The 144,179-nt window shown below is 38.4% G+C and overlaps 1 protein-coding gene and 1 pseudogene across 2 annotated transcripts; one reads left to right on the top strand and one right to left on the bottom strand.

Moving 5' to 3' along the window:
• The first annotated feature begins 3,762 nt into the window (after nt 1-3,762).
• MTMR6 (myotubularin related protein 6) lies at nt 3,763-50,340 on the top strand. Of its 2 annotated transcripts, XM_020997205.2 has the most exons (15): nt 3,763-4,050; nt 15,901-16,017; nt 19,771-19,933; nt 21,396-21,553; nt 22,637-22,765; nt 27,732-27,866; nt 30,405-30,518; nt 31,768-31,900; nt 32,581-32,690; nt 36,929-37,054; nt 42,562-42,611; nt 43,107-43,307; nt 44,723-44,854; nt 44,938-45,064; nt 47,892-50,340. In XM_020997205.2, the coding sequence occupies exons 1-15, from the start codon at nt 4,027-4,029 to the stop codon at nt 48,153-48,155; spliced, it is 1,983 nt and encodes a 660-aa protein (XP_020852864.1). In that variant the 5' UTR covers nt 3,763-4,026; the 3' UTR covers nt 48,156-50,340. The 2 variants fall into 2 exon arrangements, with proteins under 2 accessions (XP_020852864.1, XP_020852865.1); XM_020997206.2 differs by lacking the exon at nt 30,405-30,518 and having other exon boundaries at nt 3,767-4,050.
• A 10,907-nt stretch (nt 50,341-61,247) lies between these two features.
• On the bottom strand, nt 61,248-61,642 carry LOC110215596 (large ribosomal subunit protein uL29 pseudogene; annotated as a pseudogene).
• Nucleotides 61,643-144,179: the final 82,537 nt, after the last annotated feature.

The raw sequence follows: 144,179 nt of genomic DNA on the forward strand, positions 1-144,179 counted from the left end.
AACAGAGGAAAGCCAACCTGTAGAAAATGGGATTTTAGCTAGGACTTGAAGGAAGCTTACAGGCCAATAGACAATATCAGTAGAAGAGCATTACCTGCCTGGAGGACAGCTATTGAAAGTGCCCAGATTTGGGAGATTGAGCTTCTTGCTCGTGTGCTTAATATCTATGCTGCTAACAACCTGATCTAGCCCTAGAGAGTCTCTGGATCTCTAGTCCCACATTACCAACTGCCTGTTAGACATTTTGAACTTGGATATCCTTATAGGCATCTCAGATTCAAGTCCCAAATAGCAGTCATTCTATTTTCCCCCAAACCAACCTTTCTTCTAAACTTCACTATTTCTGTTGCAAGTGCTTCTTAATCTCTTGTATCTCACATATCCATTGAGTTTCTTGGTCTTTCCATTTCTACCTTTACAACATTTCTCCCATCTGACCTCTTCTCTCCACTCTCATAACCACCACCTTAGTTCATCACCACTCAGCTAAATGATTGCAAGAATGGCCTAATTGCTATCCCTGCCTCAAGTCTCTCCCCAACCAGTCCCTCTTTCCCACAGATGCCAGTGATCATCCTTAAGTGAAGCGCTAATGATATATTTCCCCCACTCAATAAACTTAAGTGGTCCCTATTAGCTCTAGGATAAAATATAAACTCTTCTCTTTGGTTTTTAAAGCCCTTCACAACCTGACCCCAATCTATCTGTCCAGCCTGATTATACATTGCTTCCTTTGCTGTACTATACTACCCAGCCTCAGGGCCATCTCTAGTTGTCCTGATCTATGTCTTTCTACCAGATCCAGATGGCTCCAGAGGAGAAAGTGAGGCTGGTGACTTTGCACAGCCCTCCCTCACTTAAATCCAATTCACTTGCATGTCATGGCATCATCTTCCTGATGTCATGGTCCTCTTTAAGAATGCAGGACAAGCTATAAGAAATGATGAACAGGTTGACGTCAGAAAAATCTGGAAAGACTTGTACTGTTTGATGCTGAGTGAAGTGAGCGGAACCAAGAGAACTTTGTACACAATAACAGCCACGTTGTGCAATGACTAATATTGATAAACTTAACCCTTCTCAGCATTACAAGGATCTAAGACATCTCCAGAGGCCTTGTGATGGAAAATGCTATCCACATCCAAAGAAAGAACTATGGAAATTGAATCACTATCATTTTTTTTATCTTCTGTTGAGTTTTGTTTCCTCTTTCTGGTGGTTCCTCCTATTGGTTTTAATTTTTACTTACAACTTCACTAATGTGAAAATGTGTTTAATAGGAATGTAAATGTATAGCCTATATCAGATTGTGTGCCATCTTGGGGAGGAAGGTGGGGAGGAAGGGGGAGAAAATTTTTAAACTCAAAAGCATATGGAAGTGATTGTTGATAAATCAAAATAAATTAATAAAATTTTAAAAAATTAAATTAAAAAAAAAAGAATGCAGGACAAACAACAAACTGTGAGTAGTCCAAGCTGTCCCACTGGGGAGCCAATTGGACAGTTCCAGTTGGGCAACACAGCTCTTCCTTCTTTCCTCCTCCCCCTATCCATCCTCCTTCCCCTTCCCCCTTCCCCTTCCCTTTCTCTGTCCACTCAGGGTATCATACCCTTTCCTGCTGGTGCTCTGCCCAAAGAATGTAAATTTTGATGGATGAAACCTAGCAAGGTATCTTGGGGTTAAAAGGCTAGAATTCTTCCTTAAAGACCATGCCTTAAACCTAATTCATTCTGGCTCTTAATTGATTGGCCAGGAATAGGTCCCAGGCCAAGCCCCACTAGGTCATTGTTTGGGCCCTGATTGGCTCAGAGTGAACGTAAATAGTAATTGTTTCTATTTTGGCCAGAAATCCTGAGGGTCTTCCCCTCCCAGATAGATTTTTTTTTTTTAGGCATAAGGAGCCATTCCTTGGCTCATTTCTTAGCTAGCCTTAATCACTGAATGGGCGCTGTCTCGGTCAAACTGATACCTGGGAAAGACCTTTGCTTCAAAAGTCCAAGGTCTTCTACTGCATCCAGGGCCACCTCCATTCTTGCTGAACTATATCTTTCACTGGACCCAAATGGCTCCAGAGGAGAAAGTGAGGGTGGTGACTTTGTACAGCTCTGCTTCACTTCAACCTGATTCACTTGCAAGTCATGGCATCACCTTCCTGATGTCATGGTCCTCTTTGAAAAAGGACAAACAACAACAGTCCAGCAGAAAAAGACCTTCTCTCTGTTTTTCACCAAGCAGCTAAGCTGGGCCTGGGGTCAGGAAGACTCATCTTCCTAAGTTCCAATCTTGCCTCAGACACTAGCTTCGTGACCCTGGGCAAGTCACTTAACCCTGTTTGCCTCAGTTTCCTTACCTGTAAAATAAGCTGGAGAAGGAAATGGCAGATCACTCCAATATCTTCACAAAGAGTCTTACACAACTGAAAAATGACACAGCTACTGTTTCTCCCACATGACAATCCATCTTCCCTTGCTGTGAAAAGTACAGCCCTGGTTATCTCCCACGCTTGGAATTATTCCCTGCTTACCTCTGATTCACTGAACTCCTTACTTCCTTCCCTAAACTCTGCTCAACTGTCACTTTCTACAAAAAGTCTTTCTTTATCCCTCCAATTGCTAATGCCCTCACTATCAATCAATCAATCATCAAGCACTTGAGATGCAAAGAAAAAGCAAAAACAGTCCCTGCCCTCAAGAAGTTTACATTCTGGAGAACAATTGGGAACTATGTCCAAAGGGCTACAAAATGGGGAATACCCTTTGATCCAGTAATACCACTACTAGGTTTGTACCCTAAAGAAATCAAAGGAAAAGGAAAAGGACCTATCTTTACAAAATTTTTATAGCAGCTCTGGAAATTGAGGGGATGCTCATCAATTGGGGAATGGCTGATCAAGTTATGGCATATGTTTGTAATGGAGTACTATTATGCTATAAGAAATGATGAGGGGGATGGTTTCAGAAAAACATGGGAAGATATCTAACAACTGGTGAGCAGCACCAGGAGGTCATTATACACAGTAACAGCAATATTTTAAGGATGATCAACTGTGAAAAATTTAGCTGCTCTGACCAATATGATGGGCCAAAACAATTCCAAAGAACTCATGATGGAAAAAATGCTACCCATTTCCAGAGAGAGAACTGATGATCTGAATGAAAACTTGAGTATGATTTTCTTACTTTACTTTTCTTGGTTTTTTGTGATGATTAATATGGAAATATGTTTTGCATGTTTTCACATGTATTATTGATATCACACTGCTTGCCCTCTCAGTGGGAGGGGGAGAGTTGGAGGGAGGGAGAGAATTTGGAACTAAAAATCAGAAAATAAAAAAGTGTTTAAAAATGAATAATTAAAAAAACAAATTCACAAGAGTTAAAATCAAACTAGAGATGCAGTTTCTAGATATTTCAACTGAAAATATAAATTAAAATATTAAAACAATATTCAAATAAAGATATACATTTTTTAAAAATTCTGATTTACATTTTTAAAGGGTGTTGTAATATATTTTTTCCGCATGATTCCTCAGTTTTTACGGTTTATTTCTTAGCAATAGGCCTGACGGAAAAGGGTTCCAGAATTTAGGGGCGTTCTCATCGATCACGGCATTCAACCCCGCCCCCGCCCCGCCTTCTTTAAAAAAGTCCCGTCAGGTTTCCGGTCAAAAGTAAGTGAGCTTGTCTTGCCTCCGATCAACAGGGGGCGCTGTGAAGAACTCGTGCCAGCGAAGAGAACTCAGCTGGCACCCCTCTCTTCTGTTTGGCTGTCACCTGGAGCTCGTTCTCTCCTCCATGCCTCGGTTTCGGAAAGTGTTTCTAAGAGACGGGCGCCTGCGGCTGCGCGCGGCTGCGCGCGTTCGCTAGCTTGGGGGCCGGCTGGTGGGCGGGGTCGCGCCGTGCCGGGCGGCGTAACTGCGGTCGCTGGGACTTGCACGTCGGTCGCTGCCGCCTTCTCCTTTCTGTCAGGTTCATGGTGCACCCGTGAGGCAGGCTCCGGGGCCTTCCTTCTGAAACGGCCTCAGGATGGAGCATATTCGCACGACCAAGGTAGATCGGGGACGGGACGCGGGAAGCCTCCCCCCTCCCCCTCCCGCCCTTCGGGCTCCGGGAGGAGGAGCTAGGCCGGCGGCCGCCCGGGGTCTCTGGCTTGAAGGGCCAGGGTCGTCCTGACATCCCCTGCTTCTGCGACAGAAGTGTTTTGCCTGCCTTACCATTGGGGTCCGGGGGAACACAGACGGCCTTGGCCAAGGAGGGAGGCTGGAGGCTTCACCCCTCACCCTCCTCTCTTCCGCCCTTGGGACGGGGATAATTTGGGGAGTTTTAGGACTGGGGAAATTCACAGTTGCAGCCCTCGCAGCCTGGGCACCCTTTCCTGTACTGAGAAGGCAGCAGGTCAGGTGCTGGGCAGTCTGGGCACCTGAAGCCGCTAGCCACCTCCTCCTCCCTTGTCAGGAAACATCCAGGGATGCTTAATACGCGGTGTGCATACGTGCGTTATCTCATTTTCTTGTTTTATGCTTGTAAATTGGACAGCGGCGGCGGGGGGTGGGAGTAGGGGGAAATCCACTCTTTTTTTTTTTTAAGGATTGAGCTCAAAAATCATAGAATGTACAATCGGGAAAGATTAATCCACCCATGATTCCTAACATCCTGTGTTTTGCTGAAATCATCAATCCAACCCTGCCCATTTAAAAAATACCATTCATTTTGGGAAGTGATGGTAATAAACAATCGCCTTCATCTTTTCCAAGCAAAACTTTATTTCAAAATCAGTTGGCAAATCTTTTTATTTAAACTATTTCTAGTTTAAAAAAGATTCATGTTTTGTCTTTGTGTATAAAATACAGAATGAAACCAACAATAATAATTAACTCCTTTTTGCATAACTTGTCGCCCGGATTTTGGCTAGAATTACTATTTTTAAATGAAGCATTATCTAGGAGTTTGCAGTTAAGATTTGAAAGTGTTTTGGTGGCTTAGTAAACAACTGAACTATTAAGATATCGAGATAATTTTTATTGCTACGGTAGAATTGGCCCTTAAGAAACTTCCATTCTGTACATAATAATAATAGCATTTGTGTAGTTAAAGTGCTTTATAAATATCTCGCCTAAGCCTCACAAAGCAATGTAGGTACTGTTATCTCCATTTAAAGTTGAGGAAACTGAAGCAGACAAACGTTAAGTGACTTGCTCAGGGTCACAGCTAGTAATCATTTTAATATCTTAGCGCACAACATGTATACATGTGATTTGATACAAAATATATACAGAGTGAATAAAAGGAAATTTCCAGGAGGATAGGGAGAGGAAAAGGGAGTGGGTAGGATTGGAGAAGACCATATGTAGGAAGTGGCACTTCTATCTTAAAGGAAGATATCTAGGGCAGATAGGTGAGAGGGAAGTGCATTCTAGGAACTGGAGTGGGGGCAGTTTTAGGAGATAAAGTTGTGTGTGAGTTAACTGTAAGTAATCTCATTTGATTGTGTGTGATGGGAGTAATGTGCAGTAAGTCTGAAAATGCAGTCTGGACTTTAAATGCTGAACAGAGGCATTTGTATTTTCCCCTAGAGGTGATAGGGAATTTCTGGAACTTTTTTTTTAATTTAAAAAAAAATTTTATTTGGAGTGAGGCAATTGGGGTTAAGTGACTTGGCCAGAGTCACATAGCTAGTAAGTATTATATGTCTGAGGCCTGATTTGAACTCAGGTCCTCCTGACTCCAGGGCTAGGGCTCTATCCACTGGGCCACCTAGCTGACCCCTGGAACTTCTTAAAGAGTGGAGTGAAATAGTCAGATTTACTTTAGGAAAATTCACTTTTGGCATCTGTGAAGGAATATTGTCAAATATACAAAACTTATTTAGAAAAATTCAATTTACCTAAAAATTTTAGTTTTTAAATCTTTTAAAAGTACTACAAGAATATGAATTATTTAAATGCTCTTTCTTTACAACTAGTAGTATTTGTTGTCTCCATTTTATAGGTGAAGAAACTGAAAGAGATTTGTGATCAAGTCCCTAGGATTGAACCTAGTTATTTCTGGATTCTAATCTCATTTCTTGGTCTGTCTCTCAAATTATTTCTTTGATATTTCACAAGGTTTCTAGCCTCCAGTGGATGACTACATCTCAGGTTTCTATCATCAGAGTTTCTTTTGTGTATACGTTGAACTAGATGGCTCCTGATATCCCTTCCAACTCAAATTCTGTGATGTTGTAATCATTTTACCAGTCAAATTTATTTTCCAAGTAAATAAAAATGATTATTAAAAGACTTGATCCAGTAATATATATATATAGGAAATAAATTCTAATGAACCTCAACAATGGATATGGTATATACAAAAATGTAGTTCAACTGTTCAGACCATTCCCTTTCCTCCTAGTGTTGTTGGCTGAGCAGTCAGCATGGTTTTCATTAGTTCTAGCTGGTTTGCTTATTCAGCAACAAAGCTTAATAATTGTTCTAAAAGCTGTTTCTATCTCTCAAAATCTCCTGGCATACCTATTAACTTTTACTGTTAGTTTATTATTTATTGATGGTACTATAAATATATTTAAGCTGAATTATTTTATAAAAGGATTAATCATAAGAGACTTAAAAAATTTACATTTAAGAATAAATATGCTAATTTATTTCAGGTTTGGTTTGTGGTACCTAAGCAAGATCTAGAAATCTATAAATGCCTGATAGGATCTTTGAAAGAGCATTGCTTAACTAGACGTACATGCTTTTCAGAGCCATCTCTTGTTTACTGAATTCTAATTTAGCCCTAATGAGGTAATCCTGCCAAGAAACAATGAAAAATACACAAAGACAATTCTTCATTATGCAGACTCTCTTCTTCCTCTCCAACACAGTGATCATGCTGTACTATTTTCAAGTTAAACTGTGATGTCTATATAGAATTTAATAGAAGAAATAGTGATGGAAGAGAATAAGAGCTTCTCTAAGGTCCCTTCCAGATATAATCATATAATTCTCTGAACCTTGTGAAATATCATTCCCTAAGACTCATTAGGGAATGTTCTCTGTCCCTTTGAAATCTGAACCTTCAAGTAGAGTTACATATTCCAAAAGCAGTGCTCAACAGCTGGTCTGTTAGCATTTTTTTCACCAGTAGAATATTAGACAATTAAATAAGTGAGAATATGAAGCTAAGACATGTAGACCTCAGGAGTAAGGAGATGCTAATATTAGCTGGTAATTCAGAGCATAATTTATTATTTTTGGCATTTCTTGAGGTTTTATTCATTTTAAATTGTAGTTTTTGCCTTATTCTATTTTTTTTAAAAAAATAAACAGCCAACTACTAATAATATTGAAAAGCAAAGCCTAATTAGAGAAGGTAATAAAACAACCTCATTTTTGTGTAGTTTAATTGTAAAGAATAGAGTAGCTATGGACTTTGGATCTGATAAAAATACTCCCTTCTTTTTTCTTTGGAAAATGGGTCTCTTGATTTATTTGGGTCATTATGATAATTTTTCTGTAAGCTCTTTGCAAATTTGAAGTACTAAAGTAACACCACATTTATCTAGAATCTGCAGGAGGGCTTCCACGAAAGTGAATTTTCTATTGAAACTTACTCTTTAAAGGTTAAAACTTTTTAAAAATTTGCTTTTTTTATCCAAGGAAATCTTTTAAAAGTCTATTGAGCACTTAACTTCCTTCTTAAAGAATATACTTTATATAATTTAGGGGATAGGGACTATTATTGTGCTATGCAAGTATTGTGTAATACTGTCTTAAGGGGTTATTGACCTATTATTCCTATACTAAAATAGACCCACACAATAAAAATACCTTTTGAATTACTGTGTCTGTTTTTATAGTTCTGACTCCTCTCTCTTTTAGTCTTCTCTCCTACTTTTAGTTGTGCTTCCTTTTGTCAGCCATTACTTGTTTCCCCCTCCAGCTTTATAATTTTTTGCCTCTTATTTCCTGTACTAATATACTTATATCATAAAATAGAAAATAGAAATTTATAAGATGGAGGTAAAATAAAAATATTTTAAAAATAATTTTTCATTTTAACAGTAAAAAACTTTTATTTTAAAATTACTACTAGTAATATTTTCTTAGTGAGAGCAATATAATTCATTATATACTTCGTTATTTTGGAAAATCTTGGTATAACACTTTGAGATACAGCCTTTTGAAGGTTTAGTTCTAAGTTGTTTATTTTGATACTTGATTTTCTGGCTTTCATGGTTGAAAAAGATACCTGACAAAGATACATAGATAGAAGTGGAAACAGTGGAAATCTTTATCTGTGCTTACTGAATCTTGATACTCATTTTTTCAATCCTGCCCACTACTTAATGGATTTCTGTTGAAATTCTGCTAGTAAATTTTCATCTCCTTGATATTAATCAATTGTTCTTGCAAACAAGTCAGAAGGTGTTACATTTTTATATTTTTGAAGAATGGATTTGAGACCCACTGACACCCTTCATTTGGAAGATTTTTATACAGGTCAGAAAATTCTAAGTTTTTCAGGTGTGAAGATGTGAGAGTTTTTTAGGTGACATAATTTTCAGTAACAAAAGCTTAGTTTTTAAATGTCTTGCTAATTAAGATATCTCAAAGAATAATAAATACTTTAGGGTGGGGTTCATCATTAATGGTAATGGATCTAGGGGGGTGTGTGTGTGTGTGTGTGTGTGTGTATACACACGCACACACACACACACACACACACACACACTTTTTTTGGGGGGTGAGGCAGTGGGGGTTAAGTGACTTGCCCAGGGTCACACACCTAGTAAGTGTCAAGTGTCTGAGGTTTGGATTTGAACTCAGGTACTCCTGACTCCAAGGCCAGAGCTCTATCCACTGTGCCATCTAGCTGTCCCTGATCTAGGTATTCTTCAACTAAGCTTAATAATATGGAATTTTTTGGTTGACTTCTTGTCAGATATGATTAGATTGTCATTATCTTTATATTGTAATTTGACTGATAAAGAGCTTATATTAGGAGTAGAGAAGTGTCAGCTCTGCTATTTTCTTGTTGTTTGTTGTGCTCCTGTTACTACTCTCTTGAATCTAAAGTTTCTTTGCAAGAGGCTTTCTAAACTGCTTGTTCAGTTTGTGAAGATTAGTTTTAGTTAAACCTAGATAACATATATAATTCACCCAACTGGGCACTGTTAAACTGCAATACATCTCAATACACTGAAAACAAACAAATGAGTGAGGTGTCTGTGTCAACCCTGCTTCATTGTGGAATTCAGCACTTGGCTCAGGATACATGACCAGCTAATATACAGACCAAGGCTGCTGTGTATTATGTATTAGTAAAGCCTAATTTATTTTTTAGATACAAGATAAATATGAATAGTTCTAGTAATTTCTTCCTGCACCCTGGTGATAGTTTTACTTAGTCATTCTGGTACACATAGCCCATTTTAGAGATCACTATAGTAGGTAAAAAAAAAAGCATTACCATAAAAAAGCATTAAGAGCTCTTTGCTGAGGGCACTGAATCGTAGATGAGAGGCTTCATTCCCATCACAGCTGTTAACTGATAGCATGAATTTGATACATTTTTGCTGAGGTGTTATTGTCATATTGTCATATCGGATGTTGCTTTATATTTCTCAGTGCCTGACTCATTCCCTAGTGCTAAGTTAAACAGATAGAGAACATAGTATTGTCGTTTGTCCTTTGTTCTTGAAGAGGACCGTGACATCTAGGAGGTGATACCATGACATGCAAATGAGTTGGATTTAAGTGAGGGAGGGTTATGCAGAGTAACCAGCCTCACTTTCTCCTCCAGAGCTGTCTGGGTGCAGTGGCAAGATACAGATCAGGACGATGGAAGATGGCACGGGATGCAGTAGGAGACCTTGGCCTTTTTAAGCTAAGGTTTTTAATAGGTCTCAGTTTGACCGCACCTGCCTCTTCAGTAATTAAGACTAATAGAGAGAGCACTGGACCTACAATGAAGAGATCTGAGTTTTAGTTCTGGTTCTTCTTTTAGTAGCTTTGTGAATTTGGAGCAAGTTAACTTCTCTAAGTCCCAGTTTCTTAATCTGTGAAGTGGAAATAATACCACTTACTTTACCTTCCTTTCAGGGTTGCCGTAAAGATCAAATGAGAAAATACGTGTTAAAAGTGTTTTGTGCCATGTAAAAGTACTGTACAAATACTTTTAAATGGTTTTTTTTTTGGGGGGGGTGAGGCAATTGGGGTTAAGTGACTTGCCCAGAGTCACACAGCTATTAAGTGTTATGTGTCTGAGGCTGAATTTGAACTCAGGTCCTCCTGACTCCAAGGCTGGTGCTCTATCTACTGCGCCACCTACCTGCCCCTCTTTGAGCCAATTCTGATGAGAATAGGGTTTACTTTTTCCCCCTTCCACCTCCTCATATTCCCCTCCAATGTAAAAGGTTTTTCTTGCCTCTTTTATGTGAGATAATTTACCCCATTCTACCCCTCCCTTTCCCTTTCTCCCAGTACATTCCTCTTTCTCACCTCTTAATTTTATTTTTTTAGATATCATCCCTTCATATTCAGTTCACACCTATGCCCTCTGACTATATATTCTCCTAACTGCCCTAATAATGAGAAAATTTTTATGAGTTACAAGTATCATCTTCCCATGTAGGAATGTAAACAGTTTAACCTAATTAAGTCCCTTATGATTTACCTTTCATGTTTGCCTTCTATGCTTTTCTTGAGTCTTGTATTTGAAAATCAGATTTTCTATTTAGCTCTGGTCTTTTCATCAAGAATGCTTGAAAGTCCTCTGTCTCATTGAACGTCTATTCCCCCCCACCCTGCCAAAAGATTACACTCAGTTTTGCTGGGTAGGTGATTCTTGATTGTAATCCTAGCTCTTTTGCCCTCTGGAATATCATATTCCACGTCCTCCAGTCCTTTAATATAGAAGCTACTAAATCTCAAGTTTCTGACTGTGGCTCCACAATACTTGAATTGTTTCTTTCTGAATGCTTGCAATATTCTCTCCTTGACTTGGGAGGTCTGGAATTTGGCTATAATATTCCTAGGAGTTTTTGTTTTGGGATCTCTTTCCGGAGGTGAAGGTGGATTCTTTCAATTTCTGTTTTACCCTCTGGTTCTAGAATATTAGAGCAATTTTCCTTGGTAATTCCTTGAAACATCATGTCTAGGTTCTTATTTTGATCATGGCTTACAGGTAGTCCACTGATTTTTACATGGCCTATCCTGGATCTGTTTTCCAAGTCAGTTATTTTTCCAATGAGCAATTTCACAATGTCATCAATTTTTTTTCCATTCTTTTGGTTTTGTTTTATTGTTTGTTGATTTCTCATAAAGTTATTAGTTTCTATTTGCTCACTAGTGATTTTTAAGGAATTATTTTTTTCTTTTTTTAAAAATTTTTTATATAAATTTATTAATTTTTAGTTTTCAACATTCACTTCCACAAGTTTTTGAGTTCCAAATTTTCACCCCATGTCACCCCTCCCCCACCTCAAGATGGCATGCATTCTGAATATCCTTTCCCCTAGTCTGTCCTCTCTTCTATCTCTTCCCCCCCCCCCCGCTTCTCTTATGCCCTTCCCCTTCTATTTTCCTGTAGGGCAGGATAGACTTCTATACCCCATTTCCTGTATTTCTTATTTCCCAGTAGCATGTGAAAACATTTTTTTTAAACATATGTTTTTAAAACTTTAGGTTTCAGATTTTCTCTCTTCCTCCTTCCCCACCCACCCTCATTGAAAAGGCAAGCAACTACATATAGATTGTACATGTGCAGTTATGCAAAACGCTTCCATAGTAGACATGTTGTGAAAAACTAACTCTCTTTCCCTTAATCCTATCCTGCCCTCCCATTTATTCTATTCTTTCTTTTGACCCTGTCCCTCCTCAGAAGTATTTACTTCTGATTGTACCCTTTCCCAGTCTGCTTTCCTCTCTATCTTCCCCCTGCTGTCTTGTCCCCTTCTCCCCCTATTTTCCTGTAGGGTAAGACAGATTTCCATACCCAATTGAATGTGTATTTTATTCCCTCCTCAAGCCAAATCCTATGAGAATAAGATTCACTCATTCCCTCTTACCTTCCTCTGTTTCCCCTCCACTGTAAGAGCCTTTTCTTTTTCTGGTTTTTTTTTTTGTGAGATAATTTACCCCATTCTACCTCTCCCTTTCTTCTTCTCTGGGTATAATTCTCCCTCATCCCTTAATTTTATTCTCCAGATAAGACCCCTTAATCTTCAACTCACCCTGTGCCCTCTATCTATCTATCTATCTATCTATCTATCTATCTATCTATCTATCTATCTATCTGTCTGTCTGTCTGTCTGTCTGTCTGTCTATCTATCTATACATATAATTTTTTCCTCCAACTACGCTAATACTGACAGAGGTCTCATGAGTTATAAATATTATCTTTCCATGCAGGAATGTAAATAGTTCAATCTTAATAAGTCTTTTATGATTTCTCTTTCCTGTTTACCTTTTCATGTTCAACTTGAGTCCTGTATTTGAAAGTCAGATTTTCTATTCAGCTCTGGTCTTTTCATCAGGAATGCTTGAAAGTCCTCTATTTCACTGAATAACCATTTTTTCCCCTGAAGGATTATACTCAGTTTTGCTGGGTAGGGGATTCTTGGTTGTAATTCTATCTCCTTTGCCCTCTGGAATATTATACTCCATGCCCTGTGGTCCTTTACTGTAGAAGCTGCTAAATCTTGTGTTATCCTGATTGTGTTTCCACAGTACTTGAATTGTTTCCTTCTGGCAGCTTGTAATATTTTCTCCTTGATCTGGGAACTCTGGAATTTGGCTATAATATTCCTAGGAGTTTTCCTTTGGGGATCTCTTTCAGGAGGAGATTGGTGGATTCTTTCCATTTCTGTTTTGCCCTATGGTTCTAATATATCAGGGCAGTTTTCCTTGATAATTTCTTGAAAGATGATGTCTAGGCTCTTTTTTTGATCATGGCTTTCAGGTAGTCCCATAATTTCTAAATTCTCTCTCCTGGGTCTATTTTCCAGGTCACTTGTTTTTCCAGTGAGATATTTCACATTGTTTTCTAATTTTTCATTCTTTTGGATTTGTTCTACTGTGTCATGATTTCTCATAAAGTCACTATCTTCCAATTGCTGTATTCTAATTTTTAAGGAAGTATTTTCTTCAGTAAGTTTTTGGACTTCCTTTTCCATTTGGCCAATTTTTCTTTTTAGGGCATTTTTCTCCTCATTGGCTTTTTGGATCTCTTTTGCCATTTGGGTTAGGCTATTTTTTAAGGTGTTATTTTCTTCAGTATTTTTTTGTGTCTCCTTTAACAAGCTGTTACCTCTTTTTTCATGATTTTCTTGCATCACTCTCATTTCTCTTCTCAGTTTTTCTTCTACCTCCCTTGCTTGATTTTCAAAGCCTTTTTGAGCTCTTCCATGGTCTGAGACCAATTCATATTTTTCTTGGTGACTTTGGATGTAGGAGCTTTGACTTTGTTATTTTCTTCTGAACGTGTGTTTTGATCTTCCTTGTCACCATGGTAACTTTCTATGGTCAGAATTTTTTTCTGTTTCTTCATTTTCCCAGTATTTCTTGACTTTTAGCTCTATGTTAAAGTGGGGCTCTGCTTCCAGGAGATAGATAGATAGATAGAGTCTCAAGCTTCAGGAGTTTTATGTAGCTGTTTTCAGAGATATTTCTAGGGACCTGTAAGTTTCCTAGGTGGTATGAGCTAAGGAGAGGTGTGTTTACTACTCTTCTGGCCTGTGCTCTGTCTTTGAGTGACCATAAATACTCTTTTCCGTCCCAGAACTATGATGAGGGTCCCTGGTTCACTGCCACAGGCTCTGGTGTGCTAGTGCTCCTCAGCTCCCTGGGACTGACACCCAGGACTGTGATCCAGATCTGAGTAAGGGCAAAGCAACAGAGTCCTACCAGCAAAGAGACCCCTGTAATGTCCTGATCAATTGTTGAATCCCCTTACCATCTGTGGGCCGAGAGTTCTGGAAGCAGATGCTGCTGCTACTGATTTGTGGCTCCCAAGGTCTTTTGCTCCTGGTTTGCTGGAGCCTGGTAGGGCCTGTGCTGGACTGTTCTCAGATCTCACCCAAGTACAACAGACCTTTCCTGCCAATTTTCTAAATTGTCTTTGGAAAGTTATTTCACCCCACCGTTTTGTAGGTTCTGCCACTTCAGAAATTGTTTTATGCATTATTTAAAGGTGTTTGGAGGGGCTAAAGGGAGAGCTCGAGCGAGTCACTGCCTTTTCTCTGCCATCTTGGCTCCGCCTAATCTGGGTGGCTTTTTGACCTGAATTGGTAGTGCACTCATGCCTTTGGAGAGTCATTATGGTGCAGTGGGTAGAGTACATACAGAAGCTGGAGTGAGGAAGACCAGGGTTTTAATCCTGCATTGATGCCTACTTTTGTGGACTTGGGCAAGTCAGTTAACCCTTCTCTGCCTCAGCTTCCTCTTCTGTAAAATGGGAATGACAACTTTAATACTGAGGTCTTAGGATTATTAAGATCAAAATTAGGTAATATATTTAAAGGGATTTGCAAACCCTGAGGTGCTGTTCAAATTTAGATTATTCTTATTATTTGTTCAGGTTATTTCCTGTGGCTGGCATGACCTTCCTCTTATTCTTTATTTGAATTTCTATCATCTCAACTCAAATGTCATTTCTTTGAGGAAGCTTTCCTCTGTTCTCCCGATTGGTAAAGACTTTACCTCTCAGATTACACAATGCACTTTTTTTTGAAACTCTGTAATATGTTTATCATGTAACATTGTGTATTAAAGCTATCTCTATTGATGTATTATTAAGTTTCTACTGCAGATCCCATGAGGTAGGGATTAGGTGTTATCTAAACTGTATATCTCTCCCAGTACCTCACAGCAGGAATCATTTAATGTTTATGTGTTTGTATTATACCTTACCTTTCTCTTTACTTTTATTATTAAACCTCTAGAAAGAGTGTTCTGCACTTGGTGCTTCTACTTCTTCATTAACTGTTCACCCTAATTGCCTATTTCTGTTGAGGGCAGGCACAATTAGCTTCTGAGTTACCTGGGTTCAAAGGCTTGGAGTCATCTTTGACTCCTCCCTCATCTTTTTCCACAAATTCAGTTACTTGCCAGATTTTGTTGATTCTACTTGTACAGAATCCATCTTGCTCTCTCCTATCCACTTGTACTGCCACCATTATAATTCAAGCCTTCATCTTCTCTTGCAGGGGATAGTCTCCTAAAAAGTTTCCCTGGCTCCATCCTCTCCTGTTTTTGGTTACACAGTTGCCAAAATAATCTTTCTAGTGTGTAAGACATATCATTTTCTTGCTCAAAAAATCTTTATTAGTTCTTTATAAATTGATTATAGGGCAAATTCCAAACTACTTAGCCAAGCACTTAAGGACCTTAACATTCTAGTTTTAAACCTTCCTTCCCAGCTTTATTTTAATCACTTTACATGTCAACCAAACTGCACTAATTATTCTTGCCTCAGCTTGTATTTTGCATCCTGCATGCCTGTGACCCACACACTCTACTCTAATTCACTTGTTGAAATCTTTCTCTTTCTTTGGGGCCCAGGTCAGCTCCTTCCTACTGAGTAAAGCCTTCCTGATCAACTGAGCTTAAACTGTTTTTTCCCTAAGTTTTCTTTCTTTCTATAGTGTGTCCCCAAGATCTTAGTGCAATTTTAAGTGTTAATAACCTAATGCTTTAAGACTTTGGAGACGCTTTGTATTTTATCAAACTTTTGTGTGTACATATTATATTTTCCCTATGAAGAGAGGACTCTTGTCATTTTTGTATTTTCTGAGCCTTGTGCTATGCTGTGCTTATAATGAACACTTGACTGAAATGAATAAATGTTTGTTTTATTGAATAATAGAAAGTGTTTGTACAGTTTTTGAAATTAAAATTATATGCTGTTTCCTTTTAGGTTGAACAGGTGAAGTTACTTGACCGATTCAGCACAAGCAACAAGTCATTAACAGGAACACTCTACCTTACAGCAACACATCTATTGTTTATAGATGCTCTTCAGAAAGAAACTTGGGTAAGGATTCTAGTTGTACTCTTTAGATGCATAATAACAACCATCATGCCCTAACATTGTTTTGTTCTTTAATTGTATCTTTGAAAATTTTAATGATTGACATTTTCCTTTAAAAAAACACCTTTTTATAATAAAGAGTATACTAATGGCACATGGACTTCTAGCTTATTTCCTGATAAACATGGCGCTTCTTGCAGCAGGAAATTTTGTATCATGACTGTGGAAGCAATCTTTTGAAAAACTGTTCTTCTCTATCACATATATAGAGCTAGAAGGGATTTTAATGATCATCCAGTCTAGCCCTTTTATTTTACAGATGAGCAAAGAGAACAACAGAGGTAAAATAACAGTCCATTAGATTAAGAACTCCTTTAGGGAAGGGACTTGCTTTTGCCTCTTTATTGTATCTCCAGTGCTTAGCCCAGTGCCTGGAACATAGTAGGTGCTTAATAAATGTTTATTGAATTAAATTTATTGATTGAAAAATTACTTTTTTAAGATGAATTTTATAAAGGTACTTTTTAATAAAATGGTATTTTAAAATGAACTGTATGAGAAAAGTGCATGCTTAAAAGTACACATGCTATAATATTTCATTTATAAAATTTTTCAACAATATGAGAAAAGATCGAATGTTTAAGGTCTTTAAGATGTATTATAAAAATTACTGCTAAACAGTTCCATAAGCTGAATTGACATTAATTCATTTCACCATCTTCTGTAATGTTTTATAAATGAATTTATAATTGATGGCTGAGGTAATTTATGGCTTAAATGATTTAAACTCCTTTGGAACATCTTGATAATCAGTCTTTGTCTTGACTTATACCCATTTCCCATTTCTAATACTATTTTTTCCCCAATGATATGTAAAGACAATTTTTAGTATTCATTTTTACAAAATTTTGTGCTCCAAATTTTTCTCCCTTTCTCCTTCCCTCCCTTCCCTTCTTCCTAAAACAGTGAGCAATTTAATATAGGTTATATATCTACAATCATATAAAACATATTTCCATGTTAGTCATAGTTGTGAAAGAAAAAACAGACCAAAAGGAAAAAAAAACATGAAAAAAAAATAAAGTGAAAATAGTATGCTTTGATCTGTATTCAGAGTCCATCAGTTCTTTCTCTGGATATGAATAGCATTTTCCATCATGAGACCTTTGTAATTGAATGACTTTTTTTTTTCTCCTAGTAAGTAGCAGATGCAGGAATCTGAACCCACATCTACTGACTTAAAATCTAGTGATCTTAGGCTCTCCTTAGAATCAGAATTTCTGATTCTGTATGTAGTTCCTTTACTATGTTTTTCTTATGAAGCTTATTATCAATGCAGAAGCTTATCTACAAGGAGAAGTTGGTGATCACAATGTAAAACATAATTAAGAACTAGAACATGTTTCTTAAACAACATCAGTGTGAAAGCCAGAGTGGTTGCCATGTGATATGGCAGGAAGAAAGCTGGGCTTGGAGTTATTGCTAGCTAATTTTTGGGGGGGTGGGGGAAGGGGGGCAGCTAGGTGTGCTGTAGATAGTGCACCAGAACTGGAATCAGGAAGATCAGTTTAAATCTGGCCTCAGACACTTCTGGCTGTGTGACCCTGCCAAGTCACTTAACCTCTGGCTGCCTAATTTTCTTCATCTGTAAAATGGGGATAATAATAGCACCTTCTTCCCAGTCTTGTCATGAGGATCAAATGTGGCTCTAAATCTGTAATCTTTTGTAATTCTAAATGAAGGGCTAGATTAATTTTAAAATTAAAAAAAAATACAAAAACCTTTTATTTGTATGATCACTACCATTTTGATCATATTACATTGAGGTGAACATTTTCTGTCATTTTGTTGTAATTTTAGTAGGCATTATGCAAATAAAAGAAAATGAGAATTGATAAACAGAGGGAAACTTAACATTGTAACCTAGGAATCAGGTTCTAATCTCAGCTCTGATACCAGTTTGGTGTCTGACATTGGACATATGAAAATCTCCATGAGCTTTAGTTTCTTTGGTGCTGACGGCTTTACAGGGTTAGTGTGAGAGCCAAATGAGATAATTTGTGGGAAAGTATTTTATGAAATATAAACTACTCTACAGATGGAAGGTACTATTAGAAAGTAATATCAATAGCAATTGAGAATAACAGTCGTCATAGAATTACCTTTAAAGAGTGACGGTCCCATATATAAATATACATTAATAAACTTAGTCTTCTGAAATTACTATTAAAATGAGCTTTTCTCTTGTGTGTTTATATTTAATTTATACTTGTTAACAGCATTCATTTATGTAACAGACATTTAAGGACTCACTGTGTGCAGGGCACTGTGCTAGTCTCTGGAGGAGATGCAAAGGTTAGATAAAACAAGGCCCCTTGTGTCCTCATTTCTAAAATATGTAGAGAACTAAGTCAAATTTATAAGAACACAAGTCATTCCTCAATTGATAAATGGTCAAAACATATGAATAGGCAGTTTTCAGATGAAGAGATTAAAGCTATCTATAGTCATATGAAAAAATTCTCTAAATCAGTATTGATTAGAGAAATGCAAATTACAACATCATACCTATCAGATTGACCAACCTGGCAAAACAGGAAAATGATAAATGTTGGAGAAGATGTGGGAAGATTGGAACACTAATACATTGTTGGTGGAGTTGTGAATTGATCTAACCATTATGGAGAGCAATTTGGAACCATGCCCAAAGGGCTATAAAAATGTGCATACCGTTTGACCCAGCGATAGCACTTCTAGGACTGTATCCCAAAGAGATCAAAAAAATGGGAAAAGGACCCACATGTACAAAAATGTTTATAGCAGCTCTTTTTGTGGTGGCAAAGAATTGGAAATTGAGGGGATGCCAATCAATTGGGGAATGGCTGAACAAGTTGTGGTATATGAATGCAATGGAATACTATTGTGCTATAACACGTGATGAACAGGCTGACTTCAGAAAAACCTGGAAAAACTTGTATGGACGAATGCTGGGTGAAGCGAGCAGAACCAGGAGAACATTGTACTCAGTAACAGCCACTTTGTGAGATGACTAACTTTGATAGATTTACCTCTTTTCAGCAATGCAAGGATCTAAGATTTCTCCAAAAGTCTCATGATAGAAAATGCTATCCACATCCAAAGAAAGAACTATGGAGTTTGAATGCAGATCGAAGCATACTCTTTGCTTTTTTTAAAAAAATTCTGTTTTGTTTGGTTTCTTCTTTCTTGTGGTTCCTTCGATTGGTTCTAGTTCTTTACAACATGACTAATGTGAAAATATGTTTAATAGCAATGTATATGTAGAGCTTATATCAGATTGACACCATCTTGGAGAGGGAGGGGAGGAAAATTTAAAACTCAAAATCTTATGGAAGTGAATGCTGAAAACGAAAAATAAATTAATAAAAATAAATAAATAAAAACAAGACCCTTGCCCTCATAGAGTTTACTGTATAGGAGGGGATAATATATAAACACTGACAACTGAAATGCTAATTGTATTAGAGAATTACAAAACAAAGTTCTATGTGAGGACTAACCATCTTCTGATGGTTATTGACTTTTAACAGGCATTTGAGTGATTAAAATATTACTGAGTGTTTTTTTTTTGCTTTTGAATTCTGGTATATCATATGATATATTTACCCTTTTATTTTAAGATAACATTTTTGTCAATATTAATTTATGCATGACTATAAAGATAAATTGCTTGGACCTTTTCACACTGGTGATCTAAATGTTTCTTGTATGCGATAGATTCTGCATCATCACATTGCTGCAGTAGAGAAACTTGCTTTGACCACTTCTGGATGTCCCCTTGTGATTCAGTGTAAGAACTTCAGGATAGTACATTTCATTGTTCCACGAGAAAGAGATTGCCATGATATTTATAACTCTTTGCTACAACTCTCAAGACAAGGTAGGATTCTTACTTAGATCCAAGACATCACTGAGTCACTTTTGGAGTAGGGTATTTAATATCTCGATATTTATAATTAATTTAGCTATGAGTAACTTCAAGTGCAGGTTCGTGAATATTCTTTCTTAGAAAATCATTATAACGTAGGGACAGTCAGATAAGTACTAATCCAAATTGTTAGAATACAGCCCAGAGAAATAGTTAAAATAACTAAGATATAGAGAAATAACACTTTTTGCAGATTCAGTTGAATGCTTTGGGAGAATATGGGGATCTAGTAGAGCAATAACAAATTTTAAATGGGCATTATATGACTAGGGTGAATAGCATCATGTTTGGTGTTAGACATGAAACTAAAGGCAAGATAGGTTAGTTGGCATGCTTTGTGGACAGCCTGATAGCAAAGGAAATGCATGGGCTGTTCTGGTTGTGTATATATGTATGGGGGGAGAGAGGAGGAGTGGCTCTTTGAAATGTAATAAACATCGAGGAAAGGGAGAATCTTACTATAATGATAATGTGCTTAACAGAGAAAGACTTCTCATAGTCTCTACAGAACACAGGGAGTTATCTTTAATCACTGTATTTTAGCTTTGGGAATCTGAATGATTTTCTCTTCTAATTGTATCTGGGAGTTTCATCATGTTTATATTCCCCAGAGCCAGAATTGAATACTTGGTACTTTTTTTCTTTTTAAACTGATCAGATTTAGCTTTTTAGGATGTGCTGGGAACAGTTTTATATGCCTCTGTTCTTCTCTGATTCTGTTTCCTTCCTTTCCCTCTCCCCTACAAGTCATGGGACCCATGGCACTGCCTCACTTATTTCACATTAAGTCTGGTTCTGTTAGCACTGAGTGGTTGTTGACTGGGTAGGTAGGCTCTTTTGAGCTTCCTGCAACTTTTGCTGTTCTTAGTTTGTGAGCTCCTGAATCATCACTGCGTCTTTCTCCTTTTTTCCCCACTTCCTTTAGAGTATATACATTCTTGACCACCTGCTAGTCTCAGCCTTTTTTTTTTTTGGTTACAGTACTACTGGCCCTGATGCATGAATACATTTTACCTCATTTGGGAGAGATGGTGGATGGGCAGCCAGTGTTCTTAGTTACTTAAAATATTTTTTAATTCCAAAATGTTTTGGTAGAGAAATTGAACCTATGGTATACTATATTAATTCCTCTATCTAAAGTTTATAAGTTTGCTAAATTTTATCCTGGATTGTTACCTGATATTTTAAGATGATTTATATGTTGCCATATATATCTTTAGTCAACTATATGAATATAGTTGGACCAAAAAACTTAAGAATAAGATTGTGTTTAAATGTTTTCAGGCAATGGACATCTCTTCGGAGATTTTTTTATTATGGGAACCCCCTCAAAACCATCTTGCTCATTTTAAAATTTAATCATTTTTTCTGAGGATTGTTCTAGTAAACATTTATATATTATTTTTTAATATAGCAAAATATGAAGACCTCTATGCATTTTCTTATAATCCCAAACAAAATGAGTCTGAACGCGTGCAGGGTTGGCAACTCATTGACTTGGCTGAGGAATATAGAAGAATGGGAGTTCCCAATTTAAACTGGCAGTTATCTGATGCAAATCGAGATTACAAGGTAAATCTGAGTTTGGCACTCTCCCTGAGAGAGTCCAAAGTCACTTGTGTTTGGGAGAGGAGGGCAGAGATTAGAGAGGGAGAGGGGAAAGAATCAGAGAATGATATGTTTTAAGTTTATGTTTTAAGTATAGCCATCCACTATGTAAAATTGTTTCAACCAGTCACATTTTGTAATACATTATTTAATGTATTGTAACCAAAACCACATTGTAAAGTCAAGAAGCCTCGCTTTAAGGTTGTCTAGCTGGTTACCCATTTATGATCTAATATTATCATTGTGGAACTAACTGCCCCCTATAACACTTCACCTAACATCTTTTGTTTTTAAAATTAAAATATTGTACATTCCCATGGTGCCTCCCCCCAAAAAAATTAATTTTATCAGTTAGTAACAGAAAAGGAGAAAAGTAATAATTTTGACAGTATGGTAATGAGATGGATCATTTTATTTGTTTAGAGTGTTGTTATCTCTTCATATTGATTTTATTTACGTTGTTGTAGTTATGTGTATTGAGATTTTTGGGCTCTTTTCGTCTCGTCAGTTCATAGAAAACTTCCACATCTCTCTGTGTTCTTCATATTTGTCATTTGTTCAATCTTCTCTTAATTGTGGGGCAAATATTTTGTTTGGGCATACATAATGCTGGTAACATTTTTGTTTGGTTGGGTCTTTTCTTGCTATGGTTAACCTTCTTGGTATATAGTTCAATAGTAAAATCTCTGGGATAAGGGGAATAGACAATTTAGTAATTTCTTACATAATCCCGAATTGTTTTTCAGGAAAGTTGAACCAATTTATACCTCTACTGGCAGTAAATTAGCAGACCTATCTTTCCATAGCTTCCCCAAAAGTTTTTTCTTATTTTTTAGGAACTTTGCTAGTTTGATAAATATGAAGTGATGCCTTGGAGGTATTTTGATGTGTTTTTTTACTGATCATTAGTGTTTTGGGACTTTTTTGGGGGAGGATCAGATAACTTTTAAAAGAAAAATCTATATGCAGAGTTTTCTTCTGGTAGCTTTTATGTAGATTGTTTTTGGAATATGAATCAAATGTTTAAATTTAGTTGCTCTATTACAGATTTGTGAAACCTATCCCAGAGACCTTTATGTTCCTAGGATAGTAAGTAAACCAATAATTGTTGGTAGTTCCAAGTTCCGGAGTAAAGGAAGATTCCCAGTACTGTCATATTATCATCAGGATAAAGAGGTACGAACTCTTTGTTTTTCTTTTGGTTGTATTACAATCTGTATTCAAATTTCAGTGACCCAAAGTGACAGAAACCAGGTATAAAAACTTAGTATTCTAATGCTTTTGCTGACAAGAGAAACCATGTTTCATTTTCTTTATTAAGTTTTTAAAACTTTCAAGTAAAACAAACAAATTAGACACCTAGTAATTTATAGTGTCTATGATCATAAATTTAGAACTGGAAGTTACCTTTAAGGTCATGTGGTTTAGTCATTATTTTACAGATAAGGAAATTTAGGCTTCCATAGGAGGTTTAAGGACCTTTTCTGGTGAACTTCTGAGAGGACATGGACAAAAGCTATCCAAGGATAGGCAAAGTCTTTCTGGGTTTTGATCTGCATCATTGGAAGGACTTCCAAATCAATGAGCTCACATATCCCTTTTGAGTAGTTATAGATTTTGAAATATACATGTGCTCTTGCAATACCAACTGCCCATTGGATATTTCTAACTGACTTTCCCAGGAATATCTCATCAGAGCTCATTATATTTCCTCTCAAATTTACATCTCTTCTAAACTTTTCTGTTTCTGCCAGTCACTTAATCAGTAGGTACTTATTAGTCACTTATTATGTGTCAGGCACTGTGGTAAGTTCTGTGGATACAAGTAAAAAGACGGAAATAATTCCTACTCTCAAGGAGCTTATATTCTAATATGGGAGACAGTAGGTGCTTATATATATATACAGCATAAACATAAAGTTAATTATATACGAAGTAGTAAATGCAAGGCAGTTTTGGAAGGAGGGCACTAGCTTTTGTGGAGGTTTGGGACAGGCGTATTTCATGCGGAAGATGTTTGAACTGCTTCTTAAAATAAGAGGACTTCGGGCAGTTAGGTGGTGCAGTGGATAGAGCACTGGCCCTGAAGTCAGGAAGACCTGAGTTCAAATCCAGTCTCAGACCAAACACTTGACACTGACTAGCTGTGTGACCCTGGGCAAGTCACTTAATCCCAATTGCCTAAAAACAAAACAAAAAATAAAAAGAAAGACAGTCCCTTGCCTAAAGAAGCTTACAGCCTAAAGGGGGAGACAACACACAACAGGAGAGAGGAAAAGGGGGCTAAGGGGACAAGGGCAGATGAGATGGGACACCAGAGGGTACCCAGTGCATAAACATCTTGTTCTTGGAGTTGAAACCAGGCAGGGCAGCATATGCAAAGTAGAGTGATCTGAGAGTCCAGTTTCTGCCCTCTATAAGGAAGGCATTGGGAGAAGTTTGGTATTCTGCCCTCCAAACAGAAGGGAAAGGAGACTGGGGGAGTTGGGGTCAATCAAGGCTTGAGTTAGCAACATGGTGGTGAGTTTAGATCTGATGAGGTTATTCTGAGAGAGGTATCTTGTTCCTTGGAGTTGAAACCAGATAGGTCAGCAGATGCAAAGTAGAGAGCTTTAATGCACAGGCTTGAGGAGGACCAGCAGTTAGTTAGGAGTCATATCATGATATGGATGATGAACCAGCAAAGCAGACTGAGGAGTGGTCAAATAGGCAAGGTCAGATAAGGAACAGGCAAATTAGGAAACACCCAGATATATATCCTAGTTGTCATATTCGACTCCTCACTCTCCCTCATCCCAGATATCTCATCAGTTGCTAAATCTTGTTACCTCCACAACATTTCTCATCTGTCCTCTTGTCACTACTCATAGCCACCACATTAATTCAGGCCCTTAATCATTTCTTGCCTAGAATATTGTAATAGCTTCATAACTGGACTTTCTGCTTCAAGTCTCTCCTCCAGTCTAATTAATACTTCTCATCACTGCCAAAGTGATTTTCCTTAAGTGTAGATCTGGCTATGTCCTAACTCAGTATATACCAGTGACTCCTGTTGATTCTAGGATAAAATATAAACTCCTCTTTTTGCCTTCTAACGTCCTTCACAACTTGGCTCCAACTTGCCTTTCCAGCCTAATTTTATACCACTACTCACCCCACTCTGCAGTTTGCCCAGACTGGCCCTCTTGTTGCTCAAACACAGCACTCCTGTCTCCAGACCGTTATACTGGCCATCCTCCACATCCGAAATGCTTTGCCTGCTCAAGCATTCCTCCTACAAAAAGCCTTTCTTATTCTTCCCAGCTGTTGGTGTATTCTCTTTCTAAACTGTATTCTGTTTATTTTATGTTTATTTTGTATTTACTTATATTTATGCCTGTTATTTCCCCTCGTATAATGTAAGCTCCTTGAGAGCAGGGACTTTTATTTTTGTCATTTTATCATGTGGTCCTAGCACAATGCCTGGCATATAATAGATTTTTTCCTTCAATGAAATCTACTTTTTCCCCTTTTCTGTTCCCCCTTTAGAGAGTAAGAAAGACAAACCCCTGTCATAAACATGTCTAGTCAGCCAAAACAATTCTAACATTGGCTATGTACAAAAAAATTTTACATGTATCTATGCATCTCAAAGCGTATTCTGAATTCATCACCTCTTTATCAGAAAGCAGGTAGCATGTTTCTTCGTGAATGTTCTGGGGATTGTGTTTCAGAGTTCCTAAATTTTTCACGCTTATTTGTCTTTACAGTATTGTCATTATATCAGTTTTTCTACTGGTTCTACTTACTTCATTCTCCATCAGTTCATATACATCTTCCTGTGTTTCTCTGAAATCATCCTCTTTATTTAATGTATGTGTGTGTGTGTGTGTGTGTGTGTGTGTGTGTATAAATATATATAAAATATATAATTCCCCAGCCACTTACATGTAAAGACAGTTGTTAACATTCATTTTTAAAAATTTTATGTTCCAAATTCTTTCCTTCCCCTTCCCCTGTCTGAGATGGGAAGCAGTTTGGTATAAATTATACATGTACAATCATGCAAAACATTCTTATAAATTTGACTCAGTTATCTTTGTTGGAGAAATGAGGCCTTTGTCAGAGACACTTCCTATAAAAATTGTTTCCTAGCTTTTTTCTTTCCTTCTAATCTTGGTTGCATTGGTTTATTTGTGCAAAACCTTTTTAATTTAATATAATCAAAGTTATCCATTTTATATTTAATAATGTTGTCTCTTTCTTGTTTGTCATAAATTCTTCCCTTCTCCACATATCTGACTGGTAAACTATTCCTTGCTTTCTTAATTTGCTTATGGTATCCCCTTTTATTTCTAAATCATGTACATATTTTGATCTTATCTTGGTATACTATGTGAGATGTTGGTCTATACCTAGTTTCTGCCATACTGCTTTCCAGTTTTCACAGCATTTTTTGTCAGATAGTGAGTTCTTGTCCCAAAAGTTTGGGTCTTTCAGTTTATCAAATACTAGTTTTCTATGGTCACTACTACTGTGTCTTGTGTACTTAATCTGTTCCACTGATCTGCCACTCTATTTCTTAGCCAGTATCAGATTGTTTTGATGATTACCACTTTATAATATAGTTTGAGATCTAGTATGGGTAGGTGACCTTCTTTCACTTTCTTTTTCTGTTAATTCTCTTGATATTCTTGACCTTTTATTTTAACAGATGAATTTTATTTAGATTTTTTTCTAGCTCTGTAAAATAATTTTTTGGTAGTTTGGTATGACACTGAATAAGTATATTAATTTGGGTAGAATTGTCATTTTTATTATATTGGCTTGGTCTATCCATGAGCAATGAATATTTCTCCAATTATTTAGAGTTGTGTTTCTTTGAATAAAGGGTGCTTTGTTATTGTGTTCATGTAGTTACTGTGTATAATCTTGGCAGGTAGACTGCCAAATATTTTATGTTATCTGTAGTTATTTTAAATAGGTTTTATCTTTCTATCTCTTCCTGCTGGATTTTATTGGTAATATGCAGAAATGCTTATGATTTTTGTGGATTTATTTTATATCCTGTGACTTTGCTGAAGTTAGTTTTTTAGTTGATTCTCTAGGGTTCTCTAAATAAACTATCATCTGCAAAACTGTCATCTTTGTTTCCTCTTTCCCTGTGCTTAAATTTCTTTTTCTTATCTTACTGCTGTAGCCAGCATATCTATGTATAGTACAGTTTATTGAATCATAATGGTGAAAATGGATATTTTTGCTTTTTTAATTGCTGATCTTAATGGAAATGTTTCTAGTTTATCCCCATTACATATAATGCTGGTACTTGGTTTTAGATAGATACTTCTAATCATATTAAGGGAAGATCTGCTTATTTCTGTGCTTTCTTATGTTTGTAATAGGAATGGGTATTATATCTTGTCAAATGCTTTTTATACATCTCTTGATCACATTTTTTGTTATTAATATGGTCATTTATGTTTATAGTTCCCTAATATTGAACCAGTACTGTGTTCTTAGTATAAATTCAGCCTGTTCATAGCATATAATTTTTGTGATATATTACTGTAGTCTCCCTATTGATATTTTACTTAAAATTTTTGCATTGATATTCACTAGGGATATTAGTCAACACACATAGTAGGTCCTTAATAAATGTTTGTTGATTAATTGGTTAACCCTTTACCAAACCTGAAATGGCAGACTTCACTTAGAGATAATAATAATAACAGTGATGACAAGAACAGTGACACTAACTCACATTTATGTAGCACTTAAAGGTTTGTAATGGTACTTTGTGTATATTATTTGATTAAATGGTATAAACTAGAATTATCTCTAAAATGAGAGAGGGTTACTAGGTTGGGGCATATATTATTCTTATATATTCTTCAGACCTATGATAGTCTTAAAAAAAATAGAGAAGTGCATATTTTGGGTACCTAAGAAAGTGACTCTGGGAAAACCAAAATATTAGAAATTATCTTTGAGACAGTGTCTTAAAACTAATATCTTTTGATTGTTATTACAAACTCATTTTTAGATTAAGTAAACATTTTTCTTTTTCCTTTTCAGCATTTCTAAATTTTAGTGATATTTTAGTGATATTTAGATAATTTGTATTTTTCTCCCTCTCTCCCCCCCTTTTTTTTTTTAAATTTAGGCTGCCATTTGCAGATGCAGTCAACCTCTCTCAGGTTTTAGTGCCAGGTGTCTGGAAGATGAACACATGTTGCAAGCCATCAGTAAAGCCAACCCAAGCAATCGGTATATGTATGTCATGGACACCAGACCTAAAGTATGTATGTCTAATAGTGTGGAGTAGTATTTATCTTTCAAATAAAATATTCCTAACTGCTAAAATATAAGTTGTGAAAAGGGTGCACATTTTTATCTTTAGATCTCAATTTAAAACTCATACTTGTGACAGTAAAGTTGTTATAAAGTATTTTAATCTTCATTGAATGTGAATTGCTGTTTTTGACCTTGTTGCTAGTTATGATCCCCCCCCCTTTTTTTTTTTGGTGAAGCAGTTGGGGTTAAGTGACTTTCCTAGGGTCACACAGCTAGTGAATGTTATGTGTCTGAGGCCAGATTTGAACTTAGGTCCTCCTGACTCCAGGGCCGGTGCCCTGTCCACTTCTCCACATAGCTGCCCCTATGATCCCCTATTTGGCATATGAGTGAATACTAGCTACAAAAGGACAGGACTACGTAGTCATCATATATAGGAAGCATTTACCTTCTCTTATTTTAAAGATTTTTTTTCTGAAAATAGGAAAAAGTATAGAAGCAGTCCAAAGTAGGAATATATTCAAAGCCACTTCCTTTACTGCACATATCTCTGACGTGGAGACCCATGGTAAACCTAGAAAGAAGCTTTATCAAGTTCAAAATTAGCTATAACCTTCAAAGTTGCTTAAGTTTCAGGTGACAGATTAAAATATAAATAATTGGAGGGGGAGATAAAATATAAATAGACCAATCTTGTGATAGCTTTTTATGGAATTGAGATAAGAAACACAATACAGTATGATATTTAAGAAATATCATTTAGATAATATTTTAATTGTAGTCTTTGGCATAGTCAGTTGTAGGTAAGGTTTATTATAGCAGCAAAGATAATTTCTTTTTTGGGGGATTCTCTGAAATAAAATTGTCATTAGGCATTCTTGATTAAATTTCTAAGAGTTTTCAATACTTTCAATTCTTTCCTAAGTATCTCACTAGAGAGTATGAATTTAGAATTACTAAACTATGACATATATTGAAAAAAATAGGGTCTCCAAACCTACAAAAAACATTTTTCTATTTGTTTAAAAAAATTGTTAAATCTGACTTACATTTACTATATTACATGCTACATTAATTACATATATCCATCATAAAATTAGAGCATACTTTAGATGGAGCTTATCATAAGGTTTTATGATTCAAGTCTTAGCTTACATGGAGGGCTAACCTAAAATCATTTGCATGACAAAATAATAATTTTAGAAAATTCATTCAAAAATGTCAATTTAGTACACTATCTGGTTGCTTGATTAGATTCTTATACAATGGTACAGTATTCACATATCAGAGCCTAAGAATTTTTAAAACAACTGTTTATCTGATTTTTAAAGATGTCATAGAGTAGGGCCTGTAACTTTCTGTGGCTTTTTATTTGCTTTAAATTCAGAACATATTCCCATTAAGCCTTTTTTTTTTGACAAGTGGTGAGACATCTTTTCTCTTTTACCTTAGATATAAGAAAAGTTAGACAATATACTTCCTTTGGAACTCTAAAAAGAGGGTAAGGAGAAGCAGTAACCATATCCTCTTTCAAATTATATTTCTGCTCTGACCCTTTTCACCTCATAGGGACTAAAATTATATTCATCACAGTATATTAGATAGTATTGTAGCACATCAGCCCAAAGTAGTACCACAATTTCCTACCAATGCACAGTGATTATCTTTAATATATTTTGGTGTATTGTGTATGTAACCTGTGAACCTTCAAAAACTTGGTTATTTCTAGTGTTCTTCATGTGTTTCATGGAACTTTTGTATGAAGTTATTATTTGGTTTCTTAGGTTCTAGCATCTCTATTTTGCATGTTTGCATACTTAATTGATGTAGCGATTTAATAATTGTGATTGTGATAAGTAAAAAATGTCTGATATGTAAAAATTATGCATTCTAAAAATTTACCTGATCTATTAAACAATATGAGGAACAATTCACTCTGTTAGGTTGTAATTTTCACAATACCAGAAATTTTTATCTAATTTTTCTTAATTGTAGGGCAGTTTGAATGATATAGATTGGCCCAAATACAGACATTTGCACAATAATGATTAAGTCATATTTCAGTGTGAAAAAATTTATGCTTATTTGAGCTAAGAGGCTCAATTTCCATGTAAAATGGATTTTGCTGATGATGTGCATTTGTAATGTCAACTCATTGCCATATGGGAGTACAAAGCACGTTTTGGAAGATGGGTCTATCTAGATGTCTTACTTTTTAGTAGTGCTAATCAGAGAAATTACCTAACTGATGAAATAATGAACTTTTATTGGAAGTAAATGTGCATAAAAGATTTAGGAAAATAGATGGAGAGTTATTTTAGGAAGCACTGAGACAGAGGAATAAAAATATTGTACAATAAATTCTCATTTGGCTGACTTATAAGGTTAAATTTTGATACATAGGTGCGGCACCTGAATAAGTTTTTTCTTGGTTACAATAAGCAAAATTAAAATAAATTCACATAGGGTGCTGAACATTGAACTAATTTTAACTTTCCAATTAGATTGTTATACCTAACATTACTTTTAATTTTTATTATAGCATCGCATGCAGAGCTGGTGGGCTTCAGAAAAGGACATTGACAGAATTGTAGTGAGAATATCTTCAAAAATCTGGAGAGATGAGAAAATAAAAGAAAGCGATGAGAAAGTGCGAGTGAGCGATCTAGAGCCCAAGACTATTTATTCTTAGGCAGCTTTTGAAAGGAATGATAGTTGTTTTAGACATAATTTACTTCATCTGACAGTCCCAAATGAAAAAGAAGTGGTGAAAAGGAAGAAGGGTTGAACTTAATGGCTTAATATTATGAAGTATCAAAGCGAAGAAAATGCATAAACTAATAAAGCTTCTCATTTGTGAAAATGATTTTTTAAAAAATTATTGTTTTAGGACCAAAAGTATTGGTGACATTTCCAGTAAGAAAGTCTTTAGTTTTATATTTTTGTCTTAGTTTAATGGGTGGAGTCATTGGTTAGAACTAGTTCTCTTTTAGTTAGTAAACATATCAATTGATTATAATGTAAGACATTTAGAAAAGCAGGTTTGAGGATGATTTACTTTTTATGCATATCAATTTCTTTATCAACAATCTCTTTTTTGTGTACTTGTTTTTAGAAAGAAAATACATTTTTGTTTGAATGTTTTAATAGTCAGACTTGAAGTCAAGTAGTGACAATTTTGGAAGCATTTTTGTATGTAGTTCCATTTAAAATATAACAGCTATCACATGCAATGAATCAGTGAATGAGTAGCTTTGCCATACATAACAATAGTGATTGTCAGCCTATGGGCCAGGTCAAATGCTTAAGCACGTTCTTTTTTGGCCCATTAAACTGCTTTTTATAAACATAAGTAAATTTAATAATTTTTTTTCTGTTGTATCATGGAATATCCAAAAGGCTTGGATGAATTACAAATATATTCATGCCTTTATGTTTAGGTATAGCAATTTAATTATTGTGATTCTAGTAAGTGAAAATTGTTCTATATATGAAAATTACACACTATAAAATTTTGACTGGTATATTAAGCAGTAGGGCAGTTCAAATCTGAAACTCTTCAGTCCTCAGTCATGAGGTGTTTACTCCTATTTATTTAACTTGTGGTGTTTTTATCTGGGATTTCCTGTTTAAAAGATTTTTATTTTTCTAGCATTATTTTTCTTCATTATTAAGAAAAAACCAGTAACATTTCCATTTGTTTAAAATAATGATTTTTTAAAATTGACTGATTTTATTAATTAAGTTTAGCAAGAGAACAGTTTAAGTATCTGTTAGCTAAAAATGGTATACTTACATCTTTTCATGAAAATTTATAATAAAATTTTTTTTAAAAGAAAGCAGACAAATAACTTTTAAAAAATAAACTTTGGTTTAAAAATTTTTTGTTTTCTTTTATATTTTAGCTGAATGCTATGGCTAACAGAGCAGCTGGAAAAGGTTATGAAAATGAAGACAACTATTCCAACATTAGATTCCAGTTTGTTGGAATTGAAAATATTCATGTAATGAGATCTAGTTTGCAAAAACTATTAGAAGGTATGATTTATTACTGCTCTACAGTAATGTTCTTTTACAGCTTTTCCTAGAAAGTTATGCTAAAAATAATCAGTACAATATAGTAAAGACCTGTGATTATAGTTTATTCCTTTTTAATATTAGTCTACTTTTGTAGGTATTATGTATTGTAGGAAAATCAGGTCAGGCATGTTTCAGTTAATAAGGCATGTTAGAAACTTTTTTTTTTTGCCTAGGCAGTGGGGTTGAGTGACTTGCCCAGGGTCACACAGCTAGTAGGTGTTATGTGTCTGAGGCCAGAATTTGAACTCAGGTCCTCCTGAATTCAGAGCCAGTGCTCTATCCACTGCGTCACCTAGCTGCCCCTGTGTTAGAAACTTTTAAAAAATTAGAACTGCTTTCCTCACCTTTATCTTGAGGGATTACACCAAATCATTTCTAGGTCCCTTTTAGCTTCAAGTCCTATGATTCAATGATCCTACTTGTTTTTAAACTAAAAAAAAAAGGAATGAAAATATTTTTTTTCCACAGAAAATCGTATCTATTTATTTGATATGGTTTGGTATTATAGTTGTACCTCTATAATCATTCATTTTCCAGTGTGAAAATAAAAGCAGTAGTTTTACTTTCATACCAGGCTTGAAAAAGAGAAGTAGAAATTCTATCATTTTTCTAATAAAAATGCCTTTTATCTTTTCCAGTCAATGGGACAAAAGGTCTTTCCATGAGTGATTTCTTTTCGGGTTTGGAGAGCTCTGGATGGCTTCGCCACATCAAAGCTGTCTTGGATGCTGCTATCTTCTTAGCCAAAGTAACTTTTTACTTTTGTAATTTAAGTAAGGAGGAGAGCTATAACCTTACTTTGTGTTTTTGTGGGCACAAAATAAGAAGCTTCAATATCTACCTAATTTCCTAATGACCTTTTAATTTGCTTGGAGCTAAATTGTGCTAAACACTTCAGACTGTAGTCTAGTTGCCTTCCAATCTGATTAACACTGAGATACTATTCTAAAAGAATGAGGCTGATTTTTAAAAATAAATGTCAGAATTTCTATGTCCAAATGAATGTTGTCCTTAAGAAAGTATTTACCTTATGAAGTTATTTGCTTGTTCCAATAATTGCCAGTTGCCTTCAGAACTGATGGCACTTAAAAAAAATATCCTTGATGGTATCAGATCTTTGCATTATGAGGGTCAATTTCACTTTTACAAAAAGCTGAAAGTGACCAGAACAAAGTTTGCTTGCTAAGATGGTTCACGAGACTAGCTAATATAAATGTTCAGGAACCTAAAGTATTGACATACTGAAGAAAAGATTCATTAGGCTAATGTTCTACATACCATATGATGTAGAATTAATCAGAAACTAAAAAATTTCATCACCATAATTCTATTAAATGAATGAATAAATCTATCATGTATTTATTAAACACCTACTATTGTCAAGCACTGTAATAATCTCTGACCCTTTTAATCTATTTATGTAAATCTAGTAGCTGTTTAGGTAACTCTTTGTGCTGTCATCATGGATATCCTCCTTAACCACTTTATGTATTCCATGTAAAAAAACCCCCTCCAGTCTTGAAGTTACTTTATGTACAAAAGTATCTTTTTAACATAACAAGTTTAACAATTAATTTGGTTTTTTTTCCTATCACAAAGAATTGATGTTCCCACAAAGTAAATTTATTTTTTTTTCATACTGGCCTGAAACAATTGCTTGTGCAAGACTGACTGAGTTGACTATTGTAAAATCATATCTCTTGCAGTATGTCTCTGATCTTACTTTGATGGCTTTTCCTGTCTTTCATAATCACTCTTGAAAATGAATCCCATTGCTTTTGAATAACATTCATGTATATAAGATGATTTAAGATTCTGAGAGTTACAGCTCTTTTTTTCTAAATAAAAGTTTTACTAATGCATTAGTATTTGGGCAAAGTTATTATAGTGGGTATGAAAGGCAGACAGACATACCATTACACGCTATAGAAAAGCAAAAAAGATTTTATTCATTTAAATTATTAACCCTCTGAGATTTAGGTGGCTAACTAACAAATCCATAAAAAAAAAAAATCTGGAAGATTAGATCCAGTAATAGTACCTACAGTATTACTGAAAGTAGAACTTTACATTCTTCTATTCTTTTCTACTAATTCCATTAGCTCTTTCCAAAGAACAATTCTCTCAAACGATAATTAATTTCAAGGTCTTGGGAAACACTGTCATGAAGAATGTAGGTAGAAGAAAAACAACTATTAACTTAGATTTTGGAGAGTTTTATTCAGGAAACCTGAACAAATTATAAGATTTATGTGCATCCTGAATACTGAATTCAAGGAAGTTTTATGATTTATAAGTTTTGCCAGTGGAAGTAGTTAAAAATGAGCAATACAATATTTTTCCTAGCAAATTATTTTTCTCGTGTTATATTTATAGTAAAGACATAAGGAAAATAATTTCACTTGTTTATTACATATCAAGGATATCTGTAGGTCTGATGGTTTAGCATCCACTTTGTTGTGCTATACAGCTACTCTTGATTTGTATTCAGAATTGTAGAGGTCAGAAGCATCTTAATTTCATGGACTTGAAATGAAACCTGGGCTCTTAGAGCAAGTTGTGCTGTTGATTATTTGTGTGACTTTAGGCAAGTTAAGACTTTTTACTTTCTCCTTCCTACCTGAGATTTTGGTAATGAATATAGATAACATAATAAACGTCTGTTTAGCATTGTCAGCTCCTAGGAAGAAAAGGTTTTATAAATATTATTGCCAGTATTTAAGTATATTTGCTACTTGCTATATGTACAACATTCTTTACAGTACTAGAAATGGCAAAAAATGGAGAACCTGGAAGGGACCTTAGAAGTCATCAGGTCTAACCCCCTAATCTTATATAGGAGAAAACTGAGACCTATCAAAGTTAAACCCAGAGTCACATAGCTGGAGAGACAGAATTTGAACCCAAGTCTTCTTGATTCCAAGTCCAATGTCCTATCACTGTGCTACGTCTCAAAAAGTAGGAAGCCATGCTGCCATGCCAGTTATATTTTCCTATACGAAAAAGGAAAGTCAGAAATTCATCGTTGAAGAGTTATCCTACCACATCACCCATTAGGAACACAAGTTTGGAAGATTGCTGCACCTCATGTCTCCAATCATCTCTGTCTTACTGTAGGGAATGTCCTCTGTTCTGTTTTTGGATACATAAATCTTGAGGCTAGGCTTTCTTCTTTTTGTCTTTCTAGTACAAATGCTAGTTTAGCATATAATCATTCTCCTCTTGGCCATAATCCTAACTTCCTTTGGACTTCCATGCCCCTTCTACAGTTGACTGGCTCATCCTGGAACTTCCCTCGGTGCCTGGGGCCTCCTCATCCTAGAACAGCCCATTCACCATGAAATCTCCCTTTGCAAGGTGCACCCTCATTCAGCTAAAACTGTTCTTTGTATAGTTCCTCCAAATCTCTTAAATAACTGATCTAATGGCTTTTTCTTATTTTTAAAATTTTTTTTTAATTTTTAGGCAATTGGGGTTAAGTGACTTGCCCAGGGTCACACAACTAATAAATGTGAAGTGTTTGGTCTGAAGTCAGATTTGAACTCAGGTCCTCCTGACTTCAGGGCCAGTGCTCTATCCACCGCACCACCTAGCTGCCCGATTTTTTCTTGATCATTATACTTCTTGACCTCTCTGCAGCATATGTTGACCACTTTTTTCTTTTCTGCATGCTCTCTTCTGAGTTTTTGTGATACTGCCCTTTCATGGTTTTACTACTTTTGTCTCCATTTCCTTTGATTTCCTAGATTATCACCCATTTTATGCCCTTTTAACCATAAATGAGGGCAGCTGGGTGGTGCAGTGGATAGAGCACTGGGCCTAGAATCAGGAAGACTTGAGTTCAAATCCAGCCTCAGATACTTCCTAGCTCTGTGACCCTGGGCAAGTCACTAACCCTGTTTACCTCAGTTTCCTCATGTATAAAATGTGCTGGAGAAGGAAATGGCCAACCACTCCATTGTCTTTGCCAAAAAAAAACCCAAGTGGGGTCATGAAGAATTGGACATGTCTGAAAAAGACTGAACCACAGAAGAGATAAGACCATATCATTCCCTACTTTAGTAAAATCTGTTGGCTCCCTAATATCTTTAGGATCTAATAGAAACCCCTTTTTGACATTTAAAATTCATCATACCTTTCCAGCCTTTTTGTACATTGATCCCTTCCCTGCACGTTATGGCCTAACCTTCCCTCTAGGCTTTCTTACTTTTCCTAATACATAGTATTCCACCTCCCATCTCCATACCTTTTCCATACCTGGAATGTTCTCATCTCCAGCTCTTAGAATCTCTAACTTCCTTCAAGGAATAGCTCAAGCATCAGCTTCCACATGAATCCCTTCCCCTCCCTGTGGCACTTCCTCTCCACCCCTCCCACTGCCCTGCCACTTTATATATGTATACAGTGTTTTCTTCAGGTAGATTATAAGCTCCTTAAGGTCAGGCACTGTTTCACTTTTGTCTTTATGTCTCTAGCACTTAGCATATTTCATGCCACATAATAATTTAATCAATACTTGTTGATTAAATGACTCATTAGTCCTCCTGAATATTTTTGGCCTTTTGGGGGTATAGTCATGAAGAAAAAATGTGAAGATATTTATTTTCAGAATTACTTAAACTTTTAGAAGTCGGGGTTATGTCTCTTACTTGGCCCCTGAATTTTGCTAGCTGTCTTTTTCCTTTTCTTTCTAGCATAGCTTTTAATAAGCCCTATCTTTAAAGGGAAATTCACTTTTATTCTGTTTTTAGAAACACAGGTTATATTTATAGTATGTTAACTAGAGATTGCCTTTTCTTAGGACTTGAATTTATATTTTCCAAGCAAGTGATATTTTCTAAATGAATTCAACATTGAACTTTGACAAGTATTACCTTTTCAGTTGACCCTGTTATATGATATTATGTAGGTTTATAATTAGTAGAGCTTACTGATTCAACTAAAATGCTTTCCCCTGATGTATGCACATATGTTTTCTATTTTTAGGCAATAGTGGTTGAAAGTGCAAGTGTGCTGGTACATTGCTCTGATGGTTGGGACAGGACCTCTCAAGTTTGTTCCCTTGGTGCTCTCTTGTTGGATTCCTATTACAGAACAATCAAAGGATTCATGGTGAGGATTTATTTGACATTCAGTTTGAAGGTTTTCCAATGTTAACATAATCTATACAAAATGCTATTTTCTGACTTTGTAAAATTATAAAAAATTGTACTGGAATTTTCTTTTTGGATCTTTTAAAATTACTGTATATTGAAAATAATTTTTCTCATACCAGGCTAGGTTAGAATTGCTTATGAAAGATAACACATTGCCACCTTTTAACAAACAAAATGGTTGAACTTGACAACAACTGACCTGAATTAAGGAGACTTTTTTGTCTCTTGATCTTCTATGCTTTGTTTCATGACAGGAAGGTGAGGTAAGATTGTAATAGTCCTGCTTTGCTTTGCCCTGCTCAGATCATACCATAAGCATTGTGTTCCATTTTGGTTCCACATTTTAGTACTTAAATTGACAAGTTGGAAGACATCCATAGTACAATAGTCAGGATAGTTAAGGGCCTTGAGATCATGTCATATGAAAATTGGTTGAAGGAACTGGGGATATTTATCCTGGAGAAAAACAGAAGACTTAGAAGGAGATGAGATGAAAACTGCATTCAAGTATTTGAAGGACTGTCAAATGGAAGAGAAGTTGTACTGTGTGGTTGGTCTAGAGAGCAGTACTAGAGAAAATTGTGAGAGCTGCAAAGAAGCAGATTTGGGGTCACTTTCAAGGCAAACTTCCTAGTTATTAGAGCTATCCAAAAGTGAAATGGGTTGCCCTAGGAGGTAGTGAGTTCCTTCTCTCTTGAGGACTTCATTGGGAACCTAGATGACCAACTGTTGGGTATGGCATAGAGCAATTCTTATTCAAGTATAAATGAATTGGATGGCTTCTGGGGTCTTTCACATCTCTGAGATTTTGTGCTTCTGTAGATATGATTATAATTTTGAATCATTTAAATATGAGCTGTTATTATTCTTATGTGAAATTAAAAGGTTTCTCTCTAAAAATACAAAGTGAGCCTCTCATTTGTACTTGAGAATTCTAGAAACCAGAGTTTCTTGGCATAATGAGTTTGTGCCTGGTTAACCTGAAAGTTCTATTTTCTGGAGAGTTGCGTAGTAGAAAACTTGCATTTGAGTCTTGGCTGTGCTGCTTGCCTCCTTTGTAATGTTGACTAAGTTCCTTAATGTTTCGGCCTCACAATTTGCTATGGTAATATTTTTAGCCAGTCTGTCTTGCACAAATAATTATAGAGTCATAGAATTTGAGAGTTGGAGGGGACCTCAGCAGGGAAGGGAATAAGCATTAATTAAATGCCTACTATGTGCAGAACATTGTGCTAAATGCATAATAAACAGTTGGGTGCTATTATTATCATCCCCATTTTATAGGTGAGGATACTGAGCCAGACAGATTAAGTGAGTTGCCCAAGGTCACAACAGCTAGGAAGTATCTGAGAATGGATTTGAGCCTTCTAGATACTCCCCTGATTATCAGTGTCCTTTCTGGCTCCCTAGCCAGCATTTTATTCACTGCACCACCCAACTGCCCAGTCCTCAGCAGCTAATGCAGTGCAACCAGTGAACAAGAACAAGCTCCATTATGGCATATCTGACACGTGATTATGCACTGTCTGCTTGAAGACCTTCAAGGAGAGAAACTCACCATGTCCCAAGGCAACCTATTTCACTTTAGAGGAGTTCTAATTGTAAGGAACTTTTTCCTGACATTGAGGATAAAATGGTCTTTTTGCAACTTCCACCTATTTACTTGTGCTTCCATTGTCAGGTGCTAAACAGAATATGTAAACCTCTCCTTGACATGACAGCACTTAAAATTTTTTTAAAAAATATTTTATTTTTTTCCAATTACATATAAAAATTTTTAACATTTGTTTTTAAAATTTTTCAGTTCCAAATTCTTTTTTTTTGTATTACATGTAAATTTATTTTTTTAAAAAAATGAGTTTGATATTACAAAGTAGGAAGAACAAAGTAGTGACACATTATAACAAATTGGTCTGTTTGACAGTATTGAATAATGCCAGTGGCAGAAAATGGTAGTGTGAGGAGAAGCTATGTGTATAAGGGACAAGTCATCCTGGCATCCCAGTGACACAATAGCACGATAATAAAGAGATCTATACACTTAGCTAAGCTTTTCTAATAGACTCCACAAGAGCTGAGTGAAGTCATGCGTGTGTGTGTTCTTTTAAAGAATAAATGTAAGTAAATGAGCCAGATTCTCCAAGTAACTAAGCTATTGTCAAGTCACAAACTGAGTACCTTTGAGAGCCACATGGATTCTTTGTGGCCATCTGTCAACAGGACACATCACAGAATGAGAAAATAAAAATATATAGTGGTCACTTCCAAATTCTTTCTTTCCCTTTCTCCCTCCCCTCTCCCTGAGATGGCAAGCAATTTGATATACGTTTTACATGTGCAGTCATACAAAACATTTCCATATTAGTCATGTTGTGGAAGAAAACAGAAACAAAAAAACCCCAAACACGAAAAAAATAAAGAAAAGAAAAAATGGTATGCTTCAATCTGCATTCAGATGCTATCAGTTCTTTCTCTGGAGGTGGGTAGCATTTTTCATCATAAGTCCTTTGGAATTGTCTCAGATCCCTGTATTGCTGAGAATAGTTAAGTCATTCAGTCAATCATCATATAATCTTGCTGTTAATGTGTACAGTGTTCTCCTGGTTCTGCTCAGTTCACTTTGTATGAGGTCAAGTAAGTCTTTTGAGGTTTTTCTGAAAGCATCCTGCCCATCATTTCTTATAGCACAATCATTTACCATAACTTCTTCAGCCATTCCCCAATTGATGGGCATCCCCTCAATTTCCAATTCTTTTCCATCACAGAAGGAGCTGCTATAAATATTTTTGTAGGTCTTTCACTCACACCCCTCCTGCTTCCCTTTTTTAAAAAAATGTCTTTGGGATACAAACCTAGTAGTGGTATTGCTGGGTCAAAGGTTATGCAGTTTTATATCTTTTTGGACATAGTTCAAATTGTTCACCAGAATAGTTAAATCAGCTCACAGCTTCCAACTCCAACAGTGCAGTAGTATCCCAATTTTCTCACACCCCCTCCAACATTTGTCATTTTCCTTTTTGTCATTTAGCCAATCTGATAGTTGTGATGTGGTACCCCATTAATTTGCTTTTCTCTAATCAATAATGATTTAGAGCATTTTTTTCCTATGGCTATAGAGAGCTTTAATTTCTTTGTCTGAAAACTGCACGTTCATGTCCTTTGACCATAGCGCTTTAAATTCTTGAAGACAATCTCCATATCCCCCAAATCTTTTTTTTAATCTAGACTAAACACTGCACATTCCATCAACTGATCCTCGTATGGCATAGGTTCAAGGCCCTTCACTGTCATGGTTGCCCTTTCTGGGTATTCCCCAGTTTATTGGTGTCCTTCTTAAAGCATGGAGACCAGATCTGAGCTCAGAAGTCCAGAAGTGGTCTCCTGAGGGAAGAATTGAATTAGAGCCTTGGCACTCTTAGTATAGCCAGGATCTTATTAACTTCTTTGACTGATACATCACACTGCTAACATATTGAGTTTTCAGTCCACAAAAACCCCCAGATATTTTTCAGAACAATTACTGTCTAACCATTTCTCTACCATCTTATTCTTGAGAAGTTGGTTTTTTTCTACCCAAGGGTAAAAGCCTATTGAATTTCATCTTATTAGATTCAGCCCAATGCTAGCCTTTTGAGATCCTTTTGGATCCTAACTCTATCATCTGTCATACTCTGTCTCTTCTTCCACCCTCCAAACTTTGTGTTATCCACAAATTGGATGAGTGTGCCATCTGTGCCTTTATCCAAGTCACTGATAAAAATGGTGAGCAGCTCAGGGCCAAGCCCAGATGCCTAAGGTACTCCTTAAAACCCTACTGTGTTGACACTGAACCATTACCACCTATTCTTTGAGCCCTGCCATACAAATAGTTCTGAATCTGATTGTATTATCCTGTAATCATTATCTATCTTCTCCATAAGTATGCTGTACTTTATCAAAAGCTTTGCTAAAATCTGTGTAAACTGTATCCACACCATTATCTTCATCTATCAATTTAGTATTACTGTCCAAAAAAGAGATGTGTTCAGTCTGGCACAGTTTACTATTGATAAAGCCATGTTGGTTCTTTGTAATTATCCACTTTCCTTTTTAGATGTTCATCGATCATGTCTTTAATAATCTGTTCCAGAATTTTCCCATGTGATGATTAAAAAGGTTAGAGAGACATAGTTTCTGGGTAATTTAATCATTTTGTTAATAAGGCCAGCGTGTTTTTAATAAAAGGATGGTCATTTGGCTGTCTCTCATAGACCAAAGACAACCATAGCGGTGGGGCTCACAGTTTATATATCCTTAGGTGTTCAATGAGGGGCTGAAAGTGATCCTTAGACAGAGAAATGATCTCTGTTCAGATCACCTGCCTTAGGCTATCTAGACAGAAGGATCTATGTCCACCCAAGCTTGAGTAGAATGGGCTTCCCCACTCTAGATTAAATACCTTGAGAGATTGGGTGGGGTCTGACCAAGATCAGAGTCAATGCAATCTCATTATCAGTAAAGTCCTTCAAGAAAACTGAACTTTGAACAGGACTTTGGAAGAAGGGTGGGGGAGCTCTGAATCTCCCCAAATATTGGTTATTAATAATCATTTCTCTCACCCAGGAAATCAAAAGTCAAGCCCACTGGTTTATAATATACAGGTTCTATTCTCTTACCTTTTTTGAAAATTGGGGCAATATGTGCATTTTTCCATTCTTGTGGTATTTCTTCCATTTTTATGGTTTTCCAGATATCACTAACAGTAAGTCATCAATCACATTGGACAATTTTTTTAGAACCAGAGGATGTAGTGTACCTGGGCCAAGTGACTTGAATTCATCAAAGGAAGCTAGTTGTCCTCTTACTATCCTCATTCCTTATATTCTTTAAAACTGTTTTAAACCCACCTGCTCTGTGAATCCTCTCATAAAAATCACTTGTTCATAATAGTTATAAAAACCCCACTTTGATGCAGCTTTGTATAAATGTGAATTTGTGTTTCTTTGTGGTCATTTTTTAACCTGAAAAATACCTTGAGCAGAAACAGCAACTTATTTTTATTTTGTAAAGGGCTTTTTAGGGCTGTAGTCAATACAATAGGAACTCAGTTAAGTTAGTCGATAGTGACATCTGGATTAATTTTTAAATTGTACTTCAGTTTAACTGTTAAAATTATTTCTTAACAATATTTTCTAAGCTGCCTTTGTTGTGTTAATATGATGGGTGCTGTGTTATTAAAGATTAACAGGAAGCAGCTGTCTTGTCAGTATTTTTAATAGTGGTTAGATGAGGCTAACAAGATCTGTAAAATATAATATGGGGAAAGATAATATTACAGTTAGGAAAATGCTAGAATTTGATGTTTTTTTTATAGCTATTAAGGAAAGATGCCTAATGCTGTATTTAGGATAATGTGTTTTGATCATTCAGGGTAGACTGAAAGGCAGTTTTTTGAAATGATTTCGTAATTTATTTTTCTTCTAGGTTTTGATAGAGAAGGACTGGATCTCCTTTGGACATAAATTTTCAGATAGGTACAGAATAGTAAACTTTGTATAATTGACAACCTTAGTCTTTTAAAACATTGTAATTTATTTGGACTGAATTGTGTCTAATGGCAGAGAGCACTAGTATCTTGAAGTATCGGTGCTATTATAAATTATATTGTAATTTATATGGAAGCTAATATTTTTACTACCCGAATAAGTTGCTCTCAGGTATCTAGATGTATTTCTTTTAATGGCTAGTTGAATGATATGTAAATAAAAGTAACTCAGTTATTCAATACAAATTTTAGTGTTCAGTATTTGAATGCAGCAGACAATTTATTGTTATTCTTGAAATGTATTTGTAAGGCTGGCTATTAAATGTTATATACCTTATTACAAGTTAATTAATTCCAGTTCTCATATGTCAACATAACAAAAAGTGTTTGAACTTTTTTCATCTATGTAGTTTATACAATACTTAATTGATGAATTTCTTTCACATACATTTTAAAAACTTTTCGCTTTTGGGGACATACATAGGTGTGGCCATTTGGATGGTGACCCAAAGGAAGTTTCACCAGTGTTTACTCAGTTTTTGGAATGTGTGTGGCATTTGACAGAACAATTTCCACAAGCTTTTGAGTACAATGAAGCATTTCTTCTTCAGATCCATGAGCATGTCCATTCATGCCAGTTTGGAAACTTCCTTGGGAATTGTCAAAAAGAAAGAGAAGATCTGAAGTAAGATTATGTATTTTAAATGGGTTTTTAAAAAAAATTCTAACAAGCTGAGGACTAATAGCTTTAGATTACTGTGAGGTAGTGAAAAGAGCCCTGTATTTGGATTTCTGAAGATCTGGTTTCAAGTTCTTTCTCTGTGTGACCAAGGGCAATTTACTTAACTTCTCAACTCCCTGAGGCATCTTCTTTATACACGAGTCACAAATCTTCATGAGTCAATAGAGTTTTCCTGCTGGAAGTTCTCTACATTGATGAAGTCACTAGACTAGATTGGGGGGAAAAAAGAAAATTTGATAAAACATTGAACTATTGGTTATTTTAAAGTATAAGGAGATAAGCACAGTTCTCATAATTCCAAATAAATAATTTTGTGGAAAAAAAAATTAGAAATGTTTGAAGATATTTAGCCATTATAATAGTCACAGATTGGTTTAGGGTCGCTCTGTGTAGAAGTATGTGATTTTAGATCTGACAGTTTATACAGTTTGATTGCTACATTTTTCACTTGAAAACAAGCACCCTTATACTCCTATTTAGTGGCAAAGTTTGAACGAGAAACTTGTTTTTTAACTTGCTTTTCTTACTCCTCTCACCTAGAGTTCTTTCTCACTCCTCCACCCTAATGTGCCACCTTGTGGGAACTTGTTTCTTCTCCAGTGTAAATCCCCTGTTCTTAAACAGTTTTTTTAAGTATAGTAAATTAACTAATGAAGTTGGTGGAACCTGAGAGTTATACAAAGAGGTCCTATGGAGGACTTTGAAAATCATACGGAAACATTTTTATCTCCATGTAAGCTGTGGGGAATGGTTAGAAGTTCTTTAGTTGGGAAGTGCCACGATGAAAGAGTTTAAAGAAGATTAGTCTGGCAGCAGTATCCTAGCATCTCCCCCTTCATGCTCAGCACGGTGCTCTACATATAAAAAGTGTTGCGTCATTGTTTGTTAATTCAGTGACTGGAAGAAAGGGGAGATGAGAGTTGCCAATAGCCAGCAAGGAATCTCCTGCAGTAAATCTTGGTATGAAATGACAAACGTTTATACTTAAGTTTGTGGCAGTGGGAATGGAGATTAAGGCGAAAGTTAAATATTTAAATAGAAACTGAAATATTTTAAAGAGGTAATTTATATTACTTGATGACAGATTGGATAACAGAGATCTAGAGGTTAGAATCAGAAAGAACTCCAGGATTTCTCATCTACTGAGTTAATTAAATCTCTGTCCTAGCCAAGGCTTAAGAGTGTTCTCATTTTCACTTAGTGCACTTAAGTCATATACATATAGGGTTTGCTTTGTATATGTAATGAGCATAGAAGAAGAGTAAAAGACATAAATCACAATGTTGAACAAAAATGAGAATTTGAATGGTGTGTTTTTTATCTACATTTGAGAACTTTCTCATTCTGATTATGTTAAGGTTGAAAGAGAAGACTTACTCCTTATGGCCCTTTCTTTTGGATGATCAAGAAAAGTACTTAAATCCTTTCTACAGTCCCAATTCTCAGAAATTTACAGTATTGGAGCCTAATACAGTGCCTTTCAACTTTAAGTAAGTATGCATACCTAAGCACCTACATATTCTTCTCCTATGAAGATGATTCATTAAAATAGTTGTGTTTTCTTTCCTTTGAGGTTTTGGAGAAATATGTACCATCAGTTTGATCGAACAATGCATCCTAGGCAGTCTGTACTTAAGCTGATTATGAACATGAATGATCAAAATAAACACCTAGAAAAAGAAATTAAAGAACTAGAATCTGTGAGTATTCTGAAATGCATACTATTAGTTAGAACTATTAAATTCAGTTCTTTATTCTTGTAATCAATTATTGCAATAAGTCTTTTACATCAGTAACATTACCACAAACCAACCTCCATTTCTTTTCTTTAAAGAAAGTAGTTTGTATCATTTATATAATTATTTCATCTTTTGTGCCTTCTGTAATCCAAAAGGAGAAAGTAGATTGTTAAAATCAGAAAAAACTAAATAGGGCTTTTGGAGAAGATCTGGTTTACCTACTACTCACCAAGGAGGACATTTCCCAGACGGTATTCCTAGACTATCTCACATAGATTAGTCTATATACCAGTCTTAAAATTTTTTTCCAGAGGATGATGCCACAGTGGGAGTTAATGACTCTCATATTGGCTCTATTTAAAGACCTCTAATGAAGAGGAACCCACTACCTCCAAAGGCAGTTCATTCCATCTTTGACTGGTTCCAAATATTTCAGAACTTTTTCATGACAACAGGCCAAAATTTGCCTCCTAGCAGCTTCCATCCATTTTTCCTTGTTTTGCTTTGTGGTGCCAAATAAAAAATCCAGTCCCTCACCCACATGACAACAGATACTTGGAAGTAACTATTATGTCATGTATCAGTTTTCTCCAGGCTAAACATCCCCAGTTCCTTCAGCTTTTCTTATGTGACACAGATTCTAGGCTCTTTACCATTCTGATTTCTTTCTTCTGGACATTCTCCAGTTTATCAGTTTCCTTCTTAAACTGTGTCACCTAGCACTGATTATAGTCCCAGTTTGGTATGATCATGGCAGAGTTCAGAGGGACTATCACTTCCTTAATTCTGGAAACTAGGCTTTTCTTAATGTAGCCCTGGAGCATATTAACTTTTTTTTTCTTTGCTGCCACATATCACTGTTGAATCATTGAACTTGGTGCCCGTTAAAATCCTAGGATCTTTTTCAGACAGACTACTATCTAACCTTGTCTATCGTGGGACTTGTGAAGGTGATTTTTTTTTTAACCCAAGAATAAGTTATATCTATTCCTATTGAATTTAGTCTTATTGGATTCAGCCCAGTGCTTAGCCTGTCATGATTTTTTTGGATCCTGACTCTCTCATAGAATATATTAACTCTCCCTCACAGCTTTATATTATCTGAAAATTTGATGAGCATGATGTGTCTTTAAGTTGTAGATAAAAATGTTGTACAACACATGTTGAGCTCTGATCCCTTGTGAACTCAACTAGAGACTTTCTACCAAAGTGACACTGAACCATTAATGGCTCCTCTTTAAATCCAGACAGTCAGCCAAGTCTAAATTTATCTGATTATATTATTGTCTAGCCTGCCCTTCTCCATGTTTTCTACAAAATTAGTATATGCTTTGTCAAAAGGTTTGCTGTCAGAATTTTGTCAGGAATCAGTCAAGTTTGTTGGCCTCCAGTTTGGTTTTTGGTTTTTTTGTGGGGGAGGGGGCAGGTTGAGGCAATTGGGGTTAAGTGACTTGCCCAGAGTCACACAGCTAGTATGTGTCAAGTGTCTGATAGGAGACCATATTTGAACTCAGGTCCTCCTGACTCCAAGGCCGGTGTTCTATCCACTACACCTAGCTGCCCCTGTCCTCAAGTTTGCAGACTTTTAAGTCCATCATATGAACATAGCAAACACTAGTAGGAAAGACCATAATTGTATTTTTATATACATTAAGTATAATTTAGATAGGCATATTTATGAAGATTCTCACCTCCGCTTTGTAACATGTCCAGCTTCCTTCAAAGTATGCTTGGGTGTCAGCTCCTACCTTAGGCTTTTTGCTAATCCTTATTGTCTTGCTCTTAAGCTATTTTGTATGGACTTACTCAGTGTATATGTTGTGTCACCCCAGTAGAACATAAGCTCTTTGAGGGGCAAGATTGTTTTGTTTTTGTCTTTGTATTCCTAGTGCCTGGCACTTAGTACATGTTTATTGAGAATTGTGGATTTGGGATAAATATACTGTATTTTGTACCATCAAATATTTGTTGGAATAAGTGTTAGAAATTACCTTTTGTGTTGTAGTTCATAACTAGATTGACTGAAATTAGACCACAACCAATTTTTGTGTTTTCTTTTATTCTTTTTTACATAAGTATCGATCAATAAACAGGTGTTTATTAATTAAGCACTTACTATTTGTCAGACACTGCTAGCTGCTGAGGATACAAATACCAGAATGAAACAGTCTTTACTCTTAAAAAGCTTGTATTCTAACAAGGAAACAAGGACATGTATAATAAATATATAAATAAATATATATGTGTGTGTGTGTGTGTGTGTGTGTGTGTGTGTGTATATATATATATACACACACACACACACACACGTATTTATATATACACACATATGTATTTATATATGTGTAAAGAGACTAAGTAGTTGAGGGCACTAGCAGTTGGAAAAATCAGGAAAATTTTCATAGAGAATATTTTATTATGTAATAAGTATCTTAATTTCTTTGTTGTAAATTTTTTTTCCTCAAAAAATCAGGTATGAGAAATATAAGAATCTACAATGCATAGGTAGAGAGGCATACTTTTCTGGGTAATTGATGTGTATCTGCATTGTATGTGAGGGTAAAATTAAGTGATTTCCTTCATGTCCTGTTCAGCTAAATTGATTTTAAAAAATCTTTAAAACTATAACGTAATGAAAATGTATTTAAACAACTGATATTTGTAACCACTTCTTATTTATTTGAACTTGTTTTTATTAATGTTAATAAAGGTTTTAAATTTAATAATAAATACATAAGCTTAAAAGGCTCTTGGTAACAGTAATTTTTCAAATTTGGATTTGTTTTAGAAAATCAAACACCAGAAAAACAGGCAAAGTGATACAATTCTCACCAAGGAATCTTTGCGCTCTGTCCATCCTGACTCTCCAGCCCTCAAACCTTCCCTGTGTTTTAAGAAGGAGCAGATCCTGTTACCTGTGAATGATGCTATTCGAACTATAGAGGGCAGCAACACAGCAGACAATCGCTATAGTGAATATGCAGAAGAGTTTTCCAAAACTGAACCTGCAGTTGTCAATTTGGAATATGGAGTAGCAAGGATGACCTGTTAATTATCTCAGTGAAATGTATTTCTTTTTGGATGGACTGAAATACAAAAGATGGATTATTGTAAGGAAGGTCTGTGCTGCATGACCAAAAGCTAATTTATCTAATGTTAGGTTTTAGAGTAGAACAGCATGCAAATAGCCCTCTTGAGGGGAGTCAGTCTGATTTCATTTTTGGGAAAGGATGACATTTGTGATAAAAAGACATGAGTAGTATTTGGGAGATATTAATAAAAATGCAATTTGCACTGTAGCTTGAAAATTGATGTTAGTTTATGATGTGTATGTTCATTATAGCTAGATGATCCTATATTCCTATGAACATGAATAATCTTAATTTTAACTGGGGGGAAAAAATCAACAAAATGATCTTTTATTTACTCTGCAACTGAAGTGATACATGTACTTGTCCGCAAAAATAGATTCCTACAGAATTTATCAAATATTAATGTTTAATGCTGAATGAAGTGCCATGTTAAATATTCTGAACAGGGCCTTAATACAAGTTTTTAGCTTTGTCTTTCCCTTTAATTTTTATAGCTAAAACATATACTTTTTTGGAGGAGTGGGGGGCAATGGGAGCCTTGTTTTGTTCTTAAGAAGTTTCATGTGAATATAGAATATTCTAAGAGTCTCATGGTCTGAGCAGTTTAAGAATTACAAATATGTTAAATCTAAAATTAGTAAAATTTGAAGATTCTTCCATTTTTCTTATTTTATATATTACCACGTTAGAGCATTTACCTGTTATAATATGGATTATTGGTTTCACATGCATGTGCCAGGATATTTAAGACTGTGGCTTGTATATATCAATTATTGCATTTCATGAATTATCAGCTTGCTGTGGTGAATTTTCTTCCTTTGGTAACAATGTGTTAGGTATAAAGAGCAAAACAATAAAAACAATGCCCTGTGATACATTTTCTTCTTTAAAGAAATAATGAAAAGCACATTACAGACTTACATTGAAGAAAGGCCTTATCCCTCAATGTTCTGCTGTTCGTAGTTTGTCTCAGCTTCAAGTTAAAACACAGACTTTTAACAACAAAACAAGAGGTACAGGCAGTTTATGTTTTTGCTTAAAAACATGATTTTCAAAAAGTAATTTACTTGGTTATAGGATATTTTTCCTTCTTTTTAATGAGAAGGAAAACAACAGGAAAAGACTTTAATAACAACAGATTTTGAAAGGTTTCTTTGGTAAGTTTTATAAGGACTCATTCATAACTAAAATAAAATTCTCCTTTATTCTCCCCTATTCCTAGCCTTTACATGCTTCATATTATCACAGTATGTTTCCCAAGTAGAAGGGAAAAGCAGTTTTCAAAACTTTATTACTAACAAATGGTGGATGTGTAAGCACAAAAGTTAGGATTTGGTTATGGTTCTTACAGTGTGTACGTTGTCATGATGTGGAAAAAATAGTTTAAGTTATCTGTCCACTCTTACAGATTTATTTCACCCCTCCAAGAAAGCAAGATCACATGTAATTGCCAATCTCAGCTAATTAAGATGCTCAACATCGGAGTAACATGAGTGGTACAACTTAAGATTGAGGGGTGTTGGGAAAGCTGTGTAGGAAACCTCATGCTTTCTCCTACTCCTGAATCTGTTTGAGTTTTGACCTTTCAGAAGTATCTCAGTTTTTCAAAAGGAAAAAAGCCTTATTTTTATAGGAGAGTTTATTATGTAATCCCTAAATGTCTTTCCAGAGCACATTACATAATAAGAAGAGTACTCCTTTATAAACACTAGCAAAAAATACTACATGTTCAGTTTGTCTGTTAGCAGTCAGTCTCCTCTCCCTTCCAACTCTAAGCATTAGGACAGGGAGCACAGTCATTTTTGTATTATTAACAAAGGGAAACTTTGGTGCCTTGTTAGTTGCTGATTTGGGTATTGAAATCTTCAGTGGCAAATTTCTTGTATTCATTTTACTGGCTTATTATTTTAATCTTTAAACAGACAGTATATACACAAAAAAACCACTTAGCATTCACAGTGTCCTACAAAGTACATGTTGGTAAAAATGAGATTGTGTATATGTCTTGTAAAGTTATCTTTACATTCCATGTGTATGGAAATCATAACATGTATATTATTTCATATATATTATGTAGAATTAATTAAATGTATAGGTTCTATTTTGAAATCTTTTCTTTTTTAATAAAAGTGCCATTCTATGCCATTCCCTTTTCCCCATGTATGTTAACGTAAGAAACAAAAACAGCCAATTAAAGAATCAGGAAGAGCTAGTTCTCTGTTCAGATTCTCTTCACCTTTATTGATCATAATGGTGTACATGGATTTTAGCACTATTGATATTTTTGTTTATTAGTATGTACTTGTTAACAAAAAAATCATTTGAAAATATCCTAAGTAGGCATGCAGATTATTCCTTATTGGAGAGAAAGATTGGAAAAGAAGGAAAGTAATTTGCAGCTGATACAATTCCTAGAAACTGTTGGGTTGTTTTCATGTCGCTTTTTGATGCTGTAAACAGAATTTCATTATATTTATCCTTTTCAGTTTGGGAAGATAAAGTTTGCATGAAACTAGAAATGCAGTTATTCTTATCCAGTGTAAGATCTGATAGTATGTATGTGAAGAAAAACAACAGTAGAGAAAATATCTGTCATCTTTGTCTATGGAGATTTGAAAAGGGGTATCTTGGTAGGGGATGCAAAATAGGGGAAAGATATCAGTAGCTTAGAAAGTGACACAGGGACATGGAGAGTTGATTCTTAGTTGACAGGTTCTGAAAATAGACCATAAAATTGATCTGTAGCCTAATCTTTCAGATAACTAAAAAACTTCCTCTTGGCCTACCAGTTAAATAAGATACATGTAGCATAAAGCAGGGTAGGTTCTTATCAATGGTAATTGTCATCCAAACTGAGGTTTTCTGTTACTCATTCTGTTGTTAGCTATTGAATTGATCCTGTGTTTTGTAAGATAGCTGGCTTTAATATGCCATGATTAGTGAAATAAAATAGAATGGAATCTGTACATACGAAAAATTACATTGCTAGTGATCTATCTCAAGGAAGGTGCCAATTGCATACTTGTGAAAGGGTACTCTCTGTTTTCATATTTGCCTTTTCTTTGGAAAAGAAAACCAGAAATCCCCAGCCAGACCTCTACACTGGTGCAGAATTATTGTGGTTAAGTTCAGAAATATTTCTAAGAAAGTAAATAGTTATCCTTTGGTCAACTACCTTACGTACTCTGGTATGCCTATGATCTTGTTGCCATGAGTGCTCCACTGCTGGTACTGATTACCCCTCTTCTTGCCCTCCATCCTATGTGATTCTTACCTGTTTTTTCCATAAACCTTTGTGGATACCGTTGTAACCCATCTGACATCTTTCACCCTAGCTGCATGACAAGCCTGTCTCATTTCCAGTTACATGTGTGCTTACAAAATTTGTGATGATCACACTCTGAAGACCATAATACATAGTTGGAAGCATCTTTTTTAAAAAAAATTTTTAGGCAATTGGGGTTAAGTGACTTGACCAGGGTCACACAGCTAGTGTTAAGTGTTATGTGTCTGAGGCCAGATTTGAACTCAGGTCCTCCTGACTTCAAGCCCTGGTGCTCTATCCACTGCACCTCCTAGCTGTCCCATTGGATGCAACTTTTAAGAAATTATTTAATTCTACCTTTATCCATTTGTACCTAAATCATCAAGATCAGATGTATTATGAAGAGACAGGATTTACCTGTTAGTAGAAAGAATGAAAGGAACTTGAGTCCTGGATAACACCACTAAATTACTGAGACAGGCAAGTTAACCTCTTTTTTTGTTCCTCAGTTTCCTCAACAGGAGATAAGTTTACGAGTGGGGTATGAGAATAGCTGTGGAAGTATTCGGTAATAAAAGAGGTAATATAAAATAAAAGTATAGCAATATTTGAAGTGATATAGGCTGCTAACATCTTAGCTGTGGAGATGAGATCACTAAATTTTCCAGTTCAAACAGTTTGCCAGTTCCTTTCCTGAACAAGGGGTTCATACCGTTAAAATTTTTATATCCCTTTTGCACCATATCTTAGTTTAAAAATTGCCCGTTATATGTGGGAAGCTCAAATCTTGGAACCTGGGGATTTTATAGTAATTGGTTTATTGTGGGGAATCATAATCAGTGATGTTTAGGGCAGTTCTTTAGGAGGATAGACTTAAAATAGAGGCTAAAGAAGGATGGAAAATAGATATTTGGTATATATCTGCTATTAAGAATCTTATGATGGGAAAGGGAAAAGGAAGGGGGAAAAACCCTGGGAGTCAAAGAAAGGGAAAAGATGCAGTAAGAGAGGGGAGAGCAACATCAAATTAAGGCATGTTTGGTACCAGAACACTGTATTTTCCTTTGTCTTGTTTCCCCTTCTCCCTTACCTTCCTAATTGTCTCTTAAACCTCACGCTCAGTGGGAGGTGACTGAAAGGAAATTGCTGAAGTTTAGGGAGATTATTATCTACCAAGACGGGCTTCTTTGTTCAGCAGCATACTTCTAAACCTGCCTGAGGTGACTGAATGATTGTTACAATGGTTGGAATAACCCTTGATAAATCAGGGCTGTGCATTATATGCTGAACTGGTTTGTAATTTATATTCAAATAGACACTTTAAAATAAGTAGGAATAGTTATCTTGAATGATTCTGTTTCATTCAGTGCTGTTATATGTTATGGACAGAGTTAATATAATTCAGTTGTAGCTTTTGTATAAATATGCTTTTACATAGCATTTCCCCCCCCCATTGTCCAAACTCACTCGTTACCTTTGTGTTCCCTTATAAGACTTCTTCAGGATGACAAAGAGGCATCTATTAGGGGAATTTGTGGGGGAAAATGGAGTTTATTTTAGTGCTTCAAATTTTTTAATCTTACTTTGACACCATTTCTCAGACCACTAGATTGTAAACCAAAGTGTAAGTACTTTCTCACCAAGTCTCTGTTTATATAAGTATATCCTGTCTACAACTATAAAGTTAAATTCCCAAGTAGAGGATCATACTACCTTTGGTCAGTCTTGTTCTTTGCCATCCTATACCTCAGCTCCTTGCTTTCAGATTAGCATGTGGGCCCCCATGTAGGTTTTCTGGTCCTCAAATATATCTTGTTTCAGACACATCTCTGGACCAGACTACACTAAGCCATTTTCAATTTGTTCACATTTATTTGATTCCCCTATTTCTCCATCTGTTCAAATACAATCATCTTTATGGGGCATGTTCATTTGAATCTCATTTGTAGTCACATTGTTTCATCTTGAAATTGGATTACCATACTTTTCATTGAATCTAAAATTTCACTGGGATGGGTACTGCTTCCAGATGATTACAGCTCCTCTGCCTTCTCATTGACAGCCTGCAGCTATTTTCATTATGTTTTATATGTGGGTGTGTATACATACACATACAAAGATAGACTGAAACTACTTTGGCCAGCTAGCTACCTATCTAACAATGTATTTGTTTGAATATATGGTTTTTATCCATTTAATTTTTTTTTAATGTGGCTAGTTAGCTCCTTTTGCGTTGTTGGCTTTCACTGAGGAAGCATGATAGTGTACTAGGACTTTATGCCATGATTATAATGTTGACAAGTAATATTTGGAGAACTTTATCATCATTGGGAGCAGAGATACCTCACTTCACATGATTACTTAGTAGATCTTTGAATTCAACTTGCCTTCTATGTTCAAAGCATTATGCTTGGTGCTGGCGATACAGACAATTGTGGGGGGAAATCCCTGTCCTTAAGGAGCTTTCATTTTACTTGGCAGTGGGACATACATTTAAAAAAAAAATACAATATAATTTTAAGAAAGAGAGAATACTAATAAGTAGAGGTAACAGGAAAGACTGTCCATAGAAGGTGACAGGCACACAAGCTTGGTCTTGAAGCTAGGGATTCCAAAGTATGCATTCCAAGAGTAAGGGAAAGTTAAGAAAGGTAGGGAGATAGGTTGGAATGTCATTTTGGGGGATCAGCAAGTAGACTGATTTGACTGAAACACAGCATATGAAGGGAAGTGGTGTGACGTAAGTTTGGAAAGGTCAGCTGAACCTAACCTGTGAAAGGCTTTAAGTGCCAAAGGAACATCTATTTTATCCTAGAGGGCAATAGTGAGCCATTGAAGCTTCTTGTGCAGAGGAATGATATGGACAGATCTGTGCTTTAACAATTGCTTTGGCAACTGTGTGAGGATGTATTGGCAAAGGGGAAGACTGGAAACAAGGAGTCCATTTAGGGATATTAATGCAATAATCCAGGCAAAAAATAATGAAATAGAAAATAATTGAAATTGATCAGACTTAGTAACTGATTGAATAGAAGGAAGATGAGTGAGAAGGAGGAGCTAAGGATGAATGTGAAGATAGTTGTGAGCTCCACCAAGCATCCTGGAGACCCCTCTCCCCAAACTTGCCACTTCAAAGTAGGCCCCATGATGTTATTGCCACCCTGTTGATTTATTTTGTATGAATATACATATTTGCGATGGATTTTGTTTTCCTTGCCTTCTCAGTGAGTGGAGGAGAGGCATAGAGGAGGGAGAGGATTCAGAATTAAATACAAAATTTGAATTAAGAAATGAGAAAAAAAATGGCTCTGTTAATATGTCAAGCTAGTTTTATTGGAAATAGGTTCTCTGGCTGTCATCCCCTCCATTGTTGGATGCCCCAGATATCAGGGTGTGATGGTGGGTATGGGCCAGAAATATAGCTAAGTAGAGGATGTGACCCAGAGTTGAGAGAGGTGTTCTGTACTATAAAGTACCCCCATTCAACATGACATTGCCAGCAACTGGGACAACATGAAGATTTGGTACATCATGTTTGAGACCTTCAACAAATATTGCCATTCAGTATGTGCTGTCCTTATATGCCTCTGGTTGTACAACTGGTATTGTGACGGACTCCAGTAATGGTGTGACCCACCCTGTGCCCATCTATGAAAGCTATGTCCTTCCCCATTCTCTCTTCTGTGTGGATCTTGCTGGTTCTAATATGGACTACATGAAAATGCTGACCAATAAACTACAGCTTCAGTACCACAACGTACAGGGAAATAGTTCATGACAGCAAGAAGAAGCCATATTAATGTTGCCCTAGACTTTGCACAGGGGATGGTTACTGCTCTCTGAAAAGAAGGACTCTCTCATTCCCTGTTAGTCAGGTTATCACCACTAGCAACTAGAGGTTAATATGCCCAGAAGCTCTCTTCCAACCAGCCATTTTAGGTGTGGAATCTTGTAGTAACTATGAAACTGCCTTCAACTCATTTATAAAGTGACATAAGAATCTGTATGCCAATACTGTATTGTGTGCTGGCACAATCATACATCCAAGTGTCATTAGGATGCAGAAGTAGATTACAGCCCTAGCTCCCAACAAAATGTAAATAAACACCGTTGCCACCCTTGAGCACAAATACTCTGGATTGGAGGTTCCATTCTGACCTCCTTGTATGCCTTCTAGTACATGTGGAAGGTAGCAAGAGTATGACAAATCAGTACCCCCCCACCTCTCCACCCCATTGTCCATCTCCAATTCAATAAACATTTATTAAGCTCTTACTATGTGCCAGGCACTGTACTAAGTACTGGGGATACAATTACTATAAAGACAGTCCTTGTCCTCAAACACAACACAATTGGAGGCAAGAAAGTGGGGGTAGGGCAGTGAGAGATGAGACACCAGGGGGTACCCTGCATGGAGATATCTTGTTCCCATGTAGTTGAAACCAGACAGAACAGCAGATGCAAAATGGCGTGAGATGAGATTCATTCTAGTTTCTGTCTTCTATAAAGGAAGGCATTGGGAGAAGTTTGTACTCCCTTCCCCAGCCTTCCAATCAGAGTGAAGAGGAAGCTGAGGGTGGTTTCAATCAAGGCTTGAATTAGCAGCACAGTGGTGAGATTAGAGGTGATGAGTTTGACCTGGGAAGGGCATCTTATTCTTTGGAGTTAAAGCCAGCAGATGCAGAATGAAGTGAGCCCAAAAGTCCAGTTTCTTCTATAAAGGGAAGGCGCTGGGAAGAGTTTGGTACTATACCTTCCAGCCAGAAGGGAGAGGAGGCTGAAGGAGGTGGTGTTAGTAAAGGCTAAGTTATCTCAAATACTTTCAAGTAAATGATTTAATTTTGTTGTTGTTAAATGGTATAACCAAATTGTCCCTTGCCCAAAGAGATGAGACTGTTAGGCTTCCCTCTCTTCCTCCCTCCCTTCCTTCCAAATTAGAACAGTGAAGTTGATGAGCAGTTTAAGAATGTTGGAGGCAAACATCCCCAAAGTTCTACAGTATGTCTTTAGGACTATGTACATTTGAGTGGGTTTTTTTTAATTGTCAGTTCCTAATATTGTATAATGCATTGTTACAGAGAGTTATTTGCCTTTGAAGGTTGCTGTGCTCTATAAAAGGAGCCAATTATATGAATCTAGTCAAGGGAAGGGGAAAGGAGAGAGGTAATAGTATTGCTTACATGTAAATTTACAGGTAAATTGATGTAATCCTAAAAACACTTTTTAAAACCTTTTTGAACCTTCTGCCTTAATACTATTTCTTTAAAACAAAATTGCCAAAGTTAAAATGACCTCCCTTTCCTCCTTACCTCTTCCCCCTCCCATAAATATGAATGAATTCTTTTTACAGACTCCTGGGGAGTTCAATGAAAGTAGTACTGTTGAGGTTTATGGGTGCTGGGACCCCAAAATCAGAACATGCGGATCCTTCCCAAAAGAATTTGACCCAAGCCTTTCAGCTTAAGACAAGGTTTATTAGAACATCCTTCATATTGGTCAAACTCTTAAGGAGTCTAAATGTTAGTGAGCTATTGGCTAGATTGTAAGAATCTGAGCAGTGGCTAGATTTTAAGAATCTAAGCACCTTAATGGAGACAAGATGGACATTATATACAGAAAGACTGTGGGAGAGATCTAGGAGTGGCCAAGTAGTTTGGGGTGACTGGAGGAGGGGTCTAAGGAAGATCTGAATGGGAGTGGCCAGTAAACTGGGATGAACAGACCACCTGGGACCTGGAGCTCATGGCCAAGGGAGAATGGAGCCTAGCTAGGATTAAGGATGAGAAATGGCCAGGGGTCATAGGGAGGCAACAGAATTGGGAAACTGAGTGTAGCCACAATAAACGGTAGGTTTGAAGGGATTATAGCCTCAGGCGAGCAGCAGAGATTTGGCCGTGTGGCAAAGTCCAGGGTTTTTCCTTTTTGGGGTCTATCTCTATCCTCATCAGTACCAATATTGGAAGGGAGAAGGAGCTTTACCTATAAGTTGACTTAAGATAAAAGTGGACATGTTAATGAGGGAGGAAAGGGTAATTTGGAGGTTTTGCCTTGAAATAATGGTGGTGTCTTCAACAGAAATAGGTAAATTAGTAGTCTGGGTGGGCTTAGCTAGGAAAGAGCAGTTTCCTCTTGGACATGATGACTTTGAGATGCTTATAGGAAATCTAGGTGGGGGTTGTCCACAGGAGAGCGATTAGAGCTTGATTTATAATTTTGAAAGTCATCTGCATAGCCATAGCAATATTTTAACTCCTTGAGTCGTTGAGATCCCCTGAGAGTGTTAGAATAAATGAATGAAAAAGTATTGTTTACTACTACTTTGCAGTTATAATAATGCATTATTATTATTATTATTCACTCTACCTAGTGTTGGGAATACAAATTCAAAAGTGAAGACAGTCCCTGTCCTCAAGGAGTTTGCTTTCTAAAGGGAAGAGTACACACATAGGGAAGAGGTGGCAGGGAGGTCTGAGAGTGGCTTGAAAATTGACTGGCATCCTGCAGGTGGTATGTCAAAGAGACAAACACCTCTCAGCCCTAAGAGTAATTTGTGACTTTCTGCAATCTATGCAATCTATGAAGTAGCCATTTTAACAGGATGTAGCTAATTAAATCTCTAGCCACTGATGTGAGAAAGGAAAGGAGGAGTGTGGAAACAGCTGAGGCTTAAGTGAGGTTCAGCTTTGCCCTTTCCAGAAGGAAGGAGGGAGCAGAAAGGACTGAGTCCTCTCTGCAGTGTCACCCACTGGTGTTACACAGGGATGATGAGGGGAGCCATTGGAGAGGACAGAAGAGAGAACCCAAAACAAGAGTGTGGAGAATATGCTGGACTAGGGGTGAAAGCTGGATGATGACTCAGCAAAGGAAAAAATTATTGGACCAATCTTCATAGCTGCGTTTTTCAGGCTAAGCATCACTTTATTAGTATTTTATCTTTTATACTTGTTATTGCCTCTTGTATTTTTTATACCAGACATTTCCTTCTAACCGCTATTCATGTGCCTTCCATATAACAAAGGAAAACATTTAAACAAGACCAAGCTAATATGATGACCCACATCTGAGAGTATACATATACTGCATTCCACATCCTCTACTAACATTTTTTTATTAATTTATTTTGATTTACCAAGAATCACTTCCATATGCTTTTGAGTTTAAAATGTTTCTCCCCCGTCCTCCCCATCACCCTCCCCATATTCTCTAAAACTAGTGTGGCAGAAGTTTGTGAATAGAAAGGTGACCATTGTTTTTATGAATTAGTTGTCCAGGCGCAGCTAGGTGGCCCAGTGAAGAAAGCATTGGTCCTGGAGTCAAGAGGACCTGAGTTCAAATCCAGCCTCAAACATTTGACATTTACTAGCTGTGTGACCCTGGAAAAGTCACTTAACGCTGATTGCCTCCCACCCCCCCCAGAAAAAAAAGAAATTAGTAGTCTAGCAAGAAATTTGGATAATATTTCTATAGTTCTTTTAAATTTGATGGGGTCCGTTATTCACTAATCTTGTCCTCACTTTACAGGAGAGTTGGGAAGTAAAATGAAAGTATTTTTGGACAGTTCATCTGGTGCTGGTCTGAAGAATGCACTTAAAGCAAACCACTGGTGTGAGAAGTCTGGCAGTGATTATATTCTACTTGAGGAGAAGGATGAAAAATGAAACAAAATGTGGCCCCATTGCCTAGATCCTCCCCCTCATCATTATGCTTTGTAACTCTCCTTGTCCCCCAACAAAACGATCTGAACACAGTACTGATACTTCAGGGCTTCATGATTTCGTCAGCATCTGAGATGCAGAGGTGGAGTGACTTGCCAGTGGTCACCCATACCCTTACCAGATATCAGCATCAAGTACCAAAATCGGTACCTAACCCCAGTTGGGGTCCTACAAGCCCAGCACTCTATCAAATACATCCTCTTGCCTCTATTACATACAGTAGTTACTCTTAAATGTTTGTGGAATGACGGAAACAATGAGGAAAATCACAGGAAATCCCACTATAAGAGCAGCAAGGTCAAGAAACAAGTTTACTAAAGGGAAAAGCTATGTGTGCTTGGGAGGGGCAGAAAGCCTCTGGAGAGGGGAAAACTTGAGGATGCTGGAAAGAGAGGTAATTAAAGAATCAATCAATCAGAGGCAGCTAGGTGGCACGGTGGATAGAGCATTGGCCCTAAAGTCAGGAGTACGTGAGTTCAAATCCGACCTCAGACCAGACACTTGACACTCACTTTCCCTGAACACCACAAAACCCCACAGATTTAACTGAAGATAGGGCTAAATATTTTAGTATTTTTTAGAACTTGGAACTCATTCAAGTTTTTTTTTCTTTCTTTCAATTCCAATATTGATGTGATTTAATAAGAATCTGGGTTTATAATGGAGATTCTTGCAATACTGGGCTAAAAGCTTTTTGCCAATTTGACAAAGGTTCCATTTAGATAACGTCTTTTACTCTTTAGCCAATTTTCTAGGCAGCCAGAGTTCTTTGCCTCTGTTCTAGGAGGCTGGCCAAGTGGATCTTTGCCAAGAGCTTTCTAAAAGTGAACGTAGACAGTATCAATAAATGTTTAATGCATCTTCTCTTTGTTGCTACTAGAGGCCCAATGTTCTTTAAGAGCAAATCTTTCTTGCATACTGTATCATGCAACGTATCTCCATTGCTTCTCCTGTTGAACATTTTAACCCAGTTTCCAACTCTGCAGTGCCTTGGTTTCTGTTTCCTCTTAACCCATCTGTTTCACTTTAAGTCCTTCTGATTTAGTGTTCATTTTCTGGTTCCCAAGGATTTGGATTTGAGCTAATGAAATTTACAACAGTGTTCCTTTCAGGATTTTTAAGTCCAAAGATTTGTTCCGTTCCCGTGTCTTCAAAGAGAAAATAGAAAAGAAAGAAAAAAGAAATGGTAAAGGGGAAGATTTATTTGATTTTGTAGTTTAGAAGCTTCCTTTTCCTGTGAATAGGATGCTTCTTTCAAACATACTTATTCAAATCACTTTTAAAAGTAGATTTTAAAAGAGTGAAATGAGCAGAACCAAGAGAATGCTGTATACAGCAATATTGTTTTAAGAACAACCCTGAGTGACTAAGTCATTTTGACTATTATAAATACCCAAATTAACTGCAAAGAACATAAGAAGGAAAATCCTATCTGTATCTGGAGAAAGAACTGACAAATAGAAGTGTGTGTATAGAATGATTTTGCATGGATATACATATTTATGTCTAATGGTAGCCGTCTCTAGGGTGGGTGAAGGGAAAGGAAGAAAAAAAAAAGAAATTTACATGATAAATTTACTATATATTTAACAAAAATAGCAAGTTGCACATGATAGATTTGCAGTTTCATGTGCAATCATCTTTTTATTATTCTCCTATGTTATAGAAATGCTTGTTTTATTTTGTAAATTAAAAATAGAATAAACAAAATTTTTAAAAAGTAGATTTCTGTCTAAAATGGAACTTGTGAAAATAAGTCTTAATCTCTGCTTGCATGAGTGTTCAGATGGATCTGAGACCTCATTGATGTGGGTACTCCCTTCGAAGATGCAGATTGTAATCCATCCATGCCTCACTATTCTGTGCCACTACTCTTGTTGATCTTTAAAAGAATATAAGCCCATAGAGGGCAAGGACTGTTTTAACCTTTTCTCTGTATTCCTCCGCACTTAGCATAGTGCCTGGCAAATCATAAATGCTTCACAAATGCACGCTGGTGGATTAACTTGCATAACTTGGAAACAAACTTTTTTTTTATAACAATTTGTCTTTTTATTGAGCACCTTAACAAATTATGTCTTAACAGCAAATTTCCGAAGGGGATACAGGCATTCCTTCCTCTGCTGTTTTTTGGTCTTCAGGCTTTCCTCATTCTTATTAAGCCTGAGGCGCGTGGCACGGCTCTTCTTAGGCCGAAGGTCCAGGGGCTTGTATTTCTTGCCCTGCTTATAGAATTTCCTGAGGTTCTCTTTCTGTGTCTGGTTGATGACAGTCAGAACTCGGGCAGTAGATTTTCGAACAACTCGGATCTTAGAAAGCTTGAATGCAGCTCCTCCAGTGACCTTGGCCACTCTCAATTGGGAAAGTTCCACCTTTAAGTCATCTAACTGTTTGAGTAGCTCCTCCTTCTTCTTCCCACGAAGATCCCTGGCCTTGATTTTTGCCATGATCCCAGAACAGCCACACTACCCCCGGCTCCGAGGGGAAAGCGGAAAGGGGGGAAACAGACTTCTAACCTATTTGAAAATCTTCCAAATGAAATTTCCAATGACTTTTGAACATATATTGTTAAAAATATAAAAACAAAGCACCTGCCTATTAGTTTGTAAGAACAGTGACTGACAACAGAGATGATAGAAGTTTACTAGATGAATTTCAAGAAAAACTTTGTAGCATGATTTAGTAACTGAAACCAGCAATACACTTCTTCCGTTTGGATCGCCAAGTCTTAGTGAGATCTCTTGCTCAGGTATGATAGCCAGCAACAGCAAGTATTGAACTCAACTCAACTTAGAACCTGACCTTCAAATCACTGTATCACAAAGTGTTAAGCCAAGATATTAAAAAATAGTGAAGCATATGCAATTGCATTGATCTCCTTAAAAATATCATTATTCACAATATTCTAGTGAGAGCAAAATTTTTTTATCATTAAGAAATAAAACATTTTCAAAATATTTGATCCTTAAAATTTTTGTTTGTATAAGTTTGATAATGTGCATCATTAGTACAATAGTTCACCTATATAATTTATAAATACATACTTATTTGGGTGTGCTAAAATTCTTTTTACTGATGAGGCATGTGACCCCAAAAGTCCCATGTTACCTCTCAACATACATGTTGGTTTTGTTTGAGCAGTTGCTTTGAGTTCTCCCTAGAATTTTTGTTTTTACACTTTCGTCTTCAGCAACAGATGTTGGTGCATAAACTATGATTATTTTTATGGTGATTTTTTTTTTGTAAATGTATATTAGGAGCATTGAAATATGGGAGGACCAAATGTCCAATGAAATGATGTTTCTTGTTGCCCTTGGAGGCATGAAAAAATCAGCTCTGCCTATTCCTTTATTCATCTTTCCAGAAAAAGAGCCTGTAAACCTTTCCTTCATTTAATGGTGACTTCCTTTTGTCTTCTGGTTTCATTTATAGAGAGAGTGTCATAATGAATATGATTCAGTTCCTATAAGTGATCTGTCTACTCCTTGATCACTGGACAAATATTTCACATTTTGAATACCATCAGCAAAGTTAATATTTATAGATGGTCTAAAAACTATGGATTCTGTTTACAAGAGGAAGAGAAAATGGTTTTATGTTAAACAAAAACAAAATTGGGGGAAAAAAACTTTGAAAGAGTTAAGAACTGTTCTCTTCAGTCTTGTAAGACTATTGAATCTCTTTGGGATCTTTTAGCTTCTAGCAATTCTGGCTTTCAGAGAAGATGGACTATGCCAACCTCACTTCAGATCAATGAAAAGAGAAAAGGATGCTGGGAAGAAGCCTACGTGAGAGGAGTTGGCAATCTCCATTGTGCCCCTATCCTTAGGTCCTTAGTGACTGAGACTGGGGAATTTCCCCTTTGGGTGAGATCTGAGACTCTCTTGGTTGAACTGAATTACCTCAATCCCAATGGGAGAGCTCCTTTACTTTGTGTTGTCTGGCATATATTCCCCTGTGTATACTTTCTCCGACTCTTGTTGTGCTATTGACATGGATAAATATTTATTTGGTTGTTTTTTTGTTTGCTTGTTTTGTTTTTGTTTGTTTTGTTTTTTGTTTTGCTTTATTTGCTGTATGTGTGCTCATCATGGAATTGGCATTTGGTGGGAAGGAAGTCAAGCTTTGGATCTAAAGCTTGGGGTCCTCTTTGCCTGTTAAGAAACAGCAATCAGGAGTTTAGCTTGAACCTGAAAACTATGTCCCTCCAGACTAACAAAAATTAAGGAAGCAGATAGATATAATTTTAGCCTGGTACCCCCTCTGCCTGAGGAGAGCAGAATGACCAGCTGCTCTGGAATATCTTGGGACCCTTAAAGAAGGATTGGAAGAAGGGTCACTAGCTGTATATATATATATATATATATATATATATAATATATATATATATATATATATAATATATATATATGTATATTTTAATTTAAATTTTTGCTTTTTAGTGAGGCAATCAGGGTTAAGTGACTTGCCCAGGGTCACACAGCTAGTAAGTGTCAAGTGTCTGAGGCTGGATTTGAACTCAGGTCCACCTGACTCCAAGGCTGGAGCTCTATCCACTGCACCACCTAGCTTCCCCTAGACATATCTGTTCTTACCTCCCTTTGAGCCACATAAGTTGAGGCAGCCTTGCTACGTGTGGGCAGCTGCCTTGTTATACTAGCATGGTGCCTTGGACATAAGAAAGTGCTCAGTAAATTTGTTGAGTTGGGTTTATTATTGAATTGACCTATGTGCTAAGCACCTTACAAATATTATTTCATTTGATTCTCACAATGCCCCTGAGAAGCAGGTGCTATTACCCCCATTTTACAGTCAAAGAAACTGAGGCAAACAGAGGTTAGTGACTTATGCAGGGTCACACTGCTAATAAGCATCTGAGGCCCCAACTTATCTACTTGTTTGTTCTTTTCACTGATTATGGAGCTGGAGGCTGCCCTGTGGGAGCTTCAATGCCACCACACAGAATATTGTTTCCAAGTTATCTGACCTAAGTGTAGTACTTATGAGAGTAGAAAAAGGTTGCAACTTATAAATACCAATGAGAAAATAAGAATGAATAAAGCCAGGGTCGACCTGATCTTTTGAAACAGGAATCCCAGAAGTAGTGTGGTGCTCTTGGAGTATGCTTAGGTTTCCTACATGGTCTTTCAGACGTTGAACAATTCTGCTATGTTAAAACTAATATACAAATCAAACAAGAGCCAAGCAATCATTTTACCTCCTTTCTCAAACAGAAGCAGGAAAGAAAATGCCAACTCTTGTCTTTGTTCAGTATTCTGGATTTACTTTGTGGTTTGAAATGGAACTTGTCAGCCACAGAAGCATAGCATGCTACAGAAGTTTCATAAGGGGAATCTCTAACAACATTTTTCATTATAAACATTCAGAATCACAAAGCAAAACTTTAAAAGGCTATATTGGGGGTCTGCAAAACACTGATAAAATATGAGACTTAGTGGTAGAATTAGGGTTGTGTTAGGAGGAAATGCATGTCTCACCCTCCTCAAATATTTACAGACTTGGCTTTTTTCCAATTCATGAACAGGACAGGAATAGAATTAAAAGGCAAGAATTGAAATCCCTGAGGAAAGTAAAGGTACCCAATAGAAAATACCACATAATAGTGTGTGTTTATGGAGATGTGGATGGGGAGGAGAGGAAGTTTTATACTGTGAAATTAGAATTTGTGAACTAACCAGTACAAGTGTTTGCAGTAGCAAAGTTATATTGGGAATGTGCATCTGTGAGCTTGAGTTTTAAACATTTAATTTCAAATACTGCTTCCCCCAGAAAATAAAAGCACACATACAGAAATATAATTCAGCTTCTGATATAAGGGATAAAAATACATGAGAGCGATTCAGTTCAATATTTCTTATGTGTCTACTGTGTTTAGAGCATTCTGCCAGGTACTAGTAGAGACTTAAAGTTTAGATAAGATACAGTTTTTGCCTTTGGAGGACTTACAGTTTAGTTAGATACATAGATATAGTAGGGGATATTTTGCTTCCACCCAAAGCATTGACCCTATGCCTGGGTTGACCCTTCTGAAAGTGCATGTGCCCACAGAGCTTTTTTTTAGAGAAAAATTAATTTATTTTTAATTTGTGGAATAAAACAAGCATTTCCACAGCATAGTACAATAAAAATAAGATGATTATACATGAAACTGCAAATCCATTATGTACAGCATTCGATTCCTTTTAAATATATAATAAAGTTATCATGTAAATTAATGTTTTTTCTCCCCCCATTGAGATGTCTACCATTAGACACAAATAGGTATATACATGTAAAATTATTCTATACATACTTTTATTTGTCAGTTCTTTCTCTGGATGCAGATAGCATCTTTCTTCATATGTTCTTTATTTTTAATTGGGTATTTATAATAGTCAAAATGTCTTAGTCGCTCAAAGTCATTTTTTTTTAGGCAATTGGGGTTAAGTGACTTGCCCAGGGTCACACAGTTAGTGTTAAGTGTTTGGTCTGAGGGCAGATTTTGAACTCAGATCCTCCTGACTTCAGGGCTGGTGCTCTATCCACTGTGCCACCTAGCTGCCCCAACTCAAAGTCATTTTTTTTTGTCAGAGTCATTTTTAAAACAATATTGCTGTTACTGTATACAATGTTCCCTTGGTTCTGCTCACTTCACTCTTCACTATTTCGTGTCTTTCCATGCCTTTCTAAGATCATTGAGCTCATCATTTCTTAGAGCACAGTAATGTTACATCACAACCACACACCACAACTTGTTCAGCCATTCCCCAATTGATAGGGACCCCTGCCATTATTAGTTCTTTGCCACCACACAAAGAGAGCTTCTATAAATATCTTGTTCACATTCAAAGTTATAATTACTATTTGTGAGTTTCTCTCCATCTTGGAAAAAGCCAAAGAGCCTCTGGGCAGAAGTGACTCAGAACGCTATCCATTCAAAGCTTAGTCAAAGATAGTTTGGAAAATAGGCATAGAATATGGAATAGTTCTCTCTGTCTCTTTCTCTCCTCCCCTCCTTCTTCCCCCCACTCCTTTTCTCCTTTCTGCCTTGGCCTGAAGTCTGAAAAAGATGCAAGTAATTGCCAGCCATGCCAGGAAGCAGTCAGAGCAGTCAGTGGGCAGGATGACAAGTCCCTGCCAGTAACAGAGGGAGGAAAAGTGGCAAGCAAAGAAATGCCTAGAATCCCGAGTCTTTCAATTTGTTCAATGTTGTTTCGTTTTTTTTCAGTTGTGTCCAACTCTTTGTGACCCCATTTGGGGATTTTCTTGGCAGAGATACTGGGGTGCTTTGCTATTTCCTTCTCCAGCTCATTTTACAGATGAGGGACTGAGGTAAAAAGGGTTAAGTGATTTCCCCTTTGTCACACAACTAGTAAGTGTCTGAGGATGCATTTGAACTCAAGTTTTCCTGACTCCAGGCTCGGCATTCTACCCACTGTGCCATCCTCTTTTTCTGTTCTAATTATTTAAATATGGAAATGTCCTTTGTGGCATTCATTAATATAGAATAGAAATACAAAATTCCATAAAAATGTAATTATATATAGTTCTATGCTCATAACCATAGAAAGAAGAAAAAGGGAAAAAAAGGAGAAAAACCAAATGTATTAAAAGAACCATCATGAGAACTAGGAGCCTATGGCTCCTTCTAGTTCCATACAATCCAGGGCCTGATTCTGTGAAGTTTGGATTCAGTCAAGGGACCACACTTGAGGACCTAGAGGGCCTTGAGGCCACAGGTTCCCCACACCTGGGACTCCAGACCCTTTTTTGGTTTGCAGCAAACTGAGGAATTTAAGAATACATTTCAGCTATTTATTGTATGTGTGTGTGTGGGTTTTTTTGGGCAATTGGGGTTAAGTGACTTGCCCAGGGTCACACAGCTAGTGAGTGTCAAGTGTTTGGTTTGAGGCCAGATTTGAACTCAGGTCCTCCTGACTTCAGTGCCTTATCCACTGCGCCATGTAGCTGCCCCTATTTCAGCTATTTAGATACAGGCCTCCTTTTTGTCCATAAGCAAAGACCAGATGAAACCTAAAACTTTAAAGAAACAAAATTTGAGTGATTAGATTTAAACCTCATTCTCAGCCACTCCCATGAAAAGCTAGCAAGTATTCCCTCCTAAAGCCATTCTAGTCACAGACCTTCAGGAGGGTTAATATCAAGGTAATTGAGAGACTAGGGCAGCTAGGTGGCACTGTAGATAGAGATCTAGGTCTGGAGTCAAGAAGACTCATCTTCCTGAGTTCAAACTCTGCCTCAGACACTAGTTGTGTGACCCTGGACAAGTCACTTAAATTTGTTTGCCTCATTTTCCTCATTGGTAAAATGAGCTGGAGAAGCACATGGCTCCAGTTCTCCTGGCCTACCTCTCTATCGCCCACTCCAAGAATCTTTGCCAAGAAAACCCCAAATGGGGTCACAGAGTCAGACGTGATTGGAACGACTGAACAACAATGACAACAACATTATGTTAAGTTCATATACCATGATTTGTTCAGCCACCCTCGCCTCATGGGTACCCATTTAGCTTGCAGTTCTTTACTACGACAAAGAATACTGCTATAAATATTTTTGTGCAAATGAGTCTTTTTCCCTTTTTTTCATCTCTTTCTGGTATAGAACCATAGTGTTATCACTAGGCCAAAGGGTATGCTCAACTTTTTGGTCATAGTTCCAGATGACTTTCCAGAATGGCTGGACCAATTCGCAGCTCCCCCACCAACTAGTGTGCCTGTCTTCTTGAATTCCATCCAAAAGCTGTAATTTTCCTTTTTTGTTGGTTTTTTTTCCATTCTGAGAAGCATGAAGAGGAATCTCAGAACTATTTTAATTTTCATTTATTTAATTAGTAGTGATTTGGAGAATTTTTTCGTATGTTTGCCATGTTTGTTTGGCTAAGTCTATCATACTATGCTTGTGGGCAGCTAGGTGTTATAGTAGATAGAGTGCCAGGAGGAAGACTCATTTTCCCCAGCTGGAATCTGACCTCAGACACTTACTAGCTGTGTGACTCTGGGCAAGTCACTTAATCCTATTTGCGTCAGTTTCCTCATTTGTAAAATGAACTGGAGAAGGAAATGGCAAACCACTCCAGTACTTTTGCCAAGAAGCCCCAAATGGGGTCAAGAAGAGTCAGATACAACTAATCAATTAAATAACAACATTATTATTATTTCCTGATTCCCCAAGTGTTAGTGTTCTCTTCTTTCTCAAATTATGTTTTTATTTGTTTATTTATCATGCCCCACCTCCAGTAGAATGTAAGCTTCTTGAGGGCAGATGTACTCTGTTCTTTTTTCTTTGCATCCCCAAGTCCTAGCACAGTTCCTGTATGTAGTAGGCATTTAAAAAAAATGTCTGTGGAATTTAATTGAATTGCCCAAGGTTGCAGTGGTAAGTGGCAGAGCCAGTATTTGAACCCAGCTCCTTTGACTCAAACCCAATGATTATCCTTCAAAAAGATTAAAGAAAGATTTTTTTCCTTTTTTCTTTTTTTAAAATTTTTTTAAAATTTTTTTCCCGTATGCTTTTGAGTTGAAAATTTTTATCCCTTTTTCTACCCCCCACCCTCCCCAAGATGGTGCACAAGCTGACGTAAGCTTTACATTTACATACCCATTAAACGTATTTTCACATTAGTGAAGTTGTAAGTAAAAATTAAAACCAACAGGAGGAACCATCAGAAAGATGAAACAAAACTCAACAGAAGGTAAAAATAAGTGACAGCGATTCGACTTCCATAGTTATTTCTTTGGATGTGGACAGCATTTTCCATCCCGAGGCCTCTGGAGATGTCTTAGATCCTTGTAATGCTGAGAAGGGTTCAATTTAACATTCTTAGTCATTGCATAACGTGGCTGCTATTGTGTACAAAGTCCTCTTGGTTCTGCTCACTTCACTCAGCATCAGACCATATAAGTCTAAAATCATTTCTTTTTTTCTTTCCTTTTTTTTTTTTTAGCTAGGCAATTAGGGTTCAGTGACTTGCCCAGGGTCACACAGCTAGTAAGTGTTACATGGCTGAGGCCGGATTTGAACTCAGGTCCTCCTGACTTCAGGGCCGGTGCTCTATCCACTGCGCCACCTAGCTGCCCCCAAGAAAGATTTTTATTGATATTTTTTGTTCTTATATCAACTACATTTCCCATTGTACATTTCCCTTAATTTTTCCCAGAGAGCCATCCCTTACTATAAAGAATAAAAAAGGAGAAAAAAATACAGCAAAACTAATCACTATGTCCAAAAAATATGTTACATGTGTTCTCTTTTCTTTCCTTCCATCTTTCCTTCCTTTCTCACTCAGAGTTCATCAGTTCTCTCTCAAGAGGTGGAAAGCATTTTTTTCATCATAAATCCTTTGGAATTGTCTTGGATCATTGCAATGATGAAAGGAGCAAAGTCTTTCACCATTGATCATCATTACAACATTGCTGTTACTGTGCACAATGATCTCCTGGTTCTTCTTACTTCACTTTGCATCTTGCCATGTTTTTCTGAAACCACTCACCTTGTCATTTCCCATAGCACAATAGTACTCCGTCACAATCACATGTCGCAACTTGTTCAGCCATTGCCCAGTTAATGAACATCCCCTTGATTTCCAATTCTTTGCCACAATGAAAAGAGTTGCTATAAACATTTTTATACAAATAGATCCTTTTCCCTTTTTTTTTTCGGATGTCTTTGGGATACAGATCTCATAGTGGTATTGCTGGATCAAAGGGTACGCACATTTTTATAGCCCTTTGGGCCTAATTCCAAATTGTTCTTCAGAATGGTTGGACTAGTTCTTTACTCTACTACCAATTCATTAAGGTCCCAATTTCCTCCCCACCATCTCCTCCAGCATTTGTCATTTTTGATAGACGTGAGGTAGTACCTTAAAGTTATTTTAATTTGCCTTTCTTCTAATCAACAGTGATTTAGAGCATTTCTTCATATGATTATAGATAGTTTTGATTTCTTCATGTTGATGTCTGTGTGTTTATATTGTTTGGCCATTTGTCAATTTGGGAATGGTAGATCCTTATTTCTGAAGTGAAATGGAAGGAGGTGTCTTCTCATATTTCTTCTTTAGCATCAGCCTGGGTGATTATAGTTTTACAACACATTTTCTTTTAATTGATTCGTTGTTCTTTCCATTTACATTTTGCAGCCATTATATATATATTTAATTTTCCTGGTTCTGATAATTCCATTTATATAAAGTTATGTAAGTCTTTCCACACTTCTCTGTATTTATCATTTCAGCAATAATGATATTCCATTATGTTCATGTACCACAATTTGTTTAGCTGTTCCCCAGTGAATGGGCATCTACTTTGTTTCCAATTCCTTGCTATCATTAAAAAAAAAATACTGCTATGAATATTTTGGCTCTAGGCATTATCTCTGGCTGTCCCCTGTGCCTGGAATGATTTCCTTCCCCATCTCTGTCTCCTGACTTCCCTCTCTTTCTTCAAGTCCCCACTAAAATCCCATTTTCTAGAGGAAGCCCTCCCCAAGGCCTCCTAATTCTAGTGCCTTCCCTCTCTTAATCATGTCCTATTTATCCTGCATGTAGCTTTTTTTTGTGGTACACATTTGTTCGCTTGTTGCCTCTCCCTTTTGACTGTGAGCTTCTTGAGGGCAGGGACTGTCTTTTAACTCTTTTCAGATCCCCAGCACTTAGCACAGTGTTTGCCACATAGTAAGTGTTTTCAGTTCAGTCGTTGTTCAGTTGTGTCCCCATTTGGGGTTTTCTTGGCAAAGATACTCGAGTGGTTTGCCATTCCCTTCTCCAGCTCTTTTTTTTACAGATGAGGAATTGAGGCAAACAGGATACAGTGACTTGCCACGGATCACACAATTAATAAGTGTCTGAAGCTGGCTTGCAACTCATGAAGATGAGTCTTCCAAATTCTAAGCACAATGCTCCATCCTACAGAGCCACTTAGCCTCCCTCCCATAAGTACTTAATAAATGTTTATTGACTGAATGACTGGTGTCTGTGGGATCTCCTTGAGGTATGTGCCTCCTAATATTCTTTCTTAGAAGATGTGAATATTTTCAGAGCTGAAAAAGAAAAAAATCCAGAGAAAAACAAATGAACAAAATCTCAATCCAGTGATAAATATAATGTTAGTTCTATGGAAAAATGTCTCATTCTGGAGATTTGGGCTCTGGGATGAAACAGAAAATGTCAACCATGAGGATTTTGGAGGCCCATCTAGCTTCCAGGGGAGACTGTTAACCTCCCTGAGGATATTACTATATCCTCTTCCTAAGACAGAGTTGAAGGATTACCAGACATCAGGAGATGAAGCCACCACCCCAAAGGAGCCAGACTGACCAGGCATCCCTCTGGGAGTAACTGAGTTGTTATCTCTGATCTCAGCCTGACTACCATCTCACCTACTTCTCTGGATTTTCCTGCTCTGACCCAGGCTATAAATAACACACCTCTCTGGTTATTGATGTCAACTTGGCTTGCCATCCAGAACTCTCTCCCTAGCTTGCATGTCTGATGAAGAGTGCTTGCTTCAAAAAAAATATATTTTTTAAAAAATAGTGCCTGCCTTCCTCTGATCCGGTACCTACTTGTCAGACCAAGCTCTGCCTAGCCTAGTCCTCCACTCTGATTTCTCAATGTCAGCACCCACTTACATGAACCAGCTTTTCATTTCTAAAGAAATAGGCTAAGCACCTGGCTTCTTGGCCTAGACTATCCTGGAGGGCCTCCTAGTTTAGAAAGACAGTGTAGCATACTCCAAAGAATACTGGGGCCCAAAGACCCCATTTTGAGCCTTGGTTCTACTACTTCCTAACTTTGTGCCTTTGGAATTAGGACCCCACTAAGCTGCAGTTTACTCATCTATAAAATGGAAATAATGGTTGCCCTACCTACCTTAAAGGGCTGTTGTTAGAAAAAACACATCTTTAATGTATAAGCACTATAAAACCTGAAAGTAGTATTAATATTTTTGGGGGGGGGTGAGAAGGGAGTTGTTTGTCCTTCATTCTCAAAGAGGACCGATAACATCAGGGAGGTGATGTCATGACTTGCAAGTGAATTGGATTTAAGTGAGGCAGAGCTGTGCAAAGTCACCAGCCTCACTCTTTCTTCTGGTGCTATCTGGGTCCAGTGTCAAGACATTTATCAGGATGACTGCAAATGGCCTGGATGCAGTGGGAGACCTTAGCCTTTTTAAGCTAAGGGCTTTCCCAGGTCTCCACCAATGACTAGACAGTAATTTCTAGTCTTAGAGATTGTGTGGCTCACCAAGAGGTTAAGTGACTTAACCAGGATAACATGGAAACAAGTCAATAGGCATTTGTTAAGTATTTACTATGTGCCAGGCACTGTGCTAAGTGTTAGAATACAAATATGAACAAAAAAAGACAGTCCCTGCCCTCGAGGAGTTTACATTCTCATGAGGGTGGCAACACATGAATGGGAGCTAAAAGGTGGCTGGGAGGTACCCACTCTGGAGCACTGGTGTAAAGTCCTAAGAATGAAGGGCCCTTCCTCAAAATGGTGGTTCTGGGAGGAACTCAACAAATGTGAGAAGGGGGCTATGGGAACAAAGAAAGAACTCTGGCAGCGGAGTTATGGTGGTGAAACCATATATCAGAGCTAGGACTTAAATCCATGTTTTTCTTACTCCAAAGTTGTCCCTCTCTCCACTATATCAAACTTCTTTTCATTCATAGTCATGGCTATCAATCAACAAGCATTATTAAGTACTTACTATGTGCTGGGAAGTAGGTATACAAATTCAATGAATGAAACAATCTCGACTCTGAAAGAGTTTCTATTCTAAATGGGGAGACAAGGACACCCACACACACACACACACACACACACACACACACATATATATGCATGTGTGTAATAGGGGTTTAGCATATGTATGTATGTATGTAACAGGGGATTAGCATATTCCCAACTACTAAAAATGCAAAAAATGGCATCACCCATGTAGGAGATGCTTGGGATCTGTTCGTGAGAGACAAGAGAATTGGTGTAGATGTCCACAAGGATGGACATTCTGTATTGGCCTTACCAGCCTCTCTGGTTAGGAGCAACCTTTCTTTCTTTCTTTCTTTCTTTCTTTCTTTCTTTCTTTCTTTCTTTCTTTCTTTCTTTCTCTCAGCTTCCTTCCTTCCTTCCTTCCTTCCTTCCTTCCTTCCTTCCTTCCTTCCTTCCTTCCTTCCTTCCTTCCTTCCTTCCTTCCTTCCTTCCTTCCTTCCTCTACCTTTAAATCTAACTATACCAAAACACTGCTGCTTTCTTTCTAGCATTCAAGTCCAGGAGTAAAGGACTCATTCCCTTACAGTGGGAACACGGTACAATAAAGGATGGGACAGCCTGAGAGCCACCTCCTCCCAGTTGCTTGGGCCATGTGACCCCAAGAAATGGGCTTGGGATTTTGGTGTGTTTCATTTGTCCTTTTCAGTGTTGGGAGCAGGGAGGTAATTCGAACCATGGGGATCTTAGGGCCTAGGATTACCTGAAGGGAAGCTTTGAGAAGCCAGGGGTGAGGGGTACTTTCTACTCACATTTGTTGGGACTAATGCTATGCAGAAACTGAGTTAAACTGTAAACTAAACTCTCTCCTCCTCACATATTAGGGTAGTATGCAATGATTATGGCTAGAAGTATTGGAGGAAATGCTTGTATGTTTATTCTTTGTTATATCTTCGGAATAATTTTTCTTTGTGAAATCTAATGTAATGTTAAGTGATTAAATGCAACTAGAGTGCTAGTTACTGTGTCCCTAAAATTGGAATAACACAATTAGTAGGGGCCCTAACCAGTTGCAGAGATGAGAGACTCCCCAACCCTCTAAGGATACCAGAAAATCCTAGGGAAAGGATGAAATGTAACACACCCAGCCCTCAGGGAGTGAAGACAGAGCAAATCCCCATTATATATACTTATTTACATACTATTTTATTTATCTCTTCATATTTATTTCATACATGTTCATATGTATACATATATGCACACACACACAGAATACAAATAAATATAGCTAGGTGTCACAATGGGCTAAAGTACTGAACTTGGAGTCAGGAAAATTTGAGTTCAAATCCTACCTTAGACACCTCCTGGCTATGTGACCCTGGGCAAGTCACTTGACCTAATTCAGCCTCAGTTTCTTCTGGAAAATGTCATAATAACAGCAACTACTTCACAGGATTATTGTGAGGATCAAATGAGATAACATAAGTACATATAGCATTTGCAAACCTTAAAGCGCTATGTAAGTGCTAATTATTATTATAATACAAGTCAGTGTGTGGAGGGAAATGTTAGAAACTGAGAAGATTGGGGAAGTCTTCACGCAGGAGATGGTGCTTGAGCTGCATGTTAAAGGAATATAGAGATTCTGGGAGACAGTGGAGAGGACAGAATGCATTCCAGGTATAAGAGATAGCCTATAGAAAGGCACAGAGAGTGCAGAGTGTGAGGAACAGAGGGAAGGCCAGTTTGGACTGAATCAGCCTGATTGAAGAGTATGGGAAGGGGAGTAATGTACAGTGAGGCCATAAAGATAAATCAGGGCCAAGCTGCAAAAGACTTTAAAAGCCAAACAGATGAGTCTATTTATTCTACAGGAAGTAGGAAGCCCCTGGACTTAATTGAGTAAGGGAATGATGTGGTCAGATTTGCACTTAAGACAAATCACTTTGGCAGCTGTGTGGAGAAGGGACTAAAGTGGAGAGGCAATGAGTTTAGGACCAATTAGGAAGTCTTACAATGGTCTAGGCTAATGCTGATGGATGAGAGCCTGAATTAATGTGATAGCTGTGCGAGTGGGGAGAGAGGATTGGGTGAGAGAGACCTTAAGGAGATAGAAATGGCAGGATTTGGCAACAGATTGGATATGGTGGGGGTGGGGAGGGAGATGGGAAGTATAGGATAATGCTGTGATTATGAACCTGGGAGACTGAAAGAATGATCATGTCTTTAACAGAAATAGAGAAGTTGGGAAGAGGGAAGGGTCTCAGGGCAGCGATAATAAGTTCTGGTTTGAACATGTTGAATCTGAAATGTTTTCAAGATGTTGTATTTGAAATGTTCATTAGGCAACTGGTGATAGGGATTGAAGCTCGGGGGAAAGACTGGAGCTGGATATATGGATAAAGGAGTCATCAGCAGAGAGAGATGCTAATAAAATAAGAAGATAATGATAAGATCATCATTTGTTTTGGGTTTCCCAAACCCTAGTTGGAAGACTCTATTACCCAGCAAGTACAGGATACCCATGTAGAGGAAGGGTCGGGAATTTAATGAGTGTGAGCTGGTTCCTTACTGCTAAATTCAGCTGTCATTCTTTTCATTATTCCCCCTAATCATTTCTTATAGTTGGAGCTACTCTGTAACTATCAGTCACTCCAGTGATTTCTGCCCTTGTGGTAGCCAGGTGAAGCCTTAACATCAGGTGTACACCCACCAAGTCAGGGACGTGGATTGTTGTGATGGCTGTGTAATCACACTGTCAGAGGCCTTTACACAAACTACCCTCCATTGACTGACTGAGAATAAAAGAGGTATTCTAGGGAAATATACACTATTGCACTATTGGTAGAATAGCTTTCCAGAAAAAGCTTATACTATTGTGGTAAAAGAGAATAGATTCACAAAACTGATCTTACTCTTTAGTCCAAAGATCTCATTGCCATGATAATAGGCCAAGGATGGATCAGCACCTTCATATATACAGGGAACTCCTGGTATGGAAATTCCCTCCTCTAGTACAGGTCAGGAACTCAACTACTGCTTACCATCTTGGAGAATTAGCTAAGGCACTAAGAGGTTAAGCATCTTGCACAAGTTCATACAACTAGTATGTATCAGAAGCAAAACTTGAACCTTTTTCTTTCTCCAAGACCAGCCTTCTATCCACCACACAATACTTCCTCTAAGGACATTAATAACAAAGGAAAAGCCATATTTTTATGGCTTAATAATACAAAACTATTCATTGGTGCATAATCATGAAAAATAAAATTTGCAATAGTAAAAAAAAATACCTTTCTACTGTGGAATAATTGAATAAATTATGGTTTATTTATGTATTTTTACTTTGTTTTATGGGTTGTTATGATCAAAGACTTTATAACCAAGTGGCCAGCCTAATAATTTCTCTGTATTGAGCTACATTAGTTCTCAGAAAGCATACAGAGTTGATTCCTACAACTATACCCAAGCCCTTCCAAAATGGTAGAAACTACTAGACCCTTTTTTCTGCTGATGAGACATCCATGGGCAAGTATGGATGGAGTTCAGTCTTCATCTATGGAGAGAATGCCCACATTGATGAGTTCATAGATTCATTGGATTATATAGTCAGGTAATGGCTATACAGTAAACTATAAAAATGAAGAACATGAAGAATACAAAGAGATGCCAAAAAAGACATATGAAGAGATATATGATCTGTCCCTCATTAAGGTAGGGATCATTGAATAATCAGTCTGCACCAATGAGATTATCTTGTGAATGGGCTTTGAGGAATGAGTCACAAATATAAAATAACATTAATATAATAAGGGAAACATGCATAGTGACTACCACCATATAAAAATAACACCCCAAAATTACAGAGTGGGAAGGAACCTCAGATATTATCTATTTATTTTATTTTATTTATTTATTTTTAGGCAATTGGGGTTAAGTGACTTGCCCAGGGTCACATAGCTAGTCAAGTGTTTGGTCTGAGGCCAGATTTGAACTCAGGTCCTCCTGACTTCAGGGCCAGTGCTCTGTCTATTGCGCCATCTAGCTGCTCCCTCAGATATTATCTAGTCCAAAGTTTCTTAACTTGGGTTTCATTAGCTTGGTTTTTATTTTTAAATTTTTGGTAACTATATTTCAGATGAACTGTTTTCCTTTGTTACAATCTGGTCTCATTTCTGTTATTTGCACAAGATATTCCATCTCCCCAATTCTGTGAATTTTCACTAACTGTCCCTCCCTCCTTATTTCTGCTTCCTTGGCTCCCTGGCTTCCTTCAAATCCCAGCTAAAACCCCACCTTTGGCACGAAACCTGTCCCAATCTTCCTTCTCTCTGATTATCTCCAATTTATCCTGTATGCATGTTAATTGACTGTAGTTATTTGCATTGTTTCCCCCATTAGACAGTAGCTCCTTGAGAACAGGGAAGTTTTTTGCCTTTCTCTGTATCTCTATTTTCCCTGGTGCCAAAAACTTAATAGGGACTTAATAAATGCTTTTTATACATTTAAAATCAGTATTCTGAGAAGAGGTCCCTAGGCTTCACCAGACTGCCAAAAGATCTATGATACAATAAGAGATTCAGAACCCCTGAGGACAGGTGGTGGGGGAAGTGGGTCATGATAATTGCCTTCAAGTTAGGGAAATCATGGTGAAAAGGTATTAGACTTGTTCTGCTTGACACCAGAAGACGGAATTAGAAGTAATGGATGGAGGTTGCAATGAAAACTATATTGGACTGACTGATATAAAGAAAATGCTCTTTATCATTGTTGTTCACCCTTCATTTTTGAAGAGGACCAATGACATCACTGGTGATGTCTGCACTTGAGAGTGTATTGGATTTAAGCAAGGCTGAGTTGGGTAAAGTCATCAGCCTTGCTCTCTCTTCCAGAGTCATTGAAGTGCAACGGCAGGACAAAAGTCAAGATGACTGGCAATGCCTGGGATGCAGCAGATGACCTTGACATCTTTGACATCTGACCAAGCTCTAAGTGCTCCACAATGCCTACTTCAGCCACATACAGAACAAATTGTTCTCATCTGCCCCTTCTTGGGGTAGACAGATGGGTTTGAGGCCTGTCACTTACCCTCATCCTGGTTTAGCCTGTCTCTGGAGAGGGTTTTTTCCTGGGTCTCGCTGCTGTGCATGCTATAGATTCTTGGAGCCACAGGTAAGAGCTGGGTGACAGGTAGACACCAAAGGGGGATAAGCAGCCCTGAAAAGGGCACAAAAGGTATTAGTCCTCCCTGAACACCCCAGGGAAGTGGAATCATTTGTCTTAGCAGGGAGTAAATTCAGCCTCACTGGAAACCTTCAAGGAAAAGTTGGCTGACCACTCATGAGAGGTTCTGTAGAAAGGATTCCTGGTCAGGTATGGATTGGACTAGATGACCCCTTAGATCTCTTTCAAGGATCTACTGAGACCTTTCAGATCTCAAGATCTGAGATTTTGTGAGTGAGGAAGCAGTCTTGTCTGGAGCAATGATGCCAGAGACAGGAACCCTAACAGGATCTTCTCCTATGGAGCCCATGAAGGAGAACTGGGTCCCAAGGAAACAGAAGAACCCTCACCACATGCGGGATGGCTGGTAATCTGCAGGCAGAAGAAGATGGAGGATATGCAAAATAGGAGAAGGGAACCAACGCCATCTACTGGAGAACTATGGGTAGAGCAATGCTGCATAGGAGAGCTGTCAATGGGGGGGAGGGATAAGCATTTATTTATGTAGCACCTACTATGTGTCAGGCACTGTGCTAAGTGCTTTTTACAAATATTACCTCATTTGATCCACACAATAACCTTGGGAGATAAGTACATGGGGAAACTGAGGCAATTGAAGATTAAATGATTTGCTCAGAGTCACACAGCTAGTAAGTATCTGAGGCCAAATATGTATTCTTCCAGATTCCTGACCTATTACTCTATCCACTGCACCAACAGAGGCAATTAGTAGTCCCAATGTCCTCCCGGGCTGAAAGCCCCCAACAGAAAGACATGTACTAAGGAATCAATCACATAAGGAGGCCATATCCACTACAAAACCCACCCAGGGCAAAACTCTAAGTGACAAAGTCTATGCCTATCTCTGGGAGAGGGCTGTCTGTAGGACTGGGTATGTAGGATTATGTTGGATAGAGCTCATTTCCCATGAGCTCTGTGTGAGCCCTATTTATTTCTTATATTAAACCTTACCCCAAACTATTAATTCTTTGAACTTTATAAAGCATGTGCTTGCAAAATGTAGTTGGTGACAGTACAATAGGTAGTGTCTGATAGTAAAAACTCCTCCTATGCTAGTATCTTTCTTTAGAATGCCTCCAATTTACACAGTACCTATCTTGTATATCTGTAGTTACTTGCATGTTGCTTTCCCCGTTAGAATGTGAGCTCCTTTATCTCGGCAACTGTTTTTGCCTTTCTTTATATCCATGGGGCTCAGGACAGTACCTGGCATATAGTGGTGCTTAATAAATACTTATTGCCTTGACTTCCCAGTTGGTTTGGGTGAGGACAATGGGGTCAGAAAAGTTTAAAAAAAGGGTCCCTCAAAGTCTAGCCAGGCCCTTTGTCTTCCGTGAGAGCCTCTGAGATAAGGGTTACATTTTCCTTCAGCCTAGGTCACTCTCTCTGTCTCTGTCTTTATTCCTTTCTCTCTCAGTCTCTTTGTCTTTCTCTGTCTCCATTCTGTCTCTGAATCTCTCTCTCTCTGTGTCTGTCTCTGTCTCTGTGTCTTTATCTCTGCTTCTCTGTCTGTCTGTCTCTGTGTCTGTCTCTTCTATATATTGCTTCTGGCTCTGTGCTCTGGTACTCAGCACACAACTGCCTTCCAAATAGTTGAGAACAGCCATCATATTCACGTGAATTTTCCTTTTTTAAGCTCTTTTGGTCTCCAATCTCTCTACCATCCTGGTTAGTTGCCTCTGGACGTGTTCCAACTGGTTGATACTCTTCCTAAAATATGGCACCCAGAAGTGAACACAATTTTGCAGATAAGGTCTAAACATGACAGAGCATAGAGGAGTGGCTATCACATCTCTTGTTTGGGATGCTGTACCCTTCCATGGAGCCTATGATTGTTTTGGAATTTTGGATGTCACCTCAGACTATTGATCTGTATTGCGCTCTTACTCCACTAAAACCCCCAGATCTCTTTTGCACAAACTGCTCCTCCCCCAGTTTTATATTTGTGAAGTCGATCTTTTGAATCTAAATGTGGGCTATAACATTCATCACTATTACATTTCATCTTATACATTTATCCTTTCCACATTGTGACTTTTCCCATCACCGTTTCTATATATGGTGGGTCAGCATAAGAAATTAAGTGGGAATTTTTGGGGTGTTTTGCGAAAGCCACAAATGACACACGAAGGTCAGCAGACAACACAGAACCTGTGACCAAACACTTAATCCAGATTTTACAATGAAGTGCTGTAAACATCCCATAAAAGAAAAATTCAGACTTCTTCTGTGGTATGAAAGGAAGGCCAAAAAATTTTACATGGATTTTTCAGATTGCAAGGGTGCTATGCCTCTAATCCTTGCAATGTAGAAGGGATAACTGTATACTGCCTGCTACCAAAGTCCTCTTCCAATACCTCATGGTGCCATGGAGATGCCTCTAACTTCTTGAAAGCTCTAACAATGGAACCAGCCTTCCAGCTGGCAGGTATGTGGGGGAGGGCAACAAGCATTTATAAAGCTCCTACTATGTTCCAGGCATTATGATAAGCACTTTATAAATATTATGTTATTTGATCCTCACAACAGCCCTATGAGGTAACTACTATGATCCCCATTTTACAGTTGAGGAAACTGAGGCACTCAGCCATTAAGTAACTTGCTCAGGGTAAGTGTTTGAGGCCATATTTGAACTCAGGTCCAGGGCCAGCACTCTATCTACTGGACCACTACTTACCTCTACTCACTGCCAAGCTGGAAAGACTTTGTGTCAGTCCCAGGGACTGACCGAGGATTAGCCTAGCCAAGTCTGAGAAGGTTCAATACCAACTTGGCCCCAGGGAATGAATCACTCAGTCACAGTAATTTTCTAAGATCATCTACTGATCAAATCATAGAAAGGTTATGAACTGTTTCATGGACGACACTGATTAAGTCATGGATCCTTAAAGTTTTGAAGTATTATGGTAGAGTTGGCTCATTGTTCTATTCTCTTTTTGTCTTTTTGGATCCAATGTGTTAACTATCTCTCCTCATTTCATGTCTTCTAGAATTTGGTAAGCATGCCACCTATACTTTTGTCCAAGTCATTGATAAAAATATTGAATAGCATAGAACTAAGGACAGATGCCTAGGCATTTCACTCCATGGTTACACTGACCCACTGAGGATGATTATTTTGAGTCCAGTCATTCTGTCAGCTCCAGATTTGCTTAATTACATTATCATCTATCCCCTATCTCACTAGTAGGATAGCATAAGATACTCTGTTGAATGATTTGTTGAAATTCAGGTACAATCATGATATTATATAATAGGTAGCATGGACTAATCTATATAGAGTTGGCATTAAAGTCAGGAAGACCTTGGTTCAAGTCCTACTTCTGACATTTACTGGCTGTATGACTCCGACACTTACCCTCTCAGTGCTCTAGGTAACTCTCTAAAACTGTAAATTGCAGAGAAGGTGCCAACTTGTATTAGTAGAAGGAATCTTCTTATTTGGGAATCCCCTATGCCAAATGAAATCACAAATCCAGTCCCTATTTCCTATGTCAGTAATATTCCCTCAATCTAACAGACTGCTAAACTTGTCAAAAAAGGAAAATAAGTTAGTTTTGTTTGACCTATTCTTTTTTTAGAGCCATTTTTTACAGGTATTTGGAGGGGTGTGGGGCTGTTTGATGTATTCTTGATAAAGTCATGCTGGCTCATTGTGATTATTGTTTCCCTTTCTAAATGGTCAAAAACTGTCCCTTGAATAATTTGTTATAGAATTTTGCCAGAAATTGAGGTCAAACTCATTAGCCTATAATTCAAAGACTGTCTACAGTCTTTAGTTTTTCAGAAATTGGAACATCTGCTTTTCCCTAGTCCTATACCACACCTCCTATTTTCCGTAATGTTTCAAAGATCACTGACAGAGGTTTGACAATCACAAAACCCTGGGATAGAGTTTGTCTAGGCCTGTTGATTTGAACTCATTGGGACAGTCAGGTCGTCTCTTACCACCTTCTGATATATGTTGGATTTAAACTCTCTATGATCTAGTTTTGATTTTTCCTTCCCAGTCCAAACTTATCCTCTGCGATAGAGGGAACAGAAGCTATGTAAGAGCTAATTAACAAGTATAACAAAAATCCTTTTCTCCATGCTCATCTTTCTTGATTTCTGTGCAGGTTTGACACTATTGATGACTCCTTTCTTCAAACATTCTCTCCTCTCTAGGTTGTACGACACTATCATAGTTCTCTACATGTCTGACTGGTCCTTCAAAATCACCTTTGCAGAATCATTATCCATATTTGCAGAGACCCTGGACTCGTTTTATTTGTTTGGGCTTTGAGAGAGCTTGATGAGTCACTACAAAGACCTACGGGTAGATGAGGTATTACTAAAAGGAAGAAATTTGGGGCAAATGTATTTCTCTGGGAAAGAATGTTGCCTCTAGGCAAGACAATGGAAAGAATGTAGCGAGAAGACCTGAGTCCATATCTTGCCTTTGACACTTTCTACATCTGAGACTTTGGGCAAGTTGCACCTCCCTACCTCTTTTTTCTTATCTTGTAAAATGAGGCTGTTGAATGGTGGCTTTTGAGGTCTCTTCCACCTCTAGTTCTATGATTTAGTTCTTTCTTCTGTCTTCAGTCTTTTATTATTATTATTATCCCATCAACTCAAAATCTTGGAACTATCCCTTCCTTGAGCCCCCTCCTGCCTTTCCAGTCTTACACCTACTCCTTAGCGTGTCCTCTTTGATCTAGAGGCAGTGGTCTCCTGGCTGTTTCACAAACAAGACCCTCTATCCCTCAGCTTCATGCATTTTCTCTGGCTATCTCCCATGCTTGGAATACTCTCTCTACTCTGCTCTGACTACTGACCTCCCTGGCTTCCTTTATATCTCAGCTAAAATCTCACCTTCTATCACAAGCCTTCCCTAACCCCACATAATTCCAATGCTTTCTATCTCTTTTATTTATTCCCTCTTTATCCTGTGTACAGTTGCTTTGCATATATTTGTTTGCATGTTGTTTCCTTCATTAGGTTGTAAGTGCCTTGAGGGCAGGGACTATTATTTTTGCCTCTTTTTGCATACTTAGCACTTAGCCTGACACATGGTAGGCACCTAATAAATATTTATCAAATTGAAGAATTGCTTCCCTTCCAATACCAACCTAGTAAAAAAAATTCTTTTTGTTTTGCTAAAGAAGGCGGTGGTACAGTGGATAGAGCATAAGCTGGCATTGAGAAGACTTGAGTTCAAATCTAGCCTCAGACATTTACTAGCTGTGTGACCCTGGGAGAGCCATTTATTTTCTCCTCACCTATAAAATGGTGATGATAATAATAACATCTGCCACTAAGGGTTGCTGTGAGGATCAAATGAGATAATATTTGTAAAGCACTTTGCAAATCATAAAGCACTATGTAAATGCTACCTATTATTATTATTATTATTATTATTATTACTATTATATGTCCTAAGAAGATAGCAACAATAAGCAATGGCCACATGACTTTATAGGTAAATAGAAGATAACTTAAAGGAATAAATGAACCACATAGCCTACTGCTGGATAAATCCAAAGACTTCAGCTACTGGCATAAGGGCTCACTATTACATAAAAACTGCTGGGAAAACTGGAAAGAAGTATAGCAGAAAGTAGATTTAGTCAGCATCTTTTACATCATAAACTGATGATTCCAAATTGACCTCATGGATCCAAATAGATATATGAGTTAGATATTTTTTTAAAAGTCACATAAAAAACAGATTAGAGGAAGAGATTTCCTTTTAGATCTTAGGAAAGGAGATGAGTTCATGAAGTATGAAAAGGATTATTTTGTTGTTGTTCAGTCATTTCAGTTGTGTCTGATTCTTCATGACCCAATTTGGAGTTTTCTTGGCAAAAGTACTGGAGTTGTTTGCCATTTTCTTTTCCAGCTCATTTTACAGATGAGGAAACTGAGGCAAGCAGCATTTAGTGACTTGTCCAGGGTTACATGGTAGTAAGCGTCCAAGGCCAGATTTGAATTCAGGAAGATGAATCTTTCTGATTCTAGGCCCAGCAAGCACTCTACCTGCTATTCCACCTAGCTGTTCTAAAAAGGATTATAGAAGCTTAAAACAGGCAGTTTTGATTATGCAAAACTGGAATTTTTTTTTCACAAACAGAACCAATATAGATAAAATTAGAAGGAAAATTGTTAGCTGGGGGAAAAAGTCTTTGCCATAGGTTTCTCTGATCAAGGTCTCATATCTAAGATATAGAGAATTGATTCAAATTTGTAAAAAAAATAGGAGCCATTTCCCAATTGATAAATGGTCAAAGAATATGAATGGGCAGTTCTCAAGAGAAGACATCTGAACTATTAATAACCATAGGGAAAAATGCTCCAATCATATTTAGAGAAATGCAGACTCTGAGATTTTACCTCACATCCATTAGATTAGCAAAGTTGAGGAAAAAGGAAAATGACAAATGTTGGAAGGACCAAGGATGGAACTGTGACTTTTTCCAATCATTCTGGAAAACAATTTGGGAGCTTTACCCTCAGTCACTAAACTTTACATGTCCTTTGACCTGGAGATACCAGTACTATTCTATACCTCAAAGACATCAAAAAGAAAAGAGGAAAAGGACCATATATACAGAAATATTTATAGCAGTTCTTTTCTGTAGTAGCAAAGGACTAAGGGGATATCTATCAAATAGAGAATGACTGAACATAATATAGTGTTTAATGTAATTGAAGATTATTTTTCCATAAGAAAGGATGAAAAGGATGAATTACAAGAAGAAACCTAAGAAGACTTGTATGAACTGATGCATAGTAAAGAGAACAGAGCCAGGAGAAAAATGTAAACTATAAAACATTGTAAAGACAAACAATTTTGAAAAACTTAAGAACTCTGATCAATGCAATGACCAACCATGATTCCAGAGGACTGATGATAATCTATATTACCTATCTTTTTTTTTTTTAGGCAATTGGAGTTAAGTGACTTGCCCAGGGTCACACAGCTAGTAAGTGCCAACTGTTTGGTCTGAGGCCAGATTTGAACTCAGGTTGTCCTGACTTCAGGACTGGTGCTCTATCCACTGCACCCCCTAGCTGCCCCTCCCTATACTACCTATCTTGTGACAAAGAGGTGATACAGTCAGGATTTTGACTGAGACATATTTTTGGACGTGGACAATGTGGGAGTTTGTTTTGCTCATCCTTGCATTTATCATAAAGGTTTTCTTTTCTTTTTTCTTTCTTTTTTGCTTTTAACTTAAGGAGGTGAGAGAAAGAAAATAAATGTTAACTGAAAAAAAATTTAAAAAGTAAATAAATAGTGGGGCAGCTAGATGGTGCAGTGGATAGAGCACTGGCTCTGTATTCAGGAGGACCTGAGTTCAAATGTGAACTCAGACACATAACACTTACTAGCTGTATGACCCTGGGCAAGTCACTTAACCCCATTGCCTAGCCAAAAAAAAAGTAAATAAATAGATGGATTTGGGAAATAAAACACAAAGAGATTGTTACTGCTCTTATTTGGCTAAAAGTATCGTATTTTTCTAGTAAAAATGTAAATAGGTTTATTTATTAAGGTTTTTTTTTAGAGACAGTCCATGTTTTGTTAGATTATTTATTTGCAATTGTTGAGAATGTTATTAACCTAATTAAAAAAAGATGGCACAAAAGTTAATTTTAGCCTTTATCTGAATTATGAATTCCAAACTAGTCTGTTGCAAAAGAAGCTTAAATAATATTTTCTTACGTGTAGCTATTTTAGTTCTTATAAATAAGCTAACTCCAGAAATTAGAGGATGAAAAATAAATTCCATTTTAAGAACCACGGTTCTTAAAATTTTAAATAGTTTTATAATTGCTTAAAACTAGATGTTCTAAGTTTTATATTTGATTGAAATATTTATCTTTAAGCTATTAAATATGAATTGAAAATGGGTGAACTGGGCTAGAAGTAAAGAGAAACTATGTGGAATTTTTTCCCTCAATCAGAAAAATTTTAGTAAAAATATATTTAGTAAATTGATCCAGGTAGTGTCATTATTTTAATGATATTGTCGTGGCCTAGCCATGAAGAATACATGTGTCTCCAATTGTTTATCTTTATTTTTTAAAAGAATGCTTTGAAGCTTTAATTTTGGGTGATCAGGAAAAGGTAAATCGTATTAGCAGCAACATTTTTTAAAAATCTGATTTTGGATTAAAAGTGCTGGTATATTTCAAATTTCAGCTATTTGAGTATGATTACCAGTTATATCAAAATGGATTTTTAATTGAATATTAGTTTACATTTTCATGACTAGCATCAAGAGTCTGACAATGTGAAAGCGAGACATAGTCAATCAGTCTCCTCAAAAATCACTACCACAGGTAGGTGAAGTAGATAGAAAGCCAATTTTAGGGTCAGGAAGAACTAGTTTAAGTCCCACATTTTGCTTGCACAAAAGCTTTTCAATTTTATGTAACTGAAATTGTTCACTTTATTTTTTATGATTCCCTCTATTCCTCGTTTAGGTAGGAGTTCTCCTCCTAACCATAGTTATGACTGTATTTTCTTTCCTTCTCTATTCTTTTATGATATGAGCTTTTATATTGAGGTCATGTGTGCATTTGCAATTTATTGGGGTATTGGTGTAAATATGGGTCTAAATCTCACTTCTGCCAGATTTCCTTCTAGTCTTCACAGCACTTTTTGTCACTTAGGAAGTTCTTACCCCAGTCATTGGTATCCTTGGATTTATAATTGGACAACGCTAATATGTTTGATTATTTCTGGGTTTTGTTTATCTCATATCTTCCACTGAGCTACTTTACTATTTTTATATCAGTACCAAATAATTTTGATGATAACTGTTTGCTAGTATAGTTTGAGGCCTGGTATTTCTAGTTCGTCATTCCTTCTCTTTTTCATTATTTCCCTTGAGGTTCTTGACCTTTTGTTTCTCTAGAAGAAGTTTGCTATTATTTTGTCTAGGTCTTCAGTACAACTCTTGGATAATTTTACAAATAAAGTATTGTTTGTAAATTGAGCCAAGTAGTGTCATTATTTTAATAATATTGTCATGGCCTAACCATGAAGAATGCATGTGTCTCCAATTGTTTATCTTCCTTTATTTTTTAAAAGAATGTTTTGAAGCTTTAAAGCTGATCTTTAAGCAAGAATTATTTGTCTATTGAAGGCTACTAGAGTGAGATGAGGTACAGAAAAACAACAAACCAAAAAGCAAATTATATTTGGCACCACTGATGTCAGATTGCTAGATTTATGCTATTCTAACTGGACGTGGATGAAGAAAAAGAGATGATCTGAAAAATCAATATTAGATAGTCCAGGTGAAATAACAGAAGACCTTTCCAGTGACCCCCTTTCATAAAAGGAATCATGAGTTTATTGATCAATGGAATGAAATTAATCAAATGAAGCAGCAAAATTGATTGGAAAGGATGGCTCCTTTTGGAGCCATGAGAAAAAAGAATGATTCTAAGAGAGGCAGTGACCAGTAGCACCAGGCTTTGTCAGAAGAAGCTGAAATCATCGATCAAATGATAGTCTTTGAGTGTGTGCTGTGTCACACTATTTTGTTCCTCTTACCACAGAAGGAGTGTATGTTAGAGTTTTCTTTTCTATTCAAAAATGATCATTTTTATCACAGACTAAACAATCATCACAAACACGAACATGTTAACATACAAAGAGCAAAAAAGATAATGTGTGAAACTATAATTTTCTATTACAGTTTGTCTTTGAAAAAGTTAAATTAAATTTAACAAGGTAATAACAAAATTGCCCTTTTTTGTGTTCCCTGCTAACCTTTTTATTTTACAAGAGAAAAATTTTCTAAATATATAAAGAAGAGTGCTCAGGTCTCCTGACTATATCACTTCATTTCTTACACTGGTCAATGACACTAAAGCTTTCTTTGTAAACCTCAAAGGTATGTTGTTGTCGCTCAGTTGGTTATAGTTTCTTATTCTCCCCCATTATTTCCCCCATCACTCCACCTCTCCACTCCTTCCCTTTCTCTTCTTTCTACTATTAGAAGTTAGTTTTACAACATCTTATACTCAGATCTATACAGGAACCTTGGCACTGGGGACAAATTAATTTGAAGAGAGGGCTGAGCAGAGGATAATTCAACCGCGGCTACTGTTGTAATCAGGAGAGGGATGTCTATTGCCCAGTGATGTCTGTCTGTCTGTCTGTCTCTCCCTCTGTCTCTCTCTTTCTCTCTCTCCCCCCCTTTCTCTGTCTCTGTCTCTGTCTCTCTCTCTCTCAGGTGGTCCCAAGAGAGGCACTTCAGTGACAAGGTAGACCTTGTCTTAGAGTTCACTGGCATTGTGTGGTGAGGTTTAAAATATGTACATTTAATCTCCCACAGTAGAATGTAAGCTCCTTGAGGTGATGGACTATCACTCTTGCTTTTATATTGCCAGCATTGGGCATATAGTAAATACATAAACAAATACTTGTTCATTGATTGATAATGGAAGATTTGGGCAGAAAGCCCCAGCTGCCCCATGGACCTTAGGTATCTGCTTATACTTTTTTATTGAGTATCTATTGATTACCTACTATGTACTAATTATCATGGTAGGCACTAAGGATGATGGGATATGAGAAGTATAAGACAAAAATATAGGATCCAAAGGATCACAGAGCTAGATACAGACCACTTAGTGCTATCCCTTTGTTTTACAGATGAAGAAAGTAAGTGCAGTGACTTGCCCATGGTCATACAGGTAGTAACAGAGATAGGATTTGAACTCAGGTCATTTGACTACAAATCTAGTACTTTTTCCATTATAACATGTTAGAATACAATTTAGTTTGGGAAACAAAATTGGCAATAAAATTAAAAAAAAGAAGAATATGGAATAGTACAATTAAGTGCTAAATTGTGAGACTTAGATTGCTATAAATACTGTAACATTTTAGAGGAGTCAACAAGCATTTATTAAGCACTTACTATATGCCAACCACTGGGAATACAATTATAAGCAAAAAGGACAGCTCATGACCTCAAGGAGCTTGCATTTTCATGGGGAAAGACAACACATAAAAACGAAGTCGAAGAGGGGGGATGGAGAAAGAAGACAATCTAAAGTGTCAGGAGGAGCACTGGAAGATGAGTAAAGGAGTGAGGATGGATGGCATGGACGCTTGCTCAAAATGGAAGATCTGGGAGGAACCCACTAAATAGGAGGGGGCTACAGGAGTAAAAATGGCTGTTGGGCTATAGTGGAAAACTCTGGAGAGTCAGAAGTAGTGTCAAGAGAGGGAGACCATTGAGACCGGAGAGGCTGTGTGGCATTGGAAAGAGCATTGGACTTGAGGTATGAAAACCTGGGCTTAAGTCCTGGCTTGCTGCCACAGTATGCTAGCTGTGTGACTATGGTGAAGGGAAGGGAGCACTGAGTTTGGAATCAGAGGATACAGGCAGAACTGGAAGAAGAATAATGGAGGGAGCATGACTGGCTTGGGCATTTCCTCAAAATGGAGAGTCTGGGAGGAACTCACTGTCAACTCCGAAAACAAATGAGCAAAAAGTCAAAGAGGTTGTGTAACCATTATTAACTCTGAAAATGCCAAAGAGCTCACACAGGTTATCACAACCACAAATAAATTATAATAAAGATAATGATAAATAAAACATAAATATAATAAAATATAAAAATATACATAACATAAATATAAAAATGTACATTGAATAATAAAATAATGAAAAATAAATAAAAAATAAAACCAGAGATAAGAGTGGTCATGAGCAAAAAGCTTTATTCCAGTGGAGGAGGAAAACTAGGCACATGTGCCAGGGTCTTGTCTAGTAGGAGACCTGCTTTAGGATAGACTAATCTCAATACTTATATCAACGGCTATGCAGTGAGCTGTAGCCCTGACAATGAGGGGTAGCAGCAACAACGAGACAAGTTTAATTCATAGCATGGCTTCCTGACTGGAACATGGGTCCTGCAGGTGCTTGTCTGAGCTCAGGGAGCCCCTGGTACTGGTGTGAAACACTTCTGGGATTTTGCTCCGGCTGAATTCATCCAGAGGGTAAGTGCAAGGGGTTGTTGTTAAGCCACGCTCAGGGCACAGCTTGCTTGCTGGGTCTTAGCTCTGAAAAACAGGGTGTCTGCTAATAGTAAAAACAGAGGAGTAAAAAGATAGGGGTGGTTTTGGAGTGGGGGTCCTGACTTCACCAAACAGAGGTGGGGGCTTCAAATCCTGACACTGATACTTGCTACCTATATGAACCTTAGGCAAATCAGCATACTTCTCTGGGCCTCAGTTTTCTCATTTACAAAATGAAGGGGCTGGATTAGATGATGTCTAATGTCCCTTGCAGCTCTAGAACTATGACTATAAGCATGTCATTTAACCTCTCTGAGCCTCAGTTTTCTCATGTATAAAATGGGAATAATAGTACTTTCATGATTCAATCTACCACGGTCATTTTGAGGAACCAGCTCTAACAGTTCAAGTCAAGGAAAATGCTTTGTTAATTGTAAATTGCTATGCAAATATGAGATATTATTATTAGGAAGGAAATACTTAATGGATGAGGTAGAATTTGAATCAAGTTGGCATTTAGATTGGTGGAAAAGGGAACAGAAAGTGTTTAAAGAAATTCCGCTTGAATGGAGTAACATGAATGGAGGCACAATGATGGAAATGGCTACTGTATGTTCATGTGACTACAAAATGATGAGCCGATTTAGAATGAATCCAGGGCCAAATAGTTTAGGCCACAAAATACTTCGATGTTTCCATGAATCTCTGATCTCACTGATGTAAACACTTTCTCCAATGATGTAGAAAGCAATCCATCTGTTCCTTCCCATCCTGCTGCAACTCTTATCAATGGCTTCCCAAAAAGCCTCCCTTCCTGAACCATCCCCCTCCCCCAGGACTCCAGCTGATGTGCCCTTCTTCAGATCTCCTGACAATCCATGGACACTAATGGAAGCTCATGGGCTTGGTATCTCTCATTCTTGCTACATGAGTAACTGACCTCCTTTTTGGTCACAGGTATCCAAATGATATCCTTGGGGGGGGACAATGTGTTTGTTGATAGTTGACCTTCCCAGTGTCAACTTCTGCAGTCAGTTACCTCCAATCATAAGAGAAGGGAAAGGAATAAGCATTAATAAAGCGATCTACTATGTGTCAGGCACTGTGCTAAGCACTTCAAGCTGTTCATTTAGTGAAAATCTTCACTGTAAATATTTTGCTGCCTATTTATACCTGCCTTTCCATTGTCCTTTGAGTAACCACCAACTTTAATTTTTCCTAGACCTGCCTTTCCATTGCCTTTTGAGTAACCACCAACTTAAATTTTTCCTAGACCATGTTATTTCATGCTTTGTAGACATACAACATGATCAGAAGAACTCTGATGTTAAAAAGACAAGTCTTTGTTTTAGGAAGAAGCTCGCAATCACTAAAATAATGCACAATTTCCCAAAGGTAAGCTAGCCTGCTTTCCTCCTATTCAATTTTGGGTCTGCCATATTTGTGTTGTTTATTCAGTATATGTGCCTATAGGTGATCTTTTTTTTCCTCAGTAGCAATTACTGAAGAAGTTATGAGTAAATGTTTTCCATCCATTCAAGGACACTGATGTTGATGAAGCATAATCAAAGTGCTGCTTGATTTATTTGGGCATTGTTGAAGTTGCACCTCAGTTTTATCTTGATGCTTTTAGGGAACTTTTAGCACAATCATATTATTTCCATGGATAACTCAGCTTCTTTATCTATGACAGTTCTTTGTCCATGGAATATGATGAAATAGATCTTTGTTTTCCATAGTGAAGCTCAGTAAGGTTTTGATACTTGCAATGGTCCTAGAGGGGCCATTCCAGGGAGTAAGCTTCCAGATCTCCTCTGGAAACTTCAAAGGTCTCCACGGACATAGTAACTCATTGTTTGGACCTTTTGGGGATGAGAAACTTCCTGGCTATTTGCAGCCATGTGGCATAGGTAGGCCTCTGGTTGCCTTTGCTTCTTTTGTGTTTGTTCTTTTCTGTTCTTTGGTAAATAAGTATTCAAAGTAGAGTTCAAGAGGTCTGGAGACTGGGACCCGTTTAGTTAGAGGTATCTGGCAGCAGCAGAAGTTGACATTGGAGAGTCAGCCATCCACAAGAGCACTGGCTTATTTACTAGCAGATAATTATCAGGAGTTATTGGGAATTGTTAGACAGTGCAGAGTAGAGATGAAATGTAAAATGCTTTTAATGACTAGTTTTATAAACTGATTTATACATCAGTAGGATTTAAGTATCAGCTACTCAGCAGATTGTGCAAGTGATTTTAAGTTAAATTTCTGGATCCTGTTCTGTTAATGTGTGTTTGTGAGTCTTTTCTGTATAATAGTTCCAGGTAAATAGCAATAAAAAATTACCTCTCCCTTACCTGATTCATATTGTACATTAAGTTTCTTCCTTTTTGGTAAGGCCCTCGACATAAGCCAATACTAAAATAGTCCCAGTGGGATGGAATGGAGGGGTCTAAGGAGCCAAAATGTATAAAAGAAATGAGTTTAATCCCTCTAATTAGAGGCTAAGCTCCACAGGACTGAATCACATGCCTGGGTACAAAATGATACAGGCCAGGGAGGGGTAAATGCCCCTGTGGTGACCCAGTAGTGGTGCCCCAAGGCTAGACATTAATAAAATACTGATCTTGAAATCTTTAATGAATGAGCTCCTATTTACAAAAAAAAGAAAAAGAAAAGAAAAGAAAAAGAAAAAAAAGAAAAGGAAAGGAAAGAAATAGGAGATGAAAAGGGCCATGTGAATGAAGTAAGGCATATTTTTCTAATCCTATCCTCCCAGAAGGCCTGGGAAAAGAACTATATTCTTGAATAGGACTTGATATGGAGGAGCTTCATTGTGTTTTCCTGAGCTTCCCACTGGGCTGTCAATCATAAATGACAACATAATTGGAAGCAGGCAACTCAGTTGTCATGGTCCAATGAGCTTCCCCCACTAGCTCTGATAACTAAAAATTGGTAGGAAAAGTCTGTCCCCATCTTCATCCCTATCATTTTTATCAGTGCCTTACAAACTAAAGGTATAATCAATGAAATCCCTCTTCTAGAGGAGACTATTTTTACCCCAATTCCATTGCTGAAAATGCAATTTCCAGTTCAAAGATATATTCAATTAAGATTACCCAGAGAAAAAGGAGTAGTATGTAAGACTTTAAATTTGAGTTGAATACTAATCCAGTTAATCTCACCTAATTGATTGCTTTCCTTCCAGTCACAGAATGATAATTTCAAAACCCAAAATTCTAAACCTGGGTTTATTACTTTATAGTTTGGTAGAAGTCAGTGTCTGCTTTTGAGTTGGTATGAATCTTCTTAGCTGTTGTTTCAAGCTTTGAGTTCCAGATCTGATTCAGTTTGTTAAAAAAAAATAGTCTTACTTTTTTCCTTAGATTTTAGCCATAGCCAAGTGCTTAATGTTGCTTCAGCTCTGACTCATTCATTTAAAACAAAACTATGCAAAGTTGTGTTGAAATTCTGGATGCATCTGAATGATATTGGTTCCCAGAACAGAAGCCACTCTCTTTTGATTTCTCTAAAGTGTTTTGATTCATACTCAGCTATACTACAAGAACAACTTGACTGCTGAGGGAATGACAATGTTTCTAAGTGATGGGGCATTGTTGATGGGCAACTGAGACCAAAAGTGAAGGTGGTCTAAATGCCCTCCTTTAGGAAACCATGGTAAGGATGGTTCTTCTATTTCCACATTCATTCTATGCTTGTCTTTCTTGGTTCCAGGGTTGGTGATCTAGGAAATGTGATACAGAGGCTCAGATTGTGGGGAGAAGCATAGGCTTTTCTACCTTTGGGTAGACATTTCTACCTTTGGGTCCTGAATTCCTGGGTGCTTGAGACCTTGAAATGTTCCAAGGGAGCATTTCCTCCAGGGCACCAACAACATGCCTCAGATTATAGACAGATTGGGTAGATTATCTGCCTATATTCATGCTAGTTTAACCCAGTCTTACCCCATCCCCAGAGTCATTGCCATGGAAACCGGGTAAGCCAATTATTGACTACCCTCCTAGTTCTTTCCAGAAGTCCACCCACAAAGTCATTGCCTTGGAAACTGGGTGAGCTTGGTAGTGCTTGCAAGCATCAGGGCAGACTACTGAGAGTTTCTTTGGATGGCGTGGTTTTGTCCTCAACTTTGAACCTGATGGCCCTTGCAATCTTCAGTCTTATGGTGAATAACTGAAAGGATAGTTGGACCACCCCGGTTTCAACGGGCAGGGTAAACCCAGGGCTAAAAGAGACCAACAGAGGACTCACATCTAGAGATGAGGGATGAGCACCTTCTTCTCCAGGGGTTGGGTCCAAGGAAGCTAGGTGGTTCAGTGGATAAAGTGCCGGTCATGGACTCAGGAAGACCTGAGTTCAAATCCAGTCTCTCTCAGGCACTTACTGTGAGTCACTTAATCCCTGCCTGTCTCAGTTTCCTCCACTGTAAAATGGGGATAATAATAGCCTCCCAGGGTTGTTGTGAAGATCAAGTGAGATAATAATGCCTAGCCCAGTACTTGGCTTAACAAATACTTGTTCCTTTCCTTCCTTCCCTGGGACAAGATGTCCTCCCATCTTACCTCTCTGTGTAACCTTTCCTAAGTCACATAATGTCTTTTGGTCTCAGTTTCCTCATCTGTAAGGTGAGGGAAATGGACCTGGTTACTTCTAAGGTTCGTTGAAGTTCTAAATCTATGAACCTTGGCAGATCATTTCAACTGTCTGAGCCTCAGTTTCTACATCTGCAAAATAAGTCAAAAAATAAAAAAAAAAATCAGACACTTGCTAAGTATCAGACATTGTCCTAGGCACTGGGGATACAAAGACAAAGAGGAAACCATCCCCACCCTCTGGTTGAGCAGATTATTCTATAAAGGGAGATGCCATGTATATACATACATATATATTATATACATACATTATATATATTATATACATACATTATATATATACACATACATTATATATATACACATACATACATACATACATATATATTATATACATACATTATATATATATACACACATACATACATATATATTATATACATACATTATACACACACACACACACACACACACACACACACATACCCAATGCTCCAGGCATTTTCTCTGGCTGTCTGCATGCCTGAAGCACTGTGGGAAAGGATTAGAAGTTAGGCTTCCACAGCAGAACACGGGAATTCTGAGGAGGACTTCCAAGATCTTGTGGAGAGTCCCTCAACCAATCAGAAAGTGCCCCAGACATTTGGGAAAACAACTAGTTCCTTAAGACAGAGCCCTGGAGGCTAAACTGCTTGCAACCCATTGGGGTCAAGGATGGGGCAAAGGCTTTTCTCCACTGTGATTGCTTAATAAGCTTATTGAATATTAACTGACACACCCTGAGGGTGGAGATAGTCTGCCATTTTTGAAAGTGGGACCCATGACTGGGAGGGATTAACATGACAAGGAGTAATATGGGATGGGCGGTTCAGGAAGAGTGTAACCTAAATGAGCTGCTCCAATCCCAACTCAAATGGGAGGAGAAGGGATTTTGCTAACCATTTAAAAGCTGGTTCCATTTCTGTATTGGAACACACGTTCTGGGTGTGGTGTGCCCGCTTCTCGGGAGAAGTGTAATAAAAGCTTTCCTTCACACACTCCTGTAGCAGATTCTTGTTTCAGATTTTTTTAAACAAGCACTCTCCTTCTTCCTCTCTGACTACAAACCTCCCTGGCTTCCTTTAAGTCTCAAATGCCCTCTTCTTCTTCTTCTTCTTCTTTTGAATGATAAATGTATTTAATGCCAACTATGTAATTAATAAGTTTTACAGGCAAACTTAAACTGATCACAAAAACAATCTTGGACTGAACAGTAAAGTTGATGCCAACTTGTGGGGCACTCTTTGTGCATGTCAAATACCATCATTAATATTCCTTTCCACACATATTAAGCAGTAAGAATATTATGTCCTACTAGAAGGAATGTAGAACTTGAAATAAACACTTCAAATCCCCTCTTCTACAGGAAGTCCTTCCCACTCCTCTCAATTCCAGTGCCTTCCCTCATTTAATCATTTCCTATTTATCCTGAATATAGCTAATGTAATATATATGTATATATGTGTATGCATGCATGCATGCATGCATGCATGTATGTATGTATGTATGTATATGTGTGTGTGTGTGTGTGTGTGTGTGTGTGTGTGTTGTGTTTCTTTACATGTCTCCCCCATTAGATTGTAAATTCCTTGAAGGCAGGAACTATCTTTTCCCTTTTTGGTATCCCCAGCACTTAGCATAGTGCTTGGCACATAATAGGTACTTAAGAAATGTTTACCAATTGATTGATATACAAAATAAATACAAGATAATTTTGGAGGGAAGACACTAGAAACTGGTGGTAGTTGTAGTGGAAATGGGAAACGGCTCATATGGGAGATGGCTTTTGAGCTGTGGTTTGAAAGAAGTTAGGAATTCTAAGAGGTGCAAGCAAAGGAGGGAATGTGACATCCATTGTAAAGTCATGAACCCAGGAGATGTTGCATGGGAAAAACAATAAGAAAGCCTATTTGACTGGACAAGAGAGTAAATGAAAGGGAGTAATGTATGATAAAGTTGGAAAAGATCATTTGAAACCAGATTGTGAGAAGCTGGACTGCCCGAGGGAGAAGTTTGCGATGATTGCAGAGGTAAGAGGGAGCCGCTGATGTTTACTGAGTAAGGAAGTGACATAGTCTGTGCTTAGGGAATATCACCTAGGCAACTTTGTGGTGGATGGATTGGTGTGGGGGAGAGACTTGAGGCAAGGAACCCAATTAGTAATCTTTTTATAATTCACGTGGGAAATGATGTGGGCCTGAACTAGCATGGAGGCTGTTCTAGAAGAGGTAAAGGGGCAGATAACAACAACAACAACAGACAACAAAGTAACATTTGTTTATTTATTTTTGAGGCAATCGGACTTCAGTGACTTGCCCAGGGTCACACAACTAAGAGGTGTGTGAGACCAGATTTGAACTCAGGTCCTCCTGACTCCAGGTCAGGTACTCTATTTGTGGTGCCACCTAGCTGCCCCAAGTAACATTTATGTAGTGCTTTGTGATTATTATCTCATTAGATCTTCAGAGCAAACCTGGGAGGTAGGTGCTATTATTATGCCCATTTTTGTTGTTGAATGCTTTTAGTTGTATCTGACTCTTTGTAACCCCATTTGGGGTTTTCTTGGCAAAGGTACTGGAAGTGATTTCCCCTTTCCTTCTTTAGCTCATTTTACAGATGTGGCAACTGGGGCAAACAGGGTGCAGTGACTTACCCAGGGTCACACAGCTAGCTAGTGTCTAAGGCTACATTTGAACTCAGGAAGTTGAGTCTTCCTGACTCCAGGCCTACAGATGAGGAAACTGAGGCAAACAGAGGTTAAGTGATGTGCCAAAGGGTCACACAGATAGGAAGTCCCTTAGGCCAGCTTTGAACTCAGGTCTTCCTGACTCCAGGCCTAGCACAGATGCAAGATAGAGTTGACAAGACTTGGGAAATGATTGGATGTGTGAGATAAGGGAGACTAAAGAGACCGAGGCTGACACCATGGTGGTGACCTTGGGTAACCAGAAGAATGGTGGTATTCTCAACAGAAACAGGGAAGTTAAGAAAAGGGATGAGTTTGGGAAAGGGTAGGAGGGGGAAAGAAGATAATGAGTTTTGCTTTGAATTTGTTAGGGTTGAGATACTTCTAAGACAATCTGTCCATATCCAATAGGCAGCTGAAGATGCTGGACTGAAGCTAAGGACTGGAGAAAGACTGGAGTTGTATAGACTGATCTGGAAGTCATCTATGTAGTGCATTAGACTATGTAGCATGTTAGATCCATGTAGTATGTCCATAGAGCTAACGCTCTATGTAGTATGCTAAAAAAAAGAGCACTGGATTTGGAACCAGAGTCCTAGCTCTGCCACCTATTAGCTGTGCACCTCTGGGTGAGTCACCACCCCTCTCCCTTGCTCAACCTTTTTTTGTCTCAAGTCAAAATATCCTTAGTTATGGATATGTATATGCAGACCTAACCCTTCCCACTTCCTTATCCACACTCTGATCTAGAGGTCAACTGAGGAGGCTGGAATAGAGACCGTCTCTAAGATGCCCAACCACCCTAAATCCTATGATTCCATTTTTCTGTATTCTCTCATTTTCTAAGAGAGTTCTGAAAAATCTTCGCACTCAACATTTCCTCAAGGGCCAGAGGTATGGATGGACTTTTAATTTGCTAGTTATCCGTTCCATCCTTAATCGAGTTCCCACAAAATGTACTCATTTTTCATTTTGAGGAAATGGTAAAATAATGTGGTGAAGGGTGCTCTACACTGTAGTTCGCGTTTATGTGACAAGAGAGTCATGACTAGTCTAATGAGTTAGATGACATACTTATGACCCTCATGTATCGCTTGAGAAAAGACTTAAGTATTTCATTAATATTATTTTATACCAAAGCTTTCAGAACGATGGATTCAGATATATTTTATCAGTGACATGTTCTCTCTTTAAGGTTGTTCTCAGGAAATCAAGATCTCTGCCTGTGTAATCACAGCACACATATGGTAAGCCAACAATTTCTGTGAGTGGTAGGGTGAAAAGACATTTCATTTGCTGCTAATAGTATTACCCTTGAAATCGAAATTTTCAAATGTCATCATGCTCTTCTATAGGCTCATTTCTCCCTCCCATCTTCTTTTGGCTACTCCCAGTGCCCTATCTCCCAGACAAAGAACCTCCAGTTTCCTTCAAAGTTCAGCTCAGGCACCACCTAATTCTTGCCAGCTGCTAGTAAGTGACTCCTTCTCCTCAAATTTATCTTGTATTTATTTGGTATACACAAGGATGTGCTGGTAAATATTTAACAACCAGCTCTGGGGTGGGGGTAGGGGAATGTATGCATGACATATTTTTAAGGTTAATCTGCATTATTAACATTTTCTTCATCACTGTCTTAAATCTAGACAACAAACAAAACAACAAATTAAACTCTGCTTTGTATAGTTTGCAGATTTTTGAGGTGTAAATGCTCCCACTGAGAATTTAACTATTGGCTCTCTTGAAACAATTTGAGCTGGCTACAGAACACCTTTGTAGTACCGTTGTCTTCCTTTATAGAATATAACCTTCTTAAAGGCAGGGAGTCTTTCTTTTCTTGCCTAAGAATCCCTAAACCCAGGTTTCTTAATCTTTTTGTCATGAACCCTTCTGGCAGTCTGGCCTTTTTTAGAGTAATGCTTTTACTTGCATAAAATAAAGTACATAATATTACAAAGGAAATCAGTAATATTGAAATACAGTTATTAACATATTTATTTAAAAAAACCCAAGAAGTTCACATACCCCAGGTTAAGAACCCCTGCCCTAAAGTCTGACATAGTACCTGGAACACTAGATGATTAATAAACATTTGTTTATTTATTTTAAAAATAGTATTTTTTTTTTTGGTGAGGCAATTGGGGTTAAGTGACTTGCCCAGGGCCACGCAGCTACTAAGTGTCAAGTGTCTGAGGCCTGATTTGAACTCAGGTCCTCCTGACTCCAAGGCCAGAGCTCTATCCATTGTACCACGTAGCTGCCCCTAAAAATAATATTTTAATGGAGTTCACAATTTGGAACATGTGGTGATCACAGGATGACAATGTGATGGCTAGTATAACAATTTCTATTGGGAAGAGGAAGGGAAGGAGATATAAAGAAAATGGCAGAGAGCCCATGAAGAAACATAATTTCTATATTCAACCCCTGCTAGAAAGCAAGCTTAGTGTATTTCTTGGCAAGCCCCTCTCCTCTCATTTCTGCCCCTCCCCTTCCTCTCAGAGTCCTTCCTCATACTTTGCTTTATCCCACAGTGGCTCATCCCTCTACTCTCCCATTATTTTTTAAACAAATTTCAGCACCAATAAATTCAACCAAACCACCATTTGTGGTGATGACATCTTTTTTAAACCTGAGGCCTCTTTATTCTCAAAACATTTTTTCTTCCTGTGCCCAGGGCTGAATCTTTGACTTTCTTCATTTCTTCCTCCATTGACCTTCTATAAGATCCAACCCCTTGGCAGAAACTGAGGATGCCCATCAATCGGGTAATAGCTGAACAAATTGTGGTATATAATTGTGATGGTATACTATTATGCTGTAAGAAATGATGAAGGACATGGTTTCAGAAAAATCTAAGAAGGCTTATATGAACTGATGCAAAATGAAGTGAGCAGATCCAGGAAAACACTGTACACAGTAACAGCAATATTATAAGGATAATCAACTGTGAAAGACTTAGCCACTCTGACCAATACAAGGATTCATGATAGTACCAAGCACTCATGATAAAAAAAAAAAAGCTGTCCATCTCCAGAGAGAACTACAGACTCTGAGAGCAGATTGAAACATACTTTGTTTTATTTTTAAAATTTTTTCTTCCTTTTTTTTTGCAATATGGCTAATGTGGAAATATGTCTTGTGTGACTTCATCTATATTATAGGTATAATTGTGTTTTTTGCCTTTTCAGTGGGTGGCAGAGAGGCAGAAGGGAGGGAGAGAATTTGGAACTGGAAATAAATTTTTTTTTAAAAATTAATTTATTTATTTTTAGTTTTCAACAATCACTTCCATAAGCTTTTGAGTTTTAAATTTTCCCCCACTGTCCCTGCCTCCCTCCCCAACACAGCATGCAATCTGATATAGGCTGTACATATACACCCCTATTAAACATATTTTCACATTAGTCATGTTGTAAAGAAGAATTAGAACCAATAGGTGGAACCACAAGAAAGAAGAAACTAAATAGAACAGAAGAAAAAAACCCCAGCAAATAGTATGCTTCGATCTGCATTCAAACTCCATAGTTCTTTCTTTGGATGTGGATAGCATTTTCCATCACAAGGCCTCTGAGATGTCTTAGATCCTTGTATTGCTGGGAAGGGTTGAGTTTATCAATATTAGTCATCGCACAGCATGGCTGTTATTGTGTACAATGTTCTCCTGGTTCTGCTCACTTCACTCAGCCTCAGACCATACAAGTCTTTCCAGGTTTTTCTGAAGTCTGCCTGCTCATCATTTCTTGTAGCACAATAGTATTCCATTACATTCATATACACAACTTGTTCAGCCATTCTCCACTTGATGGGCATCCCCTTGATTTCCAATTCTTTGCCACCACAGAAAGAGCTGCTATAAATATTTTTGTAATGTGAGTTCTTTTCCCTTTTTTTTTAATAATCTCTTTGGGATACAGCCCTAAGAATTTGGAACTGGAAATAAATACTTTTATAAAACAAAGCAAAACAAAATCTACACCCCTACCCCCACCCCACCCCACCCCTTCTAGTAAAACACAACCAATCACCACGGTGTGAGCAGTGGTTTTCAGCACATGACAAAAGCCCTGTTCAGAGTTGGAAAGGGAAGAAAAGCTTCCCTTCCCATCTTTTTGTTTTGTTTTGTTTTTAGGCAATTGGGGTTAAGTGACTTGCCCAGGGTCACACAACAAGTTATGTGTCTAGTGTTTGGTCTGAGGCTGGATTTGAACTCAGGTCCTCCTGACTTCAGGGCCGGTGCTCTATCCACTGTGCCACCTAGCTGCCCCTTCCCTTCCCATCTTTGCCCCTCTTGTGCCTCAAATGGAGGTTACAAAAGACTGAATTTTAGAGCTGGAAGGGAGCTTAGCATTGTGTCACTAGAGGATCTTAGGAACATCGATTTAGAGCTCAAAGGGACCTTAGAAAAGAGTCTAACCCCCTCATTTCACAGATGGGGAAACTGAGGCCTCAAATAAGTTTCCCAAGGTCAGACACAGACTGAGATTCCTCTGATTCCAATCTAAAGGGTCTGTTCTATCCTCTTTGCCCTCCCAATACCACATTGCCTCTCATCCCATCTCTCGCCCTTTTTTTTAACAGATGAAAAATTGAGACCAAGTGATTTTCTCAAAGCCACCCAACTATCTAGTGGCAGAATCAGGACTAGAACCCAGGTGTTCCCTCTAGTCCATTTCCACTTTTTCCACCATTTTAATCTAGTTCCACTCTAGTCTAGTAGGTGGAAAATCACAAGATCCAGAAGCAATTGAATATAATCGTTTTGTATTCATTCAATTAACCAGTCAATAAGCATTTATTAAGTGTCTGCAATGGGCCTGGTTGTTAAATATTTCCCATCATACCCCTGGGCCAAAGAATGAAACCTTGACCATTCTACTTTTGGAGTTGGGGTAGAAGTGTCTGGAGAGAGGAAAGTGGAGCACTTTGCCTTTCTGTGAAGCCATCAATAAAACCAAAAAAAGCAAGGGACAGGTGAGCCTTCACTGCTACAGACATATACTGTTATAAAAAACAACTTCGATCAAACTTTACCCTTAGTTCAGAATAAAGCTTTAAGACCCAAAGGAATAAAACCCCACCAATTTTGTGCCCTAGTGCCCCCCTCCACATATGCAATACCCTCCCCCCCCTCCCCCCACCCAGCCAAGAATCTTTTACAATGCTGTCTTTAAATTATGCTAAAGGGTATCCTAGGGGCAGTTAGGGGGTGATGTGGATAGACTGCCAGGCTGGGAGTCACGAATATCTGAGTTCAAATCTGGCCTCAGATACTTACTAGCTGTGTGACCCTGGGCAGGGCACTTAACCCCTATTTGCCTCAGTTCCTGATCTGTAAACATGGGGTCACACTGGAGGAAGAAATGGCAAACCACTGTAATAGTATCTTTGCCAAGAAAACCCCATGTGTCCAGGGGGGCACAAAGAGTCGGGTGTGACAGAATGATGGTTGGTTGCTGCCCCCCATTCTCAAAGAGGACTAAGGTGACTTCACTGTGCCAGAGTCAAGAGTCAGTGTGTTCCACTGTGGCCTATCAGAGCACTATAAGCTCAGAATGCTCTCTCACAGGTAGGGCACAAGTAGTCCACGTGAACATTTGGGGTGGATTCTCTAAATCTGTGCATCTCGAGTTTCCTTTGAGCTGTTTCAATTCCACTTTGCTCATAGAGCACAGCGCCTTCTCTGCTGTGGGCATGCCATGCTGAGCGGTCCTGTGCCAGTGTCTCCCATGTCACACAATCAATTCCAAAGTTGGTAAGAGACACCTTGACAATGTCCTTGTATTGCTTCTTCTGACCACTCACAGGAGCACTTGCCCTGTGTCAGTTCTCCATACAGCGGTCATTTTGGCAAGCATAAGTTTGGCATTCAAGGCAACATGACCAGCCCATCAGAGATGCACTCTCTGCAGTAGACTTTGAATGCTTGGCAGTTTAGTTCGAGAAAGACACTAGACCTCAGGGTCTGGTACCTTATCCTGCCAGGCGATCTTCAGAATGAACAATAGCAAAGGATATAGAAAGACCAGGTGACTATTTCGGGAACAGGAATGGGCCAGAGGATCATTGCCTCCTCCATTCAGTGGCCCAATGGTGAGTCTTCAAGAGGTATAAGTGGGGAAACGCATGCCAAAAAACTCCACAGGACAGGCTTCCAACAGCACTGTTTTATTCAAGTCAATGTGGCTGTCTCAGATGATCCATATGGCCACTCCGTACATATCCACCTGCATTCTGGATTTTACTTGACACTAATCCAATGACCTCAATGAGAGTGGCAGGAACTGCTGACCACCTGCACCTCTCTTCCCTTTACCCTGCCACAATATGCCAATGGTTGTCTGAGGCAGTGTGGTACAGTGGAAAAGACACTACTGTTTGGATTCAAAGGACTTGGATTCAAATCCTGGATCTGTTATTTACTACTTGTGTGACCTTGGGCACACAATCCCAAATTTTCTCATCTGTAAAATGAAGGAGTTGGATTAAGCCAGGAGTTTGGTGAAGTCTACAAACTTTTCTCAGGATAATGTTTTTAAACGCATAAAGTTAAACACATAGGATTAGTAAAATAAAAATTTAATTTTTTTCCCTATCCAAGTTCATAGGCTTCCTGAAATCTATCTACAGACCCTCTGGGAGTCTTAAGAATCCCTGGAAATGACCTTTAAGGTCCTTTTCAGGTTTAAATCCTATGAATAAAAGAATTAAAAAGCAAGCATTTTAAAAATCACTTACTACGTAGCTAAATGGTCCATAATAGTGCCAGGTCTGGAGTCAGGAAGACCTGAGTTCAAATCTAGCCTTAGACACTTACTGGCTATGTGATCTTGAGCAAGTCATTTAGCCCTGTTTGCCTCAGTTTCCTCATCTGTAAAATGAGCTGGAGAAGGAAGTGGCAAACCACTGCAGTATCTTTGCCAAGAAAACCCAAATGGGGTCATGAAGAGTCAGACATGACTGAACAACAGCAACAAAATGTGTTAAGTTCTAGGGATATAAATATAAACCATCCTATTGTGGAGAGGAATGAGGTCTAAAGTGGGAACATAAATCAAAGGTCGAGCTGCTGTCAGGAGTCACAGTTCCGTGGAATGTCGTATCTGAGGGGAACTAAAGCAACAGTTTCAAACTATGATTTTTATGGAGATTGGGAAGCATAGTGCTTGACAAATTGGTGGAAAAACTGCCTAATGAGCTGCCTCATTAAAGCCCTGACCTTTGATCGTGGTGGCAGGCATCCCTCTCCCCCGTCTTCCCTTCTCCCATCTACCTGGCTCTGATGTTTAGTCCCACGTACATGCTGCGTATATTGAGACTCTTCCTTTCTTGGCTTACAGTCAGTGAAACTCTGGGAATGGCCACCGTTAGATCCTCCCCTAGAATGCTTCCCTGATCCTTGAGGCCACGCTTTAGTGAGAAAGCATTAATGGAGAGCTGCTACCAACTCGAAGGCATACACATCATGTATTGACTTCCATGTCTTTTCCTCTGATCCATGCCCCTTCTAGTATACTAGGAATTGGGGGAAGCCTGTGATCTCTGGGAGTCTTGGATTTCTTATAAAAGTTTTTCTTCTTGCTATTCTGTTGCTCAGTCATTTTTCAGTCATGTTCAACTCTTCATGACCCCATTTGGGGTTTTCTTGGCAAAGATACTGGGTTATCTTCTCCAGCTCTTGCTATTCTACCAGTAACAACTTGGCGAAGCCTGGTCGGGGAAGGGTTAGTAGAGGGATGGGGTCTGGTATTGAGGTGAGTGTGCTATAATAAGGACAGATGAAATATAGGACAGATTCAGAGTGACACAGGTAATTGTAGTCAGCAGGCCACAGGCGTCACCACCTGGTGAAGGAGCCCCATTGTCCTATCTGCCAGTTTCTAGGAAGGCCTCTCAAAACAGAGGTTATGGACACATAGCCAGACTTGTTCTCTTATGCTTAGGGACTCCTCTGGGGCATGATGGTGATGCTTGTAGGGTATGTCTCGTGCCATCCAGGACATTCTCCAAATGTCATTAACTGGAGTGGGAACTATGGGAGAAGGCTGAATCCTGGGGGAAAATGGACAGTGAAAGCCACATAGTTCATGAAACAAAGGGCATCATGATAGTCATGCTGTTATAGCACCAGATTGGAGGTATAGAGAGAGGGATATTGTTCCTGGATCCAAGTTGATCACTCCATCTTCCCATTAGATAACGTGTCATCAAAAAAGTAAATCTTGGCCTGGAGTGTCATGAATAGTGCTGTTCAGAAATGTAAAGTTGATTGGAGGCCTCTAGTGGAAATTATGTAAGAAGGAAGACTGTAGAGATTTATTTACTGAAAGTATAAGGTTCAGCAGAGAGGAGGTAGTGAGCTATCTTGGTCAGGGTGCCTGTCATCAAAATACCTCATCTTCCTAAAATGGGTACAAGTCTATGATAAAATCTAAGGTTGCAAAAAAAAAAATTGCTGGCCACTACCACATGGTCTCCTCGTTTCATTCACATACTTCATAAGACTGACAGTACCAGCAAGACACTCTGTCTTAGTTGGGGTCTCCAAAGGCCTAGATTACTGTGTGTAGGGTCTTGGCAGTTCCCTGTGGCCTATTTCTGGGCTTCTGTGACAGAGATGGGAGCAGGGCCAATTGGGCCTTGCCAGGAGGGATACACAAGCAGGAGACCATCTGGGACTGATTCTCTGTTAGCTGAATACAGTCTTCTTATTGTCCCTTGCATACTGTTATGGTTTAGCTGTGCTGGCCTACTTATTCCTCCCACAAGATGGGCCATTTACTTGCCTTTGTACGTGGTCTTCTTTATCACCTCTGCTTTTTAGAATCTCCTCCTTCCTTCAGGAGTCTTCTTAAGCACCTCTTCCTTCAGGAACTGATTTCCAGTTGCACACCCCCCACCCCAGCTACCATTGTCTTTCCCTCTAAGTTCCCTTCCATTTACTCTGTGTACACACACACACACACACACACACACACACACACACTCGCCCCCCCACATCTACTCTGCATATATGATGTATGTACACACATATGTATGTATATATATTGTACTTTTTGTAGGCAGCAAAAAATTCCCAATCTACAATAAAAGAAACTGAGGCACAGCTCTGAGCCAATAGCACTTTATTAAAGGCATGTGGCCCAGTTTAATGAATGAGACCTCAGTTTTTCCTCACTGTCTGAGTTGCCCCCTGTCTCTAGGGTCTTAGTTTTATAGTGCTAGATACCCAGATGATACAGAAGAGGCAAACTAAAATACAGAGTCTCATTGGTTGATAGACTTTGATTTTTACCCTCCAGGAGGGCCAGAAATGATGCGTCAACATGGGTGGTCACAAGATGGGCACGGCACAGGTCATCTGTGTTTTCCAAGTGGTCATAGGATGGATGCTTCCTCAGGCTGGGTAAGAGAGGGTGGTCTGGAGGTACAAAAATAAGTTGGGGGACTTTCCAAGTCATTAGGACATCCCACCCACACTGGGCTTGAGCATAATAATTAGGCAAAAGAGGGAAGAGGTTGGGAAGTCCTCTCACTCATGTTGGCCTTGGTCATACACTCATCAGGCCAAAAGGGTGGAGGTCTTCTAGCTAGCATTTCATGGTCTAGGCAAGTGACCTTTATAAACTGTAGTTTAAAGATTTGGGGCCTAATATAAGAACGAATCTATCTACTTTATCTAATTATCCCTAAATATAAGATGTATGAAATATGTATTAATACTAGTTGATTATACTGACTAAATGTATATTAATAGATAAGTATTACACCAATAATCACTGCCCCTATGGGATCACACTAAACAGAATAATACTGATTGTAATAAAATAGGGGTCCAATTAATCATCCGTCACGGGTCCTTGAGGGAAGGCACTTGATTTTGCTTTTTATTTTATCTCAGTACTTAGCAGAGTGCCTGACCCATAATAATCGATTAATTGGTTGATCGATTGATTGACTGTCTGAGTGCAGCTTAAGGAGCAGACTGTTGAACTTGTTAGTTCTAGTAGATCTGTTTGAGGGTTAGTGTATTCAGGGTTGATAGGGAAGAGGGAACTATTAGAATAGCTGATATCCAGGAATGTGGGTGGTGGTGAAATCTTTCTATATATTATTTTCTGATGTCTATATCTAAGCTCAAATATATCATCTCCCAACCCTCTGATGTTTAAAAAGTTTGAGATACAGTTTCTGGTAATTAATCATTTTGTTAATAATGCTAGCATTTTATTAAGGGTCAGTGACACTCTCAAATGCCAAATACCAATCATGGCAGTGGGCTCACAGTTCATATGCCCTTGGAAGAATGGGTGTTCCTGAGGGTGGCAATCAACTCTGATTGGTAAACAATGAAAGACAGAGAATGAATATTGAATTGAGAGGTAGATCTATTCTAATGAAGAGCTGGGGATATAACTTTATATCATTTATTTCTAAATTGCCCAGCTTTGGGCAATCTAATCAATGAATTTATGTATACCCAAACCAGTGTAAAGTACAATGGACTTCCTCCATTGGGTGGGGTCTGATCAAGATTGAGGAGTGTTTATTCAGTCTCAGTATCAGCAATGTCCTTCAGAGATTGAGCTTTGAAATGAGGACTTTAGTAAAAGGGGGAGAACTCTGGATCTCCCCAAATCATTGGTTATCAATAATCATTTCTTTCAACCCCAGAAAGTTAACTTGTGGAAGAAGTACCTACGGGACACCAGGTAGAGAAGAAAGGTGTGACCCACTAGAGGGCAGCCTCCAAGGTCATTCTGGGCACATCCTTCCCCATGCAAGTGTTCCTGAGGATCTGGGCACATTAAGAGACAAACTGAGGGCTAGGGTCAAATCATTATGCGGATCATAGAAGTAGAAGGGACCTCAGAGACCATCTAGTCTCATCCCCTCATTTCATGGATGAGGAAACAGAAAACCAAAGAGGTCCCACAGATACAAAGGGTCAGAGGCAACATTCAAACCTGGTTCCTTTGATTGCACTGCTTCTACCACTGGACACACGTATTTTCTGCCTCTGGCGTTCAATCAGGCTCTGTAGGTCAGGGAAGGTGCCATCAAGGCAGAAAATAGGAGGTAACCTAGACCCTTCCTACTTTCTTTACTCCCTTCCAAGCACTCTATGATCTGGCTACATTGGCTTATTTGCTGTTCATCAAACATGATACTCTTCCTTCCATTGTAATGCCGTGACATTGGCTGGCCCCCATTCCTGGAATGCTCTGCCCCCTTCATTCCCTGGCTCTTTTTTAAAAGACTCAAGTCCTGCTTTCTGCAGGAGGATTTTCCCAGTCTCTCTGTCAGTGCCTTCCTCTCTTAGAATGCTTTCCATTTACAATAATAATAGATAGAATTTATAGAGGGACAACTAGGTGGTACAGTGGATAGAGTACCTGGCCTGGAGTCTGGAAGACTCATCTTCCTGAGTACAAATCTGGCCTCAGACACTTCCTAGCTGTATGACCCTGGGCAAATCACTTAATCCTGCTTGCCTCAGTTTCCTCATCTGTCAAATGATCTGGAGAAGGAAATGGAAAACCACTCCAGTATCTTTGTCAACAAAATCTCAAAGGGGGTTACAAAGTATGCTGGGGCTGGCACAGGGTAGGCAGAGGAGCTGTGCCCACATAAGTCATACAATTGTGTAATACCTATTCTGGGTCCTCTTAATTCCAGCCACAGAGTATGACTTAAATGACTGAACTACAAAAGCATTCACATAGCATTTTAAAGTTTGCAAAGTGCTTTACAAATATCAACTCATTTGATCTTCACAATAATTAGGAGGCAGGTTCTATTATTACCCCTATTTTACAATTAAGGAAACTGAGGAAGACAGAAACTAAGTGACTTGCTCAGGGTAACACTGCTAGTAAGTGTCTGAGGCTGGATTTGAACTCAAGTCCTCCTGACTGCAGGTCCAGGACTCTATTCATTCCACTACCGAGTTGCATATGCTCTGTACATATCTTATATGTGACTAGTTCATGTTGCCATTCCTTAATAGACCATGACTTGCTCGAGGCAAGGGATTGTTTTTGCCCTTCTTTGTATCCCTATCACTTAGCATGGTGGAGGGCATGTAGTAGGTATTGAAAAAATGCCTGTTAACAGACTAAGAAATCATGAAGTAGTAGAACCTCATGATGGTGAGGGATCTTACTGGGTCCTTTATTGAGTCAGGACTCCCTGACCTCTGCTTTCTGTGTATCTAGCCAGATTCCCTGGTGATCTGTTAAAGTGCCCCAAGTATTCCATTTCCTTCTCCTCAAATGGATGTTTCTTTAATTTATTCTGACATTGGTGCTGGGGGCTGGTTTGGACCAATTTGACATTCTGGCCAGGGTTCAAGAAGTTGATTGACATTGCAGTCAATGATGAAATAGACTACTACCCCTCTTGCCAGAAATCTTAAAATGTTAATTCTCAAACAGAGCGTTGTACACATCATTCACGTCAGAAAGGCTAATACCTATTCATTGTCCTGATAGAACCATGCCAGATTATGTCTACCTGCCTCTCCGCTTCACCCTGGTCTAACTTGGTGAATATCACCCCTTTTGCCAACTGGTTCATTAATCCTGGATCCAGGGCTCTGTGGTTGTGGCAGTCTAAATTAATCATTCTTGATAAGTGACAAAAATAAAACAAAACAAATAGCACTATGTCTTTGGAAAAAGAAGAAGTTGCTTCAGCTGGACTCTTTCTTTTGGTGCTTTTCCAAAAACTCCTTCAGGGCCTCTGTGATCAATTAATATAGCTAGGGGTGGCTGGAATTAGGGGTCTCAGAATAGGCATTCCACAATTGTATGACTTATGTGGGGACAGCTCCTCTGTCTACCCTGTGCTAAAAATATCCTGATAGTCCTGGTGCTGAGATTGGAGAGGGGAGGGAGGGTGATCTGGCCAGGGGCTATTGCTGGATGCAGCCTGCAACATCTGTTCTGAGTGCTGAGTACAGTGACAGAAGTGGAACATGACCTTTCACAAGTCTCATGGATAAATAGATCATGTAGCCCCAGCATTCCTGGGAATATCTCCCAACATGGACCCACAGGGGCTTGGTCTTCTAGGTCACTGGTCGGTGTTCCTGGATCATTTGGACTGCCACTAGGGTGGTCCAGGATTTACTTCCTCTTCCTGGGACAGAAATGAGTCCATTAATGTTTACACAGGGCTCTGGGTCCATATACCCAGGATGCCAAATACGAAGCCTGGCAATTTAATTTTTAGGTCAGGAATAGGTGGGCTGAGGGACAAGATGTGAGGAATGGTCAGCCTGGGAATGAGTGCAGGATTGTGCAGCAGAAAGAGTACAGGAGTGAAGTTAGACGACCAGGGTTCAAATCCTTGCTCTCCCACTTATTGTCTGTGTAGTCACTTAATTTCTCTGGGCTTCAGTTTTCTAATCTATAACATGAAGGGCTTAGACTCTGCAGCCTTTTACTCCCTTCTAGCTCTAAATCAATCGATGGTCTTATGAATGGGAAGAGGGGAGTTTCAGTACAATGTAAGTTCCTCCAGGGTAGGGACTATTTGCATTTGTCTTTGTATCCCAAGTGCCTGACACAGAGTAGGTGCTTAATGCATGCTCCTTAAATGGAATCGAATTCTCACAGCTCTTTGTGGCAGACCTTCTGGTCCCTGGGTAATTCCTTGCCTGAGTAGAACTGATCTGGGCATTGGTAGGGAAGTCAGACAGATATCACTCTAAGATGCTTTGACTTCTCCGTATGGTATTGAAAACTTGGAATGGTAGAGGAGAAGGCTAGGGGAATGCTGAAGGATCATACCATAACTTCAAGTAGGACTGAGGGTGGGACTTGAGACAGACACATGGCAGGATGAGTAAGGGTAAAATGAATAAGTCAGCATAAAGACTCTCTGTGTTTCTCTGTGTATCTCTGTCTATGTATATACATAGAGAGAGAATATATGAATATTTTATATATATATATATATGTATGTATATGTATATATATATATATAAATGTATGTATGTATCTTCATATAATTAAAGGTATGGGTTTTAAAAAGCCACCTGAGTGGAGTTGAAGGGACACAGGATTTGGAATCAGATTACCTGGGGCTGAATCACAATGCTGCTATCTGTGTGAATTTGGATTTCACTATCTACCTACTTTACTTGTCCAAAGGGTTCATTTTTTGCCTGTGTAAAATGACAGTAGGACAAGGTGATCGCTAATGAAACTCATATGCTCCTCAGCTTCTCATCTTGGCCTGTGATTTACATTGATGAAGACCCAGCTTTAATGGATTCCTATTTGAATTAAAAGAAAAGGTCATATACTGCACATCTATAAAATAGGGAAGAGAAAGAAGACATGCTCTCCCTATCATAGTGCTTTCTGGCTACAAAAGCTATTCTTGGCAATCTCTACCCTAAAATCATGACAATACACAACTCCTGCAATTCTCAAAGAACAACACACTAACAGGAATTTTAAAAGAATGAGAACTCTAACACAGTGCCCATAATGCCCCTGGGTATATGAAACACTCTCCCCCATGAGTCCATGAAGGTCAGCCCCTGGCAGGCTCAGACATATTTGACAATTGACTTCATCTCTGAGAATCTGCCCCATTACCCTACAGAGGCCACGGAAGCATTTCAATAAAAGCAGATTATTTTTAGAGGCTCCAAATTTGACAAATTCCATTCCAGAAACTGTTTCTATTGGAAATTCTCTAAGGCTAAATTCATTTTAAATAAAAACAACCTACTATAAAAATGCAATTAAAGTGGCAGTAAAGGCAATGCATTATCTTATTGCTTTCATATGAATATTTTTATTTGATTGTAGCTCAGTAAAAATAATAGCAGTGGTACTGCTTGCTCAGTGGCTGCCCCCTGCTCATTTGATAAAAGGGATTAGGGGGGACTAGAAGCCCTGATCCTGGAATTCTTGCCCTTTAGAGACTTCAAAGGCAGTGAAGGGATATTTAGGGCATCATGCATTGGTTCTGAAAGCCACAAACCATCCTTTGTAATAGTTTGGGGATGGCTTGAGTTTGTAATGGTTTGGGAACATCGCCAGACATGATCCCATAATGCCAGGCTATTGGGCAATGTTTCTGATGTAAGTGACCTCTTGAAGGGTGGTGTTTTGCAGGGATTGGTGATATCTTGATTGAAGTCATCAGAACAAAGGGGGATCATAACAACTCTGATTTCTCTCTCTGTGTCTGCCTGTCTCTCACACACACGAATATATAGGGTGTCAGTGTAATTTTAAGCTATTAAAGCTAAAAGACTTAAGGCACCTTTTACATAGCTATATGATTTGCAAAGCTACATATATTATTTTATTTGATCTTTATGAGAATCCTGTCAGGTAGGTAATATAGAGAAATAAAGTGACTTAATAATAATAATTGACATTTAGATGGGGCTTTAAGGTTTACTGAGCACTCTATTCCTCATCTTATTTGTCTTACCCAGGTTTGCACAGTAAGTATTAGGGAAAGGATGAAACCCAGGTCTCAGCTGACTTAAAGTCCCACATTTTTTTCACTATACCAGTGCTCCCTCAATTATGGCAATCAGTTGCAATTAGAGCTCTGGTGATTAAAGCAATCCCAAAGTATAATGTGTTGTCTCAAGAGACAGGGAGCTCAAAACTAGAGAGTTTCAAAGAATCTTAGAGCAGGAAGGGACCTCCAAGGTCACCTAGTCCAACCTATACTTGGAATAAGAATCTGATCTATATCATGTCTGACAAGTGGTCACCCAGTTTTTGATTGAAGACTCCTGAAGCAACTCATTTCATTTAGCAATAGTTTTAATAATTTAAAAAATTATTTTTGTTCGTTCCACATTCTCGCCCTTCCTCTACCCCTCCCTTGCCCATTGAGAAGGCAAGAAATAATATACTCGTTAAACATACAGTATTGCAAAATATGCTTCCGGAGTAGCCATGTTCTAAAAAAAAAGCAAGAAAAATAAAGGGAAAAATGCTTTATTCTGTACTTTGAGTTCATCAATTTTTTTATCTGGAGGTGGATAGCATTTATATAATGAGTACTTTGGAAATGTAATGGTTCATTTTACTGATTGGAGTTATTAAGTCTTTCACAGTTGATTATCCTTACAGTATTATTATTACAATGTTCTTCTAGTTCTGCTTACTTCACTTTGCATCAGTCCATGTATATCTTCCAGGTTTTTTCGAAACTATCCCCCTCATTATTTCTTATAGCACAATAGTATTCCATCACCTTCATATACCATAACTTGTTCATCCATTCCCCAATTGATTGGCATCTTCTCAGTTTCCAATTCTTTGCCACTACAAAAAGAGCTGCTATAAATATTCTTGTACATATGGATCATTTTCCTTTTTCTTTGATCTTCTTGGGGTATAGACCTAGTAGCAGTAATGCCGAGTCAAAGACATACACAGTTTTATAGCTCTTTGGATAAACTTTCTAATCATTCGCCAGAACTGTTAGACTAGTTCACAGCTTTACCAATAGTACGTTGATGAACCTATTTTCCTGTATCTTCTCCAGCACTTGTCATTTTCCTTATCTGTCACTGTAGTCAATCTGATGGGTGTGAGGTGGTACCTTAGAGTTGTTTTAATTTGCATTTTTCTATTTATTAGTGATTTAAAGCACTTTTTAATGACTATTGATAGCTTTGATTTCTACTTCTGAAAACTTAATATCCCTTCACCATGAATCAACTGGATAATAGTTTTTAATTCTCACAAATTTGGCTCAATTCTCTACATATTTGAGAAATGAGATCTTTATCAGAAAAACTTGCTGTAAAATCCCCCCTCCTAGTTTCCTACTTTTCTTTTAATTTTGGCTGCTTTGGTTTTGTTCATATAAAACCTTTTCAATTTTATGCAATCAAAATTACACATTTTACCTCCTGTCTGAACCTGAACCCGAACCTCTCTATTTCTGGTAATGATCTCTTCTTCATCTATGGATCTGACAGGTAATTTCTTTGATGCTCCACTAAATAGTTTATGTTATTACTCTTTATGTCTGAATCATGTGCCTATTTTGAAATTATCTTGGTATACATGTGAGATATTGCTTTATGTCTAGTTTCTGCCAGACTACTTTCCAGTTTTCCCAACAGTTTTGGTCAAATGCTGAGTTCTTGCCCCAATATCTAAAATCTTTGGGTTTATCAAATTCTAGGCTACTGTGGTCCTTTGCTTCTGTATATTACGTACTTAGTATATTCCATTGGTCAACTACTCTATTTCTTATCTAATACCAAATTGTTTGGGTGATTACTGCTTTATAGTATAGTTTGAGATCTGAAACTGCTAATCTCTTTCTTTAATATATTTTTTTCATGGATTCCCTTGATATTTTTGGCCTGTTTCTCCAGATGAATTTTATTTATTATTTTTTTCTAATTCTATAATGTAATTCTTTGGTAGTTTGATTGGTATGGCATTGATAAGCAAACCAATTTATGTATCATGGTTTTAATCGTGAAGATGTTTTCCTCACCTCAAGTCTGAATTTGCCTTTTGCATCTTTTATCCATTACTTCAATTTCTCTTGGGGTCAAGCAGAACAATTCCAACCCTTCTTCCATTTGACAGCTCTCAAGTACTTGAAGACTGTACTGATGTTCACCAGCTATTCCCCTCCCCGCCAAGTCTTCACTTCTCTCTGCTTTGCCAGTTCCTTAAACTGATACTAAGGCGTGACTATGAGTCCTTCCACCTTCCTCTGATTGCTCTCCTCTGAATATTCCTTAGCCTGCCTTGGTCCTTCAAGCACAGGCTATACAATTACTTATTGGGGATGTCTTAGAGAAGATTCTTGTTTAAATTCTTGTGAATGCAAATATTTAAGCTGGTTGATTCACAGATTTTGATTTTATAGAATAGAGCTTCAACCCAGGTGACTAGGTAGCATAATGGATGGCACTGGGCCTGAAGTCAGGAAGATTTGAGTTCAAATTTCTGGTATTTTATTCTCAGACATATACTAGCAAGCCATTTAATCTCTTCTCTGCCTAAGTTTCCTTAACTGTAAAATGGGGTAATAATAGTACTTACTTCCCAGGGTTATTGTGAGAACCAAATGAGATAATATTTATAAAGCACTTAGCACTGCACTTGGTACAAAGTAGGAACTTAATAAATCCCTCCCCCCCCCCATTTCTCATTACTTCATGGAAGTAAGGAAGGAAAATTGTGATCACAGATCTGGCTAACAGCTGGCATTGTAATGGCACTCTATGACATGGCATTATAATTGTAATGGCACTCTATCCTACAAATTTTGTTTCTCACATTTGTCAGGTGAGGCAGATAGGGCAGGCATTTTATAGATGAGAAAAATGAGCCTTAGGGAAGTTTAAAGACTTGTTGAAGGTTACCCCTTGAGCACCTGGGCTTGAAGTTGGTCTTGTGACTCTAAGTCAGGTTTTCCACTAAAACAAATCTTTTTTCCCTTTCTTTCTCCCCCTTCTCCTCCCTCCTCCCCTCTTGCTTCTAGATATTCTCTCCTCCTTCCCCCACCTCCTTCCAGGCCTCCATTCTTTAACCCTTTCTTCTTGTTCTTGGACCTCCTGCCTCTCACTACTTGTTTTTTGGCCCCAGCATGTGGCAAAGCCTTTTTGGAGCTGCAATGCCCTTCTGGAGTTTTTCCACCCACACACTCCACTGCACACCAAGATAATGCTGAGAGTTGTTTCATCCAAGGCAGAAACTAGAGCATCTTTAGCTATTAAAAAAAATAACTAAGGGCATCCTTGTTTCAGGAGACCCAAATTTAGAAAATCGCTAAATGAGATGGAAGGCACATTAAGAATTTACCAAAGGAAATTAAATAATCCCCAAATCCCGGAGAGTGAGAAAACAAACACATTAAAACAAGTCAGCATGTAATCTGTTTCAGTTTTTAATTCAGATGAAGAAATAATCCTACTATTTTCAAAGCAGAAGCTCTGAAAGTCAGTTTACAATCTCAGCGGGGTTGGGGTTGGAGGTTGGGAAGGAATGAGAGGGAGAGAACACTGCTTCTCTACTCTTTCCCTTGTCCCTCCAATAGAAACGCTTGGGTGGATCTTTACAAATTCTCCCAGCAGTAGCCATCAGGTGATGCATGAACACAAGGATGCCATGCATTCATCTCTTGCTCTATTTTTCCTTTGTGTATTACCCTCCCCCAATACACATGCTGCACTCCTCACTGCCCCAGGGTTGGACAGGCCTGAATGTGACGTTTAAGGTATTGTTTCGAAGCTGCCCTGTGGAATATCAAAGCAGCCCCATGGGCTCAGCCAATAGAAACTGGGACTTCAAGTAGGCACCAGACCAGCACTGGCCCTGAAGTGGAAGGGTGAGGACTGCTGTGGGCCTCTGTGAAACAGGAGAGATTGTGGAAGGCTGACCTTGGCCAAGTGGTACCTGGCACGTCTACCTGCCTGTGAGTGTACCACTTGGCTTTCCTCTTCCTTGTCATTCAGCCTTTGTAATGCCTGCCCTCATGTCAGCCAGCATTAAAAACTCTTAAAGAGCCTCAAAGAAGCAGACTATCAGGGCTGGCAGGGATCCAAAAAACCATCTGGTCCAGAGGTTCTTAAACCTTTATTGTGTCATGGAACCCCTTGGCAGTCTGGGGAAGCCCATGAACCCCTTCTTAGAATGTTTTTTAATTAAGTGAATGAAATGCTTAATTTTAGTTAAAGATTTGTGAAATTAAAATTATAATTTTGTTTCCCATCCAAGTTCATGGACTCCCTGAAATATATTGAACCCCTTCGGGGTCCATGAACCCCAGGTAAAGAACCGTTGATCTAGTCAAACCCCTTTATTTTGTAGAGAAGAAAACAGGCTTACAGAGGAGCAATGACCTTGCCAAAAGTCCTTTCACTATTTCTTCTATCTCAGGCAGCCCCACTGAAAATGAGTGTATGCTTGTTTCCAGAACAGGAGAGTAGGGGAGGAGCTGGGAACAAAAAAAATGTATTCTATTCTGCAATGAGTCACAGGAAAAAAGAGATCCTGGCTGGAAGCAGTGGCCAGTGGAAGGGGAAAAAGCAGATTCTTTAGTGAATCCTCATGATGGCATGTTTCCCAGGCCCCTGACCATCTTAGCTACCCATCTTTCTGTGAGTTTCACTTTGACAAAGCCTACCTCAAAATGTGAACCAGAATAGAACACAATATTGTGGGTTTGGGTTTACCAGGCCTGAGCGTAGGGACTATCTCTCTCCTCCCTTATTCTGGATATCATGCTTCAGAATCAAGAAAGTGATGCCTCTGACTTAGGAATAAGCTGCTAGACAAACCATTTGTATGTTAGTTGTTTGGAATTCAGACCGGATTTTTCTATGGGAATTGTGTTATAAGTGGTTAGATTTAGAAGTCCAGGGTTAGAATCCCAGCTCTGATGACTATTAGTTACATGAATTTAGCAAGTCATTCAGCCTTCCTGAACCCTAGTTTCATTATCCATAAAATGGGGATATTTATGTTATCTACCAACAGTTCCTGGGGAGAAGGGGCCAGCCAGTTCTAACAGCTGCCACTTACGGGGTAGCAAATCAGAGTGGCTGAAGTAGCAGGACACCCTAAGGGAGAGTCAGGATGTGCCAGCATGTGCCAGCAAGTCAAACTGCCACCACCACCCCCTTGACCATTATGTGATGGAGAAAGCCCGAGACCCTGAGGCCAAGAGTCTTGGGAATAGCCATGTTTTGAACCCACTGTCTGCAGTCATCTGGGGAAACAACCCCTGTAGAAATGCAGCCTGGCAACCATTCCTGTAGGTGGTATAGCCACATCTATTGAAGACACAGAAAAGAAACTTCAAATTACCAAAGTCTTTGGCCTGTTAAATGGTTTAACATATCAGAAATAGATATGATTTTATTAGTGGAAATAACATTAAATGACATTAAAACCATATTTTACCTTTACTAGTCAGGCAGAAGACACAATTTATTTAAAACAAAAACATTTAATGAAACAGCATAGGATGAAACATTGCAATAGAACATTTCCTTCATAAACCTCTCACAAACTAATATACCATCACTAGGAAGAGAGAATACACGGATGAACATGTGTGAAGCATACATTTAGGGGACAAATATGGCCAGAATAAAAGCAGAGAGGGGGTGATTTATGAATCATCCTAAATTACATGGTCAGTGATCTTGCCTAGTTGTATCACTGTGTTGCTTCCCTTTGGACTGCCCTTTACAAGTTTCTCCTGGATGTTGTTTCATTGGACATGTAGTCTTTACTGGATATGGTTCTGGTTGGTCCAGCTTTGCAGGATGCTGTCAGCAGGCACCGTCCTACTGGACATGTGGCCTCAAATCCTTCGCTATTTGCTACTCATGAGAAGAGCATCTGCAATGCTCTTTCAATTCAAAAGTCTAGAGATCTGTTTGATTTTTAATAACTCTTTTAGGAAAGTAGCTGCCCTTAGCCATAGGATCAGCAATAGTATCCCGGGTTAAAAACAAAACAAAAGCAGCCCCCAAATAACTCTCTCAGCCTTCCCTGCTTCCCTCCTAATGGAATGACTTATCCTGTTCTTTTTAGAGAAGTAAGTAGCTTTGAGGCAGAGGTGTGCTGGATCTCTGAGAAAAAAAAAGTGTACTCTTGGCACACTTTAAAGTTTAATCTGCTTTATTATTTCCTCTGTCGCTTTCTAAGGTCTCAATAATCAACAAACAATAATCAAGCCCTGATTTGTAGAGATTGCCAGCTTCTGAGGTGTAAGTGTTCACACTGGAAATTTAACAATGGGCTCTTGAATAAAAGCTGCTTTTAGCACACCCCTGCTTTGAGGCCTCTCAGCTTCAGCAGGAGATTCTCAATTCTAGTGCCAGACTCTTTAGAACCAAGATCAGAGACACTTCCAGCTAAGTAGGGCTTGCACTTGGCTTTTTTCTTTGAATTCCATTTCCTGGTCGAGTGGTTTAGAGACCCCATCCTGGTTTATGGTGATCTTCCCTTATGCCTCCTAATTGTAATCTCTGAAGCCCAAACTGAATCTCGGAAGCTCTGGTCATTAGTTATGTAAGGACTATTGCCCAGGAAATACCAAACAACTCTGGGGATCACTGATCCTGAGTGTTCCAACTCCCAACCTCTTTCATTTTCTCCTGACTCCTCTACTTGCTCAGATACATTCTTGGCCTTTCACATACATGGCCAGCAAGGCCTCTGAGCTCTCCCTTCGATCACAGGAAGTCCATCTTTGGAGAAATCTCAAATCAGAAATTATAAAAATTATAATTATAAGAATGTAAATGCGCTATGCTCAGATTTATGCCTCTACTTTTGTTGTCTTCTGCACAATCCTTTAATGGCATAGGTTTCCTTCTTTCTAACTCAGGGGTTCTTAATTTTTTTGTGTTATGGATCCCTTTGGCAATCTGGTGAAGCCTATTGGATACCTTCTCAGAGAATTGTTTTTAAATGTATGAAATAGAATATGTAGGAATACAAAGGAAACTAATCATATTAAAATAAAGACGTAATTTATTTTCTCTTCCAGGCTCATAGATTCCTTGAAGTCAATCCACAGACCCATGAGGGGCCTTGAACCCCAAGTTAAGAACTCCTGGTCTAGTCGGGCTCCTAACATGTTAGACTACCTAGATCAAGGGTAGGGAACCTGTGGCCTTGAGGTCACATGTGGCCTTCTAGATCCTTAAGTGTGGCCTTTTGACTGAATCCAAATTATTTGTTCTGTAAAATTTGGATTCAGTCAAAAGGCTACACTTGAGGGTCTATGTGTCCTCAAGGCTGCAAGTTCCCCATCCCTGCCCTAGATGCTTTGCACTTGACAGTCCTATGTTGACTTACTCTTTTTTTTAAAAATTAAAATTTTTTTTTTATTTTTTATTGTTCTTCCAGGTGAGGCCTGGAAAGGCTTTGCCTAATAGCTTCACTGTGAAAGAGACTAAAGAAAGCTAAAGACCAGGTTTTACCCTCTGGCTCCTCATTTTAATCCCTTGCTTCTTTATGCAAGAAGGTATTGGGATGTATTTTACCACAGGACAGCAGCAAAATAGGCTTTCTCTCCTCTTCTCTCCTCTTCTTTTTCCTTCCTGTCCCCCCATTCCCTTCACCACCATCCATCCCATTTGTGCCAAAGACCTTGCCCCTAGACACCAAAGTGCATCGGGATGAGGCATTTAGAAGGCAGAGCCAAGAGGCATGAGGAGACAGAAGAACATAGGATCGTAGATGTAAAATTGGAAGGAACCTTAGGAGCCACTGAATCCAACCATCCCATTTTAGAGGTAAGGAAACTGAGGCCTGAGAGGTTTAGTTCCTTGCCAAGATAGCACAGCCAGCAAGTGTCTGATAATGCGATAATTGCTATAAATATATAGTGATTTAAGATTTTCAAAGCACTTTACACATTTTCTCTCTTATTTGAGACTCACAACAATGTTGTGAGGGAAGTACTACAGGTTTTATTGCTCTTTATAGATGGGGAAACTGAGGCACAGTTTTTTAAAAATATGATTTGACCAGAGTCATAAAGCTAATAAATTATTGAGATAGGATTGGAATCAACTTCTTCTTACTGCTAAATCCAACAGTATATACTTTACCATTAATGTCCAGTGGGGGTGGCTCCAACTGAAAAAGGGTCTCTAATAGGGGAAAGTATCTGGCTTTCTCTCATGGGAGAAGATAAATCCCTAGGGGCAGATAGCAGTAAAGGGATGCTCCTGAGGTAGCCTAGCTGGGGTACCTTTGTGTGCGTATAAGGAGTCCTTTTTCTGGATGGCCTTGGGCTCAATATCAGGCTCCAGTCTAGCTGCTAGTTGGTGCCTAGATCCTGGCCTCTGGTGGGCCCATATTCTTTTCCTGTGGTCTCTTTCCCCCTAGTATCACAGCCTGGGTTCTCAGTCTTCTTGATTCTATACTTTGTCTGTCTGGATCTTGGGTGATCATTTGCCCCTTCCTGCGTGGCTGACTTCTTTGGGTGTAATCATTGGTACAATTGACAAGAGACATTTAACTCCAAGTACTGGCCTTTCCTGGTCAAAGATCTGTCCTGTTGCTGGGGAAATACTGGCTTGATTAGGAATGCTGTGAAGTCTGCATGGTTTCTCTTTGCATCTCTCACATTTCTTCTCCCACTTTCCTTCTCCTAAACTCTTGCCAACCTTAATTCCAACTCTTCCTCCTCTTTTCTCCAGGGACCTTGTTCCTCAGGATCTTGTTCAGAGCTGGTTGTTAACTAATCCTTATGGAGGGGATTGACAGATAAGGTAAGGCTATATACATTTTAAGAAGGATTCTCAAAAGCCTTCAAGACTTAACAGTAATCAGTAACTTGCAGAGTGCAGGCGCTCAGTAACTGTTCAGTGAAACGTCAGGTGATGTGTGAAGCTGTGGGGGGTGGGATATACTTCTTGGCATCCTGCAAATCATACTATGTAGGCAACTCTTTCCTTCATCCATGCATAAGGACTGGGTTAGGATATTCCTCCTATCCTACCTTGTCTCTTTGGCTTGTCTGTCACAAGCCTGAAATTTCATTAGCATGAATTTTAATTCTAATCAGATTATATGGCAAAATTGCCTTTTACCTGCTAACAGTTTATTTTCAGATCGTTTTGTAACCTCTATTGCTAGTTGAGAGCAAAGGCATGGGACACAGCACAGACACCTGTAGAGGTCCCTGGGCAGAAATGCCAGGAACAAGGAGATGGGATCTGAAGGTGGAATGAGAAGGCACTAAAACCAAATAATCTACTACACAATTTTGTCCAGGACTGGCCTGGCACACAGGAATGCATGAAGGTATACATACATATATCTGCAGGTTTAGTTTGTGCAAAAGCAAACAGAAGGTTAGAAAGAGGAATATCTATGTGTTTGCGATGTGCAGCACATCATGCATAGTAATCACTGCAGTGATTATGCACTTTCCTTGTGTAGGAGCGTCTGTTGTTCCCTAACCCAGCAGGTTGGCTGCCAGCATTCTGGAATAATGCAAAGCTGGTTGTATTAGGCAGTTAAAGAAGAATACCAGCTCCTGCCTCATGAAAGGTTGTTTATTTTATTCCCAGTTTCTGTTATGCTGATAAAAATGACATCGGAGAATGACCTAAGACCACATCACGAGAATGCGGGGCCCATGATAACAAGATTAAGAGTCAAAGTTGCAGACTCAGTTAGGGGTTACCTCCAGGTGTATGAAATAGTCATGAGTGCCAGGAGGGCAGTCATTTCCGCATTCACAAAAATGAGCATATGGCATGCCCAACCCTACAGAGGTTGTGCTCTACGTTCGCTGGCAGTTTTCAAGCAGAAATCTCATTACTGCTCCCCTTCAGGTGTCATTGCTTGGCTTTTCTCTTCCCCTATTATTTTGCATCCATCCACTGTCCCTGAAGTGGATCTCTTATGCCAGAGGTATATGGAATGAGCTCTGTGGGGTACCCCTGTAGGAAAGGGTCAATGAGAAATGAGCCAGAGCCAAGGAAAGTCTGAGTAGGGCCAGGGTGAGGGTCAGGGTCAGAACCAAGGTCCTGGGAAGAAGCATGATGGATGGAAGGGAGAAGGGAGAATATGGGGAAAGAAAGGGGAATATTGAAAGCCCTACCTTATTCCTTCTTGTTGCCTGTCCTGAGTGATGATACCCTTTTCTATATCCTTTCTTTCTCTGCTCTTGACCTTGGATACTCTGTCTATAGTTTTGCACTGTGCCCTTCTACATGAATATTACACCTTTAGATTATGGAAGAATTTAACTTCAGGTCCTGTTTCTCACTATCTGCTTCATGAAATTAGCATGTAGATTCTTTGTATTACCTTCCACCCCATCCAGATGAATAAACACTGAAAAGAGAAGTGATAGTATATGTATCACATAAGTACCAGTCTGGTCCAAGCATGTGCATCACACAGAAGATTCTCTAAGAGTTAACTATGGGATGGCAAGTGTACTTTGTTCTGTGAATGATTATGACAAAGTGAAGTACTATGTTACTCTCTGAGATCAGACTTAGTTCATTCCCTGCAAGCTCAACTGTTTCTCCTCCTTCTCAGAATTTCCTCTGTTGAGGGTTTTCAAAACTTGCTTGAAAAGCTGCATTCAACCATACGAACCATTGTGATGATCCCTGTAAACATCAGACACTGGGTACCATTGTTCTGTTTGGCTGATACCATCGATCTCCTCTTTGCCCCAGCCCTCACGGCAGCCTCCAGCACATCTGCAGCTCACAAAGGAACCTAACTTCCCATCTTGGATTGGATGTGAGCATTATCATGTAGACTGAGTCTTGCCTGAAGGACTCTTGGACTTCAGGGTACCAAAATAAAAATTAAATGTGCTTCATTATGTTTCAAACCTGAAAGCTCTGTATAAGTGCTAGCTATTATTACACTCTATTCCAAGGTTCCTTCACAGAGTACTGGCAGACACCCCTATATCCCATCACTATATGCCTTCTACTTAAATTTTTTTTTGGGGTTAGGCAGTGGGGTTAAGTGACTTGCCCAGGGTCACGCAGCTAGTAAGTGTTATGTGTTTGAGGCTGTATTTGAACTCAGGTCCTCCTGAATCCAGCGTTGGTACTCTATCCACTGTGCCATCTAGCTGCCCCCTTTCTACTTAAATATTAACTAGTATCCTCAAGAAGACCCACAGTATATAAACTAGTGCAAGGTGAAGGTTAGGAGAATTAGGAAAACAATATAAAAAATAACATTGGTACTTTTAAATAGCTGGCTATTGTTAAATAGGTTACATATATATAGCCCTTTAAGGTTTGTAAAGCACATTACAAATATTATCTCACTTGATCTTTACAACAACCCCGGGGGGTAGGAGCTATTAATATCCTCATTTCATAGATGGAAACTGAGACTAATAGAGGTTAAATTACTTGACCAGGGTCATACAGCTATTAAGTGTCTATGTATACACAATGATTACAATAATGTAAATGGAAGGAACAACCAAAAACAAATGAAACTGAGTGCTTCAAAATTATAATGGTCCTAACTTGGCCCAGAAGAGATATGAGAATGTACCTTTCTCCCTACTTTGTATAGGTGGGGAATTGTGGGTGTTAAATGCTGCATATCCTGTCAGAACTTGGTTAATGGATGTTTTGGTTAGATTTGTTTTTCTCCCTCATTTTTTTTTATTCTTTATTATAAGGTATAGTGCTCTTGGAGGGGACAAAGGATAGGTGTATTGGGAAATAAAGGTCAAAAACAACAAAAGAGATGACAAAAGGAAAATATCCCTGAATAGACAGAGAAGTATCCTGAAATAGTGAAAGCCATCTTAGCCTAGCTGAATGAGCACTGAATTGAGAGTCAAAAGACCTAGGTTGAAATTCTCATGATGATATTAGCTAAGTGATCATTACAAGCCACTTACCCTTATGTATCTCACAGGATTGTTGTGAGTCAAGTGCTTTGTGAACATTAAAGTATCACACAAATGTAATTTATTGCTATCTCGGGAGAGCCTTCTTTTTAAGGATTTCAGCTCTAGTGGAATGATCAGAGTTAGATTAATAAGCTAAGAATGAACAGAGAAGGGGGCAGCTAGGTGGTGCAGTGGATAGAGCACTGGCCCTGAAGTCAGGAGGACCTGGGTTCAAAATCTGCCCTCAGACCAAACACTTGACACTTACTAGCTGTGTGACCCTGGGCAAGTCACTTAACCCCAACTGCCTAACCAAAAAAAAAAAAAAAAGAATGAACAGAGTTCAGGAGGTAGAAATACCAGCAGGAGGGCCAAGAGAGAAGAATGGAGGTTTGTGAAAAGGGTCAAGGACTTTTGGAGAAAGCAAAGAAAGTCTGTGAGATGCGAAGGAAACATAATTTCTGTTCCATCAATGCTACTCTGTCTCCAAAGAGCACCTCTTCCAACCTAAGGAGGCCACTCTGAATGTTTTCTTCTAATCGCCTCCCACATAGTATATAGAAATGCTCTTATATTGACCTTGGTAGGTCGATATCACATCTTATTTTAAGAATAAGGAAATTGAGAGAAATTATTCCCCCAAGGACCCATAATGAGTCAGCCTTAGAAATTATAGATCATAATAAATACTATGAGCTAGAAGGGACCCCAAATTTCATCTCTAACTTCCCCATTTTATAGATGAGGAAACTAGGCAAGTGACTTATCCAAGATTAGACAGGGTGTAAGCAGTCAGGATTTGAACCTAGGTCTGTCCACTATGCTATACTGGAGTTTTTATCCTCTGTCCATTTCTACTGTGCCTCTGTGCTGTGTATGTCTGTATATATACACATATATGCATGTAAAATATATACACATATTATATATATATACATACATATATATGGATTATTATATAAATATTTTTGTGGTTGTTTGGTTGTTTCAGTTGTGTCTGCCTCTTAGTGACCCCTTTTGGAGTTTTCTTGGCAAAGATGCTGGAGTGGTTTTCCATTTCCTTCTCCAGCTTATTTTACAGATGAGGAAACTGAGGCAAACAGGGTTAAATGACTTGCCCAGGGTCACACAACTAGTAAGTATCTGAGGCCAAATTTGAATGTGGGAAGACATCTAGGCCTGGCATTCTCTCACTGTGCCACCTAGCTGCTACACACACATACACAGACACATACAAATATACAGAGAGATACAAATATAAATACGTAGATATTGATCATTAGATTATGCATTATAAATGTGTAAATAAATAAATGTAGAATAGATGTAGAAATGAGACGGGAAAATGTAGAGATGTTGAGTCAGGGTAGGTCTTTTCACCTTTGGATTTTATTTCCTTTTTCAACATAGTGAAGGATACATCTCATGGAGATAGTTTAATATGGTTTAGATTATCACAGGGGTGGGAAACCTGTGACCTCAAGGCCACATGTGGCCTTCTAGGTCCTTAGATGTGGCCTTTTGACTGAGTCCAAATTTTAAAAGGATTGGTTCTGTAAAACCTGCACTCAGTCAAAGGGCCACAACTAAGGACCTAGAAGGCCACATGTGGTCTCCTGGTCACTGGTTCCCCGCTCTTAGAGATTGTCATGCTAGTTAAGAAAATATGGAGAAAATTCACTGATTTATAGGAAATGAGGCCAGTAGAAAGAAGACAACTGCATTTACACAACAACTTCTACCATAGTATTGGTGACATTTGTCTTTTAAGTAAGATTTAGGATTCAGGGGGCAGTGTGGTCTAGTGGAAGGAAAAGGTTCAAGTCCCACGTCCTATTGGAAACAGCACTGGCTCCAGAGTAGGAGGACCTGAGTTCAAGTTCCACCTTGGATGCTTACTACCAGTATGACCTTGGGCAAATCACTCCCTGGGCCTCAGTTTCTTCATTTGTAAAATGGTGGGGCTGGACTAGTTGACCTCTGGGGTTTCTTCCTACTCTAGACCTACAAACCTACTTTTTAGCTATGTAGTAAGCTGCTTCATGTGTCAGCACCTCAGTTTCCTCATCTCTATAATGAGGATATTAATTCTTGAACTTCCTATTTTATAAGGTTATTTTGTGGGTAAAGCACTTATGCCAGTTTTAAAGGGCCATATAACTATAAGATACTATTATGTAAATAGGGGTCATTATCATCATCATCATTATAAGCTTTCTATAGACCTAGAGATGTCAATGAACTTGTTTTGTTTTTTAAACATATATACATATATATGCGTGTATATAAATATATATACATATATTTTAAATTGGTTTCCTTTGTAATGCTATTTTTAACATCATGATTCTGAAGAGTCTATAGGTTTCATCGACTACCAAAGGAGTCCCTCCACACAAAAATGTTGGAAGAAATTAGATTAAAACTACTTCTTGCTGGAATGTGATACTCTTGGAGGTGGGTCTTTTTCTGTGGTTGTCATTAAAGTGATATTTCCTTCCTCAAATTAAGAATTTTGGTTGGTTTGTGGGAAGGTAGGCCCATTTTCAGATTCTGTAAAGATTCAGATAAAGACACTTCTTTGCTCACCAATCAGTAAACACCACACTACCTCACAAGACCCATTTATCAAATTGCCCTGGGACTCAGGCAAGGGATAGACCAATAACAGATTAAACTGGTCTGACTGCATTAGCCTGTTTAGGAGGCTCCAAATTGAATTTTTGAAGCTAAATACTTCAAATGAGCAGAGACAACATCTGTTGTTGCTGCTTCTGAACACTCAGAGTCAAAGCTCCTTTACCATACAGGCCGTCTGTGCCCTTTTCAGACATCGACCTCGTTATGTAAATGATTACAGGGAAACTAATAGGATTACATGCTGGAGACTGTGCCTATTCTGACCTCATGGAACTGCTTTAAGTATTTTTTTCTGGGACAGACAGGTATCATAGCTCCTTTCTACTATTTCTCTGACACATGTTTCAGAGACAGCCTGATTCACTCACACAGGCTGTGTCAAAAAAGCATGATCCTGCCTCATTTCCTGCAAAATCATTCTTCCAAGGAGGAAATGAGGATATTGCAAGATTCAATTTTTGATTTGGTGCTTTTAATTATTAACTTATATCCTTGCTTTATTGCTGATCTGGGGTGTGTGTGACACCTTGAAACGCATGGTTTTGAGAGTGTTTGGGAGCTGAGCAAGCCTGTAATGTTCATGGGTGTTTTCTCTTAAGGCAGAACTAAGTTCAATTTTATATTAAAATTTTAAGACGTCATTTCTAGCTTTTGCTTCGTGATTTGTTCACTCCCTAGACAAGCAGTGTCAACTCAAATGGAAGTGAGGGCCAGTACTTGTACATAAGGATCCTGCTGGACCATATATTGACTTAGTTTTACAATGTAATGCTATCTATATTTTATTCTATTTTTATTTATTTAAAAATATTTCTCAATTTCCTTTTAATCCGGTTGCCACATTCAGGATTGTTGCCAGCCACATGCTCCTGTATTTGACAACTCTTCCCCGGAAGACTGACATTTATTTATTCATTCAGATAGAGCCAAGTCCTCAGGTAACTATTCCTAAGATAAGGTGTTTTATTGTCTCATGAAATTTCTTTATCAGGAATTAGAGTGGGATCAAGGGAAGGAAGTTTCCCTACTGGAAAGGTAAACTGGGGCTGGTATGGATGGTTATAGTTCCTGGGGGATTCCACCTCCTTCTGCTTCAAATGCTCATTGGTTCTCCCAAACAGGCCCACCCCAGGTTCGAGGCACTGTATGGGTCCATATCCACTTAAAACCACAGCTCATGAGGCCCCGCCAACGTGTTTACTTTTGGTAGGCAGCTAGAGAACACAGTTCAAAGCAAAGCCATTAAATAGCAAAAGGAGAAAAGTATTAATAAAATATTTCCCCCTTCATAAACCTGGGACATACCCCAAAATAAGCACTGTCAATGGGAAGATTAGCTAAGAAACATGTGGAAATCACATATATAGGGAAAATATTTAACCAGAGCGTATGTGTGAAGGGTAACTCATGCTGACAACCCACTAGGACTACAATGTCTTCAAGCATTGTTACTGAACTACTCAGTCAATCAACAAAGATTTATTTAGCACCCACTATGGGGCTAAGATCTGGGGGGGGGGTACAAAAAGAGGCAAAAGACATTCCCTGACCTTAAGGTGCTCCCATTCTAATATGGAGACAATTCCTCCATTAAGGTCCCCCAGAATGACTGCTCTTATTGGGTCTGCTCCCCACTGGACTTAAATGGTATGTAGTCTCTGCTACCTAGTCTCTGTCATAACTGCAGCCTCTGCCAGGCATGTAGTCTCTTCCAAGCTCTCTGTTTCTCTGTTGGTCTTATGGTAGCTGCCAGGTATAACTCCACTGGGCATGAAGTTGTGTAGAACCCCTGTCGGCTTCTAGCTATTTATGGCAATAGTCTTTAGCCATGGTGCTACTTCTTCCTCAAGACATGAAAAAAAGAGGTGGGTTCTACCATTGCTCTCTTTGTTTATCACACAGAGTCCTTTTGGAAAAACAAAGCCGAAACAGACTAGGGAAAATAGTGGCTTTTCCTTTTTTCCCTATAATCTATCAATTCATAGATCCTTAGCTGAAATGGATTTTTTTTTCTTCTGTAGGAAATTCTTTGCCCCAGAAGTCAAGCCCTTTGGAACATAAGACAGTTCCAGCTAACTAATGTCTTTAGGTTTAAATCTTTTTTTTTTAATCCTGAATTTCCTGATCATTAAGAATAGAGTTTTTATCAGAGTCCTTGCTCTGATTTTGTGTCAGAAATTACTTGCAAGTGAAATGAGTAGAACAAGGAGAACATTGTACACAGTAACAGCAGTATTGTAAGATGATCAATTGTAAGTGAGTTAGCTATTCTGAACAATACAATGATCCAAGACAACTCTGAAAACTGTTATCCATCCCCTGAGAAAGAACTGGTGGAATCTGAATGCAGATTGAAGCATATTTTTTTTTTACTTTCTTTATTTTTCTTGGGTTTTGTTTTCTTTTATAACATGACTAATATGGAAATATGTTTTGCATTATATTACTAACCTACATCAAATTGCTTGCCTTCTCAATGAAGGGGGTAGGGAGGGAAGGACAGAATTTGGAATTCAATTTTAAGAATGAATGTTGGAAATTGTTTTTACATGTAATGGGGAAAAATAAAATACTAAATTAAAAAAAGAAATTACAGCAACCTATTCAATTGCTGATTATTTTCTTTCTTTTTCTTTTTTTCCCTTAATAGTATTTTATTTTTTTAAATTACATGTAAAGATATTTTCAACATTCATTTTTATAAGATTTTGAGTTCCAAATTTTTCTCTCTCCCTCCCTTTTCTCCCTTCTCCCCAGGACAGTAAGCAATCTGATACAGATTATACATGTACAATCATGTTAAGCCTATTTCCACATTAGTCATTTTGTGAAAGAAGAATCAGAACAAAAGGGAAAAACCACAAGAAAGAAAAAAACAAAGAGTGAAAATAGTATGCTTTCTATATTCAGACTCCATAGTTCTTTCTCTGGATGTTATTAGCATTTTCCATCACAAGTCTTTTGGAATTGTTTTGGATCATTGTATTGCTGAGAAGAGCTAAGTCAATAATAGTTGATTGTCACACAATGTTGCTGTTAACTGTGTACAGTGTTCTCCTGGCTCTGCTCACTTGACTCAATTGCTGATTATTTTTAACCTTGCTAAACTCTTTTAGAGCAGGGGTACTTCATGGGAGGGTTTGTGAATTTATTTTTTCAATTCTTTGAAAACTATATTTTAATAAAATTTATTTCCTTTGTAATCTTCTGCATTTTATTTTATGCATTAAAATTTTTTTTTTCTGAGAAGGGGTACATAGGTTTCACTAGACTTCCACTGGGGTCCACGACACGAAAAAGGTTAGGAAACTCTGGTTTAGAGAATTTGTTCCCATTTTCTCAACTTCAAGACTCTTTTGATTTCCTGTGCTTATAAGTAGGGATGAGAAGAAGCACTGGAAGAAAACCGACCCCAGGGGGCAAGATCATTGTCTTCCTCTGGCTTGCTTTTTTTTTTTTTCTGGTGAGGCAATCAGGGTTAAGTGACTTGCCCAGGGTCACACAGCTAATAAGTGTCAAGTGCCTGAGGTCAGATTTGAACTCAGATCCTCCTGACTCCAAGGCTGGAGCTCTATCCACTGTGGCACCTACTGCCCCTGTGGCTTGCTTTTAATGTGCATGTATGATTGGTCTCAACCCTTTCTAGGCTTTGAGCATGCACTCCACATGGCTTTATTTAATGCAGGAGACTCTGAACATTGAGAATATTCCCCAGTAACTGTACATCGCAGTAGGAGTTCAGGGACATAGTCTTATCTACCTGGAGTGCCCCCAGATTTAGGCAGTGGGCCTTATGATGATTGATGTGACATCCATGCTTTCCTTAGACCTTTCCTTTTGACTTGGGATACATAAAAAATTCCTCAGAAATGCAAAACCTGCTGGTTATAGATGGCTTAACCTGAGAATGAAGTCTTGTTTGGACAACATAGAGAGCATATTTGTTTGGTATCTGTTAGGCTGTAAGTTTCTTGAGAACAAGGACTATATTGTTTATTATTTTTCTATCTCCAGTGTGTGGCCTAGTATATTGAATATCATAGGCACTTAATGAATTTTAGCTAAACTGAACTATTTTGTTCTATGTATTAGAAGGGCAGCTAGGTGGCTCAGTGGATAGAGTGCTGAACCTGGAGTCAGGAAGACCTGAGTTTAAATATGGTCTCAGACCTTTACTAGCTGTATGACCCTGGGAAAGTCACTTGACCCTATTTGCCTCAGTTTCCTCATCTGTAAAATGATCTGGAGAAGGAAATGGCAAACCACTCCAGGATCTTTGCCAAGAAAACCTCAAATGAGGTCATGAAGAAATGACTGAATAGCAACAAATGTATTAGGAGCCATTCTACAATTCCTAGAAGTATCTTCTATTTTTTCTATTCCCATTATCTAAGAAATTCTAGGAAGTCTTTTAGCTTAAGTGGTTTGAAGCATCACTTCATTTCATAGCTCTTTAGATTGTAGATTAAGAGCTGGAAAGGACCTTAGAAGTTACCTAGTCCAACCCTTTCATTTTACAGATGAGGAAACTGAGGCCCAGAAAGGTTAAGTGCTAAAGGATACTCAAGTGTAAGGAGCAGAGCTAGAATCTGGTTCCAAGTCCTCTGATTCCATATCCTTGAGGTATGCACCCAGGAGTATTGAAATGTTAGTGTGTACTAGAAGTACACAGAGGGAAAGGGTGCAAGTGTCTGTCTTGGTGACGAGGAACTTTTAGATAAGGCTCTTCTCCATGATGACAATAAAACCAAAGATGATACATGCCAGTGAAAGGTCATGATCAACCACCTAAGTCACGTTACCTCAAAAACAGATCATTGTCCAGTGACATACAGGCTGAAATGGAAATAGAAACAAACCAGCAAATGAAGAAATATGGTCGGTCTTTTGGAGTTCTTGCAAGCAAAATATGGCATCAGTGTGACGCTAATTTTTCCAATCAGGTTAAAGGTCCATCATCTGATCTTATTTACAGGGCTCTTCATTGTGTTCTTCTCTGATGCCTCCTCTTCTTCCCATTCTCATTCTTGACCCTTCTGTTCTTTCCAAGAAGAAGTGAGAGAATAACTAGTCAGACCTACTAAATTATTTCTTTTTGAGATCATCAGTTGTTTCCAGGAATAGCTTAAAGCATAGATGCAGGCCTATAGGAAGCTTTACTTTGATGACCAAGGGCTGGGACCTGCTAGATGAGTAGCTCACCAATGGGAACATGGGATTTTAGAAATCAGAGATTCATCATCCATTCAGCAAATACATTTTATGTACCTACTGTGTAGAGCACTGTGCTACACACTAGAAGAGATATAGAAGTAAAGAAGACCCCGCCTTCCCGTGCTTGCCAACTAGGAGCTTACATTAAAGATAATTAAAGCCCCTAAGCAGGCTGAGCTAGAGCCAGCTCAAGCATTTATTAAACAATTGCTATGTATCAGGCACTGTGCTAAGTACCGTAAATACAAATACAAGCAGAAATACAACTCTAGGATTAGGGTTAGGGTTACAAATATAAGGACAGTACCTGCCCTCCAGCTTGCATTCTACTGGGAAAAGATAACATAGAAAAGGGAGCGAAGGTGAGGTAGGAATGGCTTGGAGGTTCTGGAAGGAACCAGCCATTCAGAAGGTGAGGCCTCAGGTGCAGAGAGTAATTCCAGTATGAGAAGTGGTCCAGGGATGGAGTGAGCTTCCAGGGTATGAAGAGGTTTCTATAACATAGTGGACAAAGTCTTGTGGAGGAGAGTTAGCAGTGCAGCCTGGAGAAGGATGAAGACATCTTTGGCACAGGCCTCCTCATTAAATTGGAAGTTATGGGGGTAACCAGACAATCAGAAGGTGAGGGCTCTGGGCAGACAGTACTTCTAATGAGAGAAGTACTCCTAGGGTGGAGTGAGGTTCCATTCACTCAGGAACTTATAAGAGATAGCTCCAGTCCATCCCTGGCTTTAAAAGGAAAGAAAGAAAGGGTAAGGACCTGTGACTAAGTTTGGCGTCGGGGAAGAGAAGAGGGGCAGGATAATGGAAGCTGTCTGCATCATGCTTAGAGTAAAGGGTACACTGAACCAGCTCTAATACATATGCCCATATATGGGCAAGAATTACGGCTAGGTCCCACTTAGTGTCAATAATTAATTCTCTGAAGTGGTCATATGTATTTGAAATTGTACTATTTGAGATTATAATTATGTAAAATATGGTAATTGGTTCTAGTCCATTGGAAATATGAAGCTTGAATTTGAGTAATGCAAGTATTTACTTCTTTATGCAAGTAATCTTAATGCAAGTAAATTCTCTATTTGTACTAGCAATAGTGCAGGGAAGTGGACAGAGATCTGGGTTCAAGACTTGTCTCTGATAACATACTACTTACTTGCTTGGTCATGAGCAGGGCACTGAGGTCCCTTCTAGCTCTAGATACGTGGGCTATGAGCTTCAATCTTAGAAGCTTTTCAATAATATGTATTCTTATATGCCATATTTTGCTAGTCCAAAGAATCCCTCCCCATCTCTTTGAGGAACAATTTACTTGTTTCTAGGGCATTCCAGTCAACTTACCTTCTACTAACCAAGCCAAGTGACAAACATATTTTTTTATGAAACAGGTAAATACCAAAATAGGATTTGGATCTGAATCTAGTAGCAAGAAACAAATTCACCATTAACAGAGAAGAAATTTCTTTGAGAGTGCAGTTGGGAATGTCTTGGGGTAAACCATCTTATCTTTCTTAGCTCCAGTCATATCTTCCTCTGGCTTATTCCTGAAGTTCATTTGGCTTTCAAATGCCTAGCCTGTGCACATTGGCTGAACACATACCTGCGTGGCCTATCCAGGTTCCTGCCGCTCCCATCGGTCCATCTTTAGATCCAAACTCAGGCACCCGTCCTGTAGCCAATGGCTCCCCTGCTCAAGACTTGTCCTCTCCCCAGCTAGTCTACATTTTTCAAAGTTATTCCTGCCAGCTGTTGCCCAAGGGCCAGCCAGGTGAATGAGGAAGAGAATGAAAAGCTCCAAGGCATACCTTCTACAGGATTATAATTACATGTTAGTCTTATGTCCCTAATGAGAAGATTAATTCATTAAGAAGAAGCACTTAATAGATGTGTAACCCTAGACAACTCAATCTCTGTCTATCCCAGTTTCTTCATGATAAAATGAGGATAATAATAGCACCTACCTTCCAGGGTTGTTGTGAGGATAAAATGAGATGTATTTGTAAAATTACCCGTGGAGTGCTCTATAAACGGTATCTGCCATTTTTGCTGTTATTATTGTTGCTGCTACTTAACCTCTTAGTGTTCTAGTCCAAGCTGTGTCTACATTACAGTAGGGTTGCTGGATATGGATTGGTAGAAGGAATCTAAGATGGCAAATGAGTCTGTAATACTCAGCTATGCATCACAGTGCAGTGTGACCCAGGGCAAGTCAGTCAACCCTGTTTGTCTCAGTGTCCCCATCTGTAAAATGAGCTGGAGAAGGAAATGGCAAACCACTGTAGTATCTTTGCCAAGAAAATCCAAAATGGGGTCACGAAGAATCAGACATGACTGAAATGACTAGACACAACATGTGCCAGGCGCTGTGCTAAATCCTTTACAATTATCTCATAGGGCAGCTAAGTGGTACAGTAGATAGAGCGTGGGACCTAGAGTCAGGAAGACCCATCTTCTAGAGTTCAAATCTGGCCTCAGACACTTAATGGCTGTGTGACTTCACCCTGTTTGCCTCAATTTCCTCATCTGTAAAATGAGCTGGAGAAGGAAAAAGCAAACAACTCCAATATCTTTGCCAAGAAGATCCAAAATGGGGTCATGAAGAATCAGACATGACTGAACAACAACAGTAATAATAATAATAATAATAATAATAATAATAATAACTAGCATTTATATAGTGATTTAAGGTTTGCAAAGTGCCTTTGATGTGTCTTTCATTTGATCCACAAATATAAGGCTCTACCTGCACTACTAATTAGCTGCTAATTAGACGGTCACTATTTTCCAGGATAAAAGCTGGGATAGACCATGTGGCATAACGGATTGAAGGCTAGTATTGGCATTTAGAAGACCTGGGTTCAAGTTCTGTCTCTGATATCTATCTACTATGTGACCATGTGATTTCTCAGTGCCTCCAACATCTCCTTTTTCCCTACTTAATAGTATTTTTTCCCAATTACATGAAAACATAGTTTTCAACATTCACTTTTACAAGATTTTGAGTTATAAATTTTTTTCTCTTTCCCTCCACCTCCCCGAGACAGCATGCAATCTGTCTATACACAACATGTCTTTTAGACTACAAGTTATAGTTCCAGTGGAGGGAACTTCCATAATGAGAGTTCCCCATACTGATGAAATCACAGGTTGAGATACAAAAATGCGGATCTCTTAAGTTAAAAAAAAGTCATTGTGGCGTTTGGAGTGACACATCCCAGTCATACCTTCCCTCCTCTACTTCTACTTGCTACTTGGTCTTGGCTGAATAACAGCCACTCCTGGGATGGTGTGGTATGCCCAGCATGTCCTTTTCTACTTAAGCTTGCTCTCAAAGTGGTTCTGGGAATATCTGCTGTTGTTGTTCATCCTTCATTTTAGAAGAGGACCAATGCCATCATGGGGTGATATCTTCACTTGTCCCTACAGTGATTTGGGAATGTTTACCCATTGGTAGAAACAGAAAATAAAACACTTATCACTCGCCGTTTCATAAACTATTAGCAGCGTTAGTTCCTTTGGGGTACGATCAGACAATGATAATCATGTCCACCGGTGACATGAATTTGTTGAATAAAAGGCATGGGGTGAATTGAAGCATTTGCATTGAATTTCTATTGTGCTTTTCAGAGACAAGATTAGAATGCTAGCATGGGGGAATGTTCTTGGGTGCTCAGGTGATATGTGAGAAAATATTTTTAATTTTCTGTAGAGATGAAAAGAATTTTCAACTATCCTGCCAAGGCTCTGATGTGAATCAGTTTTAGTCTCAGTTAAATGGTTTTTGTCCCATCACATACTTCAGTGGACCTGAGTGGTGGAAATTTGTTAACACTGTACTCTTAAATTTTGATGATCTCTTTAGAAGTTTATTGCCAAATAACTATGGTTCTATCCTATTTCAGTGCTGTCTCCCAGATAGTTCTTTCATCTGTAAGCAACTTCAAAGTTTAGTTTTAAAAAGAAAGGTTTATTCTCCTCCAGCATGCTGAAGGTTTTGTGCTGATTATCTAAAATATCAAATTTGTGTTTGTAGGAATTTATTTTAGAACCTTTAAATATCTTCTGCACCCTGTTAGGAAGTGATAGGCCATATAACATTCACAATCTATCAACTTGGTTTAGCTTTGTTCTTTGGGAGAAGAGTTGTCTGAGAGGAAATGGTTTACTCTTGCTGTGCTTAGATGTGTAGGGAGAACAAAGCAAAAAAAAAAGGATTTTTTTTTCAAGGAATTTTAGCATTTTTTAAGTCCTGATGATTCCTTTTAGTACTAGCATTTATTTCACTGATTGGAGCCTCTCCACATCTCCTCATGTGCCTCCTCATCTCACATTTTCTATGCCTCTTCACTCCTGTGCTTTAAGTAGTAGCCATGGGCAGGAATTAGGGGGTAGAAAGCAGCTATAGCTTGGGTGATGGTGATTGGGAGGGAGGTTGGTGGGAGGGGAGGTATAAAACAGGCATGGTTTGGTATAACCACAGATCTGGCTTCTGTTTGGTACTAGGGTAGGGACAGGGTGTTAGAAGCTTGGGATTTATTCAGGAGTGAGATCCCCAAGACATCTGGGTTCCTGTGGTAAATAGGTTCCCTATGTGATAAATAGGATTTCCCTTCCTTTCTTTTTTCACTCCCTTAATTTCATCCTCTTTTCTTCTTGAATTCCTTTTTCTTCTCTCTTTTCTTTCTATCATGTTGGGCCCTTTCCTAGCTCTACTACCACTTCCTCTCCCCCTTTCTTCATTGCCTGGTCTAATTTACACACTACTCCTGCTTTCCAAGCCTACCAGCAACCTCTATGAAGGCATAGACAATATTTACCAGTGGGCAGTGGGGGAGGTGGGAGAAAGATGAATTATTTATCTTCCACGTCAATGGTGTGCTGGAACCAAGGAAAGCTGATTGTTAAGTTTTTATTGTGAGAATTTCAATCTTGGAAACCAGAAAACTTTACGAAAGAAGGTTTGATTTATTGTTTTGTTAATTGTCTAGACTAAAGTAAGTGATAGAGAAAATTTTAATAACACAGATCAAATTTAAAAGTGTGGTGCATACATTATGTTAGACATTTACCAGCACACTCCACCCCCAACTTTTTCTTCTTTTTTTTTTTATTTTGCTTTTTGTTTTTTGGTTAGGCAATGGGTTTAAGTGACTTGCCCAGGGTCACACAGCTAGTTAAGTGTTATGTGTCTGAGGCCGGAATTGAACTCAGGTCCTCCTGAATCCAGGGCCAATGCTCTATCCACTGAGCCCCCTAGCTGCCCCCACCCCCAACTCCTTCACCAGTTCTTGTGGTATCTCCTTTTAGGCACTATTGGACAAGATGAATCAGTCAACATGCACTTATCATGACCTCTCTATGTGCCAGCCACTGTACAAAGTACTGGGGATACAAAGAAAGCCAAAAACAGTGCCTGCACTCAAGAAGCTCACAGTCTAATGCTGGAAACAATAGGGAAATAGATAGGTAAGTATAAGATATATACAGAGTAGGTGGAAGGTATTTGGAGATCATGGTTCCACATGTCATTGAATTTGAGGCAGAAGCAGTATGGAAGCAATTCCATTGGGTTTTCCAGGAAATAGCTGACTCTGACTCCACAAAACTATACCTCTAGGGAGAAGGAGAAAAAATGAGGGCTCTTTAGTCTGCTCTTTACAAATTGCTCATATCATACATCATATCACAAATTACTCACATCTCTCTAGTCTGCTCTTTACAAATTACTCATATCATTATGAGTCTTTAGAGCAGGAGGAAAGTAAAATTCACATAATGAGAGTTTGGCCCACGCACAGGCCCCATCAATTTGCTTGGCTGATGCAATTTCTCCACTGGTGGGACCAATGAGCTAAATTTTGAGCCTACATCCCTCCCCTCCCCCATAGGAGAGTGTGCCCTGGAAGTATGGAGGAAGTGTTTGTACATTTGTTCCTGCCATATTTGTGAAGTAAATATCCTTTTGTAAAATTTGCCAGATGTTAAGTGGTTAAATAGAACTAGGATTCTAGTCACTTGGTTGTTCAGTTGTTTAGCTGTATCTGACTCTTTGTGACCCCATGGACCATAGCACACCAGGCTCTTCTATTCTCCACTATCTCCCAAAGTCTGTCCAAGCTCATGTTCATTCCTCCATGACACTATCTATCACTTCTCCTTTTGCCTTCAGTCTTTCCCAACATCAGGGTCTTTTCCAATGAGTCCTGTCTTCTCACACGGCCAAAGTATTTAAGCTTCAGTTTCAGTATTTGACCTTTCGGTGAATAGTCTGAATCAATTTCTTTGTATGGACTGATTTGACCTCCTTGCTGTCCAAGGGACTCTCAAAAGTCTTCTCTAGCACCACAATTCGAAAACATCAGTCCTGTGGCACTCTGCTTTCCTTATAGTCCAGTTCTCATGGCCACACGTTGCTACTAGAAAAACCATAGCTTTGACTCTACGAACCTTTGTTGGCAAGGTGATGTCTCTGCTTTTTTTGTACATTGTCTAAATTTGCCAAAGCGTTCTCTTCAAATTCTAGTCACCAGCCGCTAACGATGAAGGGAACATGACCAGTGGGTTCTCAATCTGATGATGTGGTAAAGACATCATCCTTCAGGGTTAGCCCTTGGAACTCTGAGGGGGAAAATACATCAGTCTGTCTATGAGGGAAAAGGTCAGAGAACACACGCTACATTTATAAAATGTTTCATGCATTATTAGTTAGGGGCACTCCTTGAGACTGAATGTTATCAGTCAATCAATAAACACTCATTAAGTACTTACTGTGTGCCAGGCCCTGGGGATACACAGAAAAAAGCAAAAACAGTCCCTTTCCTCAAGGACCTTGTGTTCTAATGGTGGAGACAGAATATATGAGACAGAGACCATACAAGATAAATATAGAATAGATGGAAGGTAACCTGAGAGAAGTAGGCTCTAGTAGCTGGGAATGGAAGGACCAGGAAAGTCTCTTGGAGGAGGTAGCCCTTGATCTGACTTTTAAAGGAAGCCAGGAAAATTAAGAGTCAGAAGTTGGGAGGAAGAACAATCCCAATGTGGCGATCACATAAAAGCTTCACGTAAAGGTGCTAGATGAAGCCTCTTTGATTACCCGGAAACCCAACTTCTTGGCAATGCTTTATAGAAATTAAAGAATGATGTTGTTGGTTTGAAGCACTCACATGAAATGCTTACTATAAATTATTAATAATAAAAAATCATCATCCCCAACCCCTTGGAACTCACGCTGTTGATAACAGATCAGGTTGCATCAGGTACCACTCAACATGCAACAATTATTTACCTAATGCATTGGGTAAATCAGAGCACGAATAAGCTCTATCCCTGCATTCCCACTGCCTGACAGCAATACACCAGCCAGTAATGTTGCTTTCCAGAGGGAGACAGAGAAAGCAAGAATCTCTTATGACTCAAATGGATTTCTCTTAAAATTCAGGAAAATTGTTTCAGACTCAGATGCCCAAGCCCTCTGACAACCCTTTGTAGCTTACATATCTCTGGGGAACAGGCATGTCTATGCCACAAAGAGGCATTGTTTACAGCAAGGGTGATCATTTAGAATCAGTCAGAGGCTAAGATGTGATAACAGGGATAATCAAATAGGTGCCTGCTAGGGTTAATTCTCTTTGTCTTTCTGTGTTGCTGGGGGAAGGTAAACCCATTCATGTTTTAAAGAGCCCTCTCCTAAGCATCTGTGGAGGAAACTGGTGGTGATCCAGGAACTGCAGGGGGCCCCCATTCTCTGCTGTGTAGCCTGTGTGCCAAGGGGCCTTCATTGATCTCCACTGGCAAGGCTCTGCTTTAGCTTTCTCTCAGCAATGCTGTTGGCACATCATTTGGAATAGTCTGGCAACTGTCTGCAGAGGAAGCAAATGACTAGTTTTTTTTTCAGCTGTGAAGTTTTGATCCCCTGTGCTGTTAGCTCCCAGAAAGTAGAAGAGGTGGGAGGAGAAAATAGAAAAATCTATATATCCGTGGGAAAAGGACCAGTTTCATCTATAGATGGGAGTGATGCAGGAAGGCTGTGGTCACCAAGCTAGCAATTGGGATTTGTTTAGATATTGATGGTTTCTATAACATTTTGTGCTTTGCATAGTGCTTTCCAGTCTGGAATCAAATAGTTCCTAAAATATCCTTGTGAGATCAGCATTATTACCTTGCTGGACAGAAAAGGAATTTGAAGCACAGAAAAGCTAAAAAGCTTATTTATTATTGATTGCATTATTTATGGTACTATTCTTCCTGTGTGTTCAAGGTTTGCCCAAGGTCCTTCACTGAAAGAATAGAGCAACCAAGCCCGATGCCCCTCACTCCTGAAGGAAATGGGGCCAGAAGTGACCCTACTGCCTGGGAAAAGGAGCTGAGTGGAAAGAGTGTCTAGACTGGCATAGATTTCAATCTGCCTTTCTTTAGAGGTAAAGCACAGTGCTAGTTATAGGCACGAATCCAAACCAAGCCCGATGCCCCTATGTTTCAAGAGGAGCTAAATAAAAGAAAGGCCTCCGCCCTTCTGGACATGGATCTATCTGACATGTAGGGCAGGGGAGGGGACCCTTTGCTAGGGTATGAAGGGGTCACAATCTACTTGAGTGGAGGAAGAGCTCACAACAAGGCAAGTTCAGAACTAAAGGGCAGTAGGGTGAAAGAACATTGGACTTGGATTCCAGTCCTGGTTCTGACACTTAGCTGCATGATTATGGGCAAATCTCTTAACCTCTCTGAGCCGATCCCTTGGTATAGAGTGCCTCTAGGACATCAGGAAGGAGTTTCCCTTCTGGCCCACTAAAAGTCAGGAAGGCCTTGGCTCGACTCCCACTTGATATATTTTGCTGTGTGGTCCTGGGTACATCACTTAACCTCTAAATGCCCCAGGCTTCCGTAAAATTCAGCGTATATCTATGGTGGCACACACTTGTACGTGGCATTCTACATGGAGCACCTCTGGCTTTGAGTCCCATAGCTTTCACTTCCATTACAATTAAAATAGTGCTCTGCAGAAACAGACATCAGTTTGGGTTGCCTTCCTCTGCAAACCAATGACTCTGTGTCGATGAAGGCAACTTTCTAAGACTATACATTGCCTATCTGTGTTGAAAGAGGGATTTTCCTCCTTCCCTCCCCCCATGTTTCCCCATGAGGAGTTATGCATCAACCAAGTCCAACATTACTTATGCCTCATGGAAGGAACAAAGAGGGAGGAATAGGGGTCTTTGTTGCTTGTGTTGGAACTCAAACCAAACAAAATAAATACCTACTCTGCCTTCTTCACAGGCTTATTTGAGACCGGCTCAGGAAATTGCTTGGCAATTGCAGTTCATATTGCAGTAATTAATACCTTCCCTACTTTATTTCACTAAGGATTTTTAAAACAGCATGGAAAATCTCAGTCAATCAACTCATTGTATGGGGAATGGGAGAGGCATGGGGGGGAAGGTGAGTTGAGAAGGACCCAAATAGCTTAAGAAACATGGGGGCAAGTCTAGTCAAGTCAAGGTACATTTAATAAGTGCCTACTTTATTCCAGAAGGGTTAAGAGCTGAGGATACAAAGAAAGGCCAAGAACATGTCCTCCTCTCTAGATCAGTGGGACCCTGAGAAACACCAAGATGAAAAACAAATAAGGGCTCATGGCTTGCTTTGGTCTCCTGGATGAGGCTTCCCCAAAGAAGCAACTTCATGCTTCTTAATAGAGACAGACCCTCAGGAACAGGGACAGGTGGTCACTTTACCACTCACACTGGATCCCCACATGGGGTATCATAATAGTGATTTCCATCTGCCAGACCTCCTGGGCTAATCCCTTCCTAATCTGAACTGCAGTAAATGGGTAATCAAATAAGACAATTCCAAAGGCCTGAACCATAGTTTTGCTGTTTTTTCTGACTCGACTACACTTTTTCCTTTGATTTTAGAACAAAGTGTAACTGATCTAACCATTTTCTTGCCTGCTTGATGTTCTCCTTGTTTTCAATAAAACAAAACAGAAAACAACTCCCCCCAAAGTATACCTGTTAACAAAGTATGGCCCTTCTGTGTGAGGGTAAATGCTGTGACCATTGCAAAGTAGCCCTTCTGTAAGACAGACCCTCCTGATCCTGCTTTGTTCTCCCAACTGAAAAAAAAAATACCCCAAAACCAAACCCCTGTGGTTACCTTGGGCTAATGAGCTGGCTGGTGTATGTCTAGGAATCATTCTAGAATGAATACATCTGCTGGGATTTTTGTCCTTTTAGAAACAACCTTGCTGTGTTAAATGACAAATGAAACATAAATGAAAGCTACATGAAGCCAGATCCCAGGATTTAAGCTAAAGAAGGAGAGGAAAACTCAGTAGGTGGTAAGAGATCTGGGACACAAATAATCCTGGCCACATTAGGATTAATCCTTGATGGAGGCAGACGTAATTTTTTTTTAATGGGTTAAAGCTGTTCCTTTTCTTCCATCCTCCTAAAGCCCTTAGTCCTGTTAGCCCAGTGCTTATAATGGGGAAAAATTGATTAATAAAGTATTAATGAAGTGGATCATTTCACACATGGCTAGGTCTCACTGCTGCTGTATAACACCTGGGCCCCATGCTACATAAGCATATCTCCAGGAGGGCTTAGGAAGGTTTTACATATTGTCTTGGCTTCAGTTCAGTTCAATTCAACAAACATCTATGGCAGTCTGTGTGAAGCACTTCTGGCCTTGAGGCCCATAGCTTTCATTTCCATGATAATTAAAATAATGTTGCAAAGAGTGATATCATCTTGGGTCTATAGCATCTTTCTCCACAAACCAGTGACTCTGTGTTGATGAAGGTGTCTATAGGGAAGAGAAAAAGTGTTTGTTTTGATGGCACGGGGTTCTCTGGTGGATAGTTTACAAAAGGATTTTTGGGCATCAGCTGGCAGAAGAATTGGATCTGTATATGTCTCAGGGGTCTATTAAATGTTAGTGGAATAGTCTTTGAGGGTAGAAATCAGTGCTAGCTGTCCTTGTAAAATATAACCATGAAATGATTTTTAAAAATTTTTTTATTATTATTTTTTTATTTTTAGGCAATTGGGGTTAACTGACTTGCCCAGGGTCACATAGCTAGTAAGTGTCCAGTGTTAGGTCTGAGGCCAGATTTGAATTCAGGTCCTCCTGACTTCAGGGCCAGTGCTCTATCTGCTGCATCACTTAGCTGCCCCCAGTGATTTTGTTTTTACACAGGAATCCCTCCTCCCTCCCTTCCTTCCTTCCCTTGGAAAAGCTTCCAGGAGGAGGTGTTGCATAAGCTGAGCCTTGAAGAAGGTAGGTATGTTAAGAGGCTGAGGTAAGGAATGGCTGTATTGTAGACAAGAGGACAGTCTATTCAAAGGCAGGGGAAGTAGGAGATAGCATAATGGGAAGTTTGGAGAATGGGTGGGTTTGAGGGAAAGACAGTGGATTTTTTGGACATGTTGA

The sequence above is a fragment of the Phascolarctos cinereus genome, unplaced genomic scaffold (genome assembly GCF_003287225.1).
Source record: "Phascolarctos cinereus isolate Bilbo 61053 unplaced genomic scaffold, phaCin_HiC Scaffold_726;HRSCAF=1367, whole genome shotgun sequence".
NCBI classification, from domain to species: domain Eukaryota; kingdom Metazoa; phylum Chordata; class Mammalia; order Diprotodontia; family Phascolarctidae; genus Phascolarctos; species Phascolarctos cinereus.

Excerpts from the sequence above, each read along its gene's own strand:
- MTMR6 (XM_020997205.2), top strand. The coding sequence starts at position 4,027 with ATGGAGCATATTCGCACGACCAAG. Across the intron at positions 31,901-32,580 it reads TTTGCAAAAACTATTAGAAG|TCAATGGGACAAAAGGTCTT; the intron begins GTATGATTTATT and ends TATCTTTTCCAG. Across the intron at positions 45,065-47,891 it reads AAATTAAAGAACTAGAATCT|AAAATCAAACACCAGAAAAA; the intron begins GTGAGTATTCTG and ends GATTTGTTTTAG.